Genomic DNA, 144,179 nt, shown 5'->3' with positions numbered 1-144,179 from the left:
TAGGTGGAAGGAAGAAGAACACCATAAAGCAAACACTATGGGCAGGAGCTATTTTAAATAACTGGCTAGCTAAAAAAGCCAAGGACATTAGCTACTCAGCAGTTCCATCATAAGAGCTTGTGCTATTTTAAGCAAATCTCTTTGAGTCTCCATTCTGACTTCAAGTTTGGGGATTTTTCCACTCCTCCCAGAGAAGTTTAGGGGAGTTTTATTTAATCGCATTCTCTCCTCATATATCTTGATTTTCAAACTTTGTGCATACATTTCATTCTTATTTTGCTTTACAGGTACAATAAAGTGGGAGGAGGAGAGAGTCATAAAGATTTGCACTTCATCGAAACAAGGAATTCCTCTGCAGCTCATTGACCTTGCATTCTGCTACATATTCTGTGTAATATGTACCACAGATTTTTACACAAATGCCTACTGGCCAGTGTATATAATATTACAGATCCATACAACAAGACAGTATATATAATAAGGCAGAGAAATACTCTAGTATAGACACTTAACACCATGCTCTGTGCTTGTGATTTTTAATGCAACCAAGGGAAGCACACACACAAATTCTTACACAATAGCACTCTTCCCACAGGTTCCTGCAAGCTACAGTTGGTGACCACATAGTACCAGCATGCAGACATCAATCTCTTTCCACCTATATATGGATCAGGTGGGTTATGTCACTGTACTCATCCTGCAGCTGGATAAAAGGAGTAGTCTCATTAGTATAGCAAACCAAGAGCAAAGCTGGGACCAAACCCCTCTGCACTTTTTGGGTAGGCCTTCAGAGTTTCACACTAGCAGCTCTGGGATGTAGGATTGCTTTATAGCTTGGACAACTTCACCTCCATTAGCGCACACGTAGCCTGAGCCAACAACAGGCAACCTCAGTTCTGCCTACTGATTTTCATGAGGTACCAGGCATGACCTTCAGCCTTTCTCCTCCAGATGGCTGGCTGGGGCATTCACAAGCCTGGAGTGCCCAGGAGAAAGAGGAGAAAAGCTGAGTACTTAGGTACACAGGGGAAATTCAATCCTTGGTCTTTGTGGAACACCTCTCCATAGATGCATTGCTCTTATCTACAAACTCATATGACGCATCTCCCTGTGTCCACACCAGGGCCTGTTGCTGACCACTGATGAGGAACAGGGATGCAAATTCCTCTCCCTGTCCAATCACCCAAACCCTTTTGTTGTGCATCCTGGAGCACGCTCTTTTCATCTTGACTTCTAAGCAGCCTTTTCCCCCAGGTCTCCTCCCTCATGCCCTCCCACTTAGCCTCATGCTCCTCCTCTCTCATCCCACCACACTCTTCCTTTTGCCCTTCCTCTTCATTCTCTTAGTCCTCCTTTTGCCTTCTCCATTGTCCAACTTCTAGAGCTGTTTGATTCACGATACTCTTAGTGTAGAGGCTAAGGCCCCTTTCTCTCTTACCTAGTCATTCAATGATATACCAAAAAACCTTCACTTTATTCACTCAGTTGCTTGATCTGGTACCTGCTCCCACAAAAACCAGCTTATTCCCATTACTGATCCCCTCAAAATCAGCTCTACCCCCTCTTTTTCCCGCTACCTTCCTCTACTCTGCTCCTTTTTGCACCCACTCAGCTAAGCCAGACTCTTCTCTCCCTCCCTACTATGCAGCCCTGGCCCATCCCTTCCTGCCTCTCCCAGCCCTTTCTCATGCTCCCCCTCCTCACCAGAGCCTCAGCGCCGCAGCCTTAAAGCAGGATAAATGGATATGGATATCGTACAATAAAACCTTCAGAATGGAGAGTTTTGTGCAAGTGAACAGCAGCCAAGCCTGAGAGACTGAAAATTGGATAAAGGGATTAAAACAGTAGCACATTAACAGGAGATTTAGAGTGTAATAAACTCATTTCATAATAATATGTGCGTTGGGGCTGGTAATAAATCATCGCGGGATCCCTGCCTTCCGCAGTGCCGGAACGAGGCAGTGACCCGAAAGCAGGGTAGGATTTCAGCAAGATGTGGATTAATTTCACAGGGTTCTTGGCCAGGAATAGAGCGGCTGTGCCATTGCTGTACAGCTGCTGCTGCTACTGCTGGCTTTTCACAGAAAAGCACAAAAGGCAAACAAATGAAACCAAACAAGAGGACCTGCCAACACCGTCTGCCACATGTGTTGGTGGAGAGGAGTGGTCAAAGTGGCCTTCACCACCACAACCCCAGAGGCAAGGCATCAATACTTCCCAGCCTTCTCCCCAGACAATATCCTGTCCACTTTCCACGCAGACTTGTAAAGAAGACAAAACAACAACAGGAAGGAGGCCAGCAAGGCAAAAACACTAGGCTAAGCCCCCACATTTAAAGGCCCAAATAACAGTGCCTAAGACACTAAAGGGAAGTCAATAGAATAGTAGGTGTATCCACCAGCAGGGTACCAAAATGCAGTCCAAGGACAGGTGGGGATGGGAAAGACTGGGATCTCCTAATGTCCACTGTGCAAAGCTCGTGAAAAGTTACAAAACAGATGAAGCCTCAGACCAAGAAAGGCAGGAGAGCAGCATGCTGGAATGTTCCCAGAGAAAGAGTACAGATGGATCAAAGCCATAACACAATTAGGTGAAGCAAGGACTTTGCAGCAAGAGGTAATAAAGGAACAAAGAATAGAAAAATGCAGTACAAGTGTCCTGGAATAAAAAACAAAGGGCTTGAGGAGTCCTTGGGGAGATAGGATATGATGATCATAACTCAAGAAAGTCTGAGGAGCAAATAAGCTTCACAAAAGAGAAGGCACTGAGAAGCAATATCAAGTACAGCATCGGTCCAGACAACAGCAAAGCTGGGTTCTACTTCAGCCCCAGAGCATTCTTGTCTGGGGAACTCTCCCTGTAGGAACTGCTTTGCTTTCCATAAGCCAGGAGAGTGCAGACTAGTGCCCATGAGAACAACATCTGGGAACACATAGATGACATTGAATACAAAAAGAAAAATATATATATATATATATATACACACACACACATATATCACAGAGCAGACAGGATAAGCCAGTGTCAGTGGAAATTCTCTAAGCATAAGCCAAATGCAAGCTGGCACAAAGAAAGGAAGGGTAAATTTACATCAGAGAACCAGGACATCGTGAAGACTGAGGAGGAGGAAGTGAAAGGCCAGCAAGCCAAAACTGGAGTATCAAAATGAGACTTAAAGGTTGGAGACCCATAGATTCATGCAGATTCTCTTGGCTCATAACTCATAGGGTAAGCATCACAATGCTTATTTAGTCAGAGCCAGCATCCCCGTTCTGTGGCAAAGCTCTTGCAAATATTATGTTGTGCTACCCAGATACAGTGGTAACAAAAAGCCATCAGCTCATAAATCAACCATCTGCCTGTATGAGAAGACTATGCTCAGCCCAAACTGCATGAAACTGCCCCACAAAAGGCAGGCCAAGACTTGCAAGGAGCTTGCATCTGAGACAGAAAGCTTTGTTTATAAGCAGGTTCTCTTTTAAAGAGCGGTGGCTCCTCACTGCTCAGTCACTGTGCACAAATGACTCATGGAAACCCTGCTTCTTTAACAGAAGGAGTTCTGCTGCATCATACTGGTGTGTGCAGAAAACACAGCAAACACCTGCATTTTTACAGGGTCAGACTGGGAGGTAGGATGAAGTGGCAAATCTGGAGTTCTAAAAAAGTAGTTGAAAAGACATTGCATCTGTGGGTTTTTTGGCTCCTCATCTACATTCTTTTTGACTGTAAGATTCATTGTATTTAGTGGGAGCTTTGCAAAAAACATTCACGTAAGTCCAGCTGAGAATCAACACCAATACAGTGGGTAAAAAAGAGCACTTCCTTCTTCAGTTGTTCACCTGCACAGGGGGAAAGAGCTGCTGATCTGTTTCACAGGTGCTCACATTTGAAACATCTGAAGAGTACCATCTCCAGAGGCTTCAGAGAAAGCTACATTAGAAGGATGGATTAAGGGAAAAAGCAAAACAAAGAGAAACACGGGACTGCAGTTAACAAATAGGGAAATGAGGCTCAATCAGACAGAGCTGAGTGCCCCAGAGCTGCTTGAGAGGTATGTGGAGCCAAGAGACAAAGAATGCGCCCCAGCACTTCTTTGAAAGTCATGCTCACAGATCTCCAAGATAAAATCAGAAGAAATGCATGGACTAAACATGGGGTCCCAGTAGATGTTCCAATTTCCAAACTTCTTCCAAGGAAACTACTTCATTTGCAAAACACTGTAAGGCTTGAAGAACAGAAAACTATTTGACAACTGTTGCAGCACAGCAGCCTGTACTATGTCTGAGGGCCAGTTCTCACCCCCATTCCAAGCAAGGTCATCAGCTTGGCTTGGGAACTAGGGCCCTGCACAGGGCAGTGGGTCCAGCCTCTGCATGGCATGGCTCCAGACAGTGACAGGTTATAGCAGTTCTAACAGAGGTGATCTGGGGCTCCACACTGGCTAAAGTGCCCAGTTAGGATCAAGCTCAAAAAACTCCCACTATATTCTCCTATTCTTGTACCAGACATCTTGATTTTCAAGAAACTGTGCTGTGTTTCAACAAAAAGCTTGCATAAGAAGTACTACTCCAGCCAGTCCAGCCCTGCTAGTCACCAGCTCCACACCATTTCTAGAGAGCTAAGGGGAAGTATTTACTTGTGAGCACAGCACTGAGTTCAGAGGTTCAGCCAACACTACTGGTAGCCTTATGTCCTACTGCTGAGGTCTACTGTTGCTTTTATTTACCCACGCTGAGCAGCTTTACTGTATGGCAGGAGTTATCCTCTTATGTTTTGGCATTAGAAGTGACTCAAAATGTATCGGTCAAAACAAACTGACCTTCAGCAAACCCTTTCAGATACAGCAGTAGTGTGTTTAAAAGAAATAAAGCAATGAAAAGGCAGAGCAATATCAGTAAAATGTAAAAAAAAAAAAAAAAAAAAAAAAAAAAGCAAAAAACAGATTTTTCACTTAAAATGCATTTGTTATAAACAAACACTGGAAAAAGTATCCAAAAAGCCAAGCAGGTCATCTAGGTGGTGAGACCATAGGAGTGAGAGAAAGGAGAAGTGGGGAGGACATGACATGCTCCATGTGTCTCTTCCCTCAGGAGCATGGGGTGAGGAAAGACAGGAGTCCCCACAGCTCCATGCAAGGCAGTCACACATGGCACACCAACCACCAGCAGTACCCGACTCCCAGAGGGAGGGGACAGGCTGTGAGATGAGCTCAGGCCAGGAGCCAGCCGTGGCATGGCATGAAGACTGTGCAGCCTTTGTGCTGACTTCACCAGACAGGAGGGAGGGAAGGACGGTGTCACACAGGTGAGCGGCAGCAGCACTGCTCTTCATCTAAGCTGGCTTTCACTCATTACCATAGCTCTTGCCACATCACTGAAGTGTAAATTCACTCAGTAAATCACAACAGCTTCACCGTTGCAAGATAGTACTCAAGAAGCACTAATAAAGCAGGAGAAATTGGATTTGCATTGAAGTCAACCTGCCACTTCAGCTGTCAGTCACTGCCAGTCAGGGACCTATAAGCCCGTCCAGGCAGTCTTCCCTGCAGCACTGCAGCCCTGGGAAGGCGAGGAGCAGGGCTCAGCACAGGGCCTTCACACTTCCCTTCCCCACACACACTCCACAAGGATCAGCAAAGCCCAGACCTGAGGTTAAGCCCCAAGATGTCTTTCATGCAGAGAAACTTAGTTGGTTTGTTGCAGGGATTAACTTTGCAACCATATCTGGGGTTTCTACCTCCTATCCTTTTATTAGTCTATTGCACCCACTTTGCCATTTCATGGCAGCCAGCAGGGCAGCTGCCACAAGAAGTCCTGCACTGCTGTTCACTAAGCAGAGAAGACAAAACATTAAGTACCAAGTATCCAGGGCTCATTCAGCAGCACACAAAGCTAGGAGTAAAAATTACTAGCAATCCTGTTCACTACAGCTGATTATACATCAGGGATGACAATTTTGATATATGCTTTTTTTCCCCCCCCAAAAAAAAGCTGTAAATCTTGTAGAGCTGTTCCAACCAACACAAAATATCCCAAAACAAAGCTTTGCTCCGCTTGTAAGAAGAGGAGCAACTCTACAAAAGAAAGATAAAGAACAAAAAGAGGAAAAGAAAGAGATTGTGTGTTTTGGTGTGCATCTTTTTGTCCCCCCACTTAATTAAATAAAACATCAAAAAAGGCAAAATCAAACATCTAGCAAAGAAAATAGGAGTATAAGCAATGTTTTACATTAAAGTTTAGGGCTGTTTCACAACATCCCCCCTCTTTACTAAGACGAAAAATGACTGGTGAAATGAAATAAAGCTGTCTGATTCATTCCCTTGCAATTGGGACAGAGGCACAATGACCTCCTGCAGCAGTTGCACTGCTGGAAAGGGCCACCTTTCAGGACACATTACAGCTGTGTGGCAGGTGAGCTAAAACATGACATTGATTTTTTTTTTTTTACTTTTTTTTTTGTCACAAAATGTCATTGCAGTGCAGCTGCGTGATCGCATGCTGGCCAGAAATCACCTTCAAGACAGTTTAGTGGTATGACATGGTACGTCGTCAACAGTAAATCCAGACTGGAAGGCAATAATCCATTCTGATGCTGATCATTGAAGACATCAGAATCAATTAAATGCCTGCTGTTAATCATGCTACCTGGCCTACAGACAAACCACCTTGTTTTGTAACCTTCTATCCATTCTGTTAGCTGGACAGGCTCATAGTAGTTTGATTTTTGGATAGTAGACCTGCAAAGACCACAGTGTTGATAGAAACGCCATCACTGTATTAAAGTACTGACTCTATTCTCAGAGACTGAACCCTTGGGAATTCTAGTAAGGGATGCTCATCACATGATCCCTAAGTTCAAATCTTTTTTTTTTTTTTTTCTTGCAGTCAACAGTTGCCACATACATTGTAAAGACCAGACACATTTACCGGAGTACCAGTACTAACTTCCTGCAGGGACAGTTCTTCACTATTTAATCCTGTCTAGAAGGTAGAGTTGTCTTCTATTCCCATGCAAAGGAGTTACTTAACACTTCCTTGGATGCAAATGAGCACAGACAAAATAAATAAATAAATAAATAAATAAAATAAATCTAGCTTCTGCAGAACAAGCAATGGCACGAATGTGGAATAAAGAACAACATGCCAGGTAGAAATTCTGTAGAAGAAGCTCAAGCTGAACAGGAGATATTAATGCAAGGTCATCCCAGAAAAAAATAATCACTTGGATGGTTTAATGAGGAGCACAGATAACCAGCCACGTGAGACTTCTCTCCACATAAGTATGGACTCAGCTAGAATACTGCACCTACTAAGGTGTAGACTCCAACATCCAAGGGAGTTGCAGGCAAGAGTTGTTTATGAAGAGAAATAAGGTTTGTCCAAGATCTGGAAAGTATGATCGAGAAAACGAAAGATCTGAAGGTGTTTTGTATAGAAATGAGAAGGCTAAGGAGAAACACCTTCCTACTAAGTAAAAGCTGAGCCAAAAGGAAGGTGATAGGTCCCTCTCCATATCAACTGTGGAGGAGAAAAGAAAAAGGACTTAAACTTCAGCAAGGAGGATCTAGATCAGACAAAGAGACAAAGTTCCATGTGCTATAAACTACTGCTAGAGCCTCGCGATGCACAAGAGCAGCTGTAATGTTTTCATTGCTGAAGGCTTTTAAGAATAGAAAATCAGAAAGAAAAATAGAAAGTTAGAAAATACTTATTTCAAGGTGGAATGAGCCTTTTCCCAAGACTGAGAGACTGGCTGGATTATTGTGGTGCTGTTTCCAGACTTAATTTTTCTGATAATCATACTCCAGATTAAAGAAAATATATCACAATGAAGCAGATTAATTTGTTCATATATTGGACCAGGAGCAAGAGGGTTAAGATGACAAAGAGCAGAAAAATGTACATCAAGGATATTTGCTTCAATACGAGATGCAAAAAAGAATAATCTGAAAAGCAAAGGGGTAGAAGGGTAATTTACTGTGCTTTCCATTCCTTAGTGTCCTAAAGTATTTCCAAAATGGCTGTAACGTGTGTGCCTGTATTTGCATAAAGAGAAATATTTCTCTTTACTACATTTTTTTTCTTGAGCTTTCTTATTATTTTTTATGTCAAGCATTAAAATTATACTTCTCTATGAAACAGTACTTTCCATTAAGGAATACAGGCATTTAAAAGAAAAAAAAATAAAGTAGTAAGAGAAAATACAATGCTTAGACTCGTTCAGAACTTTTTCCCCAAGAAAGCAACCAAGCATGGATGTTTTTCAGATCATTCCATCTCTACCTTTTCATTGGAAAGAAGAAAGATATTTTAAACAGATAACTCCTCTGGTTTGGCATTTGTGAATCCTCCCATTTCCAGAGCTGATCCAAGAACATCCATGTTGCTCTCTTCTAGATGGCAGCATTAAGAATCTGGGGATCCCCAGAAACATGGAGAGGCAATAAGTAAAGCTGTCTTGGGGACTTTGTGGTCAAGAAGCCATGGCAGTGCTGGAAGCGTTGCCTGGGGTTTCCCTCTGGCACTGCATGTCCCTGCACTGTTTTCTTGTGATGGCAGAAGTCCCAAAATGCAGGGGCAGAGCCACGTGCTGTAGAGGAGGCCTAAGCACCTCAGTGCCCCAGCTTGTCTTGGTGAAACCATTCACTATACCTCTTGTCTTCCTAAGTTTTAAGAAATGAGTTCCTTCTCACAGAAGAATTTGTAAGATCTGTTTTTGCTGTTCTCACGGGGTCAAAACCCTTGCTGGAAGAATTTAATGCAATCCATTGGTATTTCACTGATGCTGCCCTTGGCCCTGAATGTTGCTGTTACCTTCACCTAATTTATTGTGTGCAGATGTTACAGCCCATGCAATTCTACAAATCCCAGGGCTGTATAACCAAGTCTGAACACATGCAGTTTCTTCCTACTGGAGCCAAGCGATGGTTGCAGTGAGACGCCAGTGGGAGAAAGAGGAATTACATAAACAGTCATATCTGTTGCCTTTTTCAAAGAGTGAAATGCACGTGTTCATCTAAAAACAACCTGTGTGATTCTCTAGAAAAGGGATTTACACAGGTTAAACCATGCAGGTCAAATTGCCCTTTCTGGGTTACATCCTTACCTCATGGAAGTTGGTATCTTTGCATTATCCTCACACAGCCCTGTTGATCAGCCTCCCCCTTGCCCCAAGCTAAGGATCTGCAGCTTCTCATCAGTGGCAAAATACCATTTTTGTAATGCTGCTTTGTTGATTTCACCATCAAACAGGAGTCTGTTCACCTCACAGTTTGTGCTGCTATTCTCTCAAACCTGCAATAAAGCAGTTCCTCTCGTTTCTCTCAAAGGTCCACTATATACAGATCTTGCTGTGAAGTAAGAACACACTTTGTCTGAACTTCAAGGTTTTTATCACCTGAGTACTAGTCATTTTCAATATGTTTCCGTTGCATTAATGGAAAAATATGGGAGCCCTCCGGTGGTAAAAATAATACCTTTAATTTCCCATGGATGATAACCAGAGACTGTAACCTAGCAGATAAAGTGCCTACTTCAGCTTTCATAGGTGCAGCTGGGATCTCAGAACTGTACTTTCAATACATTTTCCTGTTCGCTTTTATTCTACTCTTGCTGTTTAACTTAATTAATATCCGTTGATTTAGCAGGACCACAATAAAAACAAGAGCAGCCACCATCACCAATGGGTCAAACTCAGACATGCAGTACAGTGTACAAACAGCATAGAAGGAAGAGCATCTGGAATAATGAAAAATTAGGGCTTGTTTTAAAGTAGGAGAATCAGTCACGGAGTAAAAACACTTATTTTCACCACGAGTAGAAAATTACTGTTTCAGCTTACTGGAATCAGATAAAACCTCAAAGAAAAAGGTTTCCTCACAGGCATAGTTTTAAAAGCTATGGATTCTCAAGACTGAACTTTTATCATTTAAAAGAATGGAAAGGTAACAAAATAGACTCATTCCAATTTGCTCCTTGATGCTACCTGCTGTCTCTCCCTTTTCATTTCCAAAGTGCGTAAAACCACATTTCCATCAAAACAAACAAACAATAAACTGGTTTGCTGGGAGGAAAAAAGGGGCAGAGGGTGGGCAGCAAGGATCAGCATCTCTGCCTCGGCAAAATGAAAGCATACAATGAAACAGAGCACTGTCTCAGTTGTATAACAAAAACACACCGTTTTACTCTAAACTTGTCCTTACGCTTTGGTGTCACATTTTCTCCCCATAGCTCTTTAAAGTTGCATTTGAACAAAGTCAGTCCCAAAACAACTGATGTAACAGGGAAAAAAAATAAAAATGAAAGCTTATTTTGCATCTCAGTGTTAGAACGAAGCATTCCAAGTTTTTCTGCAACTTCATTTTTGGTCAGTTTTTGCATGCAAAAAACATTCACCTGTGCTGATGACAGTCACAAGAAGCCAGTGATGGGGGAGGAAAATGAAAAAGGGGGGGGGCTCTCCTCTGAAGGCACAAGCACAGAAAGAAGCCAGAAAGCTCCAGGACTATTCATGTGTCCTGGCTGGGGACCTTCCCTGTTCCTCTCTGTGCTGCAGCACACAATTCTTCGAACAGTCCCTCACTCCAACAAGTTGCTCTGGCCTCCAAGCACCACATAACACACTGTAAGCTATATAGTTATGGCTTGTGGCCTTTTAGCAGTGACTTGATTTGTTGCATTGTAGTGAAATAAAAGGTAGTTTGGGAAAAAAACAGGAGCAGCGTACACTTTGGAAAATCCAATATGCAAATAAAACTGACAACACTAAGATGTTAGCCTTAAGCAAGAAGGAGTTAAAGCATTTCCTTACCCAGCAGAGCAACTCAGCTTGCAGAGTGTGCTTCCCTCAGGCCTGCATGGAGTGTGGTTGAGGGAGGAGGACCTGCCTCCTCAAACATGCCATGCTCTCTCATCAGCAAGGCAGAAGGTCTTATGTGGCAGCTGTTCTTTCTGCTAGTAAATAGGCTCAGCTCACCCTGACTATCTCCAGAGCCAGTTGCCTGATGCAAGCACTGTAATGTTTTGCATCAAGGTCTTGCTTCTGCACGGCTCACAGTGCTGGAAAAGGAGTTTCCCAGATCTCCTATCCCCAGTCTCTTCTGCCTGTGTATTGAACACAGAAGAAAACAGACTAGAAGATGCCAAGAGTTTGGGGATGCCCACCACCCTTTTTAAATTTACTTTTGAATAGTTCCTTTGTGCAGTTTTTACCCCCTTTTCAATGATGCTCTGGCTAGTAGTGTTACACAGATAAATGAGACCTCATGCTGTCTCACAGACATCTTGGATAGGAAGTTCAGGCTTTCCAGTAAAGCCCTATCCACAGCCCCTAACTTCACTTGTTTTGAGGTCAAAATTGTCCTCATTAGACTTCAAAATTAACATATTTTTGAGATGAACAGGGACAACTCACAGCTGTTCTATACCTTAGTAGCCTTAATTCTACTTTTATGCTAATCTGGATTTATAAGACTGAAAGAAGGTAGTTTAACCATCAAAAGGGAAGGCTCACCAAGCTCAGAAGACATAATTGGCTTAGAGCTCACAGCCAGCACTGCACCATCATCTCTCATAGTCAGGAGCATAGTCCAGGAAAGGAAGGAAAGCAAATCAAAGAGAAAATTTGTAAAATGCAGTGTTTCCTCCAGGAGTTTATGCCCCTCCAAGTCATTATTTATTTGAATTCAAGCAAGAAACTCAGAACAAAACAAGCATTTCTGAGTTACCTCTTGGCATTGCAAATGGGAAGACAGTAAATACAGATTTTCCTCTCTCATATATTTCTTCTTGCGACTGTCAGGTCAAAGATGCAATGACATAAGCTGATATGCCTCCATACCTCTCATTCTACAAACCATGTCTATTGCTAGTCTCCTCTCATCCACTCTCACGTGATGATCTTCACCCATCTAAAAAAGATCTCCACAACCAGCTAGCTATGTAAATTGAAGAGTACTTGCCAGTAGTAGAAGCAACATCCAGCCACCAGTTCCCATTCCAAGCCTGTCTTTAATACCTGACAGAAATAGTGGAAGACTACCAGAAAGCAGCTGTGTTTCACAAAGGCTCTGCTCTATTGTTTCCTGAAGGCCTGAAGCAGAAGTACTCTTCTGGACCTCCCAAATGCCCTAGAAGATTACCATCTGATTTTGTACTGATCCCAGTTCGGGATTTATTTTGTTCTCCCATCTCCCATTAAAAAAAAAAAAAAACAAAACAAAACAAAACACACACACACATATATATATTTATATATATATATATATATATATATATATCAGCATCACAGCATAGCAGCCACCACTGCTGCAGCAGCTCTCTTCAAGTCACATCAATTCCATTCCCAGGGGTGCAAACCAATTTCTCTTGTTTTTCCGCCCGTCTCTCTGGCTGAACCTCCAGCAGCCTTCAATCCCATTAATCCAAGCACTGCTGGCGATGACGAAGACTGATTTCACCAGCAAACGATCAATTTGTATCTCCCCCCTTTTTTCTTTTTTTCCTTTTTTTTTTTTCTCTCCACACGATGTACAAAATATCATGAAAAAGGCGTTAGTGGTGATAGTTCCACAACAGTGAAATAATAGAGTAATAAGGCAATCCACTTTTGACCTTGCAGGACAGCTAATTCATCTACCCATCTATCTTAATTATTCCCTGGGTTACAAAAGAGAAACTGTACAATTCATTCATTCCACGGTGACAATTCCATTTTCCACCCCCAGTAAAGCACCATCCTTTCTCTGCAGTGATCCTGCCATAGGCCACATCCCTTCTGAGCCTTCTCATGCCATCCTACATACAAACAGTCATTAGAGGCCTGATCCAGAGCCTGTTGAAGTTGACCAAGTCAGGCCCTCATTGACCCCAGTGAGTTTTAGACAGTGGCCTTCCATATCTTCCTTTCAATTCTAAGAAACAAGAAAATGGCCACCTCAATAAGCCATATCAAAAGCAGCAGTGGGATTGCTGGCAGAGCAGACAGGCATTCAGACAGCCTAACTCCATCTGAGGCATATGGTCTTTTGAGGTCTTCCATGCTGATGGAAGGAAATTGTTTTCCAGAAAAGCACATATAGTCTCAGCAAAATTTATGAAATCTCTGTCAGCACTGTATGGGAGCAATATAAAGCAATTCACTCTGAATTTGGACAGTATGGTGATAAGGACATAGGGAAGATGCAGGCCAGAAAGCCCATAAGATTTGAAGAGCCTCTTCTGATGGCTTTGCTTGAAGTCCTGATGCATAATATTTGCTGAAAATTAACTTGGCTGGAAACCTAATATTCAAGTACCCATATGATCTTACACTACATTCATATATACACACAGTATGACCTCACAGCTATTTCTGCTGCTCCACTTTGGAGGCTGAGCCCCCTGACCTACTCATTTGCAGGAGCAGCACCCACATGTTCAACATCTTCTCTCAGAGGGTGTTCAGGCACTGGAGTGGCTGCCCAGGGAAGTGTTCAAGAGGTGTCTGGATGAAGAGCTACGAGAGATGGTTTAGTGGCTCATGGTAGCAATGATGATGGGAGGATGGTTGGACTAGTTGGTCTTGTAGGTCCTTTCCAACCTTGCTATTCTATGACTGCTCATGACACTGACCTGTAGCAAGAAGCCACTGTGAATGAATGCCTGTTTTCCTATTCTTGGGGAGAGACAAGATTACTCTTTTCTTCCAATGAGCAAAAAGGTCTGGGTGGCATTTGCAATGCCAAAAATTCACAAAAACACCATTGCACTTGCTAGGAAGAAAGTGGAAATCTTAACCACAATAGAAGGTAAAGAGTACAGTCCTTCAAAGAGAGCAGTGGCAACTGAAAAAAAACCAAAAGACTCTTGGTTGTTACTGCTGTGAATTAAGCTGGCACAAAAGCAGCAGAAATCTCCCTAAGTGACTGCTGCCTCTGGTCAGATCTACCAGAATGAGCCCTGGTTGCTGACATATCCTTGAAAATGAGCATTTTGCTAGCATCCCAGTTACCACTCCAGTTATTTTTAACACCATCTTTGGGCCCCTTGTTTCACTTGATTCCTTTTGTTTGCAGTTCTAAATCCTTTTTGAACTTCTCAGTAAGCCAAATTATTTCTCTTTCATCAAACTCTTTCATCTTTCTCTTCATATTGCTTGAAACTGTATCTCTGCTTGTCTTTCTAACACACAGTTCCACTTATCTAAAATATATACCCCTCTCCAGCTTAAAGCCACTATTATCCAGTACTTCTTTTCCTCTTTGTCTATAATGGGTCTTCTCTATTTCCTCTCCTGCTTAATTTCTCTACCTCTGTCCCATTTGTTCACAACCTGTGCTGCCCTTCCATATCATTTCCCATCCTCTCATCTCTTGGACCTTTCTGTTTATCACACACATTCCACAAATCCAATTCACACTATAAAGTCAAACTGACACCCCACTCACTTCACTCTGCTGGTCTATCCTCTGCTCCTTTACCTCTTAATCATTCTTACCTTCATTTTCCCTTTTTCACTGTTTTATACTTATTGTTGTCCCAGCTACATTATCCCACCAACTTTTTGCTTTCTCCTCCCCATAGTCCCTTACATGAGTAGATATCCCATTTCTCTTAGTTATGCCTAATCTGACAAGATAATCTCTTGAAGGAAGGAAGAAAATCTTCTGTGAAGTTAGGATTCTGCCTTGTAAATTCACAGGGGTTCAAGTCACTATTATTAATACAGTAGTAACACGAAGATACCACCTTGGGTTCAGGTATTCCTGAGTTACTAATTGCTGTGTTGGGAGCACCAGAAGCAAAGCAGGGCAAGCTTATGGGCCAGCATAGCTGGCTGCAAGTTGTTACACTGGAAATGAAAGAGCCCCATGTTCCAGCAAAAGAATCCCAAGCAATAGAGCTGTACATACACTATAACAGTACAGAGCTGACATAACTATTTTTCCAATTAACGTACTGACTACCAGCTGAGGAAACACTTAGTTCCTGACTCTGACACAGGTTCCATGGTTGGCCTAGGTCAGGTGATATGACATGCTCAGCAGGCCACAACAAAAAGGAGGATCACGATCCTTCATCTGCATATTGACACTGTATAGACAGGTTGACTAAAGTCCTTTGGGTAAGGTCCAATCTCCAGTACCCACATGTAGCTCACATTCTTCTTCCACAAGGCAGCATCTCTGTCTCTTTGAGCTTTTGTCAGGTATTTGCTTGTCCTCGAGACCTTGGGAGTTTTCCCTAAGATACAACTCGAGCTTTGCTGTTCCCCAGGAAGTCTTCCTCGCCATGTTCCCCCTTTCTGCAGCGTATTCTGTAATTCTCTTCCTCTCCCTTTCCCTCAGAGACTGAGCTCACACTCTGCTTCATATCGCTATTCAAACAAAGCACTGAGATTCCAGTCTTCCCCTTCGTTTAAGCACATGGCTGTGGACCTCAAGGCCCTCATCGGTGGCCAACTGCTCTCTATTAGCACAGCAGCAGGATAGCAGAGGTGCTAGCCCATGCATTCTGGTGTAAAACAATCTTTTTCAACAACCTGGAATTTGTACCAAAGAATCTTCATTCTCCCACCCAAAATTAACTTTCCTGCATCCCCCACTGTGCTGGTGTTCATGGTATGCAGGAACATTTCCCACCTCAGGCATAGTTACTAGTCTCCTTCCTGGCACTGGAGTACAGCTAGGCAGATGACTATTTCTATCTTCTTGATGGCTGGTGATTGTCCAAAGCTTTTGGAGTCATGTACTTCCTTGTTCCCCTGGAGAGCAAAGTTTCTTGCTCAGCTGAAAATTAACTTCTGGGGTTGCACGTGCTTCTTCCTAAATGGCCTGCACTTCTGAAAGCAAAGTACCATGCTCCAGGGATCCTATGACCAACCCTACCCAGGTATTTCTCAAGACAAAACAAGGGGAGAAGAGCGAGTGGAAAGGGAAGTGGCAGTCCCGGACAAAGAATAAGTTTCAAAGGAGAGAAAAAAAGAAGAGGAAATGAGAACGAGAAGAGAGTGAAGGAGAGAAAAAGGAATGGAGGGGAAAAGGGAGTTGCAATAATAAGGTCATTTGTTACAGGAGCTACTCCTAGTCTGTGTGTATGTAACACAATTTGAGCTAATTGTATTGCCCTCACTTTGGGGACGCTGCTGTCTGTCTCTGAAGCTTTTTCTAATTTCCCTCCTTAATGTACGATTTCAGAATCTTTCATTCTAATGATTTTAATGCAATCAGCAAAACTATGCATGTAATTGTCTTTGGCATGGCACTCGCTGGAGTGGCACTCAGGGACAGCTCCCTGAACCCAGGACTCCGGCAGGAGAATGCAAAACAGGGCTGTTTTCAATCACCGCGGCAGAAGGCAGCCGGCAACGTCTGCGAAAGGCTGCCGAAAAAAAACATTTGTCGGAAGACAATGACAAAAAAGGGGGTCTCAGCTCGGTGCTATTCAGAGACAATTTGTAAGCACGGCTGTTGAAGTCGATCCAAAGGCTCCGGAACAGCTGGAGCTTTGCAGTGATTGATAAGTGCGCCCAGGAGAACTTCATTTCTGCCTGAATGAAGACAAAAGCCCCGCGATGCTGGGCGGATGGGTAATGTCACTATCATTAAGTAGTGAGAGTGGATATGCCAGACCTTCAGATGGGGACACAGTCAGGGCTATGAGGAGAGGTCAGGGCACCCTCCCTTCCTTCCCATCACCGCCAGCTCTTTCCCCTCCCTGACTCCCCCTCCCCACACACACACACTTTCAGCACAAACACGCCCTTTGCTAATTTAATGCCAGTATAATAAAGTTCCCCTGGCTTATGAGTACCACGGCACAGGTCTCCATCTCCTCTTTGTAACAGCTGCGTACACGTTCCTTCCAACCCCACCAGGGCAGTTCTGCAGTGGAGGCTGCAGGCCACCCAGATACACTTTGTCCAGGGACAACATGGCTCTTGCTCACAGTCCAACACTCAGAAGAGACACCAGCCTCAAGAGCCACCTTCTGTGCCCACACATGGCTGACTCTCAGCGAAAGGCTCCTTGCCTCCTCCCCCTTCCTGCTCACCAGCCCTTTCTGATACCCCACACCTGCATTTCAGAAGATAAGTGCAGCTGAAATTTTTGGGAAGTTAGTGAGAATAGTCAGAGCCTCACCACAGGAAAAGAATGCACAAAACAAACAATAGTTCATTTTCACTGTGGTTGGCTTTGTGTATGTGCTTTGCATAGAATCTCAACTGTCTTAAGGCTTGCCTGGTTTGGACAGTCTTTTCCTTGCAGAGTTACCAGATCTCATACACTATATTCTGTGTGGAGAGTATCAAAGCCTTGACATTTGGAGACAAATGAGTAGGTAAGGATCCCAGTTTTATCTCTGTGCTTAAGTCACAGTGAACAAAGATGGAAACTGCAACCAAAGGGCATCTTGGGTTGCATCATTCTGAACGGGAGTAAAAATTAAAGGACCCTTTACTCAACCCACCCTTGTCAAATTCAAAAGCTGACTACTCAGGTTCAACCTGTTCCATAATCATGACACCACACACCTTTGTAGCACAACTTGGAATTAGCAGTGCACCACAGAAGCAGTCAAAAAAAACACTCCGCAGCAAGGGTAATACCCATACAAGTAGGGTAACAAACTGCCTACAATCGCACCAAGCCTGTCTCAGATTCTCAGAGGATCTAACAGGTTTCACCTCAACCCCTCCAAGTACTGAACCTACCTCTTTTCTCCTGTTGCCAATGGCCAGCAATGCCAGGCACAATACAAAGGTCCAAGAATTCTGCTACCTGCCAGTGCCCAGCAAATTCCTGCCACCACATCAAAGGCCATGAACAAAAGTTACTCAACTGAAAGCAGAAACACTTGCTACCAAACTTTGGTATTGTGTTCCTTTCTGTGCCATGGATCAGATCCCTATGATCCTTTTAGAAGCTCCACTATTATCCCCTTGATTCACAGATGAGCTGCCCAGAGGAAGGGAGCTGAAGGACCCAAGAGATGTTCATCATTACAGAAGGTGATCCTTAGTGGCTTATAGTTCTAGCAACTAACAATTCAGACTCTGGGAGGGAAAACCTTGGATTTCTCCTGCTCATTTGACAACACCTGTGCCAGCAGCCATGTCTCACCTGCATTTGCATAAAACCTACCACATGCCCAGTCCATTTGAACGCAGCTTCAGCACGCTCACGCAGAAAGCTGCCTGACATCCCCCTGTGCTTTCTGCTGATGGTGAAAACAGGGTCAGTTGCCATTCCCCTCAATCACCCTCCATTTACAAGCTCCAGGAACCTTTTGCTGAAACAACACAATTTTTTGACTGCCTTACACCCAGACAGCCAGCATCTTGCTCTCTCTGCAGGATGAGGGAGGAGCGCAGGCCAGCCATCAGCAGGAGAGCCAGCTCCTGTTGGCTGCAGAGAAGCGCCAGCCCAGCTGCTATTTGTACACGTCACTTGGAATCTCCGCATTCAGCACTGTCCTTGCCAAAGCCACCAAAATGTGTGCACCATTCCCTAATCTTGCTGTCCCCAGAGCTGATATTGGCTGAGCGTTCTGCCTCCCTACTCTGTCAGCTCAGTAGTTATGCAGAGCACTGCAGGGGGCTTTCTCAGGTGGTTGGCCTTGCTGTGTGCTTTAGGAGACCCCACTCTTCCTGAGCTGGTACCCTTACCAACTACTGCTCCTGTAGCATCTCTGGGCAGAATGATCAGAACAGAGACTCCAAAGATCCTAGTGGTCTCTATCAAACAAGGAAGGAACAGAACAGGAGCCCAATGCCCAACAGCTTACAGCTCCTCTCCTCCACTCAGCAGTACTGTCTTCACTCTGCAGGTAGCAGGAAACTGCTGCTGAAGGCAGATGTTCTCCTGTTCCCCTATACATCTTTTTTTCAGGACCTTCCCATTGAGCAGTGTTATCAGTAGCACATCAGATCAAAGCTGTAGCAGCAAGCAGAAGCGAGACACTTGCTTTAACAAACTAATCTGAGCACACAGAGACTTCGTCCCAATTAAGTAAAGACTCCCTGAGCCTGCACTCAAGCTCAGACATCAGTGTCCAGAAAAGGGAATTAGCTGCAAGAAACAGAGCATCCAATAACAAATGTGTTACTGCAGCTACCAGGGCCCAACTTCCAGATGGAGGAGAAGAAACTGCCCAAATGTCTCACTGTTGTTAGACTTCCTGTTTCTGATTTCTGGTCACAGAGAAGGATTCAGCAAAGTTTCCAGGAGCATTTTTCCAGTATCTAATACCATTCCAGTTCAGACATACAATCTGATTTATGGGTTGTCCTGAGTGGAGTCAGGAGTTGGACTCAGTGACCCTTGTAGGTCCCTTCCAACTTGGGCTATTCTACATGATCTTATCAAAGACACAGCCTCTATTCCCATCACCAGAACACGTGGCCAAACAAAAGATAACTCCAAGACTTCAGAGCTCTCAACTGATCCATACCCCAACATCAGTGGCACTTGGTGCTGGCAGATTCTGACCCCACTGTGCACTTCCCTGCCCAAAGTCACAATGGTAGGGCTGAGCAGGACCCAAAATTTCTTCCAACATGCCCCTGTCCCTATTCTGGTCTGTGCAGTAATAAATAGCGATCAGTCTTGACAGTGAGCATCCAAATGCCTGGCATGCTGTGGAAGGTGAGGGCAAGGCAGTGTCTGCTGCAGAGATGATCCCTGGCTTGCGTCCCACAATGACCCCAGAGAATTCACACCACTCGTTCCCTTCTCTTGAAAGGTGGTAACAAAGGTGTGAGTTTCTAAGCCTGACTGGCTCATAGAGTTAAAACCCAATGAACCTGACCAGATCAGTGATAAAGCCAGAGCTCAGCTGAATTGGTCATTCTCTTGCTCTCTCGTTCTCTTGCCTGACCCCTCCTTTGCATGGTTCACAGAATCGGCAAAACTCCCTGACACAGAAACTGGAAGACACTCGATCTGTCGGTAGCAATTTCCAGTGGCTTTGACGGGAACAGGCAGAGCACGGGATGAATACGAAAGGGAAAGTAGAAAGGGAAAAAATAAATAAATAAATCCGTCTCCCATTCCCCTGACTCCCTGTCACTCATTCATTTCTCCTTGGCTTCCTCTCTTTCCTGGTGCTCCACAAGCATCTCCTGCCTGCTGCTGAGCAGATGAAGACTGCCCACAAGCTGCAGGAGGTTTCCCAACGTAAGCCAAGAAACTCTGCAGAGACCCAAGACTACCTGGGTGCCTTTAGTCACTAGACCTCTGGCCCAGTCTTTCCTGCTCTGATCACTGCAGCTTCAAGCTCAGTGCACAGCAGGCTTGGTAAGAGTTGGGGATGGGTTTATGAGCAGTCATGCATATGGACTGAGATTTCTGCAGTCCCTCCTGGACTATACACCTGCCCCACAGTCTGGCACCATCACTGTAGGATGTCAGACTCTGAAAACCAGACAGTTTCTTTCCATCCCAGGGTTCTGATCTCTCTCCCCAAACAAAAGACATCCTGGCCAAGCACCTCGGGAGATGTGAGCACACAGTATGATGCCCACTTCTCCAGGCAACTTATCTATGCCCATCCTGACCATAAACCAGATCAGCAAGAATTATGTAAAATGCAGCTCTAAAGAGGCAACACTTTTTTCTCCCTTTTCTCTTGATAGAGATGGAAATTGAAAAGGAAGGCTTTATTTCCTCCTCAGTGATAAGAACAACATGAGTGCATTTACAGCAGGAACAATCCCAGGATTGAAAAGAAGGCCAAATCTATCTTTGGAAGTCACTGGTGCTAAGACTGCCCCTGTAGTCAGGGGCTTCTCTCCCCATCCATCTCTTTGCAGTGCCACAATCAAGCTTTCATGGTGCCCATCTTCACTGACTCTGAGTTATTGTGGCATATCAATAAAGGAGACCTAGAAGGTTGTAACTGCCCTCACTGAGACAACTCATCCAGAGCCATGCCAAAGGCAGCAGCTTGTTTTCTCCTCAGCTGATAATTACAGCAGCTAGAAAACACCACTTGCTATGTTGCTTTTAATTCATACCAGCAGAACTGACAGCTCCAGCTACACACTCAGGGACTGCAGGTAGAAGTCTATGAGGAATAAAGCTGCACCAGCCCTGACTGCAGAGGGATGGGAGACCCATCTCAGCCTTCACCATTCCCTCCCTTTGCTTTGCCTTGGCTCGCTTAGTCCCCTCTGCTTTCTGCACCTGCCCCACAAGCTGAATTGGCTCCAGTTGCCTATAGTGGTACAGATGGATACATGTCACAACCTAGGGAGTCACAGCCACAGAAAAATCAAGGTGGGAAAGGATGCAAATCAGACTGTGTAACTGTACCCTCTCACCAGCTATCATGCAGTCAATGCTTTGAGACTGTCCACCACAACCACACCAGTTCTGGCTGTTTGAAGTGAGCAGTCAAGTATCTGAACACCAAGGATAAATAAGATTTCTACTAATACTGCTTTCACAGCAAGATACTAGAAAATTTAGCTGACCTTTGTTAAATAAGCTCAATGGGTCCCCTGAGAGATGGTGAATTACTGTAAGCCAAGCATACAATATCTGCCCCAGGCCACAGCCTACAGAAAAGATTTTTCTGTGCAAGAGGCTGCGATCCACTCCCTTCTCTGGAAAGCATCTCTCTTTCATGCCAAAGGGAACAGGCACCCCATCCTACAGTACCCCATCCTACACACAGGAAGCTGGTTGTGCCCATCTACAAAACCATTTTCAGGAGAATGGGAGACCGTAGCAGTGAAACTTATGACTTGCAGCACAGGAAACCACTCACTGAGAAAGCAGAGTGGTCAGAAGAGCACCTCTTGTCTGAGAAAGATACACCCCACTTCACATTCTGTGGAATCCACAATTGCCCCAGGTGTCACTACTACTTCCTCTCACAACATCAGAATGATGAGGAAAAGAAGGGATAGATATAATCGGAAACTACTTTTTTCTAATCCTCATTCTTTAAGCAACCCTTGGCTAACTGAATAGAGGTTTGCCTCTTCATGGGCAAATTGATATAAATCTGATTCATGTTGGTTTGAGCTACCTTTATTTTTCTCTCTCCCGCAGTAACACCACACCAACAACTCTCACCACTCAAAATTTCTTAACTGAAACGGATGACAGATTCCAGTGTCCATAAAAAACAGGAACACTTTTATATTAGTTTTGAAATCCATTTTAATGGCCCTGGGGGACTACCTCATTCCAGTGAGGTTGGGGCAGAATGGGGCTACCAAGAGGATCATTCATTGTGGCTGAACAGGCACAGTTTCATTTGCCAGGCTCTGAAATGAGAAACTCATCGTTGATGAGATCAAAAAAGGAAAAAGCTCCTCTGTCATTTTTCTCCTTTTCCCTGCCCGGAGTCTTTCCTTTTCCTTCCCCTGCCATCCCCCCATCCTTCCAGCAGGCTCCCTAGAGACAAAAGGGAAAGGAAGCAGAAAGGTTGGCGTCTCAAGGGGAACTCACACCTCTCTCAATATTCAGAATACTGCATATGAAATGTCAGAGGAGTTATCAATCTTACTTTGATGGAACAAGGAGTTTCATTTGTTAGGGCGCAATCTGAAAGGGGCCTTTCAGAGCCATACTCTTCAAAACACTTTTCTCCACAGGAGCTCAGACTGCTCACTCTACACAGGATCCAAGTAGAAAAGGGAGCCACATCCACTCCTGCCAGCCCACCCCAGGCAGAGAGCAAGGGACGTGCAGACAAGTACACACAATGGCACTTGTGCTGTTCACAGCAGCAGCAGCACAGGGCAAGGGTCAGTTGTCAGTCTGTAGAAAGCCATATACACTACTTCATTTGGCCTGTAACAACTGATGATGCAGCTCAAAATACGTAATGAAGTTAGCTAGACCCTCTGCTGACACCAATCACTACAGCATCTGTGAAACCAACTGAGCTTAGTCCTTCTCTTTGACTGCAGTCTCATCCCAAGCCCTTAGTTACCACCAGCATGTCAGCATTCTTCCTCACCTCCTCCCTAGCAAAAGCAGCACAAAGAAGCCTCAGCAAGGAGGGCAACCCAAAACTAAGATATACCAAATATTCCCAGCTCACTGATTACATACTACTCACAGCAGCCTGGAGAACTGGGCCCTGGATGACCATAGGGAAGAAACAAAGCTGGGATCAGGCTCCAATGAGACCAGTGGGGAATAACAACAGATATCAATATATCCTGAAAATATAAATAATAGTACTACTGTATTACAAAGTTCCCAAGTGAAAGGTGAGCCAGCTATAGAAAGAGAAAAGAAAGAGGGCAGGACTTCTCACTGGTAAAGATAGCACTATTACGGGCCATAGCCTACAACTTATTTATTCTGGTCTGCATGGTGTTCTAGATTCTTGTCAGCCCTGCAGTTCAGGAGGTTAGCATTTCTGTTACCTATTTTCTGTGCTGTGCGATCCATAGCCCTCAAATCTGTGCACTGTTCCCTTCTTGAGCAACCAGAAAGGACAGGCTTCAGTCTTCCCTTAATACATCTTTTAACTCTGTTTGATTCTCCTAAACATCAGCAGTTGTATTTGGGGCTGAACCACGTGACCCAGTTCTCTCTTCACTTGCTACTAACTACTCTAACTTGCAGACCCATCAAATATAGACAGGCTCCAGAGACCTGCAAAAGAGTCTGTTGTCCCCTGACCAACATTTTCAGACCTTAAAAATAAGGGCTTGATTCCTAACTGCACACTCCCCACTACTAAGAGTGTTCTGCTGCTCAAAAGTTAAGCATTAGTAGCATACCTGCTCAGGAGGTGGGATAAAAGCTTGGACACCCCACAACACACAGCACCCACCCTTGGATTTAAGGACCTGCTGCTGGAGGGAATTAAAACTCCCTTGGTGGTTCCCTGGGAGCTACCAGTTCTATACAGACAAGTCTGGAAACTCTGGAGTGCTGCTGCTTCCCGCAGCACCAGCATGCTGCAATGAGGTGGTTGTTTATGACAGACCACTGCACAGGAAAAATCTCCTGGTCTCAAACCTGACCTTTCCATCAGAGGTCACCAAAAAGTCATCAGTGATTTCATCAGATATCCACCAACTCAATTGCCCTGACGTGCACACATAGCAGTAACAACGTATGGGTCACACTCATTTCCTTGTGTGAGTCAGTCACTCTGAGCCCAAGGCCACCAGTTAGGAGAAAGAAAGATCGTCTGAGATCCTGAATTAGATTTCTGCTCTTGGCTCAGATCTCATTCTCAGAAATATGCCTACTGAGTGATTACAGGAATTACACACCCAGTTCAGCATTACAGGAGGCTGTCCGAAGGGGCTGTGCTGCAGCAGCATCAATCAGCACAGCTCTGCTGACACCCCAGCATCTCAGTGCTGACTGTGGATCTGCTCCAACATCTTTACACCATGAATTTGGCTACTGCCTGATGTTAGCACAGGAAATACAAAAAAGAAATGAAACAACACAAACAACATAAGGGTGAGTATTTCCTACAGAGAAAATGCTTGCCCTAGCTGTCAGTGATTGTCAGTGATCAGTCACATTGCTCACTGCTGACAGATTTTATTACTTATCACGTTCATTGCTAGAAACACTAAGGAGCCCCTAATACAGGAACTTGGGCCACACAGCACAGGGTGCTGTACAAGTACAGAGGAGAGTACAGGTACCGACCAGGGAGATAAAGGCACCTGAGTCCCACCAGCTGCTGCCACTGCAAAGATGCTGCAGATTCACAGCAGGACATAAAAGAGGCAGTAGGGGAAGATGGCAGGTGTCCAGAATGCCAGCACAAAACAAAAAGATTCTCTTCACTCCATCAAGTTTATAGAGTTAAGTTCACAAATGCTGAATGCTTGCATCATTTTTAAACACTTTCTTACTGGCCATGAGGGTATCAAAATGCAGAGGAACTGCTTGCGCAGCCAGCATCCTGAACAGGAGATTACCAATAATAATTAGAACTATTGGTATATTACTACAGATTTATACAGGCTGCCTCTTTCGAGAGAGCATTGAGAAGTAATGTTTGCTCTGCTCTTTACAGATGAATTAGAGGCTTTACAGGTTAAAAAAAAATAAACATTGGTAAGCTGCTACAAAAGCACTCTGAGGGACAGCAGAGCTCTACAGACTAGTACACCAGCACCTGCTTCATCTGTGATCGCCCTTCCAGGGGTGTAAATCAGGAGCAATGTTCCTGCAGTCAGTGTACCGGCTTGGCTCCTCCACCAACACAGAACAGCACAGCTCACTGCTTCTTCCAAAAAACCCATAGATGTGATAGAGACAAGAGGACACGGCTGGGTCCATGAGGACAGCCCAAGGCCATATACTGTGCTTAACAGCTGTTCTCAGCACTGGGGGCTCCCATCAAGGCAAAGCCCCCACTGCACTGTGTTTCACTCTGATTAGTAATGACAAAGCACTTGTTTCAACAATTTGAAGTAAGAAGACTGAAAATTCTGGGTGCGTGCTCAGGTGACAGAAGCACTGCCAAGTCCCATAGTCATATGCTGAGCCCATATTTTGCTTCAAGCAGCAGCTCCCAGTCTCTTGAGTTTTTGAGATCTTCCCAATAAAGGCTTCACTTGCTTACAGGAGCTGCACAACTCAGACCTCCAGGCTGGCTGGGCTGCCTGCTTCTGGTTTCCATCTGCATCTCGCAGGCACAGCACATTAGCTACTGGCTGGGCTGGCTCTCAATCCTATTTGAGTTAAATCAGCCTAGAAGGCTGAAAAAGCCTGAAGATCAATGCAGTGGGAACAAAGACCAGGTAACAAAAGGTCACCACAATCCCAGCCCTCCAAAATTGACACAAACTTTCCAGACAGAGTTTTCAGTGTGTCTGCAGCTGGAGTTAGAATTACCAACTTGATATGCACATTTATTTCACTTATTCATTATTCAGATCTAAAGAAATCATTTATCTCTGTCAGGAAAAAAAGTGAAATACCAACACAGTGGGAAAGTAAATAAATACACTGCTCTGAGACAGTGATGTGGGAGATCTACAGCAGAGCTGGCAACCAGCATCCCTGTTCAAACCAGGGTCAACAGGAGGATGCTCTGGGCTGTTACTGCCAGGATTTGAGTATCCCCAGTACTCCGTGACACCTCTGATAACTTTTTTCTGCATTTGACCCCCCTTCCCCATAGAAATGACATGGCTCATGGAGATATTCAGCCATCCTGACCTGATTTGTCAGCTGCTTGTCAGAAATGACATGGAGTAACTCCACAGCACCCAGTTAGTGCCTTACTGAAGTATTACAGCAATCCTCCTACAACAGTACTGGGAGCCCAGCTGGAGCTCAGGGCCCCAGACACAACATTTGCCACACCCAAGACACAGAGAAGAAACAATGCAGAGAGGTATTCTGGTTCAGTTCGGCTCCCACAGCAGGTGGGACTAAACCCAAGGTCTCCAAATCCTCTGCTTACTTCACAGCATCAGGAGAACTCTGCTAAAGCATCCACAATAAAGCAGCTTTCTTTTGTTTTGCTAACATTGGCAACAATTTATTCCAAATACAAATTCAGACTTTACTTTTTCCTGTTCACAGAACTTAACAGGAAAGACTCTCTCTAATACCATTCTTTGTCTGAGCATTCCTTGCATAAGGAAGATGCTCAGCTCTTTGCCATAGTAATTGACCTTCAGAATAACTTTGATTCCAGTGTAAGACATGTGAGGTCACTCAAGTTATTTGTTCCTTCTGCTGCTAAGTGGACTAACGAGATAAAAAACAAGTAGCCAGAGGACGGAAATTTTCAGATGGATCAAGGTCTACATGCACCTACAGGACTCTAAGAGGGCTGCATGCAGCAGTCCTGTTAAAATTACCAGGGGCAGACATACATAGTATAGTGCTTTGGCCTGTGATCACATTCATGGGCCTCCTCCATTCAGGACAGCAAAACACCTACTTTTACCATTTTTTTGCTTCTGCCAGCACTTTTCTAGTTAAAGGAAAAGCAGAAGGAAAGTTAAAGAGCGGTAGCAGCTGCTCCGGTGTCTTCTCCAGATGTTCAGCTATGTTCAGCCCGTTAAGAGTTTGAGAAATCATTCGTCAGCAAACATTTTGCTGCCTTGCAGGCTTATTTCTGAAACAACACAGTACTTACAGAAGAACTTGCTCTCACCCTGCTACACTTTGCACCTAGAGGCCCCTTATCCTTTCTTAACCCAACAGGTCTTGTATTTTTTCTTTGGGATGCAGAAACCACTCAGTGCCACAAAGGTTGAGGATAGGAAGAGGCATCAACCCAGTTAAGACTGCTTGCCTGCACTCACCATCAATCTGAATGTATCACAGTCAAGTTAACTCTGTCTTCCTGAGTCCAGTGTTCCAGCATATCTCCCTGCTGGAGAGTGCAGTCTTCTACTGATTACCATGCAATTACTGTTATGATTCTCCATTACAGAGGTCAATAAAAGGGAGAATTGCAACAACTGAGTGTTAATGCTGAGACCAGGGTAAGGTGAAGATCAGGGTGGAGCAGTGGCTCATGTCCAAAGTTATAGCAGGTCAAATTGCAGACAGCAAAGGGCGGTCGCAGGAGGCCAGAGTTAAGACCTCTTAACACCAGGTCTCCAGGACTTGGAACTACAGTGACAAGAGCTAATTGCCAGAGGGATACAGTCAGGACCAATTACAAGTGTTAACTGCCAATTAAAATGACAGGGCCAATATCAGGGCCACTGCAAAAATCAGTTATGGGATTACTGCAAAGCCCCACAAGTAGATAAGAACAAAGCCCGCTTGCAACTTCACAGATAAACCCAGGTAAGGAGCTTCCAGAAGAGGAAAATGACTTCTTTCCTTTGAGGCAAGTGGGAGACAGAGGCTCAGTCTCTCACCAATGTCATGAATGAGATTCACTGAAGTTCAGAAAACAAGGCTGATTTATTCTAGCTGGGGTTTCTGCCCAGAGGCCTTCAGTGTTGGTAGGAATGGTGTAAGGTTTGACTTACCTTCTCCACAGTGTTAACAACCTCATGGCTTTAAAGAACTACCCAGAGGAACAAGAGACAGCTGTATTTACAAAGGGCTCACTGAAAAGGAGCAAAAAGCACAGCCCTATCAGCTCTGAGGAACCAGCCAGGTGTGAAATCCAGATCTCTTATACTGCTTCTTTGCTAGTGTTAACACCAGTGAAACCAGGATCAGGGGTTTTAAGCCCAGCCTTACTCTCTCCATGCTTAATTACCTGCCCATCCACAAACACATTACACAGTGTGTGAAAGTGCTTCTCAGACCTCTGCTAGGGCCTCCAGATGCTTCAGTGCAACAGACAGAGCTCTGTGAATAACCTTAAGGTCTTCCCTCCATGTGCAGAGCCTACACTTTGTTCTTAGGGCCCAGGTTTGCTTTCTAAGCTCTTGGAGAGCTTGTTAAAAGGGAGACACCTGGGATCATACTACTCTACTGAGCTGCAAATTTCTATTCCAGGTTTTATACCCTCTGATACTGTAACAATCAGAAAGATCAACACAATGGAATGGTGATACAGGAGGTGTAACAGCAAAGGGACTAACACAATGGAAAGGTGTTAGGAAAAGTGCTCACCTGTCTATGAAGATCCTTCCAAAGCAAAAGATCCTTCCCCAGCAAAAGTCAGCCCTTAAATGAGGTCTAAGAGAGATGCAGCCAGGCTGCATACCTCCCAGTCACACAGCTGAATTGCCTTCACCTGTGCTCCCAGGGCTGACTAGGTCCTTTCCCCAGGTGCTCAATCAGTGGTTCAGGCCATGACTCAGAAGTTACCATACAGATACCAACTCATCAATACTTGCATGATCCCAACCTAGAATTGCTACATATCCATACAGACTGACTTAAATACACACAGCACTCCAGTGTCCAGTCCAGAGGAGATCATAATTCTCTGCACGCTAACCCTAGACAGGCCATATACATAGCTCTGAATACCACAGAGGCTGCTCAGTTCTCTTCAGAGCTGCAGAACCCACAACAACAATGAAATTAGCTGCAGCCTCCCAGCATATTTGCCCTTGCAGCCTAACCAAGATGACACCAAAACCCCATCCCACAAGGGCTGGCTCTCACCCAAGCACCCACCATTACATGACTCAGCTTCCAAGCAATACCCAGCAATGCCCCATATTGGGGGATGCGTCTCTCACCAGCTGGTGCAGGTTCCCTGAATCCTGTGCTGCGCTGAGGCAGCCAGTCAGCCTTACACTACCTCACCAGCTCACCTCCAAAAGGCAGCTGTAAATCCAAAGAGACATTATCTTACCTGCCACAACGTTGCCTCCTTGACTGCCAGCAACGGCAAAGGGACTGGTGAAAAATGCTGTAAATTAATTAACATCAGACCTCTTGTAGCTGTTTGTTACTGTAAACAAACATTTTAATATGCAGTAATTAATTAAATCTGCCATGCTGTCCCCCTCCTCCCATTGATCTTTCTTCAGCTTTTCTTCTGCTCTGCCTCATCTTTTTCGCTTGGTGAAACAGATCACTTGCAAACAGAGACACCGCTTTCCCAGTGGTCCAACAGCAGTGACCCAATTCAAAGAGATCACTTTCCTCTTCTTAATCAAATGCCATTTCTTTCCTTTTGCCCATACATGCTGGCTCCTCCTCCATACACTCATTTCTCCCTCCGACACATCCCTACCCATGCAACAAAACTAAAGAAAGAGCTAAATATAAAGCTAACTTTTCAGTAAATGCTTAAGCACTGCCCCAGCAGTCATCACTTAGGCCTTGTGCATTGCTTCCTTGGGTGGAACCTCCCCAGCCCTGTCTCACTACATCACAAAGGTCTTTTATACTCTCATCTCCGAGTTGCATACTAGGTTTCCTCTGAAGCTGTAGGCAGTTGCACCAGCTAAGCTTCCTTGGTAGCTCCAGCTTATACTTGATGGCCCACTTACAGCCCCAGAGCAACACCGCTCCATACTTCACCTTTCTCCCATCTCTAGATGCTAACAGAAACCGACCATAACTCTATGACTTCTGCTTAAGCTGCAGAGCCCCACAGACATCAACCAGAAAGGAAATTTCTGGGCACAGTCCCATCCTGGCTCCATTTGGCAGATTCAGCTGCTTAGTTCCACACACCCAAAATCATGGTAATATTTGTATGCATAGCTCTGCCAGATGACGATGGGAATTCCAGGGGTTCTCTGTACATGCAAGGATACACTATACACAGGTACGCTTAATAAATGCTATGGCAATACGTGCTGTCTGTAGAACAATTGCTCTCACTGAGAAGCAGGTACCATCTTCATCTCTGTGCAGCATCTCTGAAGACTCTTTATAAACCCTCAGTGAAATTTTACTACCACAGAAAAGTACCTGCTGGTTTGGGCAGAGCTAAATCAGCCCCTGTGGGAAATGGGAGGCAGTTGGGGTAGAGCTGAGCTACAGTCCCTCACCTGTGCTGGATTTTGAAGCATGAGTCACCTTCCCAGGCAAACAAAACCACGGCCCAGAAGTTCTCAGTCCCTTTCTGCTGTTTGAATCACCCAGAGTGATCCTTGGTCCCTTCAGAGGATTCCCACAGCCCAGGCAGGCTGGCCAGTAACACTTCACCCGCAGGAGAACACAAGGTCCGACCACGGCTGGGGAGCACTCCCTGACTCCCTGACAAGGCTGCCAGCACGTGCAGCTCCAAAGGCTGCCTGGTCGTTTCCAGACTGTGGGCTTCTGCAGCAAAGCCAAGCAGAGCCCGAGTACCCAGCAGCTTTCAGGAGCAGGCCCTGCATTTGCAGTTTTATTATCCATTTTTCTTTTAATGTCCTGCACACTTGAGAAACCCTGTGTGAGAGTGAGAATGAGAGAGAGGGGAAAGAGACAGCAAGGGAGAAAGAGAGCTCATCATGCCCATAAAAGGGACAGATTCTGATTAGCTGAAGTTATAAAAATGATTTATACTTGCAAACATTATTTCTACTTGTATTGTTTGCCTGCAAGCGTTAACATCACGTCACGGACACTGTAGCCAGACTCAGTCATCCCTTGAGACAGGACAGATGGCTAACGTCCCCTTCCCATCAAAGAAACCCCCCAGTGCAGAATTGGGGTGACCAGAAGAAAGACTTTGCTCTGGCTCTTGGCACTTCTGAACCTCCTGGGAACATTCATCCTAGCACAGCCAAGCCAACATCCCAGGCAGCGAGCAGAGAGATCCTGATGTCAGCTCCTTCCCCTCTCTGCCTGGCATTTCCCGACCAGGAGAAGCACGCTGCGTCCTGCCTATATTGTGTGCTTTCCCCGCCTCCTGCCAGCCCAGATCTGGGTTTATTTCCTCATCCGTGATTATTGTAAAGAGGAGCAGAATGAAATGCAGATGCAAAACATGCTCGTAAGAATTTCCTCTCTCTCTCTCCCCCATCTGCCAGAGAATAGATTTTAATCTTTAATCCATGAGCAATCAGCGAACACTAGCGAATTGCAAATTACAGATGTTTTACTGTCTTTGGCATTTTTAGCTTCCTCGCTTCCCCACTGCCACTCAGTGTCTTTCTCACATCCTCCCCTCTTCTGCATTCATCGAATGCCACGCGCCATCACCAAAACCATATGACACTGTCATCATTTGGTAATTAAACCTTTACTCACTTTAAATACGCAAAGCTGGCTGGGGTAAGCGGCACTTAACCCCTTCCTGACAGTCTCTATGTGTATTTAGAATGAAGGGAAGGGAGGATGAAGGAGAGAACAGTAGGAGGGGAAGCCCTAAGTTTGAAGCGACATCTGAGTGCTGAGGGCTCTTCTCAAGAGCATCCCTGCTCTCAGAGAGGGCAAAAGAGATGGCAAAAACCTCTGCTTGTTTCCATTTACCTTGTTGTCTGGATGTGAGTTATCAATAACAGAGAAGTACCCAGGCTTCTGTTTGACACCCCAGGGGCTGCTGGAGTTTGCCGGGTTCCAAGAAGTCTCACTTCAACCCTGCACTACACAATAAAAAACTTAGTCCTGGTGCTTCAGGCTGTTTATTAGCACAAGCTGTCTCAGGCTGAGGTCCCCTGTGTGACTCTTGGCTGCTCGGAAGGAGGCCTACACAGCAAACTGAGTGCAGGGGTAACACACATCAGATATAGGAGCACAGGTGACCCCCTCAAGAGGAGCATCCAGGGGGCTTGTAACCACCCTGCCTTCCTGCTTAACCTCCAGTAAGCTCAGTCCAGTCAGCCCCCTAGTAAAGACATCTTACTTAGTGCCTTGGAATATATTTCAGCTGCTGGGGAAGAACTTCTGTACTGCCTCAGATATAAAGAGAGAGACAAAGTACAGCACAAAATGACTCCAGCCAGAGCTGCAGAAGTGGGATGGATCTCTTGTCCTGGTGTTGATCCCAGGTGGGTGGCAGCAAGGCTCAAAGCACAGGAGAGTGCTCATCACCTCCAATCTGCGAGAGAGCCACACTCCGAGTGCCAGCAACATCACACTCCTTTATAGAAGGAATCCGAGACAAACCTAACATGGACAGAGTGAGACATGGCAAGAGAAAGAGAGATGGAGAGGGAGGGAGAAAGGGGAGAGAGAGGAAGGTGGCTGCAATTATTTTGCCGCAGATTGGCAGGGCCCGCTTTCCCTGTAAGAAGACTGCAACATTTGGGGAAACATAAATAACAGTTGACAAGAGACGGCACCACAGAGACAGGCAGTAATTGTTTCACCTCCCTCTGTGCCCTGTCCACTGCAGGCTCCCAAGGAACTACCTTTGTATCTTAGCTCGAGGCAGCAGCTCAGGGCCCCTCTGGACTAGGAACAGCGAGAGCCTTAATCATTTTCTACAAGTTTGTCAATTTAACAAGTGTTTGCCCAAGGGGCACCTGTCTTCCTGCCTGCCTTTATTCCTTTCTCTGCTTGTTTGTTTCTGAGCTGGGGCATTCTGGCTGCTATCACCAGCTTCACACAAGCCTGGCTACAAGCAGGATGTGGCCAATACTGGAAGCAGCATGGTTAACCCCACTTTCAAAGGTTACTCACTGGTATCATCTCCACTCTCTACCTTCACCCATCCTTCACACATACATGGTCTCCTGCAGTCTCAGAAATGCTGTTCATCCCCTCTGTCCTTGGCTGACTCCCTGCACTGGAGACTGAGCTTATAGTCTGCAGCTGGATTGAACCCATCGGAGGGCTGAACATGGTGCCTTTTGGCCAAATCCCCTGCCCCTGCAGGAGCACCACCAGGGAGCTCAGCTTCAACCCCTTTTTGGAGCAGCTCTCTGCTGCAGGGCATCAGCTGGAAGTCATGTGGGGCCACGAGCAGGAGCAAACACTGATCATGGTGGGAAGAAGCCCTCTCAGTGAGGTAAGCTGAAACACTGAGTTTAGACATTTCCACAGTACATTTGAGTGTTAACAAAACATCAAGTCCTGAAGTGCTCTTCTTCCCATTTTTTCATTTGAAAGTCATAATAATAACAAGTCCCCATAAGAAAGGATTGAAGCACCTGGTTTTAAATGTATTCTGCTTCAGATTTTTCAGGGCAGAACTAACTTTAACAGACACAAGGGGAGACTCGCCTGGGTCATGATCCATTTGAGAAAGGCAAGCAAAGGAACTTGGCTGTCTGGATAACAACAGGATGGTTACATCTCACAGTAATCACACAAGAAACAAAAAGCCCCAAGTTTAATGGGAGATCTTCCAGGGTAACCACTTGTTGCCGTCTCTTGATCTCTGAGACAATGAAACTACGTTTTGCAAAAGCGAGGAGTATAAGAGACTGACACCTCTGAGAAGGTGTCAGTGTGAATAACATGAACCACAGATCCCACTGCTCCATCCCATCTGCAGGAAGCCTGCAGCTGACAGCAGAATTTGTCTCTGTCAGGGGCCCTGTGCTCTCTCCACGTTTAGAACTGCACCACAGCCTCTCCAAGACTCACTGCCCCCAGGCCCTCCACATGCCACCAGTGGTATATAATCTCGGCTTCTTCACCACTGGCAGACAGGACTTTTAAGAAAAATGGGTGCAAAACCCAGGAAGTGCATGTCCTTATTAATCACTGTTAGGGCTGACAGGGGAGAGCCAAGTCTTGGGGCATATCCGGATGCAGCAATGAGGGAATGACAACTGGAAAGACCACTTCCCAAACAGCAAACAAGGCCCCAGAGCAGAGCCCAGGGTGACTCAGATGCAATCAGAGAAGTTGGAATATGTTTACAGGTTCCTTTCAATCAGACAGGAAGATGGACAGAACCAAAGCAGATATCCTGGGGCATTTTCTACCTGCTGGGTACCACAGTTGGAGCACATTTTCCTCTGCAGCACTCCTCCCTGCTTGTCACTGCTAGAAGGGACTTGGGAAGGACAGAGGAGGGAGGGATATGCACTTGTTCAGCACTGACCATAAGGGATCCACCAGTGTGGAAGCAGTGGGGAGACAGAGGAGTTTCTAGCAGATGGACCTGATTACCTCTGCTCAGTCCTGCCTGTCTCCTACAGCTGTCTGACCCACAGACACCTCTCCTCCTTCAGCTGTTCCCTGCCCTTCATCTCATCTAACATAGCCATTTCAATAGCACAGACAGCCTGTAAAACCAGGAACTGCTACAGAGGGTAGCTTGAATGGCCAGATGGACCTTCCCTGACTGCATCTCTGACTCTGCTGCCTATAGAGAGAGCCTCAAATATCCAGCACTCTATGTGAACAGATCCATAGCCCTGAGCCCAGTAAAGCCAGTTCAAAGACCTGCATACCCTCTGTTCTGGCACATGAAAAGACCACACAGTAATATATCTCTCACCAAACCAACTGGTAACACACAAAAAGTAGCATACACCATGAACTGCAAAGGGAGAGGTGATGAATGCCATGGAAACAACTCTGCCAGCCTGGCTCTGCCAAGAAGGAGTACCTACACTTGGCCAGTGACCCAGCAGGGAGACCTAAGAATAGCAACCCATCCCCAGACCACTGCTTCCCTTCCTCCAGGCTGCTTTGGCTGTCCCCTGTAGCCAAGCTTTGGCTATGTACTTCCCCTATAAAGTACTATCAGAATCTGCTTTCCATTTTTCCCAGGCCAAAGTTGCTGAGGCTACCTGGGATTGTTCCCGAATGAGCAATATTGGTTGTAAGTGTCTGATTCTTCTTTGCTCTTCGACCTCTCTCAGTTGAAAGGAGAAAGGTATGAAAAGATTTGTAAGTACTTAACACAGCAAATGGAGATGAGAGCCTACAAGGGGAAACAATACAAGCCACTTCCCTTTTTTCCTCCTCTCAACCTCTCCCCCCATCGCCTTTAGGTTGCCTGTGCTGTGTGCTTGTGCAGCACCTTGCACAAACTCATGCTGGCCTATGGAGGCATGCAGCAAGGAGATGAACACCATTTCAAGGAAGTCCACCAGGGAGACTGGGAAAAGGACACCCATATCAGTACTGAGGGGAATAAAAAGAAAAGTCCAGCAGTACTGTAATAGCCTTGAGAAAAGGGCCTGGCAAACTTCTCATAAGAAATCAGCACCAGATGGGCTTGCACAGAGCACCATCATGTGTACAGAAACCTGGCTGATGGCCCGTAAAGCAAAGGTAGGGTAGCACAGTAATGATCAGCACAGAGAAAGGAATGGCTGCATTTGGTGTCAGGCCAATTCACAGCTTTATTAATGATATGAAGCAATACATATAAAGCACAATAGTGGATGATAGCAAATTCTGTCATCTGTCAGCCCAACAGGTACAGTAGGGCCAAGATAACACTCTCCACTCATTTTTTGCCTATGGTCCAACATACAAGGTCTTCAACCACAGCTATGGCTACAGTACCCACAATTCGCTGATCATTTCCACTTCAAGTGCAAAATAAACCTCTGCCTGTTTAGCATCCTTGAGCATAAGGGACAGTCCATCCTGCAAAGTGGAAGGCAAGTTTATGTGCTAGGAGTTATATGGTTAAATCACACTACACTTAATCATGATAAAATCCCAGTATGAAAGCAGATAGGGCATGAACACCAGCTACAACATAACAACCGCCCACAGGTGCTTTCTGATAGCTTGGAAATTCACAGTAGCTTAACCCTAACTTGGCCTATTCATTTTTTTCCTGGAAGGGAGGCAGAATTTCCCTTGATGACTTTGCCCTTAGTATAGAGTGCTGCAGGACGAGGCATGCACAGAAACCACCTGAAACAGTCAATGTTCAGGGCACTCCCAAAATCATTCCACCCCGTGGTAACTTCTTGGTTGAAGCCTCAGCAGCCACAGGCAGAAATGAACTGCTTCCTGTAACTCAGGCTGGGCATTTGCACAAACAGGACCAGCCGCTCCCAGAAAGCGACTCAGACTGGTTGCCAGGATCTGTGCAATCAGTGCTTTAATTAGCTTGACCTTAAGCCTGGGACAAACACCTGCCAGTCACAGAGCAAGTAGGTACCCTCACACACCATTGGCAACAGAGAAACCAGCTGGAAGAACAAGAAGAAGGTGGCTTTTCAGCAAGCAGATGAAAAAGTCAGGTGAGAAAAGGCAGAGAGCTGGCCCTCAGCTGCAACATGCAAATCCCATGAGCAAGGTGACGCTACATTCATGAAGGAGGAAAAGAAGACAGAGGAAGGTCTCTCTAGGTGCACTGAGAGTGAAACAATCAGGAGTTGACTTGCAGGTTATGTGGAGTGCCCCAAAAGAAGGGATGGAAGACTTGGAATTATTTGTGTCATTTCAAACTTGCTTGGATACTGTTTTTGATTATATGTAATCAGGAATAAGCCTCTGCCAAATGCGTGGGGAGGGACAGCCAAAGGATCAGCCCATGTTCCCCAGATAGGAGTGGTCCCTACTCAGACACAGGTGACATGTCCCACTTATCCAGAGCACTGTGCAGTGGGTGGCAATGCAGCCAAATGCCGCAGAGCAGTACTTAGGGCTCCTTGCAGGCTCCCGAATCAGTGTTGGAAAGTTTGGCTCGTCATCAGCCCCTGATGTGAGTTCCTTCCTTTGCCCAAGCAGACTGCTGATTAACTAGGAATTAAGCTGGCATGAGACAAGAGCTCATTGATGTCTCTATAATGCTTCAGCTGATAGACAAAAATAACTTTTGTTTTGTCTATTTTGCTTCATCTTCTGCAACCAAATCTCACACTGGCAGACTGTCAGGCAAGGTCCTCCCAGTGCTGCCGCCCTGCACTGGTGCTCAGCTGGAGGAAAAAAGTACAGCTCAACTATGCTCCCTGCCCACAGTGACATACACTGCCATATGCAGACACGTATGCATCCATGTCTCCACACACTCACATCCACATCTAACACGTGTATGTGTTTACATACAGGAATCCCCAGGCTGTTTGTACGCAGACATGCACAAAATGCTGAGGGATGCACAGGCGTGTGTGCCTACACTGCAACACTTTCTCACCTCCCCCTCAAGTACAACTGTATCACTGTAGAAGTATCTGCACGTTTGGAGATGCCCTCCCTAAAACAGATACATTCCCCATTGCCCAGCCAAGGAGCCCAGTCAGGAACCCATAACAAAGTCTTGTCAGAAAGACAAACCTTGAAGCCAACCACAATGCACAGCCAACACATGGTTCTGGGGGACACCCCAGCTTTCCTAAAGCTGTGCCTGTGGCAGAGTTACACCTACCACAGAGAGAGAGCAGGCAAACACCTGGGATTAGGCAGAACCCCTGGAGAGCAACTGTGTAAGGCAACACTGGGCCTGAAATCTCCAGCAGGGTCATGAGTGCCCACAGGGCAAGAGGAGTCCTTCTCTCAGGTACCTTGCTCTGTCACTGTCCCTTGCACCTCTCAGCCACTCTCAAGATGCCTCTCACCAATGGCACAACAATACTGTTACCCCCTTCTTACTCATCTGTGAGGTTCTCAGAGAGGTGCTTTGAAGAGTAGTAATTCTTTCCTAAATCAAGATTGTTGAGTGCATTATCAACAAATATACAGAGAGGTGTGGTTAGGCTGGCATCTACAGATCCTACAACTACAAAGATTATCACATCAAAAAGGGATAATTGAAAATAAAGGAAAATACTCACCCACATCCTGGACTCATGGAAAACCTCCAAAAGGAGTTAGAAAGAAATCCTTCCTCCATCGAGGTCACACCTTATATAGGGTCTAAGAGAGGTGCAGCCAGGCCCCACCACTTCCAGTCTCATGGCTGAACTGCCTTCACCTGTGCACCCATGGCTGACTCAGTGCTTGCCTCAGGTGATCAATCAGAGATTCGGGTATTGACTCAACAGTTCCCACATAGTGAGCAAAGACCATCTTGAACTAAACCTTTGCTCTGTAAGCGGCACCAGAATATCAATTACTTAAATAGAATCATGGAATAATTGAAGTTGGACAAGACCTCTCGGATCACTTAGTCCACCCATCAATGCATCCCTACTGCTCCCACCCTGCCCTCTAACCACGTCCCTCAGTGCCACATCTCCATGTTTCCGAACACCTCCAGGGATGATGACTCCACCCCCTTCCCTGGGCAGTTCCAACACCTCTCCACTCTTGCTGTGAAGAAATCCTTTCTAATATCCAACCTGCACCTCCCCTGGTGCAACTTAAGGCCGTCACCCTTCATTGTATCAATATAATAACAGCTCTGTTAAAACAGTATGTCTCCCCTGCACTGTTTCACTTCTTTTTAGGTAAACTTGCAACTATGAGACCTGTTCACCGAAAAGAAAAAAGTGCTAACAATAATAACCAAGTAATAACAATTGTTCTAAATAGTATAGCTGAACAAGAAGAAAATCAGTTGTTTGGGGGGTTTTGTTACAGGCTGATCTGACTCTGACCCACATGAACGAATGTGATGGCCCAGCTGTACAATTGCTAGAGAGGAAAATGAAGTTTGTACTCTAAAATGACTAGAAAGCTTGTTCTGTGCTTTTAAAGAAGAAAGCTGTTTTGACTCATAAAATATATACCAAAGTGCCGCTGTAGCCCCCAAACCTGGTAACAGACACAAATCAGCATGAGATCCCAGCAGATTAACAATAAACTTGACATCTTTTCCATCTGATTGCTGAGGTTTGAGCTAAGCTTCCCTTGCAGTTATATTAGGCTAAAAATAGATGTTTTAAAATCCTTCAAGCTGGGAGCTGCATGCCATCACCCGGCTCCAGGAGCTGAGACCGAGGGGAGCTGATGTAGGGTGAGGCCCATGACAGCAGCAGCCAGCCAGGTGGGGGGCAGCCCCAGTGCCCTGTGCACAAACCCAGTAGTAGCTGTGTTCATGCTGGGCTCAGGCTGAGCCTGGGAGCAAAGTTCTTACTTGCTAACAGCGACTAAGGGAAATAACAAGATCCAATCTGTGTTCAGAGTGCGCTCCCCGGGCTAAAGGGCACTCCGTTCATTACTGCGTTACGATTCCTGTTGCTGCTGGGTGTTGATCATTTGTGCTTGGAAGTCTAATTCATTTGTAAGGGCATCTGGAGGCTGGGGAGTTTTGTGTGGGTGATTACTAGTCCTCCTTACACCTCAAGGTACATATTTTATTGTGATTCCACCTGAGCACACCTCCTGTGTGTGTACCTGTCCTCAAGCCATCTCAGCACCCAGCAGAGCAAGCAGCGAGGATTTGGGCACCTCCAGCTGAGGCCAACAGGGAGCAGGCAGAGCTCAGCAGAATGGCACTGGCAGCATCGCTCTCAGGCCGCTGCTCCGTGCGCATCCCACTCTGCACATGCAGAGATTTGAGGCCCGACCTTCCCCACTGCTGGGCAGCTGGGGGATGTCAGCAAAGAGGGGTGGGAGCAGAGGGATGTGGCCTCCCCCAGTCGGCCGGCCGGGCTGCACCAGCCCTGGTCCAGGCAGTGTGGGCCAGAGGGTGGCACTGGGGGCTGCCAAGGCTTTGTCCCCCTCCCCGAAAAGGGAAGCTGAAATAAAAGGCGGAGGGAGCCTTGTGTGTGTTTTTATTATTATTATTTCTGATTAAAGAGGAATTCATTTCATCTTCGCCTCCTGCCAGGGGCTGAGGTGCCGCCATTGAGGTTAACGGTGCGGAAGAATACAAAAAAATTTCATTGAGGAGGATTATAAAAGTTACTAGCTGGAACATTAACAGAAGAGTAACTTGTAAAAAATGCAATATTACAATATTCACAAGGACGGTAGAGCGTGGTAAAGCTATAAAATTCAACATTAAAATCTTCTACAGCCTAGATAACCTAGTTAACAAACATGGCATCGGAACTACTTTCTTTCCCGGGGCCGGGGGCGGCGGGTCCCCCCACGGGCCGAGGACGTGGCGAGAGACAAGCGGCCCCCGCTCGGGCGCTGACGAACTTTTTGTCATTAGCAAAGTGTGGGCAGCGATTTGCCTCATCCGAAAGCGGGAGCGGGGAGCGCCGGCTCGTTCCATTTGTCACCGGCACCAAGCGCCCGCGTAAATAACAGCCGATATTTATCGCCGCTCCGACCGAACTCCGCAAGGCAAAGCGCTGGGAGCGCTTTCAAAAATAAAATAAAAAATAAAACCAAATAAAAAGACGGAGGGGAACCAGACATCGTTATCACTTTTAGCACCGCTGCTAATAAGAATATTCTCCCGCAAACACGTCAGCCTCAAAGAGAAACAGACGCCGCTCTTCCAAACCGGGCGCGGATTGCGGGCCGCTGCGGAGCGCTGCGCAGCAGCAAAACTTCGTCCTCCTGCGGGAGGGCAGCGCGCCCCGCTCCCCGCTGCCGTCTCAGCGCCGCCGCATCCTTCCGGCTCCGCGCTCCGTCTCGGGGCTGTCGAGCGTCGGGAAGCGGAGTGTGTGAAAGGGCCGGGAGAGACGAGCGGGAGGGAATCGCTCTGAGCGGCTGCGGAGCGGCGCGCGGTTCCCCGGGGAGTTGGCAGACAGTTTGTGGAGATGTTACTCCGGAGTTTGAGACTATGATAAATATGATAATTTGTATAAAATTTGAATGGGTTCTTGTTTTCAGGGAGAATGCCTCCGATGATGAATGTTCGTGATTTTCAGATAGATGGCTGATAAAAAGTGTATTGAATTGTTGAAAGCGATTTTAATTTTAATTCTCTACCTGCAGATGTCTGATAATAATAATGTCTCCTAATAAAATAGGAAGGTGTCAGTTTAAGCAGCAGTATTTCGCTTCACTTCATCCTTCCCATCCCCAGACTGTGGCAACATTAACCTCTTCTTATAAAAAGGCACATAAAATTATTATAATTACAGAGTTATTAATTTTAAAAAGAGGGTTAGCAGGATTTTTTATTATTATTAATAGAGCTCGCACAGTACCCCCGCAAGTAAATCCCCGTGTGAAATGATGGATCCGATCGCTAATTCTATTATTAGATATTGCCTAGGAATTGCCTTTCGGGTTTTTAATTAGAGTAATTGAAACTAGATGGAGGCGGGGCTAATTATTTTTATTTTCCCCCTTTGTTATTATTTAAAAGTCATCGATAACGCTCCCCGCATTCACATCTCGGCTTCGGAAGGAGACCTGCAACAAAGCAACAAAGGGAGCGCGGCCGGCACTCCGCAGCCGGCGGTCTGCGGGGGCCGCCCGGGGCTGCTGAACGCCCCCATCCCGGCTCCCGCTGCCGCCGGTCCGGGCTGCTCCCCGTCAAACAAAAAAGAGAGAGAGAGGGAGAGAGAAACAACAACTCCGGTAACACGAAGTCAGTGACCTGGCAGTTACACTCTAATTAGCGCCTCCTGCAAGCAGCCCCCAGCCAGTCCCGCCGGCCGCTCCGCACACGCGGGAGCACAGGAGGGCGGGCGGAGGCGCGGAGCCCCCGAGACTCCCGTGGGAAGCGGGCCACGGTCCCACGGAGGGGCCCACGCGGGACGCGACCCGGCCCCGCACGCCGCTCCCACCCCCCTCAAGGCCGGGAGCAGGGTCGAGGGCTGAGCCGGGCCGCTGGGGTGGGGGAAGCAAGCGGCAACCCACCCGGCGGCGTAAAGTAGCGTGGAGGGTGTGAAGTGATGGGCGGCGTTCTGAGCAGCATCACCTGGAAGAGGGCTGCGGGGCCCGGGGCTGCCTGGGGCACAGCGGCAGCGTGCTCTATTTGTGCAGGAGGGTGCGGGAGCGTTCTCCTCCACGTCTCCGCACAGGTGCATTTCTAAATGTGCCCGAGCTGTCTGAAAAAGAAATGGCTACGTGCCGTGACATATATATAAATTAAACTCTCTTCGTTTTGATACAGAGATCTGCTTTTGTGTTGCACATTTTGTGTCTATATTGCCACTTACTCCTGTTCGCCGGACTCACTTCGGCGTGTGCTGCAGCCGCGGACCCACGGCCGTGCGTGGAGCGCAGAGATCCTTCGGGGTGTGGGTGTGCGGGGGCAGGGAGCGGGGCCGGCGGGTGCTGCGGGCCGCGGGCTGGTGGCAGAGAATCAACGTGCGTTGGGAGCGAGTGGAGAGCGGCACCGCTTCGGACAGGCGTTTGTTTAGGGGGAAAGGAGTTGAAATGACTGCCACAAACATTGCGCAGAAACGAGTCTCGCGGAGCAGGGAAGCAGGAGCAGCTCGGCGTGTGAGGTATCGCGGTGGAACTGCTTCTGCTTCAGACCCCGGGATTAATCAAAGAAATCGGTGCGGCTGATGAGGAGTTATTCAGCAGCTGAGCTCTGGAAAGCTGCATCCCTGCTTTCTTTATACATTTTATTATTTTCAATTGGGTTGAAAAATTAGGAGCGTTTAGAGAAAAGAAATACACATTTCTTCTTCCAGCGGGCTGGAAAACTCCGGTTTTGCCCTCCACACACGCACACACACACACACACACACATGCTCTCCTTCTCTTCCTATTTTTACTTCCTCTGAAGTTTGCCGTGGGGCCGAAGGGAAGGATGCTCTGGAGGCTGCCGGGAGCCGAGTGGCTGCTCCTCATCCCCCCGGCACCGGGCCCGGCGGTGCACACCCCCCCCCCACACACACACCCGGGGCAGCCCCGGCGCTCCGCGTCCCGCGGTGCCGAAGGGACAGCCCCAGCTCCCGGAGTCTCGGTCCCCCCGGCGGGGCTCGGCCTCTTTGTCCGGTAGCGGAGGGCAGCCGGGGCCGGGCCGCAGCGGGGGCACTGCCAGCACGGTGTGCTGCCCCACCTTGCGCTCTGCCGCCGCTCGGCACAGGGCCGCGTTCCGCCCCGACGGGCCAGGAAGGGGGTGAGGGACCGGCGGGGCGCGGTGCGGGGCTCGGGCCAATTTATCAGCTATTAAAGGGCCCTTCCCGGTCCCGCAGAGCTCAGGGGCATTTCTCATCTCCACTCCGAATAGGGAAGGGGAGGGGGAAAAAAAATGTAGTCAGCTATCTTTAATCATTGACTCGAGGGCACATTTCACATCATCTCTCAAATCTGCATTTTTTATGAAGTGGCCAAAACGTGTGCTGGGTGTCTAATTTTCTCTCCCTTATAGGCGCTAAGAGGAGTAATGAGAAATCGGCTGGAAATTAACTTGCCTCGGCCCCTGCAGCCCGCTCCCCGCACACAGCCCGTGCCCCCGCACGCCCTTCTATAGCAACGGGACCGCAGCGGTGGGGGGAAGAGGAGGGAAGCGAGGGCTGCGAACTGGGGAAGGAGCCACAAACTTCGCCTTTCTCCGCCGCCCCCAGCGCGTGGCGGGGATCCCCGTCCAGGGACAATGGCCGCGTTCCCGGGGCGAGGAGAAAGAAGGGCACACACGAGCCACAGCTCCGGGTTTTGCTCTTCCCACTGAGGAACATCTCCCAAACCGAACCCGGCCCTCGAGCTCCTCGAGTCCCGGACCGAGGGATGCGGGAGGCGGAGGCTGGGGGAGGACATTTATTTCCGAGGTTTTAACAGACGGAAACGCGTTATCGCCGTTGTCGTTATCGTTCCCCTTATTATTCTTATTATTAATTCCCGGGCTGCCGGAGTTTTCCACCGCGGTTTTCCACCGACGCGGGGGCGGCGGCCCAGGACGGAAGGTGCACCTCTGCCCGCCCGGGGCTGCCCCTTTGCCCCTCCCTCCTCACCCCCCGGGCCCTCCCGCAGTGCCCCTCGGGGGCCGGGAGCTGTTGCTGCTGCCCGCGGTGGGCACCGCACAAGGAAGGGGAGAGCAGTGGCGCCTGCGGCTCGGAGCCGGCGTTCCGCGGGGCTCTGGGAGCTCCGAAACGGGCCGCGGGGAAACCGCCTCGGCTGGCATCCGTGCTTCTGCTCCTCCGCTCTAATTCTGATGTCTGCTGACTGTTTGATGGCCCTGTAAAAACTTTTCTTTTCTCTTCTTTTCTTTTCTTTTCTTTTCTTTTCTTTTCTTTTCTTTTCTTTTCTTTTCTTTTCTTTTCTTTTCTTTCCTTTCCTTTCCTTTCCTTTCCTCTCCTTTCCTTTCCTTTCCTTTCCTTTCCTTTCCTTTCCTTTCCTTTCCTTTCCTTTCCTTTCCTTTCCTTTCCTTTCCTTTCCTTTCCTTTCCTTTCCTTTCCTTTCCTCTTCTTTTCTCTTTTCCTCTCTTCTCTTCTGGTCTCTCATTCTTTTTTCTTTTTTCTCTTCTCTTTCCTCCCCTTGCCCCTCTCCTCCTGTTCCCCCACTCCCTTCACTCTGCCCACAAAAGCTAGAGGACTTATTTTCTCATGTTCTGTTTCCCTATTCTTATATTTTCCATTTTCACATTAAAATCTCACCATCACTCTATTTATCCATCCATCCATCCTGTTTTCATCTGCAAATTAAACGTTCCCTTCTTTCATTCGGTCCTTTCCCTCTCTCTCTCTCCCTCTAATATCAGTAAAAATCAATGTGTCTCCTGTCCATCCATCCATCCTGATTCCTATCTCTCACTTAGCTCCATCCTTTTCATTTTCCCTTCTTCCACACACTATCACAGCACGTCTGCAGCCCCTCGGATTACTGGTGATGCCCCACCTTTCTTTCACCTCTAGGTGGGGACCCCCACCCTCTACCCCCCGGCCCATTTCTCCCCTGACCCACAGAGTTCCAGCTCAAAGCCCAGCCCAGGGGACAGCCGCCGGCTCTGGAAACTTGTCCTGAACTCTTGGGGGGAGAAAGAAGAGAAGGGAAAGGTCTCCCGAATTGTGCCTGGGCTTGATGGGAAGTGAGGGACGCGACGGGGCGTCCCAGCCGTGTGCGAGCGTTCGGGGCAGCGCTCCTCGATGGGGGCTTCACTGGAGCACGCTGCAGCGCGAGATCCCACTGGGTGCGACTGCAGCGGCCGCCCCGCGCAGCTCCGGCCGTGCCTCCCCGCACCGCACCGCAGTGCCCCCCCCTGGCGGCCCGCGGGCAGCCCGGGCCGGCCGGGAGGGGCGGAAGGGCGCGGGGGGCGGCGGTGCCGCTGCGTTTTCGTCGTTTGATTGTTCCGAGGGCCGGGGTTAATCATTGCGCCATGCTGCCAAACATTGCCAGGCTGCCCCCCTGGGGCCGTGCCCCTCGCTCCCTGCAAAGGGGAGGCCTCGGCCCACGCGTACGTCCCTCGTGGCCCTTCCCACGCACCGGGACCCCGCGCCCCAACAAGGCACCAGGGCCCAGCATCGTGGCGGCGGGGCCGGGAGCGCTACTGCAGCGCTGAAATCACTCTGGGACCGCGGGGGACCGGGACCAGAGGGAGCCCCAGGCCTGGTGCGGCTCCCCTCCCCAGCGGCACCCCCTCGGGTTCTCCATGTCTCCCGGCCGGGGAAAATAAACGCCACGCAGAGGGTAAGGCCCCGAGTTCCTCAGGGTTCTCCCAAAGCAAGCGCCTGCAGATGCACAACTTTCTGCTCCCTCACCGCTACCTGTTGCGGTCACCGCTGTTCCATCTACGGGGAAGGAGCCTGATACCTCCTGCCCGCATCCCCTCGGGACTTCATCCCTTACTACGCCGGTCCCTGCTATTGCCTGAAGAGGGGGACGTGGGGCCTGGGCCTGAAACGGAGGCTCGGGGGGGCTCGGGAGGGTGCCTAGGAGGCTCTGTGGGGATCCCGGGAGGGTTTTGCTGCCCGGTCGCAGGCGGGGCCGCTCCCGCTCTGCCTCCGCATTTCCCTGGGAACTTTCTATTCCAGAGTTAACTATTAACCGCAGGAAAGCAGGCAATTTTCTTCGGAATGCCAACTATTTCCTTCATCCAGCAGATAGATGGGGTGATTGATTAATATGGAAATTGATATTAAAATTCGGGTGGCGCACAGGAACGCTTTCCCCGCAGCCACAGCCGCCCGGGTACAGCCACACGCGGAGCGGCCGCCCGGGAGAGGAGCGCGGAGAGGCCACAGAAGGCTCTCCGGGGTTCTCCAAGAAGCGTTCTCTAATTGCGGCGTGCGGGAGAACGCGGCCACAGCCGCAGGGGCCGCCCCACTGGGAGTGGGCTGGGGGCACGGTGCGGGGAGCGGGCAGGGCCCGCTGGGTGAAGGCAGAGATTGACGCTCAGGGACAGAGATGCGCGGGTCCCCCTGAGCCCCCTCTCCTGGGGCTCCCCTCGGCCCCCACACACACGCAGCCTGCCCCCAGCCCCTCTTTCTCCGCTCTCCCTCTTTCTGCCTTTCCACGCCTTTTGTTTTTCTTTTTCCCCCTTCCTTCCCCGTATCCTGGAAGGGCACTTCCCGACCCCTGCGTTGCCCCCCCCCGCCCCTCAGTGCCCCCTGCCCCGGTGCCCCCCCGGCCGCCCGTCCCGCCGCCCGAGCCGCGCCGTATGAAGTTCTAACTGGTTGGTGTCAGGCAGCTCTCTCTAAGCAGCCTGGCGTGACGGATTAAACATCAACTAGTTAAATAAAAATTAATATCAACTGCCTCCTAACTTCTAATGTCATGTTGTTTATAACTAATGAACTGATTAGGGGATAAACACATCAGGAAGACATTTCTGCTTCCCTGCTCTTTCGAGAGAGATTTGCAGAATTCAAAGCAAATCTCCCAGAGTCCCTCCCGGGTTTTTCCCAGCCCGACCCGAAGCGGGAGGGGAGGGGGTCGGGGGGGGGGGGTGATCCGCGGGGCCGCTCGGGGCAGCTCGGGCCCAGCCGCCCCTATTTAAGCCCCTCGGCCGCACACAGCGCACGGCAGCGGTGCTGGGAACGGGGCCGGCCCGGGTAGCCCCGGCTGTGCTGCCGCCGCTGCTCCCTTCCCGCGGCGGGCTGGAAAAAAAATGCTCATTGCTCCTCTATTGACTTCTGGCGTCCCATTTTCATATTTAAAATGAAACTTTTCTTCCTTTGCTCGAAGCGACAATCGATGCTCGTTAAGTGTTATGGAGGAAAGCTCTCCCCGCACCACCTTTATTTCCACAGCGGTCCCGTGTCCGTGGCACGCTCCTCGCCTGGCCGCGTTGTTAACATTTTCCCAAACACTTCAGAAAAAGAAACAGAGGCGCTCGGTGCCCCCGCCCGCCTCATCCCAGGGAGGCCCCGCGCCTTTAAGTACTGTTTGCCCAGCACCGCCGGCTCTGACAAGACAATAATAACAGGGGAAGCTTTTTAAAACCAATTTAGCAAATGCAGAAATGTAATTTTAATGAAGAATCGATAGCAGAATGGTTCATTTTTCCTGGGACTCCTTGTTGGAGCTGAGAGAGACTTTCAATCAATGGGGAGATGGAAGAGGGAGGGGAAGAAAGAGAGAAAGAAAAATATTCACTCGGTGATGTCTTTAGCACGGGGAATTTTTCTTATTTTCCGTGTGGCTTTGTTTTATTTGTTATTTATTCTCGGCAAAGAAGCCGGCACCGAAACGCGGCGGTGGGAGCGCGGCAGACGGGCGGGCGGATCCGGCAGCACAAAGCACCCCCGGGCAGCCTAGGGCCGCTCCCACCGCACCCCGAGTCGAGGGCCGCCCGGCCCCAGGGGGGGCTGCCCGGTCCTGGGGGCCGCACGGTGCTTCCCCACCCTGCCCGGCCACGAGCCCAACTCCGAGGAAGTTGCTCCCCGTCCCCTCGGCTCCCCGTCCCCGCTGCCCCTCTCCAAGCACATGTGTAAGGTAATAAGACAACAAATGAATGCGCTGTGGCAACAAGGCCCCCCCGCAGGCAGCCGGCCCGCGGGAGGGGGCAGGGACCGGGGAGCAGATCCCCGCAAAGCCCCGCACGGCTCCGTGCCCCCGCCGCCACACCGGGGCAGGTGAGTCCCTCTCCACTTTTCTAAGCAGCAGTGCTGCCTTTGCTTTTATTGTTATTTATTTTCCCCTCCTTTTAGCCTGTCCCGGCTCAGTAGAGCGGCGTTTCTTTCTCTGTGGCTGGCTACTTTTTTGTGTGTGTGTGTGTGCGGTGGTGGTGCCGTGGTGTGTGTGTGTGTGTGCGTTGTTATCTAAACCGTTTAGTTTTGGGTGGTTGCGCCTAGATCTCGAAAGTCAGCGGGGGAAAGCAAGACACCCGAGCGGGGAGGAGAGAAGCGAAGAAAAGGCCGCGGCGGATCCGCGCTCCGCAGCCGTCCCGGGGAGCCGGGCCATTAGGCAGAGAGAGGAGCATGGCTCAGAGCTCGGGGAGAGCAGGTAAGGGGCGGGGGGCGCTGCATATTCAGCAGGGAGGGGTGAGGCCGGCCCCCCGACTCCCTCCTTTGGCAGGAGGCCGCCTGCCCCCGCTCTCTCTCTCTCTGCCCCCCCCCCTTAGTACTCTCCATCCCTCCGCCCGCTGCCCCCTTTCCTACAGGGCCCCCGCTCTCTCCCCAGCGCTGTTGGCTCCCTGCCCCAGCCCGGAGTTCTCTCCCGTCTGCAAAAAGTTGAGGGCGTCGCCCGAGCTCCCCGCACCCCGCAGCGCTCAGGCCCCCCCGGAGCCCCGCTTGCCGTGCTGCTGCCGGCACCGTACCGGGCTCCGCGCAGCCGGCGCCGGCGGTAGCGGGCGGAGGATCGGGGCCGAGCCGACGTGGGGGCCGCGCCGCCCCCCGAAACCGACAGACGGGTTCCCGGGTCCCCTCCCTCCCCGTCTTCAATTTTATGATATGCAGACAAAGCTCCGAACGAGCGCTGTCGGAGAGGAAGGATTTTCCTCCCGTCGCGGTAAAAACACAACGAGGCGGTGCGGTTCTTTGAAATTACGTCGGTAAACGGGGCTCGGAATTTAGGGATTCGGGAGGGGGAAAAGGACCGAAGCGCAAACGGAGGCTGCGAACGCGAAGCTGCCGGTGCCGGCCCCGGGGGCGGAGGGGTTCGGCGAACGGCCTCAGGGGCGGCAGGAGGAGAGCGCGGCGCTCACAGCCCCGTCCGTGCCGTACGGCCCCATAGAAACCGGGCTGCGCTCCTCGAGAAATGTTCCTCGCCAACGCATCGTGGGGGTGGATATGTGCATGTACACACATCCACGAGTGAGACTTTGTATTTTCCTGATCGAATCAATTAAACATAGCGCATCTGATTGGTATTATATGCGGATCTTACACGGCGTTACTAAAACGTAAAGGGAAAAAAAATAATAATAATAATAAAAAATGGAAAGGCAACGAAAAAGGCCTCCTGAAAGGACAGGCCGGAGCGGATTTCTTTCGCTGTTCTGCACCGAATGTCTTCTGAGCCGAGACCGAAAAAAAAAGCACAAAAAAACCTTCGGAAAGTTTGCTACCCCTCCGCTCCTTTTCCCTTCTGTGTTTTTAAAGGATCTGCCGAAGTCCCTTTGCATCTGAGGTTTAAATAGGGAGATCAATAGAAAACAGTTGTAATGATCTAATTAATTATGGCAAAATTAAAAGCGAGTAGAAAATCAATCTCTGATGGTGTTGAAGATGGAATTAAATTGATAGTCCATCTGTTCACCTCCTAGACCGTATAAATATGCAACCCAAGGACGGAGCTAATGGGATCAAGCTGCCGGGGAGACTCTCTCTCCATCTCTCTCCCTCCTTGTTACCCCTTTCCCTCGCGGAGCTCAGCTCCGCACACGGACGCGCCGCTCCCGCACCGGGGCCCGCCGAGCGCCGGCCCGAAACGCCGCGGGGCGGGAGGGGGAAAAGCGGAGCGGCGCGCACAGTGACAGCGCGTTCCCCGCCGTGCTGTTTTTAAATCGAACGGACAGGCTTTAATATGACGATGATGACTACGGAGCGGCGTGCGAACGCCCGCTGCCGCTCAGCGTCCCTCTCCCAGCCGCCCGTTCCCCGCTATCTGCGTTTGCGGGGCCGGGCCGGCAGGCTGCGGGGCTTCCCTCAGTCCCAGCCCCTTTTCCGCGGTGGAGATCGGGACCGGAGGGCAGCTCCCGGCCAGGCGCTGCCCGCTGCCCACCGCACCCACGGCCGCGGCGCCGCGGGGGGGGCCGGGGCAACCCGAGCCGCAGCCCCGTGGCTGGGGGGGGGGGGTCGGGCCCCGCCGGCTTCGCCTTCCGCTCGCGCTGCCGCAGCCGGGCGGAGAGCGCCCGGGGGGGCACCCGCGGCCCCGATCGGATTTATTAATTGATGTATTGAAAAGCGGGATTGATTGACATCCCCTAATGGAAATTACAGCCCCGCCATCCCGCTCAACGCTGCCCTCCCGGCCGTCCCTTCATAAAGGAACCCTTGAGGCGAAAGGTAGATTTTCATTTAAAGTGCACCGTCCTCAATTTCACAGATTAGATACATTTTAAACACAGACACACATATTGCAAATTAGAAGCTAATTTAATTATAAATCAAAACTGGGCATAAATCCGCACGCACCACAAAGGACCCATTTAGCAGAACTCAACCACCTCCCCTAACCCTGGGAAAGCACCCCGCAGAAATAACGCCGTGCCCTGCGCAGGGCAGAGAGCGGGCACGGGCCGGGGGGATCCACGGGGGTCATTTCCCCACGGCGGGGAGGGGGAGAGCCCCGCGTGGCACAAATGAGATCATCACACGGGGACCGTTTCTCTATGAGAAAGGGATTCTCCGATAAACAAAAGTTTGCATAGATGTAGAAGGTTGTAATTCGGAACTTACAGGCTGGGAGGGAGTCGGAAGCAGCAGATTTTGAAGTCCGGCAGCTCGGGATGGACAAACGCGCTCACGCACACGCACACGCACACACACGCACCCGGAGCCGGGCTGGGGCTGCTCGCTGACGCCGGGCTCGCGGCCCCGGGGGAAGGCACGAGCTGAGCGGGCACTGCGGCGCGGCGCGGCTCGGAACGGCTCGGAACGGTTCCGCCCGGAGCGGCTCGGATCCTCCCGTGCCGCCCCGCTCCGCTGCCGGGCGTGCGCCGGCGGACCCGTCCCTCTGTGCCCAGCCGGGATCCGGGGGATGCTCGCAGAGCTCCTTCCCCGCCCCCTCCGCCTCCAGCCCCTCTTTTGGAGCCGATTTCTCCCTCTCTCCTCTCCCCTCAGTCTCTCACCATGCAGACCCCCCATCCTGCAGCCCCTCGGTCTCCCCGCACTCCTCTCGCCGCTTCTCGCACTCAGACGCGCTGAGCTCCGAGGCCATTAACACCGCGGTGCGGAAGCAACGACTCTCGCTGCCACTCTGTAATTAGGCACCGAACTTGTGCCGCTGTGGCTCCCGGGAACGGGAAGGAGCGGGGATAGGCGGGCAGAAGTGCCAAGCCCGGCTCCGGCCCGGTTCCGGCTCTCTCGGGGTGGGAAAGTGGAAAAAGTTTCCCTACGAACTTCCCCGGCCCCTCTGTGGTCCCGCAGCCGGCGCCGCCGGCGGAGCGCTCCCGCAGTGCCCCGCGGCCCGCACCTGCGGCTCCCGCCCCGCGCGGAGCCCGGTGGTGCGGGGGGCATCGAGGTGGGGGGCGAGGAGACAACTGCTGGGTCGTGTGAGGCACAGATCGTGATGGGAGAGGAGAGGGGAGTGGGAAGGAGAGAAGAGAGGAGAGAGAGAAAGTGAACATAGAAAGGGAAGGAAAGATGAAAGAAGGGAAATAGGAAAGGAAATAAGGAGGGAGAGGAGGAAGGAAGAAGGAAGGAGAGAGGAAGAGGAGAGAGAGGAAGTAAGAGAAAAAACAAGAAAGGAGAAAGAGAAAGAAAGAGAAAGGGAGAGAGAAAGAGAGGGAGGGGGGAAGGGAGGGAGAGGAAGGGAGGAAGGGAGGAAGGGAGGAAGGGAGGAAGGGAGGAAGGAAGGAAGGAAGGAAGGAAGGAAGGAAGGAAGGAAGGAAGGAAGGAAGGAAGGAAGGAAGGAAGGAAGGAAGGAAGGAAGGAAGGAAGGAAGGAAGGAAGGAAGGAAGGAAGGAAGGAAGGAAGGAAGGAAGGAAGGAAGGATCTATAGAGAACTATTACTCTCCCAAAGCAATTGGAGCGGTGCTCCCACGCCCCGAACCGCCCGCACCCCGCAGCTCTTTGTGCGATCACTTTTGGAGCCGTGGATCCCGCGCAGTCAGTGCCGCTCTCCGGCCCGTCTGACTGTCAGAATGACCCTTTCCGGGGCACTGCAATGGGAGAGCAACGGGTTTTTCGCTGATCCGCAGCAGTTTTCGCTCCCTCCCTGTTTTTATGGGTGTATTATAGTTAGGGGTTATATAAATGTTTTTGCGTGTGATAACTGTAAATCCTAACATTTGCAAATGGCCCGGAGGCAAACTAACCTTGGACGGGCAGAGAGGGGGAGGGAGGGAGGGTCTCCCATTACTGCTGATTAAAAGGAGGCTTTAATAAGCGTCTAATTCACTCATCGGGAGTTTTATGGAGAAATTAGAGGCGGACACAAAAAAGACATCTCGGTGGGGGGGAGGCGATGCAGAGGGGGCTCACGCACCCAGGGCAGAGGGAAGAGGCAGCTGGGCCTCGGCACTGCACGCTCCCGGCCCGGGCTCCCGCGGGCGTCCCGGCTCGGCGGCGTACGAGGCTCGGGAACGGGGCGCGGACAAAAGGAGGGGGCGAGGCGGAGGGCGTGCGGCGAGGCCGCAACCCCGCCGCCATCCCCAGGCTGCTCGGGCCCGGCGGGGACGTGAAGGGCAGAGCCGGGGCAGCGCGGCTGCGGGAGCCCACGGCCCCATCTGCCTGTGGCCCGAGTTGGGGGGCTCTCCTGGCTCCGGCCGGCCCGTTGCACCGAGAGGAGGCTTTGTTTCAGTAGCGCCTCTTCACGTCGTCGGCTTTTTCCCCTCTTTCTTTCTTTCTTTTCCTTCTTCTTTTCTTTTTTTCTTATTTTTTTTTTCCTTTTCCTTTTTTTTTTTTTTTTTTTTTTCTTTTTCTTTTCTTTTTCCTCCCCCCTTCAATGAGGCTGTAAAAGGTCTCCAGCTTGTCTCGTTTTTGTGGCGAACGCTCTCTTGTAAAGAGGAGAGGTTAAAGTGTCGGTGACTGAATAAAGAGCAGCACACGTGGGCTATTACCATTCAGGGCAAACAAATGCAGAGAAGGGGAAAGCCAGCAGCAGGCTCGGCGGGGGGAGGCCCCCCCGGCGCACGCCCGCACTCGGCCCGCAGCCCCGGCCCCGCCGAGGCCCCGCGTCCCCCAGACATGGAACCCACCCATGGCTCACAAAGGAGCAAGAGAAAGCGAGAGGGGGAGACACGAGGGGGTCTGAGATGGGAAAAAAAGAAAGTAGCTTTAGGGGAAATGTGCTGTGGAGTGTGAAATTGCAGCCCGTGGTGCTCCATATTGTACCAGAAGCTCTCCAAAAACTCATCCTCCAACGTGACCAGAGGTGCTCGGAGGGAGAGGGGCTCGGAAACGCGGGGGGAGGGGGAGGAAGGGGCTTTCATTCTTTTTGCTCTCCCTTCCCTATTAATCGTTCATTTAAAGCCTAACTCGCCGTTTGTGTGTTAACCCGGGCCGCCCAGAGCAGCCCCGGCTCTCCCGCAGAGCCGACCCCCCCCCCCGGGCCGCGGTGCGTTCCGAACCCCAGAACCGCCCGCGGAGCTCCGAGGGCGGCCCTCTGCAGACCCCGGCGCTGACCCCCGCCCCACGGCCCCGCGCCCCCGCCATTATTTGGTCCGTCGGAGGCCGGGTTCTACCCCTGGTTTCCTCACGCGATGCGAAATCGGTTGTCACGGGTCAGAAAAATATCCGCGGACGCTCAGGGCGGGTTTATCCCGTAAATCCGCGTGTAAAGTGTTGGGGAGCGCTAGGGCAGAGCTGAACAGCCAATATTCAGGCTGACATCGCCCGGCGAGGGGACGAGGAGGGGCGATCTGCTAGCCGAGGGCCGGCAGCTCCCCAGGTCACGGCTCGGAGCGCTGCTCCCGGCTGCGGATGCCCGCACCGAGCCCCTTTGTTTCCGGCGGCCGCCTTCGGGTCGGACCGGGCGGGCCGAGCCGTGGGGAGTCAAAGTGCTGCGGGGGGAGCCAGGGCCAACAGAGAATGCTCTGGCTTCGTCAGCTGGAGAGAGCCGGGTAATGACGCCGATCGAAAGATGCCTATCACCGCAACTGCCCCCCAAAGTTTGTTTTTCTTGAAATTTCCGCAGAGAGGCAGGCGGCTCTTCTGAAGTGTAAATGTTTGTAGGGGGGGGGAAGTGCAGGGATGGGGGGGATCCTCGGAGCTTCTGAGAGAGTAACAGAAAGAAAGGGATGGAAGAGACGGGGAAGGGAAACACAAGAACCAAAAAACAGAGAGAGAGATGGATGGAAGAAAAAGAAAAAGAAAGGGAGAGGGAAGGAAAGGGAAGGGAAGGGAAGGGAAGGGAAGGGAAGGGAAGGGAAGGGAAGGGAAGGGAAGGGAAGGGAAGGGAAGGGAAGGGAAGGGAAGGGAAGGGAAAGGAAAGGAAAGGAAAGGAAAGGAAAGGAAAGGAAAGGAAAGGAAAGGAAAGGAAAAGGAAAGGAAAGGAAAGGAAAGGAAAGGAAAGGAAAGGAAAGGAAAGGAAAGGAAAGGAAAGGAAAGGAAAGGAAAGGAAAGGAAAGGAAAGGAAAGAAGAAAAGATGTTCCTGCTTCCTCTCCTCCCCCTCAGCACACATCAGGTCACCTGGGCCCCCTTCCCACCATCACCTTCCAGCACTGTTGCTTTGGTAGTCCTGTATCCCACTGGCCCCAACTGTGAGCACTGGGGCCTTGATCCCCAGGCTGCCACTTGCGTTCCTGTCACACTTTGTGTGGGCCTTATCTTTTTTTCCCTTCCCTTCCTTTCCCTTCCCTTTTCTCTTCTTTTATTTGATTTTCTTTCTCTTCTCTTTTTCTTTTCATCTCTTTTCCTTTCTTTCTTCCCTTTTTCTTTTCCTGTTTTCTCCCTCTGTTTTCCTTCTTCTCTTTTGTCTTTCTTATCCCTCTCCTCTCCTCTCCTCTCCTCTCCTCTCCTCTCCTCTCCTCTCCTCTCCTCTCCTCTCCTCTCCTCTCCTCTCCTCTCCTCTCCTCTCCTCTCCTCTCCTCTCCTCTCTCCTCTCCTCTCCTCTCCTCTCCTCTCCTCTCCCTTTTTCCTTTTCCCTGCTATTTTCTTGCCTGCTGTCTCTCTGTCTCCCACCCGCTACCTCCCACAAACCCACCCAGATGCACGGGACCCATTCTCCCTGCTCTGCCACAGGCCTCATGGCTCCAACTGCTCTCTGTTGAGACTCTTTTTCCAGCTTCCCTCTTCACTGAGATAGGGAAGCAGAGATAGAAGTGTAAAGGCCACGGCAAAACACATTATTGGGAATAAATCTCAGCTCTGCCAGCCTCCCATAACACCAGGCCGTGGCCCGAGCAACTGATCAACAGTTGGGAGCACCCGGGCTGCTCGGCAAGGAACAGAGCGGGTGCGGGTGCTGCGCGGGGGCAGGAGGTGTTGCACCCCGGAGGCAGAGGCCCCGAGACAGGGATCCAAGTGCTCACAGAGCCGCAGACCGCGTCCTTGCACCCGGAGCTGCCGGCGGGCCCTTCTCTCCCCCTCCGGCCCCGTGCCAAGGCGGACGGGAGGAAGCGGGAGCGGAGCCAGAGGAGGAGATGAGTCCGACCCCTCTCGAGGGAGCGGGTCGAGGGGCGGCTTCGGGCCGCGAACCGGTCGCGTCGAGGCCGCGGGCGCGGACGCGCGGCTGCTTCCCACCCGCACACCGCCGGCAGTCTCCGGCGCGGGACGGGACCCGCCGCCCGCCGGCAGGTGCGGTCCCGGGGCCGCCCCGAACTTTCCCCGCGCTGCCGAGCGACCGCCGGGCGCCATCTGCAGGCGGCGGCGGGGAGCGGCGGGCTCTGCCCCGCACCTGCGCCCGGCCCCGCCGCGGCCGGCCCTGCCCTCCGCCCCCCGAGCCGGGCGGCCCGTAGCGGGTCGGGGGCAGCGTCGGCGGAGGGGCGGATTGGACGGAGCGGTCGCGGGGTGCTCCGCGCGGGGCGGCCCTTCCGGCGCGGAGCTCCCGGCGGCCGCTCCCGAGCCCCGCGTCCGAACCGGCGCTCGGAGCGCCGACGGGGCCGGGAGGCGCAGCTCGCGGCACGGCCCCGGAGCGCAGACGTGCCCGAGGGCTGCAGGCGACCGCCCTGAGGCCGGCGCGGCCCTTCGCGGCGCGGAGCGGGCCAGGAGAGCGCTGCCTCACTTTGCATCGAGCCCCCACGGTGCCCAAAAAGGGCTGCCGGGTTTTGTTGGAGGCGGTTTGTTGTTGATGTTTTGTTTTTTTTTTCCTAATCATCCTTTTTTGCACACAAGGGAAAGAGAGACGGGAGTGGAGAGACAGAGAAAACATCAGCTGAAGTGCCAACATGATTTATGAGACGGTGGAAAATATTTCATGAAGATCTCTCCGAGATTCTTTACTTAAAGCAGGCAGAAAACAAAGGGACCGTTCCGCGGCAGATAGCGGAGGGGTGGGGAAGGACGAAAAGAGACGGAGAAGTGTATTTCAACGGGCGAGCAGCCCGCAGTCTGCAAAACGAATTCAGCTCCCAGCAGTTTCTGCCTCGTCTTCCCACCTCTGGTCCTCAGCCTCACAGACGCTCCTTCCCCTCTCTCTGTTCCTTGCTCGGTCGCAGCCACGTCTATTTTAGTTGCATATCGGCTCGTGAAATGAGATTTAAATCCCACCTTAGCTCAACATTAACAACAACAACAAAGTCAAAAAAAAAAAAAAAAAAAAAAAAAAAAAAAGATAAATAAAAAAAGGTGCTGAAACTGGGAAGTGCGAGTCCTTGGGGGGGTTTCTTTCTTTCTTTCTTTCTTTTCTTCTTCTTCTTTTTTTTTTTTTTTTTTCCCTTCAAACGTGGAAACTTTACAATAACTGAAATGGGCTCGACCTACTGGTGCAAAGAGATAGCAGGTCTTGCTTCCCTTCCTTCACTGTTTTTCTTCCTTCTTTAATTTATTTCAGTTTCCTTCCTTCCTTCCTTCCTTCCTTCCTTCCTTCCTTCCTTCCTTCCTTCCTTCCTTCCTTCCTTCCTTCCTTCCTTCCTTCCTTCCTTCCTTCCTTCCTTCCTTCCTTCCTTCCTTCCTTCCTTCCTTCCTTCCTTCCCCTCTTTCCTTTTTTCCTTCCCTCTCTTTCCTTTTTTCCTTCCTTCTCTCTCTTTCCCTTTTTCCTTTCTCCTTTTCTAGTCCTCTCCTTCTCTCCTTCTCTCTTTCTCCTTTCCTCTTTCCTTCTCTATTCCTTTATTTCTCCTTTTCTCTTCCTCTCTGTTATCCTTTCCCTCCGTTCCCGCTGGCCCCGACGCTTACGGACCCTCCCTTCCCGCTCCAGCCCGAGCGAAGTCTCTCCAGCAGCAGCGAGGAGCCCGAAGCACGGAGCGGGGCCGTGCGAGCAGCAGAAGCCCCGGCGCGGATCGCGGCGAGCCCGGCGCAGGCCGAGCTCTGTGAAGCGGCGGGGCCGGGCCGGGCCGGGCCGCCCTCCTTGCGCCCTCCGGGGCCCCGCGGCGACCGGGCCGCCCCCGCACCGCGTCCCGGCGGCGGCTGCGGCCCCCCCGCGCCGAGCGGCGGCCCGGCCCTCCTCGCCGCGCTCGGCTCGGCGCGCTGGCGAATCAGAGAGTGTCGGAATCTATTGCCTTTGTCTGACAAGTCATCCATCTCCGGGGAGGCGGGCGGGGGGCTGAGGGCGCTGCGGCTTTTAGAGAGACACACACCGGGAGAGGAGGCTCCAGTCTCCGGCCCCGGCTCCTCGCAAGCACTTCCCACTCGGGCGCAAGTCCGCCGGGCGCCGGAGCTTCCGCCCGGCCGAGAGGAGGGGCGCGCCCGGCCGCCGCTCGCCGCTTTCCCGGGGATTGCTACTCCAGCGCCAACTTACGAACTGCCCCGGAGCCGAGCAGCAGCTGCAGGAGCGCCGCGGCCGCGCCGCCCGCCCCCTCCCCGCCGCCGGGCCCCGGGCCCCAGCCATGCCCGCCGCCTGCCCCCCGGCGCCTCCAGCCCCGAGCCCCCGCCGCCCCCGCTGAGCGCCCGCCCGGGAAGCGCCGGCCCCGCGTCCCGGCCCGGCCGGCGCCGCTCCCGCGCTCCTCTCCCTCTGTCTGCTTTTCGCTTTGGTTTTATTTTTGTTTGTTTTCGTTTGCTTTGCTTTGATTTGTTATTTTGGGGTTTTGGTTTTTTTTTTTGGTTTGTTTGTTTGTTTCGCTTATTTTTTTCTCCCCTAAGTCTTGAAGTTGAGTTTTAGAGGCGACACGGCGGCTTCAGCCGATTTCTTCCCCTTCCTTTGCCTCCCCATGGATATGCACTGCAAGGCAGACCCCTTCTCAGCAATGCACCGTGAGTACTGGAGCCCGGCTCCTTCCGCTGCGCTGTCTCCCGTCCCTCCGTCCCTCCCCACCAGCCCCTGCCCCTGCCCAGGTCCCCCTGCCCGCGTCCGGGGAGCACCGTCCGCCCCGCCCCGCGCTCCCGGGACCCGGCGCCCCGAGAAGCCCCGCGCCGCTCCCGGCCGCCCTCGGAGGATGCGGCGTTATCCTTCGGTCCTTTTGTTTTTGTCCCTTTCCATCGCCGTGCCTGGAGCAGGGGCAGCCCGCGACCTTTCGTGGATGCGAAATCACATCATTTTTTTCCTCGGGATTTGGTGGGGTTTGGCTTCGATTTCAGCTGTCAGTGGCAGATAGGCAATAGATGTCAGTTCCACGCTCACAGCAGTTCGGTCGTGGCGGCTCCGGGCCCCGGTTCGTGGGGTTCGTTTAAAGGCTGAGATGAGGGAAAACGGGGCGAGGTGGTGCTGGAAACCGGGCGGCCTCGGGGCTGCACAGAGCCCCGCTCCTACCCGCTCACCTACCGCGTCTGCGATGGGCGATTAGAACGCATTGCTAAAACCCGGGAAAGGGATGCGCGGTGTGTTTTCACTTTAGAGAGGCATTCTTTCTCTAAACGGAGGCGAAGGGAAGCGAAGAGACCCTCTGCCAGGGCGCATAGAGAGGGATGTTTCGGGGTTTATATTTCACCGCACGGAGAGAAAATAATTCCGAGCTTTAAATTAAGGAACAAATAGGAACACGAAGCCGAGATTGAGAGCATCCCGAGCCAAGAGATGAATAATTGAGAGCGATCTGTAACTTCTGACACCGAAACTTTTGAGGACACGCCCTGCCCGCTGCACAAAAACAAACCGAAAAGACACAAATTAGAAATGCTCCGAGTTTACCAAATCCGATTTTGCCGTGAGAAGGCGCAGAGACACACTCACGGCCCGCTCCTAAAACGTTTGGCAGGACAGCTGTAGGCAGCCGCCCTCCCGCTTTCCAATTAATGATTTCCAGCGCACACCGCCTCGAATGCGGCATTTAATGCCGAGGAGCGCACCGAGCGGCCCGCGGTTGCACGCCGCTTCAGCCCGCACGGCACTGCTTCGCTCCGCGGCGGCCGCAGGAATTCCGCCTTCGGTGCGCTGCGCTCGGAGCGGACGGGCAGCCGGGAGCCGGCAGCCACGGCACAGCCGTTCGTTGCTGGAAACTCAGCGGCATTCGGCAACGATTTGGGCTTCCGATTAAATTCATAATAACCATAATAACAATAATAAACCTTCATCCGATTCGTTCCCTGCGCTGTATTTCCAGACGTATAGGAGGACGGATCGGTAAGCGGCCGAACCCTCCGGGCTGAGGCAGTGAGCAGCGCGGCCCGGCCCGGCCCGAGCCATGGCAGCGCGGCCGCGCTCTGTGCGCGATGTCCGCCCCGCGGGGAGCGCTCGGGGCCGCCCCACATCCCGCCCCGAGCCCCGCACAGCGAGCTGCGAGCGAACACCGCTCCTGCGAGACACGGCCGCGGTGCAAGAATTTGAATTATTAATTTTTAATTTTATTTTTTTTTTTTTTCATCCGTTGCCCTTTAATACTTTGTAATGTGAGTTCTAAAAGGCCCTTTGAATTATTTATCGCGGAGTTGCCGAAGAAATTGCTGTCCTGTAACTTTAGAGGCAACATGTGCGGAAGGGCTCAGAACAAACGAAGGAACGCGGCACACGGCCGCGGCTATCGGCGGGGGCACGCAAATCCTCCCCCTCCCCCCCCCCCCCCCCGGCACCCCGCATTTAATTTACGAAGAGCCACACGAGAACGCAGCGAACGGCTGAGCCGTGGGGCAGGGGCGGCGGAGGGAGGGGGGGTGGGGGTGGGCGAGGTGCTCCTGAAGGGGGGGAGACGGAAAAAACTCTATTTGTGCGAGAGGGCTCGGATCGATCGCAGGGCAATGAGAGTTTCCACTAAGTGCAGAGCCAATAAGTCAGTGTCAGAAGCGGGGGAGAGGAAAAAAAAAAAAAAAAAGAAAAAAGAAAAGAAAAGAAAAGAAAAAGAAAAAAAAAAAAAAACCTCAGCGAAAATACAAACAGATCATTTTTCAGCAAAGTGCAGAACGAACAAAGATCTCGTGGCCGGGGATGTGCACAAGGTTAGGGCCGGGAGGGAGGACGCCGCAGCACAGCTCTATCAGCGGGGTGCGGGTGCAGCCGGGCGGCTGTTGCAGGTGCACGCTCGGAAAGTCGCCCGTTATTGCTCCATGAGGGGGAAGACGAGCCGAGAAATCGGCGATGTGGTCCCGGATGAGGGAGAGCGGGGTTTTGTCCAGAAAGGGAGGAACAGGGAAACACGGAGCGTTTTGAATTGTCCCCGAATCAATTTCCACTGATGTAGATTCGTGCGGTGAAAAGAAAAACAAAAAACAAACCCATATATTAAAACGGAAAGAAAGGGGGGGGGGGGGGGGGGGGGAGGGAAAAAGATGCAAAAGCAAAACAACAACAACACCAACAACAAAAGGATTCACGAGAGTCTGACAGATATATATATATTTTTCCTGGATGATTTTTCTTTTAAAGATCGAAAACCGTGGGGAGAGGGGTCCGTATGCAGGCGAGCCCCGGCCGCGGGACACACGGCCATCCCCTCGCCCTCCCTGTCTATCCGTCCCTTCCTCCTTCTTCTTTTCTCCCCGAATCCCTTTAACGCGCATCCGAAAATAACCGGAGACAGCGCACTGTGCGGGGACACGCTGCGGGCTGGGGGAGGGCGGGGTCGCCGGTAACTGTAATTGACAATGCGATAGAAAATCGTGGAAAGCAAATTAAATAGGAGAGGGAAAGCGCCGGAGTAGAAAGTGGGGGGAATGCAGCAGGGGCTGCCCGGGGCCGCCGAGAGGCTCCGGAGTTTGGGAGCGGAGCCGTTCCCGGCACCCGAGGCCGGCACTCACTCCGTCCTCGCCCGGGGACAACGGCCCCGGGGAACCGCTCTGCGTTCCGGGCTGGGGAGGAGACGCGGCGTTCGGGGCTGTGTGGGAGGCTCGGGAAATGCACGGGGCCCCGAGCAATGTGCCACCCCACGACTCGCGTCCAGCTCTGCTCCTTTCTTCCTCTTTCTTTATTTCTTTATTTCTTTTCTCTGTTTCTTTCTCCGTCTTTCTCTTTCTTCTCTTCCTCTTTCTGCATTTCGCTGTCTTTCTATCTCTCTTTCTGTCCCTCTGTTTTTCCACCTTTCTCAATTTTTTTATTTCCTTCTTCCTCTGTCCTCCTTTCTTCTCTTCCCTCCTCCCTTCATTTCTTCCCATCTCCTCTCTTTCTCCCTTTTTCCCCCTCTTCCCCACCCCATCTCCCCCAGACCCTCACGCACCCGCAGCGAGCGGAAATTTTTGCATCGCGCGTGGCAAAGAGCCCCCGACTAACGGTGTCTTTCTGGGGTCCGTGGGTTGTTGTGTTTTTTTATTTCTCTTTCCCCAGCAGGGCACGGGGGTGTGAACCAGCTCGGGGGGGTGTTTGTGAACGGCAGGCCCCTACCTGACGTGGTGAGACAAAGGATAGTGGAGCTGGCTCACCAGGGGGTGCGACCCTGTGACATTTCCAGGCAGCTGCGGGTCAGCCACGGCTGTGTCAGCAAGATCCTGGGCAGGTAAGGACCGCGCCAGATCCCTCTCCCGCCCCCGCGCCGCGGCTGCCCGCCGCCTCCCGCCGCTCCCCGCAGCCCCGGCACGCGGAGCCCCGCCGCAGAGGGAAGACGCGCCGGGCCGGTGGCTGCGGGAAGGAACGGCTGCGGAGGGGGCGGCGGGAGGGAGAAGGGAAGGGGGAAAGGGGGGGCGAAGGGGGGAAGAGAGAAAGAAAATAAAAAGGGGGAAAAAGGAAAAAAACGATAGAAGAGAGACAAAGAAAAAAAACAAAACCAAACCAACAAACAAACCCAAACCCATCAACAAAAAGCCCAACTCACACCGATCCGTAGGCGGCCTTAGCAAATGCACGGGTAAATAAATAAACATCAGGGCAAGGAAATAAATCTCTGCCACCAAATGCGGTGCGCGGCATCCCGGGCCCGAACCGCGGGGCCACGAGCGCGGAATGCGGAGAGAGGCGCTGCCGGGGTGCGCTGCGGGGCCGTACGGGGCTGCAGGCAGGGGGTCGGGGGGGGGGGGGTACGGACCGCTCTGCCGCGCTGCTCTGCCCGCGACACGGCACGGCCCCGCGCTCGGGAGGATGGCTCCGGTTTGCTTGCCGGTGCCCGGCCTGAAAGGCGTGTGTAAGAGCACGGCGGGAAGGCAGCAAATGAGGCAGCGCTGCTCGCGCCTCAAAAACACACTCATAAAAAAAAAAAAAAAAAAAAAAAAAAAAAGGGAATTACAAAAAAAAAAAGGAAAAAAAAAAAAGAAAAAAGAAAAAAAGAAGGAAAATAGTGACCAGGGACGAGCTCTGGCGACGGGCGGCGGCCCCGCAACGAGGGGTCCGCATCCTGGGGCACAGAGCCCGGTGGACGCGGGGCGCTGCGGTGTGCTGACCTCCGTGCTCTGCGCGCAGGTATTACGAGACGGGGAGCATCAAGCCCGGCGTGATCGGCGGCTCCAAGCCCAAAGTAGCGACCCCCAAAGTAGTGGATAAAATCGCCGAGTACAAGAGACAAAACCCCACCATGTTCGCTTGGGAGATTCGGGACAGGCTACTGGCCGAGGGCATCTGCGACAACGACACGGTCCCCAGCGTCTCCTCCATAAACAGGTAAGGGCGAGCTCGCGGCACGCTCGTCTCCCCCCGGCCCCACAGCCCCGCGCAGCGCGGCCCTCTCCGTCCTTCCCCCTGCAGCCCCCCGGGCGTTTCGGGACTCGCCGAGCGCGGAGCCGGGCCCGCTCGGCCAGGGCTGCGAGAGGCACTCCCGGGAGAGAGGCCCGGCGGCAGCGAGGCTCGGAACGGAGCTGCCAGCCTCGGGCGCCCAGCGCTCCCTAGCCCCGCTCCCGGCCGGTCGCAGCACCGCACGGCTCCGGGGTGACCCGCGGCAGCGCGTGTGTCCCGCCCGCTCCCTGCTGCAGGGTGCCGCTGACGTCGGTGGGGCTCGGGGTGAGAAAAGTAACGGTGTGACAGGCAGAAAATGATAGATACGGGAGGAAACGGTCCGCAGTGCTCAGGGTCACGTATTAATCCACTGCGAGGTGTTCGGATGTTTGCCCACTGCGCGTACAAACGCTGCACGCTTCGGGAACACTGTTGCGGGCACAGCAGTCATCCCCGATGTAGTGCAGTGCATCTGCATGGACTTTGAGTGTGCCTGCAGAAACACAAGGGCACGGGGGTGCTGGCAAAGGGCGTGTATATGGGCACCAAAGCCCACCGGGTATAAGGATGTGAAATTCTGAACGCAACCCCAAATATACGGAGCTCCCATTGCAATAAAAGCGCACAGGGTGTACGTAGATGTGCACGCGGACTTTCCTCGTGCCTACATAGATAAAACTGCACACGTCAGTATATTTGTCCTTTTGATATACAGCGAGTTTAGTCAGATTTTTTAAAATCTGGTGTATTTATAGCATGGGAAGAAAAAAATAAATAGCGGGGAAAACACAGCGGTATTTTTTGTGTCGCGCTTTACGTGGCAGATCTATCAAAATATGTCTAATAACTCAGGCTGTGCATTTCTAAATCTGGCATCCTATATAAATGGGTTTTAATATTTTGCAAATGATATGGAATTATCCCAAATCATCTTGAAAACAGCAGGTAGAATTAGCTGCTGGAATGTACCTTGGCTAAGGAAGATTCCCTCAGACACACTGTCTCTGTAATATACTGCTAGGCTACCCTAGGAAATTATCCCTGTGTGTGCCATCTGTATTAAAATGGTTATTAAGTTATGAACAGGGTAACATAATACTGATCGGCTAATTATACACCCTCCTAAAAAACCTCCAGGTCTCTGCTCCTCTCTCAGTCAGGTACTGAAATAATAACAGTTTGACATTCAGACACCTCGTACGGGCGGTGCGGAAGGACGCGCGCTGTCCCTGGGAGGGACTGAGGTAAAGAGGAGCTTAGGAACAGCTGGGGCTGGGGGCAGCGGGCTTGGCATGCCCCTCTGCTGGCTTGGGTGTGCTGCTAACTGGGGACCCCGTGCCCCAAACCTCCTGCCTGCTGCACTCAGTGCCGCGCGGGGCTGCAGAGTCCCAGCGAGGAGGCTGAGGACTAAGTGCTGCTCTCAGCTGCGCAGCCAGTGTAGGGCAGGGCTCGAGCGAGCGCCTCAGTTTCCTCAGCCTAGGGATGCAGATTGGAGGAGGGACAGGTATTGGCTGGATAGTGTTTGTAAAATGCTTCAAAAAGGATGAGGGCTTTGTAACTGCCAAGTGTTGCTCTATTGGAGAGGCTCAGCTGCAACCCACCATATTTGATTTGTACTCTGATGGCATCTGAGTGTGGAGCCACCAAGGCACAAGTGCAGGTCACAGAACTTGAGGGTCCATGCAAGACAGGGATGGTACCATGAGCTGGAAAGCACCACAGTAGGAAAGGATATGGCAGCAAGGGAGGGCCCAGTGCTGTGGCTGCGGGCAGCGCAAACTCCATCTCTGCATTGGCTTCTACGGCTCCATGCATAACACAGGAGCAAGGCAAACACACATCTTTTCTATCTTCTATGGTCAAAGTCAACCTAGAGAACAGGTTAAATGCTCTATAATGGTACATTGTGCTTCTCTTACCCACTGTACGGTCATGAACCTCCTCTAACACTCCAACCCCTGAGCCACCACGGATAACCAACTTGCTAGCAATGTATTATTGTATTTTCTCAAAATACGGAGCTTACAAAGTGAAAATGTCATGGGTGCAATGTCCAGAACTGGTAGAGCTGTCTGTGAGCTGCCTGGCACCCGAGACTACTGGCGGGGTATGTACAGGAAAAGTTATCTCCATCCGTAGAAAGGCTGCAAATACTGCACTTCAGAATGGGGATCTCCTTGTATGCAGACAACAGTACCTTGGGTTATTAGAGGCTTTTCCAAAAATGCTTTGATTCCATTTTATTTTCTGTCATCCTCAGCACTAGTCTAGCATGAACGAAGTCTTTCAGGAGAAAGACTACAAACAGTGCTATTTCAATTCCACTTTTAAAGTCTCCCCCAAACATTCTTTTTTAACTTACTTCCCATTAATTATGTTTTGTGGTACATGCATTGTACGTGCCTGCATTGCGCCGATCCGTCGGCATTGCACCGGCACTATCAGGACGCATTTGGGATGCCTGTAGCTCAGTATTGAGCTTTGCCTGAAACGTGTTCACTCCAAACGAATGCAGGTAAATGCTAGGTACAAACCAGAGCAAAAGCTGTGTGTTAATGACCTCCTCAAGATTCAGGAAAAAACCCTTCCTCTGCTGCGCAGTAGTCTTGTTGTGGTAAAATAGGTGGTACAACAAAAAATAATCATCTGTACAGTCAGTGCACAAACCACACCAGAGCTGGCAGGAAGGAGACAGAACTGTCTACATCGGGAGCTTCCCTGCTCCCATTTAGTGCACTGCATGATAATCTTATTGTGTATGCAAGCACACGCATACATACACGTATCTGTGTAAACTTGCACACAAACAGTGCATGTAACTGAGAAGTGACAGAAGTTCTTAATTCTTTGGTCAGCAATTAATGCTCACATCAAATCCCTCAAGCACCCGACTTCCCAACTTTTCCATCTATCCTATGACTATAACCATGTTATCTTCAGTCACCCTGGTTAGAATATTTCAGCCTGGCTCACACACAACCAGTAAGTAGTGCCTCCTATCTTGGCTGCAGACACCAATGGGAATTTTTGCTCTGTTTTGCAGCATGCACAGTTAACCTAAGGACATAGTTTCATGGAAAAATAGTCATCCTTGAAAAATGTTTTCAGTTAGACAACGTATCTTAGTGGGAACAGGACTGAGCACATCATGGTTGTGCAAAAAGCAGTGCAATGGATGCCGTAGTGGTAAGCCCTGTTTTCTGCTTCTCTTAGAGACAAAAGCAGAGCGGAACAAACCACACATAACTTGTCCCTCTATTTCTGCTTGGCTTAGGCTGGGCTTAGTACTGAGGACTCTCTGTTGGTCTTCTTTCGAAGAATACCAAAGCCAGAGCATTACAGAGTTCAGCCAGCCTCCTGGGTGTGCTTCGGATCCAGGTTCCTGGGAGCAGATCTAGCTAATGCTCCATGGCAGAGAGTTTAGTGGATATATTATCCTGGTCGAGCTCTTAGATTTTTTTTCAATTTTCTCTTAAGTACTGAGTGTGCGTTGATTCCTAGTGTTACGTGCAGTTTGGGAAGATGTGTTCTGTTGCATTATCTAACAACCGGCTAATGATTCCTAGTTAAAGCCTCCAATAGTGATTGCTTTTTAAAAATACATATGGAGAGACAGACACATTGATTCAGGTTATAACAAGCAGTGAAATGCACTTGTGTGGTGAAATGCTGAATGCGTGGCCAATCGCTGTGGCCATTGGCAGGCCCGTAGTTTGGAGCAAAGGAACAAATTCTGCGTGTCAGGTTTCTCTCTCTGGTTCTGCCATTAACTTTCTGGCTGATCTCAGCCAGGTCACACAGACTCCTTAGGAGGACGTGTTGCCATCTATGAAATGAAAATTAAGGTGGTTTAGCTACCTTTGTAAAACACAGTGCTATCTTTTCTTAAAAAATCCCATGCAGCTCAACATGTAAGAAGGTTCAAAACCAGAGCAAAGTCCTCTTACATTCGCCGAGGTTTTCGCCCACATGAGGGCAGGAGAATTGGGCAGGCTTTTGGCAAGGTAAATGTAATGTCTGAAGACAAGCATCGTGTCTGGAATAAGGGAGGCATGTTAGGGCATGGTCTATCATATGCGGAAGAAATGAGTGCTATGTAAACAGTGCGTTCCGAGTCACTCTCGGAAGCTAAGCCAGCCTAGCTTAGAATTCCCCCAAAGGACATCAGAGCCAAAGTTCCTGAGAATCTCTCCCCATCTTTACCAATGAACTCATCCGGCATTCTTTAGGACAGGTCATGGTGCTAGGGAGAAATCTGAAGAACGCACAGTACCTCTAATGGCAGCTTGTTCAGACTGACCCTGACCAGCGACAGCGGCATGGTCTACAGCGAAAGCTGGGAAAATGGCACAGTTCATGACCAGCAAGTGCGTGTGTCACACAGACCTATGGCCACTGCCAGCACTTAGCAGCAGCGTGTCAGTTTGCTCAATGGGGAGGCCAAGGATCAGCCTGGCCACATAGGCTGGGTTAGCCTCTGACTGACATCAGCTTGGTGCAAAGCGAGGGTGAAGAGGGCTCGTCTGGCAGCACCAACACAGTTCAGCAGCTCTTGTAGGCTGTCCCTCCTTGGTTCACACAGAGAACCTTGGGATTCCAGCAAACTCAATTTCCTGAGGCAGGGCATGCACTCGAGGTAGAAGGCTTCTACTGGCACTTGCATTCAGCTGAGCAATGAAGGCAATTGGGTCACACAGGGCTTCATTACAAGGAATGCAGTCCTTTAAATTCAGGCTCTTTTCCATCAGACACAACCTGGTATTATCTTCTTTTCATCATTGCAAATAAAGGACAGGCTCATAAAGCAGAGGTTACAGACAATGTTACTGCAGCTGAAGGAGTAAATGAATGCCCGCAGCATTTCTCTTTGTCTTATTCCTCATATCTGGCCACTGGAAGGTTGTATGGTGGTAACTACAATAAGCTGGTCGTATTTTTTTCTAATTTTCATATTACACAGATAGCTCAACAGAGGCACGTTGTGAGAAGTGACCGTAATGGGAACTTTTTCAGCTCTCTGTTCTGTGAACCTCGAAGCGCAGAACCACACCAGTCCCTTTGTCATCAACCATCCCAGCCCTTCCTTTTTGTCGAGATGCACAAAAAGGTTGATTTTTGTTGGAGTTAAACATTTCCAAGCTTTTGCATCCAGTGAATGATTGCTGCTTTCTGTCATAGAGGTAGCTGCACTTCAGCGCTGGGTGAACGAGCCTTATAGAGCTAAACCTCATTTACCAGAATCACTATTATGTGAAAAAACTCATTTGGCTTTGGGAGAAAAGAGGAGAAAATATAAGTGGCCTGGCCAAGCAATGACGGAATAGTGAGAACAATATAGTCATCTGAAGGGCACAGTCCATCCAACAGGAAACAAATTATTCACGTTTAAACAAAGCAGCATAGCCAGGAACGAAGGGAGGGAAATAAGAAAGGAAACATTCAAATGGTAGCAGAAGGCATCTCCTGATAGGGAGGTCCATTAAGTTGTGGAATTGCATCCCATAGGAATTCCTATTTTCTTGGAATATATATAACTGCATGGCATTAATAACACAAGCAAACATACAATAAGAAATAATCTTGCATTGGCTAAAGAGATAGATAATATTCCAGCGGGCCAGCTGGACCTTTTATGATATGATGACGTGATGCATACAAAACAAAGTCATGCTTCCAGTCATACATCAAGTATCTAAAAAAATCTGTCTCTGATCCTAACGCCCGTTCAAACAAAAGATTTCCAAATTGCTTGAATAAAAAAGATGTAGCTTCAAAACATTTCAACAAGGCTGAGCCTTGCTTAGATTAACTTAACATGGTCTTTAATTAAGGCATGTTGAAATTCAAACGGTGTTTAGGCTCGCTACTTAGAATCAGGAAAATATTTAGGGATCCTGTTTTTGGCAAAGATCTCTGTAAATGGGAAGGTAGAGACATTCAAAAGCATTTGTCACTAGCCTGACGACAGGGCAGCTAACTAGGACTTCAGGAAATCCCATCTGTGTGTAGATGGCTCTGATAATGATTACTACTCCTGAAAGTGCCAGAAAGGTTTGAGTTTTGCTCCCAAACAATCATTCTTTAAACTGAGAGCTAATGGGAATGAGGATTTCTCCACTGTAATAGCAATTAATCTGTTGGAGTCTATACATGTATGGACATATTTACCAGTCCCGGCTGATTAAAAATGTTAAGTCAGAGCCCCAAACTGTGCAACTGGCATACAATTCAGGAGTACCGGTCATACAGTACGGGTTTGTTTTTAATTGTTTTCTCTTTTTTACCCATTTTTTTTTAAAGGGATTTGGATATCTGACTGCTATTAAACAACTTTTAAAACATCTCAACAATGCAGCCCCTTGAGTTCTTAGGGACACTCCATGAGCCATAGAAACATCCTCTATGAGATGAGAACTAAGATTCTCATGCTATCGCTTGGCTAGAGAAGCGGGAAAATCAACAAACACCATCAGGTCTGTGATGAAATACTGGGCAGTATGATATTCAGCGTTAGCCTCCAATTTTCTCTAGTGCCAGTAATGGAGAGCTGATGTGGTAGCACTTGCGTGGCTATCTACCCAGCTGAAAATCACAAATCTAACCACTTGGTTTCCAAACTCCTCAGAGTGCACTTACAAATATTCATTTCCAATCAATTTGCACCTGCTAATATTTTGGAATGCTCACACGTGACGACAGAGCCAGAAGCAATGCTGGTGCTTCCTATTTCTATTGCAATAGCATAAAGAGGCTCTGTGCATAGATCACAGCCCATTGTCCAAAACAGGCACAGCGTAAATAGGAATTTCTTTTGAGAGGATCTTTTAGAAAATCACCATACGCATGTTTCTTTCTTTACTCTCTCACCTTAGCATATATTAGGCTCATAATTCAGACAGCCCTGAAGTTTTCAAGGATTAAACAAACATGTATGTTCTTTAAAAGCAGTGAGACATCTGGCCAGGGCTCACCCACCAAAGCCAAGTGTAGGGAATGGTAGAGCAAAAGTGAAAGCCCTCTTCTTTGGGTCCCATCTGACAGGCAAATGCTAGCCAGACAGCAACAGCCTCCAGCTCTTCCTCGATAAGCAGGCATATAAATAAATAAATAAACGGCATCCTAACTGCACTGAGAACTCAATAAAACAATCACATCAAATATGAGGAGGTATAAATCTCTTGTCTGCACAGGTAACCCACTCAATTGCTTTTATTATGGCTCAGCCTGACTCCATTTATTACCATCCGTGGCCTGGGTGAAGGATGTTTGCATGCAGGGTGGTCTCCTGGTGAAATCCTATCCCTAGAGCAGTGACAATCAGCCCATACAGAGGTGGGTTTTGGTGGGGAGACCAAAGGCAGATTCATCTGTCTGTGTGAAGACCAATCAATAACCCTGTAACGAGACCCCTTGTCGCTGGGAAATGGACAACACCATAGTTAATCCTGGAGCCACAGGAGAGAAATAGCTGTGGTTGGGTGTGAAAAACAGCAGGATGAATGCACAGTGTTTGAGACATATGGACAGAATAGGTCTCTCCATCTAGGTCTGGAGGAGGAGTGATGGGATAGGAGACAGAAGGGCACATTTATGTGTATCATGGGCAAATGTGAGAGGCCAGGGTGTTCGGGGGGGTATGGAGAAGGAAAAAGGGTAGAGCTATATTGCATTTTTTTATAGGACATGTGTATGGGGACTGTGTGTAGAACACAGATCTGTACCTTTGGAGAAACGTGCCCACTGGTTGGATATTACATATGAGAATATCAGTATATGGCAGGGAACATGCGACTCTTGGTAGGCATGCAGGTAGTGACGCAAAGTGCTGGTGGGCTACAGGAAGCACAGGCAATGCAGTTGGGGAAGGATATCCCTTTGTCCTCTGCCTTGCTTGGGATTTATGCATGTACCTGTTTTGACAGAGAGTAGAGTGATGTGCCAGGAGCCTGAGCTAGTGACTGTGAGTTCCCAGACACTTTTCCCAGAACACGCTACATACAAAACATTTATTCCAACCTCACTGCTAAAGTAGGAGAGGAGATTCTGGTGCCTTGTCCCTGCCTGTATGAACGCCAGCAGCATCCACTCCTCACTGCTGCCATCCTCCAGATCTGCCATTCCATCCGCACTTCTGAAACTTGCACCTGGGCTTTTAGCAGCTCCCCCAGCATGTACAGAGAGAAACTGGATCATGCCTCTACTGATGGTTTTCTCCTGGGGGACAATTCAGTTGTAATTTTCTTGGTTCATTTCAAACATCTCCCCTCCCTCGCTAGGCAAGATCTCTGCTCTCCGCAGGGCAGGGCATGGACTGAGCACCCAGCCTTGGTCAGAGGTATGTGGCACTGAGAAAGGCCCTCTGCTCAGCCACAGTGCCCACTGCTGTGCCTCTGTTACCTTTCAGCATGCTCATGCTTCTCCAGAATTTTTTCAACATTTTTTGGTCATCTGCCTTTAAAAACTGCAGCACAATGTAGCTATGTAACCGTCCTGCTGGTAGTATTTGCTTAGATTCAAGCCCAGAAAAACCTCTCCTTTTTGCTTAAATTCTGGCTTTCAGACTTGAAAAATTATATATTTGCACAGAAATTATGCATATGAAAAAATACATAAACCTCTGTATATAAAATCAATAGGGAAGGGAGGAGATCTAGAGGAGAACGGGAGAGGAAAGAATAATATTTTTTGAGATGAATCCACTTTTGCACACTGTGAGGGAGATGCCTGGCTGGGATGTGCCATGTGCAAGTGGTCAGGGCTGAGCAACCAGGGTGAAGTGGACAACGAGTAATGCCACAAACCCACTGCCCCTGCTGAGTGAACAGCAAATTTAGGGTGTTAAAGAGACAACATTTGTGGTGCTGCCTCTGACAGACAGACAGCTACAACATGAAGAGTGCGTGAGCACTGCTGGGTGGCACCAGTGGGAGGAAAGGGCAGCAGATGATGACGAAGTGAAAGGCTAAAGCAGATGTGAGTTGGATGTTGCCAAATGAGACCCCCTGCAGTTTAGATCAGGAGGTCCTGGCCACTGTGCCAAAGGGAATGCAATCACCCAGTGCTGCCAGCCAGATCCCTTCCGTGGCTCCAGTGATTTCAGGAAATGTGTTCCTGAGTTGGGGTCTGTGCCTAAGGCAGCAGTGAGGATGGGCACAGGGTGAGCACGTCCAGCTCTAAATTTCTGGGAGGAGCAAGTGCTGGCCAGGGGATTGCACATGTGAGAAACCAAAGGGAGCACGGCTCCCCCAGGGTGGGTGTGTGAACAGGGCAGAGCTCTGGCACATCAAAGGCAGGGCATGAAGAGATCCCAGGGAGTAGAGTCTTTAGGAGAGTAAATGTGGCTCAGAGCAGCACTTCGCCAAACTGAAAACACTTTTCACAACGTCTGAATGCTCTACTGGCTCATTCTGTGCACAGGGACGTAATTTGAGCATGGAAAACTGCATGCATTTCTGCAGCTAGACCGCTGAGTGCCCATTGTTCCTTCAGACAATCTTCTCTGTAATGGATATTTGGGTTGGATGCTCCCCCTTACCCCATGACATGTGTATGAGGAGGAGCATGGGCGTATCACTAGGGCAACATGCCTGGTTGAGAGTATAGGCTTATACTGAATGTGTAGAGCTAGGCTGCGGGAGAATCTGAACAGCCTTATCCATGGAAACAATGCCACAACCCCACAGTTGTGTGCCTGGAAGCACAGGAGAGCAAAGCTGTGGTGCTGTGCACCTCCTGAAGAGGGCACCCAGCACATCTAAGGGAATACAGGTGCACGTGGCATGATGCATTTGGAAGAACACGGATATGTACTAGTTCTCCCTATACATGATCTGGGGCTGTGGACCTAGGGGTACTGGGGCTGGCATCTCACCAAAGGAGTTATTTCTAATGAGAGCCATAGCTTAACACATAGGACTCTGCCTTTCTCTCTCCTCTCCTCCCCTCCCCTCTCACTACTCTCCTTATTACCCAGGCTATCTTGTTTGGGTTAAGAGGCCAATTTCAACAGACTATAATTGAAGAGTGAAGAGAATCTGATAAGATAAGGAAGGGACATCATTCCTCAAGGGATCAATAGAGGTTTCATGTTCCTCCTTCCCCTGCTGTGTCCCTAACACGCTAATGCTGTGTGTCCATGGGCTTCGTTTATTTGCTCTGCTTGTCTACGAGTCTGAGAAGGAAGAGTGGGAGCAGGGGGTGGCTGCTGACACCATCTGTCACACAGCCAGGAAGGAAGGGACAGCAGTGGTGATGTGGGAAGAAAGGGAACAGGGCAATGGGGGAGCTGGGAGCAGTGGGACACCTTTCTGGCAGGGTACATGGACTCACCTCCAACCCTTTGTCTTCATGTCTTGTTCCACTGAGAAGAACACTGACTATTTCTCTAGATGCAGACTTGCTTTTCCAAGTGTCCCTAACCCCAACATGGCGCAGGATGTGAGCCAGCCCCACACAACAAAGCTGGGCCAGCTTCTGGCGAGCTTGAGAGTCATGGGGGTCTGGGGCTGAAATATCTTCTTCCAGCTGATTTCTTTTTTCTTTTTAACACCCTGAGAAACAGACGCTGAGCGCCAGTCAGTCATGCAGCGAGCATGTGGCAGAGTTGGGAATACAACCCAGATCCCCTGACTCCCAACCTCAGGCTTTAACCACTAGACCATGCTTCCCTCTAAGCCACCTTGAACTTTCCTCGGTGAGGATGGGGGCTGCTAAGCCTCTGTGGGCTGCAGTTTACCAAGCTGTCAGGAGTGTGTTCACTGGACCGCCTCACCAGAGACAGCCTTCCTCACGCACGCTAAAAAAGTTGAAAAGAAATTCATTTCATGGCCGGTGGTTGCTTAAAAAAGGCGATTCCAGCATATGTATGTGATAAATGTTAACTGTGCATTAATCGCATTAAAGAGGACCCTATAAACTTTTCATTTCTAATTAAATTCTGGCCGGTGATTCTGGCGAAGCCAGCACACTCCGCGCCTTTGTTTATGTGGAAAATTAAAATGCAAATACAATGGAATTTATTTCCATTACTAGAGTGATATGCTGGGCTCCTCTGTTTAACAGCCTCCAATTACTTCCAAGCAGGGCTCTCTCCCTCACTCCCTCCCTCTCCCTCCCATCACCCTGGGATGCTGCGGGGCAGGCTCTGGTGGAGCCCTGGACGGCTTTGCGGGGTCGGGGCAGGAGCGTGGGGGGAAAGAGTGGCGGAGCACACACACAAGGAGGCAGCGGAAGGAGCAAGGCTCAGGCTGATGTGAGGGGTGGCAGAGAGTTATCTGTTTGTAGCCTATCCCAATGACAGGCGCTGAACCCACTGCCTCACCCAATCCCAGCTGTACAGATGTGGTGGGTAGAGGCTGTGGGTCCCTCCCTGCTGGGGCACTCCAGGGACAGGACAGTGCTGAGGGCTTTCTCTCCAAGTTCTGCGGACCTCGCACAACCCTTCTCCCAGGCTTTGTCTGGCTGAGCACTGCCGGCCAAACCCTGGTGGCGAGGAGGTGTAGAGCAGCACAAAGCCAGACACACTGCCTGCACAACACAAATAAATCCATGCAGCGCTGACACGCAATCATCAGCAGAGAAATAACCCTGCTTCTGCCCACTTCCAAGGGACCAAATATGGCTGCACTTGGGACAGCAGTGCACAGTGCACACATCAGCAGCCACTACACAAGCCCAGAGACTCATCGTACCTTTAAAGCACTCAGTGCATATTTCAGCTGGCATAGAAACACAGCCATATGTACATATACAAAAGACCTCCACCAAGTCAGATGTGAGCACCTTCAAGTGCTCACTCACATTGCAGTGCCCTGTGTGTTGGAACAGATGGGCAAACAAGGAGATCCTCACAAAGGAAGGGACGCACTGCATCCAGGCCTGGGGACCCCAGTACAGGAAGGATGTGGAACACTTAAAGCGGGTCCAGAGGAGGGCCACTAAGATGATCAGAGGGCTGGAGCACCTCTCCTATGAGGAAAGGTTGAGGAAATCGGGATTGTTTAGCTTGGAGAAGAGAAAGCTCTGGGAAGACCTCACTGTGGCTTTCCAGCACTTCAAGGGAGCATACAAACAGGAGGGGGAATAGCTGTTTACAAGGGTGGAAAGTGATAGGACAGGGGGAATGGTTTTAAACTGAGACAGGGGTGGTTTAGGTTAGATATTAGGAGGAAGTTTTTCACTCAGAGGGTGGTGATGCACTGGAACAGGCTGCCCAAGGAGGTTGTGGATGCCCCATCCCTGGAGGTATTCAAGGCCAGGCTGGATGTGGCTCTGGGCAGCCTGGTCTGGTGGTTGGTGACCCTGCACATAGCAGGGGGATAGAAACCTGACGATCATTGTGGACCGTTCCAACCCAGGCCATTCTATGATTCTATGATGCTATGATTTGTAGACCCTTGCACAGATTCAAATGTATGCAAAACCACACAGTACAGTCTTGCATACATTTTTACAGCAGCTTAGTACATATGAAGTTTTATCCAAAGTCCATAGGTGATGAGTTTTAGCCAACTCCTGAGTGCCCCAGCAGATGCACACACATTTAAACACTGACATGGCCTTAGAAGCGCATGGACACACATATGGATATTCCTGTGCAGCCATGGCACAGGGCGTCTGGGACCAAGGGGAGCTCCAGCTGTGTATGAGCATCCCAGGGAATCACCCAATGTGAGTCATCCCGCCCCAGCGAGGCAGGGAAACAGGAGAAGGACACATTCACTTACTAGGCTGAAAAAAGGCCATTACCCAGGCAAACAACCCAGTCCCTGACATCATTATTCAATACACAGGAGCCCTGAATTGCGCACTAACTCAATCACAGAGACACACGATTACAAAATAATACTGATGGAATCAATGAAACAGACATGCGGTCATACAAAGCGCACACACCCTGGTGTTAATACACAATAATAGCTGCCCAACAAGTGAATACAAAACAGCCATTCAAAAACACAATGGCAAAACATGTGGCCTGCACTCAAAGGGATGCGGAAACTCAGCAACAAAACCTACTGTTGGCAATGGGAACTGACAGCAAAACTTGGGGGGTGCACAGAATCTGGCTCCTGGCAGCCTGGTGAGCAAACAGCAAGGGCCCAAAGGATGCGCACTGCATGTGGGCATGTGGGCACATGGGACATGGCTCCAAGATGGGTTGCTGCAGGGCAGCTATGCCTGTGTGGGGCCCAAATGCACAGGGTGGTCGCTGCTACACTCAGGCTCACTTCAGCACAACACAACGCAGCCTTACTACAGGCAGAAGGGCTGCCACCCTCGAGAGCCATTCCCTGGCAGGGCACAGCTCTCTTAGGCTGTACCTGGCACTGGAAGGGACAGCAAGGATAGAAGTCTGCTGTCAGCTGCATGGTGTGTGAGCAGGAATTCCCCTTCCTCTCCCAAGTGCGGCTGTTTGTAGCCATTAAAAAGCCCAGGTCCTCATGCTGGGTGTTCAGTGAGTATTGATTCAGTCTGCAAGCAATTTTAATATTTCTTCAGGGACTTTCCAGCAACAGCACAAGTCATTAATTCACCCTCCCAAATTGCTTATTCAATAGCAGGAACATGGCTCCTGAATAAAGTCCCAGAATTTATGTGACTCGCATGAGTCAGGAGGTCAAACAACTGTTATGGAGCGAAGTTAAAAATCCAAATAAAATATTGACACTTTTTTGGGGAGTGGGAGGAGGAGGAGTGGGGGAAGGGGAAGAAAAGGTATTTAAAATAGGGTTTTGTTGCAATGCCCTCAGGATAAGGAATGGAAAGAGATTGAAGACAAGTTGGAGTTTGTAAAATCAATGGGATTTATTGCATATCCGCTTGGCATTTAATAACTCCTTCCTTCCCAGCTCCCCCTGCTCTGTTCAGGCACAGGCAGATGAAGCTGTCCACCAAACCCCAGCAGCCACCCGTCACAAATAGTGCCCATATGGCACAGGGATTGGTGGCCCTGCAGGACAGTGTGCCCCAGGACCAGGTCCCAACAGAAAGAGCACTGCATTGTCCCCTGCAGTTTGTGACAGCTCACATCCACAGTTTTTGTGGGGAAGAAAAAAAGACAGGAGGGGAAAATGGGGCCATGGAGCAAATTAGAAGAGCTGCTCAGTCAGGGAACCTATTGACAGCAGGGCTGGGCTGGGACCCAGCTCTCCCAGGGCTCTAGGCAGTGGGCTTGCTGCTGTAGGACACTAGCTTTTAGGGGAACTAAAGTCACAAGGCACAGAGGTGAGGCAGCACCCATCTCATCTCAAGGACCCCCAGAGCACACTGGGCAGCTCCAGAGAGCAGAGGCACACCATGTGATCACATCCACATGCAGCCAGATGCTCACAGACATAAACACATACATGCTCTTACTGAGCTCATTGCTATTCAGGGAGCACGGCCACCAGATTACACACACAAGTAGGAACATACCTGCAGACTGACACACATGCAAATGAATGCGCGGACAGCAACACAGGCGTGCGCTCACACTGGTACAGCAGTGTAGCTTTGTGCATCCTCTGCACATACAGTGTGTGTATTCACATCAAAAAACATCCTGCAAACTGCTGTGCTGCTACAAATCTAGATTTTACTTACAGTGGTCTCTTTTTAGCTAGTTGCAGGGAAATCGATACCCAGATGCACTCAAATACATTCTGCACAGGCTTATTAATACATAGGACTGTCTCCTTGTGTTAGCCTGCAAACTGTTTCAATGAAACTGCTAATTTTATACCAAAGATCAGAGACTGTAGTATCCATCAATCAAAACTTACTCATTAGCACTAATTCCATAATGAAACAAGCACACAAGAACAGAGCTAACTGTGTAATTAAGAAGTACTTGATGGCTTGGGCTATTTCAGTGAGTTTGTTGCTTGTCTGGTTGGTCTCTTAGCAAAGATTTAGGTTAGGTGCTTTATTTCAGTTGAGACACACCAAAACACGGTTTTTCAAGGGGTCTTTTTGCACTGTGATAAAAACAACATTTGACTACAATTTCCTCCTACGCTGTGTTTTGACCGAGTATAAAGAGTGGCTTTAGAGTTCAATGAGGTGATGAGAAGTTGGAAATTTCCAGATTAAATGTAGTATAGTTTTCTAAATACCATCGAATGTGTTTCTCTGTACATCTCTGCTTACAAGTGTTGACTTCATCCAACCTTGTCCCTTTGCTAAGTCAGATGAAACAATAGAAGAAATGCTAAGTTAAACCTGGAAGCATTCAGATTCAAATTGTTCCGCTTAAGGCGATCATACTTTGAAATACTGGCACTGGAGAAAAATCACCAAGAGCTCTCTAGAATCTCATGACTTTCAGAAGGAGTACCTTGCAGTTTGCGTGAGCTAGAAGCAACACATCGCTCCCTTGCAAAAGATGTAAAATGTGAATAATTAAGCATTTACAGCTCACAACTTCAGGCCATGCTGAACAACTGGTGGCCCTCTCCTAGGCTGACAGCAGTTGGCTCAGTGTGCCGGGCACTGCACAGATCAGTGGCAGAGCCCAGTCCATCCCCACTGCTCAGGCACGGGAGGAAAGCTGCCATCAGGGAGTCACGGCAATAAAGCAGCAGTGGGGTCAGAGAGGCTCATGTAAGCACTGTGGCTCCTGGGAGCCTGTTGTCAACCTGGAACTGCTGGAGACGTCTCAGCTGAGATGGTTTCATTGACAAACATGGGCAACAGGCTTGCTTACATAGGGACAAACGAGAAAATTAATCTGAATTAACTTTGAAAGTATATCGGTTAAAACCATTAAAATACTGTTTGGATGAGTGTCCTAAATTGAATTTAGTTTACTGCATTTTCCAAAGTGAATTATGCTAAACTAAATTAAAGCTGTCTTAATTCTAAACAAAGGTGTCAGAAGCATAATACGGTTTAACCAGACTGCTTCAATTTCACACTTCCAGTTATTTCACATCAGTTACTTTGCATAGCTGTACATGGGTAAACCCTTATGGACAGAGATGGGGGCAGGAAAATGGGACCTGGAAATCCAGTGAGCTCCCTACAGCTATTGTGATTGTATGGGAATGGCATGTAAGCGAGAGCTTGCTCAGGGCCCATTTGCACAGCTCTGCACTTGGTCAGATGGGTGCCAGGTGCACAGTGTGGGACTAGAACAGATCTGTGCTCCCAAAGTTGCACTAATTATACATATAATTATAATGTATAAAGTTATACTAGCTAAGCAAATGCATATACAGTTAAGGGCCTTACAGCAAGGAGCCACATGACTTATATATCCATGCTGATACATATTAGTTATTATATAATGGATATTATAGCCTTGTTATGGATGATTCTAGGTGTTTATGGCTGACTGTAATAATGGTGCTTGGTGCTGTACAACGAGATCAATATTGCGAGCTGGTGATGGCTATAGCCACAGAGCTGAGCAGCCTATCTGCCATTAACTCTGTTAAAAACTGTAATGGTTGAATAAATGTTTATTAATTCTTCATGGGGTCTGAATACAATATGTGACCCAAATGTTTAACTACATACAGCCACAGTTCTGTGTGTAGACCTGCAGGAAAAGATGAGTATGTATAGCACCAAATGATCAATCACAGACCACTAAAAGACAAATGCTGGTGGTCCTATGCCACAAACAGATCCAACATGGAAACAAACCTATAGCCCATGCTGGCTAAATTTCAGACCTGTTAGTCACTCACACAAGCCAAGCAGACGAGCAAAGGATTTGTCCTTTCATTACAAAAAATAGGGAAAATAAGAATGCTGTTTTTGGAGGTGGGCACCAGCTCTACATTGGGCCCTTGTGTATCGACTGAGCACTCCTGTCCTGTATTGGGTTCATAAGTTTGCCTTTGCTGGCAGCTCTAGGCAGCTTTCAGAAAGAGGGATAAGGAATAACAGTGGGGGTAAGGAAAGATTCAGGTTCTCTGTGGAAATTTCCAGTCTTTCAAGCAAGACAAGTTGCAAAACTCTGAAACTTGTATGTTTTAACAACAGGGTTAGTAGCCCACACTGCCAAGCCCTGGTGTTAAAAAATGCCAAGTTAGTAGCCTCCATAATGGAGAGATCACCATAAAATACACAAGATTATAAACAAGAGTGCAGTTGCTTTTTTTCTTTGCCTCTGATCTGGCCTTTGCGAGACAGCCATGTCCCACTTAGGATCATTGAATCATAGAATTACTCAGGTTGGAAAAGGCTTTAAAGATCATCAAGTCCAACTGCAGTCTATCCATAGTACCCTAACTAACAACTCTCTGCTAAATCATCACCGCATTCAAATGGCTCTTAAACACATCCAGGGATGGTGACCCAACCATCTCCCTGGGAAGCCTATCCTTCGCAGTTGTGGAAGCCAGAAATACCTTGGTTTGAAATGAATGCTGAAATTTATCTTAAAGATCTAAGGTTTTACTTATGGCAAAAGGTACAGCAGAGCTTGCAAGAGAGCTGAGAGTTATCTACATTTATCTGTTTCCTCCCAGTTCAAGCTGCTTCTTCTAGTACATGTCTTCTGTTAATCAAAATGAATGTCCATGAGGAATTAGGCACAGACTCCTGAATTTTAATAACTGGAAATGGGCTCAAAGCAAAGCTTTCAATTAAAAGTTCCCATGCTCCAGATTAAGATATTTAACCTTGGCAAGCCCATGTGTTTCTGTAGGTCTCCCTAACTCACCTGCTGGCACAGCTGCTGTTGCGGCAGCTCCAGCGTGTGTTGCACGGTGGCCACCGAGTGCTGGCAGCTCATAGGCTGGACCTTCCGCCAGCTCCGTGCCACCACAGCTGCGCTGCTGGCAGGACCCAAGCTGGCTGCTCTGCATGGGACAGTCATCAAATGGACTTGCAGTCATTACAGTGCAAGGGTGCTCTAAGGCAGACCCTTAAAAAAATGATCCACGTCTAGGGGATCAGACATTCATGGGCATTTTCTCTCTTGCTAGTGAAGTGGATGTAGCCCCTGGCAGTGTTTTCTTCCTGCTTCCTTCCTGCAGCTTGTTGTAGTTCTTGAAGCTTTTGATCTGTTGTTGCAGAGACTGTGAGTGTGTTGTGGGGGACTGTATGTCTGCAGCTCCTAGGATGGATACTCCCCTGGATGCTCTAAGTTGAACATTTGCTTTGTGGTTGCCTATGCTATCAGAATTCAGGTTGAATCATTCATCCCATGCCTGTTTTCCTAAGTCCAAGAGCAGCAAAACCCTGTTAGTCCTTTAAGATTTCCTTAATTCACCTTAAATCTGGGCTGTCAAACATCTACACCCAATTTGCTTCCAATATTTGGTACTCTGAATGACACCTTCTAGATGTTTGGATTATAAAGCATTCCTGGGTTTCCTGACTGCAAAGAAAACCTTCCAAACGTGAACAGAGTGTAATAAAAGTAGAAACACCTGCCTGAGGACATTTCTATGCTGCAGTCACTGCTTGACTGCAGCTCATGTAGATACTCACTCTTCAGCCAGCTCTAAGCCCTGGATGGCTGCGTAGCTCTGTGGAGCTCAGCCACACTCCCTGCTCACCTTCAGGTTTGCACCCCAGTGCAATGGTATCACACAGATCCCCTTGGATAAATAGGAAGATGTTTCTCATAGCCTGATGCAGCAATGTATTCCACAAGGTCAGGCTAGGCGACCTACACTCATGGGGTTGAATGCTGTCAGCCCGTAGCCGTGGGATGCAGCTGGGTGTTGCTGCTCCCCAGACAAGCTGACAGAGCAAAGCCCTGCTTGGCACATCTCCCCGCACCCAGAGACACCTTTTGCTTCACCTTTCCTTCCTCCCACCGCTCTTCCTTACGTCTCGACTTGTTCCATGTAGTGCAGCAGAACTGCAATGGGCAGAGATCTGCTAGAAGCTGAACATTAATGCTCTGCTCAAATTAAATGAAATAAAACCGTATGGTGTCATCACAGGTCACTGATTTAAAACAACAAAAAAACCCTAGCTTCTCTCTAAGCTCTTCAGACAGTAAAACTGCTGCTGTCTCTCCTCAGTGTGCAGCCAAGAAATGGTCTTTGCAGTGTGAGAAAAGGGTAGGATTGGTTTTTTTTCTGGTGTTTTGGTGTTAGCAGGTTCATCTGGAACAAGCTGGCACTTCTTCCTGCTCACTTCAGGCACGATGCTAGTGTAGCTCCAGTTAAGATGATAAAGCCACACAGATTAACAGCAGATATGAAACCAAATCCTCTCAGGGAGGGCAGAGATTATGTTTCAAGATATACAAGGCATCTCCATTTCTTCCTCTCATCTATTTGGAAGGTTCAAGAAAATAGGTAAACAATTCAGCCACCTCTTGGCACTGTCTATCTAATCAATGGAAGTGTTCCATCATACCTGTGCCTATATACTGATACTGTATGTGATCACCCTTCTTCCTCCCCTTCCAAAAGCTAGGGAGAAGAAAATGCAATTTTCACGACAGAAGAGAGTTTGAATGCATAAATATCGCTTGTGGCCCTTGAATATGGCAGGGTTTGGAAGCATTCTGCTCTCTTGGCAGACAGTGCCAGAGCCTCAGGCCTGATAGCAAGGAAGCTGAATCTACCACTCCTGCCAATGTCAGCTGTTGTTCTGAGGGCTGCAAGCACTGCAGTAGATTTTGCAAAGGTACGGCCACACAAACTGATGAAAATCATGCTATGGCTTGTGGGGGGCAGGTCTGAGCCTCCTGACTGCACCTGCTGCGCGAACTCTAACATGACCACTGCAGTCAGCACAGCTGAAACACAGCTCCCATCTCTCTGCCCACCTCCCTTCCCTTCTCAGGCAGTCACTGTCAGCAGGGTATGTGTCACTTCTGCTTCAGGAGGGGGAATGGAGCCAACACTGTGCTACAGCTCGCTGAAGCACTTCCTTGGCCCCTGCTCTGCCTGAACCTGAGCCCTTCTCCCTTCCTTCCAGCTGTCCTCGTGGTGCCCCAGGTGGCAAAGCAGCGCTCCTATCTTCACAGTTCAGGCAGGAAGCAGAGCACAGAGAGAAGCACCATTTGTCCAGAGTCCTGATGAGAGTCCATGACAATGCGAGGAACCAAAGCTCTTCCCTTAAGTCGGATTAGGCTCCAACTGTCAGACTTCATTTCCCTTCACCCTCCAAATCCCTTGGTTGCTTTTCCTTACCAAGCTACGAACCTTGCTTTCCATTCTGAACTCAGTCAAACAATACTTTCTTTCTCTTTTTTTGCTGAACTGTGAATTCAGCTGTGCCCATACACTGAAACCTGTGTGAATGCAAGCCATGCTCAGAGCTCTTTGTATCTGCACAGCACCCACCTGCAGGTGGGATGTTGTCAACATGGAGGAGCCCAAGGCTCCCTCTCCTCATCTCTCTCCCTGAGGCATGCTCTGATGCCAGCATCACTGGGGGTCCGCATCCCATTGCAGGCAGGGATGTGAGGCACAAAGGGAGTGGTTGTGTCCCTCTGCCTACACTGTGTCCTGCAGGCACAGCCATGCTAATGGAGTGGTGAGGCACTGCAGTGTGGGCTCCTTGGCCTCTGCAGCTGTCCTTAGACACACTGCAGAGAGCCAGGCTGAAGCTTAGCAGGGTTAGCCTTCCAAGAGCGGCTTTAATTGCCCAGTAATGCACACCCTGGGGTCTTGTAATGTGCTTCTAATATAGAGCATTTAAAGTATGAACACTCCAGAACAATTACAAGGAGTTTGGTGCTCCACAGAGTGTACCCTTCCACTCTGAAAAGTAATCTGTGACAAAGGAAGGTGATCACAGAGAAGACACCAGTGCTATCTGAAATCTGTCAGGTTTCCTTGAGGCAGCAGGACACACCATGCCTCCTTAATGCAACTTCATCTGGCTCTTCCAGAACTAAAGGAGTTCCTATGCTGGGACCTCTGGAGGACTCAGCCAGCCCTCATCTCCCTCCTATCAACCCCATCAGGCTTTCATCTGGGCTTTGAGGTACTATCTGAAATCTCTCTCAGTAACAGTGAGAGTGGAGAAACCACAGACTATGGCAGTCTACAAGACAGCCTGGACAGAAACGTCAGAGAGACAAGGGATGTTTCTTATCTCTGTCATTCTTATAGCAAATAACTCCTGAACAGGTCTAAAGGAGATTTTTCATTCGCTTCTTTACAAGGCGAGAATATTCTGGCTCTCAGAAAGGATTGTCTGTATTGGTTGTTAATATACAGATGGTAGCAAATATGGTAACAAACATACAGAAGTAATAAGCAAAGGGAAACTCACCAGTGGTGGTGCCTCAGCTGAAGAAGCTGAGGCAGTCCTCACTGGAGGGTGATCACAAGAGACACTGCCTCAGTGGGAGTCAGCCCTTAAATGAGGTCTCAGAGGAGGTGGAGTCGAGCTCCACCCCTTCCGGGAGCACAGCTACATCACTCTCACCTGTGCTCCCACAGCTGACCCCACACTTGCCTCAGCTGATTAATCAGAGGTTCAGGCTGTGATTACCAATCTCCCATACAATGTCTTAGCTAATTTTATCTGTAATATTTTTTCTACATCCTCGACCAGATTTGATTAGAGCTTGTTACAACTGTCAGATTACTGGAGATGACTTTTTGCGTTAATCTGCATTTAGAATCAGCAAAACAGATCGTGTTAAAGCTGCCAAAAATAACCAAGTAGAAATCAAACACTGGAAATCCCTGATCTAATGCTGAACATTTAAGAAACTCAAAAGCATTGGAAGCAGGCCGTTGGTTTCAGCCAGAGCTATCTGAAGTATTCACTCCAGATAGGAATTACTACAAGGCAACTGCAGTAACTTGCAAATTGCAGGAATGGATTTATAATTCACAGTACGATACTATGTACTGTAATGATACTATATGCTGTTACTTATGATAGTATCACATATTAAATTCAGATTGTGAAATGAAGTTTGGTTGCTTTACTGCCATCAAAGACCTATAAATGTCCTGTTGCCGAAACTTCAGTCGGTTACGCATTAAAACTGTATGTTCTCTGAAACTCAGGGTAGGCAAGTTGTGCAAAAATCTCCCACTGGAAAATGAAAAATGGGAATTTACAATAAGTGCCAGTTTATGCCCCTAATTAAACACAAAGGCTGTTATTGGAGTCACTGACTGTGATGGAATTAGAGCAGAGATGAAATTAGTCCAAAGTGACAATTTCTATTGGAGAAAAGAAAGGCCTTTGAAAACACTGGCATTTACTTCAAGAAATCAGTGCTGCTGAGTGGTGTGCCAAGATCTGTGTCCCTTCCTCTTTTGGGAAGAGCTGCAGAAGTGTTCTGCAAGAGGCATGTGTTTCTCTGGCATCTAGGGGCAAGAACGAGCCACAGAAAACAGCACAAGGTGACCAAGGGTTTGCTCCCTCTCACAGAGCACAAATGTGGCATTCCTGAGTTTGGGGCAGCTTTGCATACTTCAGTCTCTGGGAATGGTTAGAACCTTTCAGCAGTCCTGAAGTTTAAAGACCGCATTATTACGCTGCATCTGTTGCTACAGGATGAGGTCAGCTTTCCTTATCTTCCAACTGCTGTTTCATTAGGTGGTCTCACATACACGACTCACTTGAAGCCTGCTGCAGTGACAGCGGCAGTTCCCGGGGACAGTCACTGCCCCTAAATGAAGCGACCCTGGGTTAAACATGGACAGACTCTGTGTTCCAAGTTTGGGTCTGAGACTTCTCTCCTTCCAGTGCCAGAGTGAGGCTATGCCTATGTGGCAGAGAAGCACTTGGCATGCCTCTTACTTTAGCCATAGGAGACATCTACTAACTCATAAGGTTCAGCCATTTAATGCCAGAAACGAGCTGAACCAAGCTACCTGAAGCTGCAAAACCAACAGTGCTCTCACCTGCTCACTGTTCCTGGATGCTCTTGACAGAAAGCCAGCTTCCTTTCCAATGAGACATTTCACCTTGAGGTCACCAGCTGGAGCCCGCCCTGGTTGGTAGCGACCAAAAAACATTAAGAGATGATGGCTACTTGGTGAAATGAGCTGGTGAGTTTGCTCCAGCTCCTGGTGGACACATCTCTGTGTACATTGCCACAGTGGGTACAAACCAGCACTCTGAGCTGAGAGCCCAAGAACAGAAGAGAGAAGGAAACAGAATCTTCTTCTTCATCCTTACTTGGGGTTTCCAAGCATTATGGACAGTACTGCTATACCCAAATCATTGCACAGGCTGGTTTCACTCTAGATGGCCTTGGAAGCGTTGCAGTTTCCACGCAGCATAGCTCACCTGGGGCTCCTACAGTGGGAACAGAATGGCTGTTGCTACCTGCCTGTGTGAATGGCCACTGTGATGTCAGACTGCAGTGTGAATGGGACTGTCTGATGTCATCTCAGCACTAACAGGACATAGTACAACATGTCAGCTAAGGCTGCAGGGGAAAGCGTCTAATCCATTCACTGTGCTGCACTACAATGGAACATAACATAGTATAATGTGTAGGTTAACTTAGACACCCTCAGGCGGATTTTTGGAGATGGATGGATGGACGGATGGATGGATGGCTAGATAGATACATTTATACAAAGTATACATACGTTATATCACTCTATTGATTTTTAAAAAGTTCCTGGTCTGCCTGACTATAATGAGATTTTTGAACTTTGTGTTGCAATCAATGAGGGGAATATTATTGGCCTGGAGAATTGATATACCCGCTCTCTGTGGCTTGTTCTGCTCCTGGACTGCCCCTGCCCCCAAGGTGTACGATTCCATCAGACACTTAACCTCTTTTACAGTGTCATCAGGCTAAAAGGAATCTAATAGTGACACGGGACTTGTGCTCAGCACTCTGGCACTATTGCTTTCCTGTCACAAATAATTTATAGCTTTCTATTTCCATCCCTTTGCCTGCACCCCATCCCCTCTTTCTGTTTCCCTGGGCTGGGGGAAATCAATAAACCCACACAACCAGAGTGGCACTTCAGGGGGCTTTAGGGGGAATGTGAGAGGAAAGAAAAGGAAAAAAAAAAAAACAACAAAACAACAAAAAACAAATGGAAAAGAAGAAGAAAGTTGCACTATTTGCCCTAACACTGACTCCTCAGATCAGCTCCCAGCTCATGCACACCAGCATGACCTCAAAATCCAGCCTCTTGGCCTGAGGCTCTCCGGCACCTCCCGTCTGTGTCCCAACAGCTGTAAACCAGGCACCCTTGCACTATGTAGGTTAAGGAGAGGGAAGGTTCTCCATCCCCAGCCAGAGCCCTGATATCACCTATCTATCTGCAGCTAAGTCCCAGTTGTCCTCTGCCCCTCCAGGAACTGCCCAGGTTTCACCACCTATCTGTGATTTCCAGTAACCTGAGGTGATATGCTCTGAAATGCCTTTCTCTTCCTATGAAGGCTTCACTTTGTGAAGCAACAATTTTTCAATAATGTCCTCCCAAAGTCTTTGCCTACCTCTGCCTATGCCATGCATTCTCTCCTTGAAGTTTTGCCAACTCCTTCTTTAGCATGAATTTCTAAGAGAAGCCCTTGGGTGGGCAGGGAGAACACATTATTTGCTTTCACTTTCTGTGGAGAGAGTTTTGAGGAGAGGTTAGAGCTAATACAATGCAAGGCTGACAGTTCCAGAAACTAAGCCGAAAGAGCAACTGCAGCCTTCATCCTAATTGGAGAGGCTTGTTTTAAGCTCAGAAAGGAATTTGGACTCCATGGCCTTCACAGGTCATGGCTTATTTGCTGAGCCCCTTGGTAAGACACGGTTGTTCCCGAGTCACAGCTACCCAGCATCAGGCAGCAGGCAGGCCCCCCAGCCAAGTGTTACAGGATAGTGATTTTCTTTCACACTGACCTCAGCTGGATTTAAATCAGTGACTTAGAGGTGAAAGACTGCATGTAACAAGAAAATGAACACTGACAATTGCAGTTCAGTTTATTTTCATTCTGAGCTGCACTGTGAACTTTGTGGCATTCACTGACATCTTTTTGGGTTTCCATACTGTGTTCATGCATGACCTGATAAACAAAAGCAGTATCCCTTTGCTGTAGATTCTTTTTCCTGGTGACCTATATCCCCTCATCATGCCATGCAGGTGCCTTCTGCTCCCACTGTCTCACTCACAAAGAGTAGGGAGGGCTTTGGGAAAGCCCTCCAGCAGTTCAAATCACCCAGCTCTATGCCAGAAAGGAATTTCTGAAGTATGCAACAAGATTAAATCTACACCATTTGTAAATCTAGAAGTGGTTGTCAGCTGCAAAGGCTGCCTCATGAGCACACTAGCAGATCTGATCACAAACAATAACGCAGTTGCTAACACATAGAAGAGGCTGAATCCCAGACTGCTTGCTGAGCATCATAATCATGCAGTGACTGCATGGTTGGGGAGGATGACAAATACAGCAAGAACAATTCTGTGGGAGCAGGACCATTAAAGCACCAGAATCAGGTCTACAAGAAGCGCTAAGATGGTGCTCTGCTGCAGCCAGATGTCAGCTCAGGCCCTCAGCCTGAGGTTCTGACTACTGGAATTGTGGTGTTCAAAGGCATAGAGGATTTGAGTTCTAAACGTGTTTTTCTCTTTTTCCAGGATTATCAGAACCAAAGTACAGCAACCTTTTCACCCAACACCAGACGGGAGCGGGACAGGTGTGGCTGCACCAGGACATACTATTGGTAAGGAGACTGGCATGGGGGGGTTGGTGGTGGGACAGCTGGAAATGGGAATGAAGCTCAGCAGGGGCAAACAACTCTGACAAGCAGGTTCTAGGGAGAAGGCAGATGAGGGGAAAAAATCCTCACCAGAAAGCAGAGGTTTCTGTTCTCTGCTGCACTAGCTGCATTGCAGAGAGTTTACCCAAAGGAGTCTGCCCAAAATTATCCTGCCTCAACCCCTCTTTCACTTGCTCTCTTTCACCTTAACCTCCCTAGTGAGACGTACTTGCCACTATCCTACCCAAGCACTAGCCTTCCCCTTTCTTCTCCTTCTTACTTGGCCTTACTTTGCTTCTCTCTCCCCGTTTCTCATCTCTCCCTTTGCTGGAGTCAGCCTGTATCTGAGACTGCAATGCACAGATCAGGATATGCCATTCCAATACCTCACCACAGAGTCCTTCAATGTTCTAGCTCTGCAGTCAGCTATCCCATGGGTGTATTTCACTGAGAAAATGCATTTTCTGCTAGGGGAAATGGGCTTATTGAGGTGAGAAGAAGATGGAGGCTGTAATAAAGCTACCAAATGTCTACTAGTCTGTTGTGTTTAAAGGTGCCGTGCTAGATGTGTGATGGGGTGTTGTTCACTGATGTGGGCTGCACAGCGCAAATGTCTGCTGCTGCAAGCACTGGGTTATCTAACAGCAATTCAGAGCAGGAGAAAACATATAGTATTATAGGATATTGTGGCTTATCTGTGGCCTAAGACACTGTCTTAGATGCTGTTGGTTACTGAGAATCAGCTGCTAAACAAGGATTTACTGGAAAGTGCTGGCCTACGTGGAACAGAGCTGGCAGATACACTTCTGTACATGAACTGTGTTCAAGAGCACAAAGGAATTAATGACCCAGTATGGAAGAGCATTTCTGGATGCCCTTTAAATCTGGACTTCAATGGCCTGGGAAGCACTGACCACATCAGATGGAGTTGGCAGATATTCTCCCTTATTTGAGAAGCAATGCTATGTCTAGGGAATGAGTTGGCGGAGCTGGGAGGGTGGCTGTGAGTACTGCTGCTGGAGCCTCTCATTGCTTTGGAGAAGTGTGGATCTACACTGGGCAGTGCTGGCAGGTTCTGCTCTGTTCTGGAAAGCCTTTGCTGGAGGTACTGAATGCTTCAACTCGATGCTTTATGAGCTGAATGATGGCTAGTGGCTTGTAAGGGAACCAGGATATCCTCCTAATGACTAGGGCATGCTGGGACATAATGGGCTTGCCTACTGGATGTACAACTCTACGTGCTCTAAACCCTAAAGCCCTAATTATTGGAAAGTAATTGTTTCTAATCTGAGTGACCTGTCCTTTCTGATGTATTGGAAACTCCAGAGCAGTCCTGGAGAGTCCTGAGTGGCTGAAGGAGTCTGCCAGTTTACAATGATCTGTGCAAAAGAAAGACACAGGAATTTTATTAATCTCGGCTGGAGTACATATCGTGAGCATATGGTTGGTTCTAGTAGGGAATTGAATTTATTGGCCCAACTCTGAAGAGCTTCTCACCTGCGCTAAGAGAAGCTGATTTTTCATGGAGAGTTTTGGGTGGGCACATTAGAGGCTGGTCTGGCTAAGACAGGGTATATGTACTCCATGTGGAAAAATGTTGAGAGGAAATGATCTGGCAAAATATGGATTGTCTGAGAGCCCCTGGGGATCGTGGCCTGTGCAGCATTATACTGAGTAACCTTGGGTGCCCTGGGAGGCCTGCTCTGAACAGGGAAAGAACAATGTTTAGCTTCTTGGTGGAGCACACTGGCTCATTCCTATTGGCCCTGTACTGGAAGTCTATGGAGATATGGTATATGAACAGGATGGCACAGCTAGGATTCAGCAGCATTAGCAGAGCAGGATTAACACAAGTCCTTCTATGTGTGGGACAGGGAGCCATGCTTAGTGCCCAGGTTCTCCTGTGAGAGCAGTGGTATGCGTAGCTTTCAGTGTGGGGATCCCTGAGTGGTGGCTGCTCTCCTCATGGCCCTTTCTCCCTTTTCCTTTTGTCCAGTGCCCAGTACAGCATCCCCTCCCGTCTCCAGTGCCTCCAATGATCCAGTGGGCTCTTACTCCATTAACGGGATCCTGGGGATTCCTCGGTCGAATGGCGAGAAGAGGAAACGTGATGAAGGTAGGGGGAGGGGAGAAGCTCATCCTCCCTTTTATATTCTTTGTCCCCATGTACAGGCTCCGATTTCAGGCCAAGGTTTGCAGCTGCTCCAGGGGCTAGATCAGTTTTAGCAACAGAGACCAGTTCCCCGCCACTGCCCTGCTGGCTTGGAGTGCTCTTCTTCCGAAGCCTTTTCATGACAGGCTGCGTCTCCAGACATCTGCTCAGCAGGCAGAGAACCGTCTCCATTGCTGGAGCTGATCCCAAGTTCATTCATTGCTGGAAATGGCTGGAACTGAGCTCCCTAGGTGCCAGCAGGTGCCCAGACTTGGAACTGTGGGTAAACAAGGTTTTCCCAACTCACTTGTTTTCAAACCAAGTGCCATCTTGGAGAAGCATCAGCAACGTGGGGTAGCTTTTCCTTCCCTTGCAAGCAAGCTCCTTGGTGTGCCATGAGGTGTGTTAGCTGTGGTGGCTATAAGGGCCCGGATTCCATGGGTAGTGTCTATACACTAGAACTGCCAAGTGGAAAGCAGAACAGGAGCTCTTCTGTGGCCTCAAGGTTGTTATCCAAGCTTTCCACTAGGGATCTAAGAAACTAGGACTAAGCTGTTTCCTTCTCTTTCCTACTTGTTGAGAAGGACTCAGGGCAAAGTGAATCTTGAAATGAACAAAAAGCTGGAACCTCAGGTCCAGAAAGACACAGTAGGAATGGATGGGAGATGTCTTGGTGTGTTTATAGTGGTTTTGTATAATTTTGTCTTGCTTTTCTAATCTGATTTGATTCATAAACTGAGGGCCAGGAGGTGAACTTTTCCAAGAGTAGCGTCTGACCAGTCTATGCAGTTCAACATTGCCTTCAGGGTGTTGGTTTTGCCTGTTGCATGGGGGCTCTCTTGGCAGTATCGGTGGCTCCTTGTGCTGTGTGTGCAGTAATCCCAGGCTGTGTGGTGTATGGTAATACCAGGGCTCCTTGTGATGCACGGTGAGAAGGTTCTTCCTAGACAGATGCTGCCTTTTGAGGTTTCTCCAGTCATTTTCCCAGCACTGATGCCAGTGAGGTTCACATTTCTAAATTCTACATCTGAATAAACGATAATCCCAAGAAAAAGGCTGACCCATTTCTTATTAATACAGAGTAAAACTAGAGGCTGGAAGCAAAGACCCAGTTCATCTCCTATCAAAGCAAATGGGAAGACTGCTGATGCCATTGGAAATTGGATCAAGACCCAGAGGAAGATCCATTTCCCAGCTAGATGGCAGTAGGGCCTAGCTAAGAGAAAAGTGTAGTAATGGAAGGGCTGAGTCAATGCCTCAAAGTCAAAAAAAATGTCAGGAGTAAGAGACTGAAAACACTGTAAGCCTCTCCGGCATTTCTTATCATCGCTTACAGAGGAAATAGTGACATTTCAAACCAAGCAACATGTTTCTCTAATGGTTGTGTATATCTTTTGGCAGTAGTTGAGGTTTCTGTGAACCCCTGTTCTCATTCAGTACAGCTTGGTGATCGCAAGCTGTCAGTGAGGTGCCTCTGTATCTCATTTTGAAAAGAAGCAGTTCAATTTGGCTTTAGCATCTATTCTTTCTAAATACCTGCAGTGGTCACCCCACTTAGATTCAACCTCGCAATCATCACCAGCCCTGGAATTTGAGATTTTTGGAGCAGTAAAATTAAATGCAGAAACAATCAAGCAGACATCTAAGACTGTGTCACTTCACAAGGATTCCCTGACAGTAAGAACAGCTCTCTGTGTCTGTCTTTAATACATCTTGGATTTGATATTTGAAGGGTAAGAAGCATTGTGCAACTCCCTGTTATTGGCCAAGAGCCCACATATCTCCTTAGAAATCAAAAAGGTACCAGACAGTCCTGGAGGTGTGGGATCTCAGTAACATGACACAGCTGCAAACTCCTTAGAGAAGAGCCTTCATTCTGCCATCCTGGGTATCTGCCTCAGGGAGATGTCACAATGCCGCCTCAGAGCAACCTCACAAGGGACTCCAGGCAGCTGTTGAACACCCCTGCCCAGGAGCTGACTTCCTGCACTCACAGTGGCTTTAAGGAACATTGACAGACACCACCACAGCAGAGCTGTGCCCTAAAGTTAGAAGGTCCAAGGCGAGGTTTCGCATAGCCTGTAACCTGCACTCCCCCTGGGCAACCTGCCCTCCAGTGCTGAAGGCTCTGGGCACTCCTAGCTGAGATGAGGATTAAGAAAGCAAGGCAAGAAGTCCAATGCAGGTATTCCTTTCATGCTCAAGCTGGATATATAGAACCTCTCAGTACTTCCCAAAGCTTCTGAGCTTTTGAGTCTTGTTGCAATTTCTTAACTGCAGGGTTTAATCCCATATAGAAAGCACATCTACTTTCCCAGCATTTTGGGAATGGCTCTTCCCTAAAGAAGGCACAGACAGCAGCACTTTTCTTCTTTCTGCTCCATTGGGCCAGCTTTGCTGCAAAGATGATGCTTTGTGAGGAATGCAGCTCTGCAGAGACAGGTGAAGGACCAAAGTGCTCCTGAATCCTGGGAACCTGAAAACCTTCTTATCAATCCCTGAGCTGGCTGGGTACAGAGAGCAGGGTGGGAGAGATAGAGAAGCCCCTGTCTGAGCACACTCCCTCCCCCAGGTCCTGTTTTCTGCAGCTGGCACTGCATTAGACAGCAGCACAGATGATTAAGAAGAGGAGAGATAATTATGTGTCAAGATGATGTAGCAGAACTCCCAAGTTGGACAGAAGGAGCCAGAGGTGGGCTCAGCGATGGCCGATGACAGCCAGGTGTGTTCCTCATGGAGAAGCAGGGGACCAACGTACCAAATGTGCTGGCTGGCCTGGGAAGAATGTGGCACTGAGAGAGAGTTAGATCTGAGCATGTGAATGGCAGCACAGCCTTCTGGTGTGTCAGCCATTTCTCCCAGCTTTGTATTGTCAGAAAACATGCTGAGGGTGGACTCTATTGATCTAGATTGTTGTTCTGTAGCTCCTTAATACCCTATTGATAGCTAAAAGGGTGAGAACTGGGGTGAGCCAGAGGAACTACTTCAAAGATAGCAGTGCTCTGATACTGTAGTCTTAAGCAGTATATAGGAAGAAAAGGGAGAGAGAGGACAGATAGTTGGATAAATGAATAGACAATATGAAAATAATCTTTCAGATGGCTCCCTGTATCTTCAGCTGTGTCAGACTCTGGGGACCTTTACAAAACTACTCTTATTAAAGATAGTTCTTTCTCTCTATAGCAGGCCACAAATGGACTTCTCTGTAGATCCAAATTTTCATTTGGGATTTGTGTTCCAGAGAGGCTAGTGTTGTAACAATCCCAGCATTATTAATCTTGGCCTCTGACAATATCTGTAGTATTTGACAGCATTACTGGCAATAATATCTGCAGTGCTGACAATGGCAGAGATAATATCCCCCAGTATTATTGGCATTAGCAGGGATCGTATCTCCAGCCTGTTATTGGCGGGAGCAGACGTAATGTGTCCAGTATTATTAGTATCAGTAGTAATAAAACCCACAGGCTTGTTAGTATGATCAGTGCTAATATCAGCAGTAGGTTTGTGGGAGAGGAGGGGATGGAGTGATTGCTACTGTAAATGGCAGTAATACTCAGGCTGTTTGCAGTAAAGGAATCCCTGGTGGGGATGGGGGAGCTAACCTCAGAAGGCAGAAGTTCCTCCTTCCCTCTCTTCACCTGTCACTTGAACAATCACAGTGATTTACACTGAAATAAGTGAGGCAGGGCTGTGTCAGCGCAGGGGAACAGTGAAGGGTCATTGCTATTTGGGCAAGTCAGTTACAGGTGTATCGATGCAGGTGATTCACCGAACAGTTCCAAATGGGGCTGCATGCTGCAGGCTGTGGCACTGAGCTGCTCAAAATGAGGCAGTGCATGCAGCTGTAGATGCATTCACACTGCTGGCCGTGTAGCTGAGGATAGGCAGCGTCACTGCGGTGCTATGTGTTGCTTTGGTACTGCATGCATAATTTTCTGACTCTTACTATCACAGCATCCTCTGCTGAGGAGCATTATGTTGTTACAGGTGGCTTTGTCTTCTCTCACTCCCAACGGGACTCTGACTGCAGAGCAACATTTGATAGCAATCAGCTTAAGGGATTTCCAGCTTGTCCATGATGCCTGTATTCCTACTGGGAAGGCAGAAATGCCTCCATTAGTGGAGTGCAGAGCAAGGAGTGCTGCTACAGTCCCAGACCAGAAAATGGTCTTTTAGATGCTGCCCCAGAACACACTGTCTTGAAGAAAATGTTGAACTCCATAATTTCAGTGAAAGGTAGTGCGCAGTGATGTACAGGTGTTTGCAGAGGTCTCAGGCTTTGAGCAGCTACACAGCAGCTGAGTGTGCCACTGCAAGTATTATCCCATTTGTGCTGCTCATGGCAGCAATGATTGGATCACTTGGAAGATGAGGTTGTGACATTTCAGGTGACTTCATGTCATTGTCAGTGCCATGGATACGTCTTTGCAGGCAGTGTGACTCTGGTTATCATGTTGTGGGTTTCTGACATTAATGATAAGTGCATTGCGGCTTGTATGCTGCCCTGCTGCACTCCAGGCCATCATGCTCTGCAAGGAGGCAGTGGTGAGGCAGGACACCTGTATCTCTGTGCAAGCAGTGCTGTTTCCTTGAGGTGACTCGGTGCCTCATGGCTGGCTGTGCTGTACTGTCACTGCCATCAGGCAGTTGCTACTGCAGTTGATATCATTTGTTGAGTGGTGACAGACTGTCATCTGATCTTGACTGAAGTCAACAGGGGTACGTCAGCACGGTGCTGTCTTGAGCACCGTATGTTTTCATGGAATATGATCGTGTTGCTCCACAACATACTGGGGTTGTTTCAGGACAGACAGCATGCTTACATTGTCATCCACAGTGCAATGGTCCTCTACCAGCAGTGCAGTGGTATGAGGGACCTTAACTACTCTGGAGGGAAGTGCATTTGTTGTCCTGTGCTGCCTTTGCATGTTTGCAAGGCACTGAACCTGATTGTATCGTGACATCTGATGTATGTTCATCTCAGGGCAATAGGTGGATTTCTGTTCTCCCACCACCACTGCATTGTTGAAGACAACAGAATGTGCTTGGACCCTTGCAGGTGACACAACAGCATTGCTGTGGTGTGGCTGCATTGGTTCGTGCTGTGATTTCTTGTCGCCACAACTGATGTGTTTGCGTTATTCCATATGGTTGCTTTATTGCAGGTCCACAGTAGTCTTAATGACACCAGAGACACATGCAGTCACATTACCTCTGGCGCCAACTCCCCATTCTGATCACCAAACACAGCTGCAGGGTGTGCACCCAGCAGTTCATGGCTGTACACACAGAGTGAGAAATCTCTGGGCTGTGTCAGTCCGATAGCACCTTCCCCCTGCTCTGCCCAGGACAATGCAGTATCACACCATGTGGCCAAGTTCCCAATGGCTATCCGATTGCACTGATGGTGTATCGCAGCAGACAGCGGTGGTTACAGGGGACTTCCAGGCTCACTGCTCCTACACAGCCCACAGTAGGTAGCACTCCTCTCACTCCAAATGAAGATGTAAATCGAGGGGCCGTTTATTCTCAGCAGCCCCTCACCTCTTCCTCTTAAGGATCTTTGCTGGTGAGCCTCTAGGAGAACACAAGGCAGGTACCTCCCAGATGAGCTGCAGGACAGACAGCAAAGGGAGAGGGTGTGTGGAGAAAGCGAGCTGGGGAGACTGGATAAAGGAGATGACAGTGCATAAGCAGCACAGCATAGTCAGAAAGGTGGGCTGCTGCATCACAAAGCTGGAGTCTGCCTGTAACAGAGAGGGACAGATGTCTGTCTGTGTGCTCACAGCCTGGCAGTTCTGAGGGTGCGTGGCTCAAGTAGGGGGGAGTTAACAGCTTGCATCACAGGCAGCCGTTTGGACAGGTTGCTCTGCTACTGAAGCTGACACTGCTGCTTAGTTTGGCACGGTTTGGCACTATCTGAAGACAAGCTGGTTTGGCTTCAGCTGTGTTTGTGTGTGTCTCTGCTTGTGTATTTGTGTACCTCAGAATGCACGCCTGTTTGTTTTCTATATCTCTGTGTTAGGGTGACTGCTCTCCACTTATCAGTGTTGATTGTACCACGATGAGCGGCAGAGTAGACCTGTAATTTTTTGCATGCACCCAGAGACCTGGAAAACATGTACGTTAAGCTGTATATAATATTGTCTAGTGGGGTTTGCATAGTGTGGATCATCTGGATGTCTGGGCATGTATGGCTCAGCATTAGTGCTATGTATTTCTAGGAATGACAGGTATTTGTATTCACATGTTAAGCATATATGTGAATGTTGTATATTTGTATGTATATTCTCTGTGTATCTGTTGATATATAGTTGGAGTATGACTGTATCTTTGTGGCTGCCAGACACACATAAGTAGCCTGTTAGTGCTGTACCCCTCTGTACATAGTCTGTACAGAGGGTACATTCGCAATGGGGTTATATATTTGTGTGCATGTTTTATATGCATATATTGGCTGTTCTTGCCTGTGAGAAGATTGTCTATTTCTGTAAATAGTTTGTATTTGTTTACATGATTTAATTTTGCATATGTGAATTTAAGGAAATTCCACTGAGTTCCAGGTTTCCATCTAGTTAGTGTATGTAAGTTGTTGTAAGTTGTTTGTTTATTGAGAAATTACATTTAATTGACACGTACTGCATTAGTGCTTCCTTGTGTCCCAGACTGCATTCTTGCATTTTCAAACATTCCTGGCTGTGTTTTGTGAGTCTTACTTATGCACAGAGCTTTTCTTAAAGTTTACTTGTGTGAGTGCCCTGAATGCATGCTTATCTGACTGCTTATTTATGTGTGTTTAGTTTGTGGCTAGATCTTCTCCTGTGTTTTTGACTCATTGCTGGGAGGGGCTTTTGCAGCTGATGTCAGTAGAAATCAGGCAGCAACAGCTCTTCCCGGTGTCTCTGAGCACCCCATGTGCCCACCTGTGCAGAAGCTGCTCCTTGGCTGTGCTGGTGCTTGTCTCTCTTACAGTCTGTACCCTGGATCTGCCTGCATTCAGGGGGCGGATGCTGCACTGGCTCATGGTCATAAAGACTACAGGAGGATGCTGCCTGGATCTGTGAGGATCTCAGGGCACAGTGAGTGACAGAATAAACCCCAAAAGGGATAGAAATAGGTAGAAATGTGGAAGCAAATGGTGCTTCTAGGTGATTGTTGGTGATGTGGCAAGGGAACACAATGCTAGTATAGCAGTGGATCGGTGTGCCATGCCAGTGGGAGCTGGCGATGGTGCTTATTACTGAGGCAAGTGACATGGCGATGAGACTCAAGGGCAATACTGCTACAGAACCAAGGTGATGTAGCACTGAGGTGCAGTGGGGATCGAAGTGCCGTGATGATGGCCTAGGCTGACCTGTCAGAACAGTGAGGGCTGGGAAACTCCTTTCAAGAATCAGATAAAAAGGCAAAAACGAACAGGAGGAGCAGAGTAGAAAAGATCTGAGGTAACGCCAAGGACATGCTGGGTGGCTGCAGAAGGCAGGTAGCCAGCAGTGTGGGACGCGCTCCATCTCCATGAGATGGGCTGCATCCTGGTATCAAAGGATAGAGCAGCCTGGTCACAGCGGCTGTTTGCATCATAGTGATGGAGAGCAGGAATAACTCAGTGATGACATCAGGTGACGGACATATCCCGTGATGGTAGCCATGGAGTGTGTGGGCAGGGGCACTATTCCCAGCTGCTGGAAAAACAAAGAACCTAACGGGCAGTAAAACAAAAACAAAGGAGACTTGGAAGCACCTGACAGCCCTAATTCATCACGGCTCAAGATTTTTTTCCCCCCTCATGTTCCCATTATATTTGTTTGTAAAAGTGGAAATCAATTTTGAAGGTAATTTTCTGGAAAGAATGGAAGGGAGGTGGGAGGGCCGAATAAGGCAGAGATGGCAAGAGGAAAAAAAAATTTAGGCCAGGCACAGCCCAGGGGCAGCTCTTGGCAAGGTGAAAGAAAATTGCATATTCAATCTCCATCCATGAATCTCCCTTGCTGCTGCCCGCCTCCTGCTCGAAAACAATGAAGGCTTTCTCCCCTACGCTGCACAACGCCTGAGTATCAGCACTCACTTTAACTTCAGGGTCATTAATTCACCTGATTATTGCAGGAGAGGAGAGGGTTGCAGAGGCATCCGTTCTAAAGAGCCCTCCCTTAGCTCATCCTTTGATTAGTTTGGGGTGGGGGGAGTTGAGATAATGTGTTGTCTTGGACTCAGTTTAGAATGGGAGGGTTTGAAGAGGGGGTGGAAGGAGGTAGCGGAAGAACGGGAAAGATATGGCCCGGGTTGTTGTGGAAGGGAGGGTCGGAAACAGTCACCCTCGCATCCCTCTGCTGTGGTGTTATTGCAAATTAAAAGTAGCATGTTCCACTCCGCAGCTATCTTTCAGGGAGGGGAGGGGCATGGGTATATGTCGGCACGGGGATGAGGGGGATCTTATCATTGCTTCTTCAGCAGCCCAGCATAGTGTCACCCTGTGAGGTGACATTTGAATTTACAATTCCGCTGAGAAAAGCCATTAATTCACAAATTAACATTTCTCCCTCTCTCTCTAGCTCTCTCTCTCTCTCCTTCTCTCTCTCTCTCTATCTCACATGGATGTGCAAGCAATTGAAAAGACAAAGGAAATAGCCTTAAGGAAGAGACTTTACTGCTACTCTGTGCAGAGATTGCTACTACTGCTTCTAGATAGATAAACCAATTACCTGAGCTGCTCTGCTCATGGCAGCCTGCTATTACCTCTCTTTGTAGAGCTGACTCCATTGCTGGATTACACCATGTGTATCTCATTAATGTAAACCAGCACGATACTGGGTACTGTCCCTGACTCTTATTGCCAAAGCCCGTTGCTCTGTACCAGGAGAGGGAACTGGGAGAGGAGCGGGGATGGAGCTGAAGGCAGCGCAGCATATGTCTAAGGACAGGGACAGGCCGCACAGAGCCTGCCTGGAACTGAGCTCAGAGGAGGTGGGAGCTTCCCATCCTGAGAGCAGTGAGGATGGGTTAGCCCTGATCTATCTCTTCTGAGACTGTTGCACAAGAGGCCTTCTATCGGCACCAGGCACAGGCAGCTCCACTCTCAGCACTGCCCTGACTTCCCTCCAGGGGTACTCGTGCAGGACATTGTTTGGTGCAGCTGTGGAGTGTGAGCACAGACGCTGCATGTATGGAGATGCAGATGTTGCTGACTGCACACAGGGGCTGACTAGCTCACAGAGACATGCAAAACCAGCATTTGGGGTTCTGAACAGAGAAGGCCAGATTTCTCTGTAGTGAAATTCACTCCGTGCTGATTGTGGAGACACTCTTGTCAGAGACAGCTGCTGGGAACTAGTCCCATATCACCTCCAGTCCTATTCCAGTTTCATCCAGTGCTCTTTCTTATGTGCTTGTTTCAGCACTCAGCCACAAGCTGATGCTGCCTGGTCCATGTCTGTGTTGCCTGCACCTGTGGGGCAGGTCCTCACCTGGTTCTCCCCACCTGCTCCACTGAAGCTCCCACTGTTCCCTGTCTGGCTCCGGGCTATGGCACTGTGAGTCTCTGGGTGTTCCTGTAGGGACACAGCAGCTGCCTGCCCTGCTCTGCCTGGTGACGCAGTGGGATGTGTCCTAGCAGTACAGCTTACATGGAGACTTGGACATCAGTCTTTGCTAACTAAGCAGTCTACCTATTTTAAACCGAATAGAAATCTTCTCCAACAGGCTTTTTACCCCATAAGGGCCTGACAGTCCCTATTCAATCCACTCTTCTAACTTTTATGAAAGGCAGAAACTTGCAGGAGGAGTGAAGGATAAATGGAACAACTGCTTCTGGAAGCCCGGTCCCCATGTGCCTCGTGGAGCATGTGCCTCTCCTTGGCACTGCTGTGGCTCCTTAAATCTTCCTAAAACCTTATCCTCTTAACAAGAGCATCTGCCTCGCTGCCATTCTCTGTGCCCCACACGGTGCGCAGCACATGGCCGGGGAGCAGCATCCCGCAGCAGGCGCTGGAAGACAGATCGCAATCAGCAGAGGCATCGGCAGGCAGTGCCAGTAATTCAAACCATCCTGACCGTTCAGTGAACCCGAACCTGCTGACCTTGACAGCACGAGACAACAGCGGCCTCAGGAATCCCAACCTTTGCAGAGGCGTTGGCGGAGGATGGCTCTCGTGCTCTCTTCCGTTCTCTCCCTCTCTCCCCATTCGCATCACAGCAGCCAAAGGGCACAACAGGAAATCTTCTGCGCGCCAATTAGCTCCTAATTTGGCTATCTTTGCACTCCCAAGTCTGCATCAATGCAATATTAAGCATCACTTGCTGTTCATAGGTGGAAATCATTCCCAAAGAGGAGTGTCTTCTCACAGTAAAGGAAAACACTAAGCACCTTGTTCTCAGCCAGGGCCAGAGAGGACCCCTCCTCCTCTCCAAAGGAGACTGCTGCTGTTTGAAAGGGAAGCTGGAGCTCTTTGCTTCCCTCAGTGATAGCATCAGATCCTCCAGACTTGTTTCCCTGGATCCCAGGGGGAAGCAACAAGATCTCACCTACTGATTAGCTTGTGAGAATTCTGGCTGGGCAGAGGAGGGCAAGGAGGTGACAAGAACAGGGCAGAGAGGCAGAAAAACGATGTGATTCATTTTGCCACAAGAAAAATGCAGTTTGTGAACATGTTAAGAGCCTTTCAGGGAATACTGGATTTCCTCCAGCTACCTCTGTGGCTGCCAAACATGCCTGCCACAAACAGCATTTTGTGTTGGCCTGCAGAGGCTAGGGTAAGCCCTAAGACCTTGCACAGGGAGCACAGCTCCAATAGCAATAGATGATCTGGTAGGAACAGTTAGACTTACCCAGCCAGTCAGACATGGCTACCTTCCATAATTCTTGAGGGTGGTCTTCCCACACATCAATAGGTGTTAAATGCATTTCATGCCAATTTAATGCCTTTTTAAATGTCAATTTTGTCAAGGGGCCTAAAAATAATGCCTTGGGGCACATTTCTCTTTTGCTTTTGCTTCATCCACTGAGACATCTTGCAAGTTAGATCCCATCAGGTTCAAGACACAAAGTCCTCTTCTCACACAGCAGCACAGTGCCTGACCAGGAGCTAGGTCTTGCATATCACATCTGCATTTCCATTTGGATGTGTAGTATGTCAGCACTTCTTTCTCTCACTGGTTCTGCCTTTGTTGAGAACTCAGCGGTGCTATTCTGCTTTTAAGTTAGGGGCCTGCACTAGGACTGGCTCAGGAGGCATCTGATCAAACCTTAATGAGGTGGTTACTGTGTATGAAATGTCCATAAATTCTTGAGGTCCTTCCAGCCCTCTCTTAGATGCATTAGAAAAGGCAGTTAGAAAGGACAGGCACATTTCCATGTCTGGTTTCCCAAAGGAGCTGTTGTTTTTTTCACTCTGGCTTTTGGCATCTAATGCATGATAAGGTTGATGTTGAGCACAGGAGCTGACCTTGCATGCAGATCAGACCTATTCTAGGTTTTGGGTGAACTTTACTCAGTCCCAATGAACTGGAAAACAAACCAGCCACTGTCTTAAAGACACCTATGGCTCTCCTCTGTACAGCCTCAGCCTGTGAAACTGATTGCTACCAATGACTGGTTCCCCTCTTACAGTTTGGAACACATCTCCAATATAAACCTTACATAGATCAAATCACCATAGGATCTTTCATATATCATTCAAAATATTAATGATTTATAGGTATTACAGGAATGTGCACATTCAGAAAAAGAATGTGCAGGGTGCCAATCCATGCTGATTGCAGCATATTGCAGGTCTGTAGCTCTTTCATTGTGTGGCATTTCGTAATTACCCATCCTATATAATACATTGTTTATTAACCTTCTCATTCTGAAGATCTCATTTACTACTGAAATGTGGCTGACTCGGATGGACTGTGGCAGATGTTGAACAATACAGAGCATCAACACTGAAATTTTGCTGTGCCATGTCCAAATGAAACCACAGGAGAATTAAGATATGCTGTGGGTAATCACTCAGGCTGGATTTTGTTCAGGACAGCCAGGTTAATGTCTGTACTCGTACAAAAAATGCCAAGGGAATTTTAATGACTCTGAGTGATTGAAGCCTTTGTTTTATGGCACATCAAAAATGGCAGCTCTAAAAACACTCCGCTTGAGCACTGGTTTAGTGCTGAGTCAGAAGAGCTTCCACTAACATGATTCATTGGCATCTGGCTCAGGGTTAGGCACGGCCTTCTTTGACTTGGGAGGTTAAGGTAAAAGCATGTGTGAGGGGAAAATAAGAATGTAGAATGAAAGGAAAGGAGAGTCTGGAGCAAGAGAGACAGAATGAGATGAGGGAGGGATTCAAAAGTATGTTGGTGGGGGATCAGCCCAATGGAACCAAGCAGGCTAAGAAGGAGTTTGTATTTTCTAGACTGTGCTTTTAGACATGCATGGACTTATCCAGGTCTGCTGAGTTCTAGAACTGGTGGCTTCTCTCTCAGGTGCCAGCGGGCCCTACTAGGCTCTCAGGGGCCTCCAGGCCATGGGCAGTGGGGTTGGCAGGAACAGCTCAGCCCGTGTTCCCTCCCTTGTCTCTAGCGGTTCTGATGGCAGTGTTGATTTGCATGTCAGGCAAAGCACTGCTTGTGAAAAAAAACCTTCCAGTGTGGCAGTGTCAGCGCTCGCTGTTGTTCGACAGTGTAAAATTAAATTAATAAAGCCCCCAACACAGGAAAACATAACAGGAAATTAATGGCCTTTACTGTCGCTCTGATGCAGTCATTTGCAACCCTGCTTTCCGCACCAAAGACTTCATAAATGCAAGCAGTTTCTCTAAACAAGCATAGTTAGGGCTGCATGCGATGTAATTTTTTGCGTCGCTTCTGTCCTTTGGAGCTAACAAAAGGCACCTGGTTTTATGTGCTTACCAAGGGGGGGATCCTGATGAGAGGGAGCTCCCCAACAAATGGCTTAGGAAGATGAGAGGAGGTAGCTAAGGCAGCCAGCGTACACCAGCAGAGCTAAGCACATCTCAGCCCTGGCAGAGGGAATCGCAGGGCTCCCAGTGCCTGCCTCCCTGCCACAGCTCTCCCTGAGCCTCTGCACTAACGGCAGCGTGCTGGGCACCGCAGCAGTATAAATCAGAATAACCCTTCTGATAACTTTCAGGATGTGTAAATCAGTATAACCACTGAGTGCAGGAGACTTAAAGATTTACACTAACTTGGGGATCTGGCTGGCTGTGTGATAGTGTTGCTTGCTCCTCCGCCAACATAAACAAAGCAGATGTACTGGCTCCTGGAGGCAGCTGCATTTCTATCTGGCTAGCAGTTAAGCCTAGTAGTGCTAGCGAGAGATATTGGACCCACACTCTGTCCTTCATTACAATGGTATAAATCCCCAGTGACTCCTCTGAGGTAAGGGAATTGTTGTAGATTTACAGCAGCCTGAGAGCAGAATATGTGCCTTCACCTCCAGAATACCCTAAGGTCACAAAGCTGTGGTGGCGGGTTGCACAGAAAGCACCAGCTTTGGCTCCCTGGGCTAGCACACCTCATCTGCACACCCGTACATGCTGTCATGCATGCTGTACATGCGTCCGAAGCAGCTGTTTGCAGACTAACACCTGGAAAGGCCTTTACTGAAGCACTCAGTAAAGCTGGATGTGCTGATTATGCTATTATGTAAAGCTAAGTCTGCACAGACTTAGTTTCCCAGGGCCACATTTGCAATCACGCATTCAGATGCTGTAGTAAATACATATGATTTTCATATGCACACACACACTCACTTCCTTAAATGCACATTTGCATGCTCCCTTGATAATCCTAGACAGATCTGAGTACACACTTCATTACACATTTGCACACACAATTCATTTCATTTACATTCTCATTGAGCATTGCTGTTTTGCTCATGTGAGCCCTGCATTAATGCTGCACTGCCCACCTCTGTTCCTCCCAATGCCTCCGTCCCATGCAGCCCCGTGCTGCCCAGCCCTGGCACACACCTCACTCCCTCACAGGCATGCAATCTGCCCTGTGCCAGCAGCCTTCCTTGCTCACAATTCCTCACTTGACCTACACTCTAATTTCAAAACATAAAATTCCTTTGTTTCTGAGCCTTTCTCCCCTAAGCCTGTGTATGTAACAAATGCAATTTCATCCATTCGCATACTAAGATTTGGGCTTGTGGATTCCCTTGAGCCAAATGGACACACCAGCCTAAACAAATGCAGAGCTCGTGAAGTCTGATCCACTCCCTGAGGTGACAGTTCTCCAGCACATCTTCCAGTGTCCCTGTTTCTGCATGGTACTGTCTGTAACCTGAAATCTTCCCATGTCTTTCACTGCCACAGTATGGATCTCTGATAATATTCCTTCCCCCTCAAGCTCCTGGATCTAGCCAGTCCCTTCCATGCTCTGCTGTCTACTCACTTGGGATCTCTTCCACCTGATTTTGAGGTATACCTCTCCCCAGTAGATCATTTACGGCAATCAAGCACAATTCTTGCAGCACTAAGTCCTGAAACATGGAAATGACCTGTCTAGAAAAGGTGCCTTCTTGCACCCCACAAAGAACTGCAGAAATTATTCTGGAAGGAAACTGAGGCCAAATTTGGCAGGCTTCCTTTTTCCAAACCCTCCCGAGAGTTACCCAAGTGACTGATGGGATCAGAGTACTGGATTAATAATCACTGTGGATGTAGATGGAGCATCTAGAAACAGCACAACAGCCAGACTAGCCCAAAGCAGGACACATCGGCCACGTGTAAATGTGTGATGTGCTCCCTCAGATGAAGCTCCTGTCCCTGCTGTTCCCCTTCAGCCCCACTCAGGCAGGGTGCCCTGCTCCCTGGCAGCTGCCACCAGGCCAAGTCAGCGGGAGGGGCTGCATGGGGCTGGCTGCCGTGAATGACAAGCACCGGCTATTGATCGCGTTCTGAACTCGGCCCAGCCGATAGAAGGTAATTAATGACTCCATTTGCCTCAGTACCGAGGAGAACAATTGAGTTTGAAACTGCAACAACTGGCAGCGCTGTGAAGGGCCCCCGGGGGATGGATGGGAGAGATGCCTGACAGGCCAGGCTGCGCTGGGACACGGGGCACATCAGAGGGGGAAAAAAGAGAAGGGAGATTGGATAAAGGGATGGAGCAGCCTTAACACAAAGCACAAAGGCATAGGAAGGAGCAGCTCTCATAGCAACGAAGTGGCTACCAGAGAGTGGATGGGGGCTACCAGGCCACGTGCCATAGAGGGAGCAGAGATGCTGTCGTCTACAGGAGAGGGCAGGGTCTGACTGTGGCAGGGAGTGCTGTTCTGACAGCCGGCTCTCGGCATTGCTGTGTCAGACAGATGCATTTCCCTCAGAGGCTTTGACGGTGAAATGGGTTCTGCTGTGTCCCCTGGCTGGCAGCAATCATGCCCACCATATCACTTTTGTTGTGGCTGGTGTTTTATTGGGAGTGCTGCAGGACCCCAGCACTAGCCAGAGCTCCACAGGGCACCTACAGACATGTTGCCAGGGCAGCAATCACCCTGCCCCGAGAACTGAACGCAATTTCCCTGCCTGCATGCCAGCTGTTCAGGTTGCCATAACCTGGAGTGCTTCTGCTCCATAGAGGTGTTCCCATGCCAGCACTACTAGGAGCTCTTCTACATTTCTGGCAGGGATGATCCTGTCCAACCCTGAGCAACGGTGCTTTCTGCATCCCCCAAGGCTAGAGGAATGCTATTTGTATGTGATGGTGACTTTGGGGCTTCCAGACCTGGGAGCATCTCTTTGTTTGGAGCTTTCTAATGGGCTCAGTCCCTGTGTCAGAGGTAGTTACAGGTTGCTCCTGTGTCCTCTGGCAGAGGATTTCCATGTTACCTGTCAGGATACTTCTGTGACACCTGTGGAGCATTTCTGTGCCGTGTCAAAGGTTTGTGCTGAGCGTTGGCTCTGCACCTTCCCTCCGTAGCCCCCTGGGAGGAGAGATGTTTCCTGTCAGGCATGCAAGGCCAGTCCTGATCATGCTGACAGCAGCTGTGTGCTCTTGTGAGGAGCGCAGTGACCGAGGCCATGGTTCGCCTCTCAAGCTGTTTGTTACAAGTCTCCCGATTTAACAGAGAGGTGCCTGTGTCACAGTATCACAGAGGTTCCTGTGCCAGTAAAAGGGGACTAGGAAAAGTGATGCCACTCCCCAGTGGCAAAGCTGGTGCAGTTCCCTACTTTCAGGCTCATCCAGCAGCAGAAAACTTGCTTCACCACAGCACTCCTCCCAGAAGCTTCTTTGGCAGACCTCACCTCTTCCCCAAAGTCCTCTCTGTTCATTACTGCCACTTTTGCTCACACCCCTACAATTGCCAGCTCCCATAATTGGTGTATTGTGGGATCTGAGGCTTCTCCTGAAAATCCAGCTCACAGAGCCAAGTGCTTAGGTAAGAATAGAAGCTTCGGTCTAAAAACAAAGATAGGTTTCCGTCCCTTGCAGTTTCAGATGAAAAAAATGAAAACACAACCTCTACAGATTTTGACACCATAGAACAAATACAGGGGATTTACAGTCCTTTGGTTTTGAAGAAAATATAATGATCCGTGACTGTGAAAGTCTCAGCATTAGCAACACAAGGCCTATAAATCTGTCCTGTGGGATCATCTCTGTATAACTTCTTCTGCTTCATAACTAGAATCCTATATGCACAACTCATATTACTGCTCTGCGACACTTGGGATTTGTGTGCCCCATCACCATGAAGCCCAATACTACTGCAAGCTGTTTAGACAAGGTTCACCTCTAGGTAGCCCACAATCCTCTGTCAAAAGTTTCTTCCTTCCCTTCTGTGAATTTTAAGGCTGACCTGCCTAAGCTACAACATGGTGCTCCCCATCTCCAAAGCTTCTCTCTAAACTTAAGCATTGCCATTCTCCTTACAACTTTTTTACTCCCCTTATCTATTCTCTTGCGCTGATCATTCTGCTTCCTTATCTAACCCCCTTCTCCCCCCTTCTTCCTTTCCCATCATTCCCCACTGATTGTACAGGCCCCTTCTTATCAGCAGGTCCTCAATGAGCCAAATGCACAGATGTGCCGCTCACACACACACACACAAACATATAAATAAATAAATAAAAAGGTCAGTGAGCAGAGCAGCAATAACCCCTAAAACAGTACTATCAGAGGGACATGATTGATCAATTGAATTCCATAGCAGCTGAAAAATGTGGGATTAAGTAGTGTATTATACGCACAATGAGTTGAGGCATGATGTTCATTTCAAGTTCATTTCGCCAGCCCTCTGCCACCAGATCAGGCAATCAATAGGGGCAGCAGATATCATATATCACCTCTCTCCGTGCTAGGGAGAGAGCACCATAATCTCTCGCAAATTTAGAGTGACAGATTTGTCAAGATCTGAAGGGCCTCTGAATAAATGAAGGAAAAGAGACTCCTACAGCGACTTGGGAAAGCTGTAGTTTCAGCTCCTCCACACAAAGGCATGGTCCAAGCACAGAAAGGGACATGAGCGCACAGGGCTCAGCAGGCAGACAAGGCTTGTAAATGCAATTGCATGTATGCACAAACCTGACCAAACATGCAGGGTAACCCACTCAGGGTAAAATGTGGTTTACTGACAGACAGCGCAAGCTCACTTACACCAAATGCCATGCATATTGTAGGGCTGCCATCCTTGGAAACCAAATATGACCTAAACCAGCCACCTCACACAAACAGTTGCTCAAGCATGTATGGTGGTGCAGAACCTAGAGCATCTTAGAATCACAGCTCACTGCAAAAACACCAATGTGTATTAATGGCGTGCACAATCATGCACACTAACTGACAAGTGGAAAAATCCTCAAAGCAAACAGCTTCACCAGCTGTGGACAGGTTAAGACAAGCCTTGACAGAGAAACATCCATTCTTTTCTGAGACTGGACATGGCAGTTCTGTGCCAGCTTTCTGCAGGCAGGACTGGAGAGCAGTGCCTACTGGAGTTAGGAGTGTGACTCTGTAGGTACCCTCATCTTCCCAACAGCTGTCCTTGCAGGAACAGCCCGGTCTGTGTAACAGCCCATGCAGGCTGCGCTAACAGTGCAATCCAACCAGCCAAGCCCTTGCTTTGTTTTCTCTTAGACAAATGTGTCGTTAACTCCAGATTTCAGAAATTTCCCTTGTGCAAATAAGACTGTAGAGAGGAGAAAATGTCAGGGATCAGAGCCAGTAAGCTTTGCTCTGGTTAGGGATGGAAAAGAAAGAGAGAAGGGGATGCTCGAGGGAAGGCTGCTGGCTGGGACAAATCAATATGTAATATTTTCTATGGTCTTGAGAGTGGTACTGTACTACGTTACTGTATATAATGTACTATTGATTATATCATATCATATAATCACCTATAAACGGATATATCTCATAGCCAGAAGGCAGCAGGCTCAGTTATTACTCTGGGCAACCAGATGGGCATTACCCATGCCAGGAAAATACCCATCTTAGCACCATCCGTGAGATAAAAGTGGAGCAGCAGAGTGGCATGGTTCTGGCCATTGCACAGCGAATGCCACTCCAGGCTCCTGGGAACACTGTCTGGCCATGAGCAAATTTGCAGTCACATGGAGGAGGGAAAAGGTCTACACAGATCCCTCAATCATTTCCTTGCAAAGCAGAAGGTTTCAGGGATTCACAGAGTAGAAGATGCTGAAATAGGCTAAAGTATGAGGAGCGATGGTGAAAAAGCAAAAAGGTAATTGTAATGTAAGTGGGAGAGCCTGATCTTTGTTTAGGCAGCATTATCAGACAGTCAGGCTTGTGTCTGATGAAACAGCAGGCAGAGATTCTGCATGGAGGATGTGGAGATATATCAGCATGGGTGAGACAGAGGATTATAACCAGTCACACCAAAGTTAGACCGAGGGGTGATAGCACAAAGATACTCAGCACAGTTGGAGAAGATTATAATGAGCAGACTTGCCTCAGATGAGATGAAGGATTATGACAAAGGAAGATTCACTTCAGCTGGGACAGGAGGTTATAACAGACAGACTCACCTTGGATGTGACAGATGCTAATAGCACGAGACTCACTCACTTCAGATAAAAAGGGGTTATAACAGAGATAAATGCACTTCATTTGAATTGGGGGATAACGGGAAAAAACAGGTGGGTGATATGATGGTTTATCACAGGGAAAGCTTCACTTTGGATGTGATTCACTTTGGGGCAGGACATTTATAATGGAGTCATCTCAGAGGGGATGAAGGGGATCAAACAGATACAGGATGGCACAGCAGAAACTGAGACACCTGGAAGGTGACAGAGGCACTGCAGGGAGATTAGGTTATTCTAGAGGGCTGTCACAGAGACGCTTCTACCAAAAAGGGGCTTTTTTTCCCTAGGAATTAAAAAGGGTTATAAGGAAGGGCGATTCCCAGTACGGAACACAATAAGCAATACAGTAATTTATTTTGGATAGAAAGGGGAGCTCTCACAGACAAAGATTCACGTGTTTTAGGAGGGAGTTTTATAACTGAGATATGGGTTGTGATAAATTATGGTCTAATATGTAGAAGAATGGGACAGAGATCATAACAGAAAGTAATATATGTTGGGTGGGACAGAGCGCTCCATAGCTTTTCTGCTGAAATGTGGAGTCGGGTACAGGATTATTCGTGTTATCCAAGGGGTTGAAAACCCCATATGGGATATGATAGGCCATAATCAGAGGAGAAGGAGGCTGTAACAGAGGTACAGCTTATACTGGAACTGGGAAGTTACAACGTGACTGCTCCCTTCCAGACTGCAGTAGAGGACTTTCTCCATTTTAGGTTTTCTCAGCCCTCTGCAGTGCTAGCCCAACCTCAGCACTCTAGATTTTCTGTGAACTGTCTCTCTGGTAGCCTCCTAGCGATGCTAATCGCTGTGCTTTGCTCCCATTTTATGCTCAGCAATGGAGATTTGGCAATTTTTAACACTGAAAATCAGTGGAACCGCAACTCATCTCTGAGCTGAGCACCATTCTCCACAGCCTCGCTCACACCGGGCAGGAGCATCCCACGGAGCAGGCCTGCAGCCAGAGCAGACAGAAGGGGCTTCCCAGCCCGCAGCCAGCCCCCCTGGAGCAACATGCTCCGCGTGCAGTGCAGGGCCCCTCTCCTGCTGCTCTGCTCTTGCCCGCATCTGCTGCCGCCCCGTGCCAGGGCGCTGCTAACTCCCTGTTTTCTCTGTCTGTGCCCTGCAGATGTATCCGAGGGCTCCGTTCCCAACGGAGACTCCCAGAGCAGCGTGGACAGTTTGCGGAAGCACCTTCGTGGCGACACTTTCACCCAGCAGCAGCTGGAAGCTTTAGATCGAGTTTTTGAGCGTCCTTCTTACCCTGACGTCTTTCAAACATCAGAGCACATCAAATCTGAGCAGGTGAGGGCCCGGCCTGGCAATGTGGAGCCGTAGGCACCCGTAGGGTGATGGCAGGGAGATTCCCTCACTGAAGCCCCTTTCTCTTTCCTCACCCCTTTCTCTCACACTGCCCTGTCGCTGCACATACATCACATTTACATTTTAATGCACTTTCTAGTTACAAACGTATCATTGTAAGGATGTACATGTGGACACAAACTGTCTTCCAGCCTGAACTTGCCATCCACATGCACAGTGCTCTCCTTAAACCTCAGGTCCTTTCCCTGGCACAGTCACACAACACACACACACTCTATGATCGCACAGCCACAAATGCCACCACGGCACAGCACGGCACAGGAGCTCCCACACTCTTGCATCACACAGCCAGCAGTGAGTTGCAAGCTTTATCAAGCTTGGAGCGTTTTCTCTCTCGGCCCAAGTCTGAGACTTGACTCCCATCTCCAGCCCAGTTTTCTGCACTTCTGCGGCACTGCCCCCCTCTCCCTGCCTCCCCCGCTCCCCCGGCCTTTTATCCCAAAAGCTGTTTGTCTTAATAAAATGAAAATCAAAAGTCTTTTTAAACCGCCCCAAGCCATAAACCAACAAAGGAAGAGAAGGAGAGGTTGGCTGTGGACTCCCTTCATCCCAGAGTCCCTGGGTTTATTACAATGAATAACCTTTATTTACTTTCATTAGACTATTAAGCACCAGCACAGTCATTTTTCCCCCTGAAACTCTGAGCAGGGCCCATAAAGCAAATCCGAAGCCTAATTGAGTTCATTTTAATTTCTCTCCGATCACAGCGAATTACTCTGGTGATAAATCAGGGGGCAGGCTCACCCCCAGTAGAAGGCCTAATTTGCAGCTAATTACAAAACTGATTTCTACAGGAAGATCAATACGAGAAGGAATTGGAAATGACGAGGCAGTCCTAGGCAGGCAGGGATGGGGCGGGGAGGGGGCAGCATGCAGGGAGCCCACTGCAGGAAGGGGAGACGTGGGGAGGGGGCTGGGGAAGCGCCTGGAAAAAAACACAGCAGAAAGAGCAGAAAATCAGTTTTAATTTAACGTAATATTAATCAGAGCAACTTTTCCTGCTGTTCTGTAGCCTTCCCGGTTTCTCCAGCTCCCGCGTCTGGTCCGGAGGCTGCCACAATAAAAAGGCAATTACCAGAGCCTTTCGGACAGGACACCCTTTCAGATTCAATGGCTCTCCCCCTCCCACCCTTCTGTTAGCCATGTGGCTCCCCCCTCCCCAATTTCATACCCCAGTGCACAGAGTGACAGAGGCAGAGGATGAGGCTTCTTTGTTTGTTTTTAAAGAGCCAGGAGAGGGGCAGCAGCACAAGGGACAGGGCTGCCTGCAAGGGGTCAGCACCGGCTGCTTCCTGCAGCCCCACATCCCAGTCATGCCACGGCCATCTTCTGCCCCAAGTGTCCTTGTCACCAGGGCAAACATCTCCCTTTTGTCCCCCCTGAGCTTGTATAGGTGGGTGTCCCCTCTGCCCACAGCACTGAACGAAGGCTTGGCCATGTCAGAGATGGAGGCAGATCCCGTGCCCAGCCTGACCCCTCACCGCCTCCACAGCGACATGCAGGAGGGTGGAATAGCTCATCAGAGGTCCCCCGCCTGCAACCCTCTTGTCACTTCATCTTCTCCATTTCCTCCTCCTCCTCCTCTTCCATCTGTGCAGGGGTTTGCATCTTTCCTCTTCCTCCCTCCCATCTGTACACTGCTCCCTTTCTCTCAGCGCATCAATAGCAAGCTGTCTTTCTCCTCTCTTCCCCAGGGTAATGAGTACTCCCTCCCAGCTCTGACCCCTGGTCTCGATGAAGTCAAATCAAGTCTATCCACCTCTGCTAACCCAGACCTGGGGACAAATGTGTCAGGACCCCAGACGTACCCTGTGGTGACCGGTAAGCTGCCTGACCAAACAGCAGAACCAAGCTTTTAATTTATTTCCCTCATCACCATTAGCTTCTGCTTTTTCTGCTAATACAAGATACCCCTCTCTGGCAAATCTGGACAGAGACAGAAAGACTGTGGAGGAAGTTAGGGGCCAAGGGAAGCTTGCAATTCAGCACTGGCAGTATGGGGTACACCTGGATGTGCCCAGGTGTGACTCATGGACAGGCATCCCCAAGTGTGAAGCAGGCACTTGTATGCTCCGTGGCTTAGGGATGGCTGCTGGAGAAGCACAGCTATGTGTACATGTGCACTGTGACTTTTTCCTTTGTGTCTGTGAATGAGAGGTTCATAGTTCACCTATGCATTTGGTTTTCTTGGGGAGAAATACTAATCTAAGTTTTCTTCAGCCCCAGCATTTGGAAGGGGCATTGCAAACTAAGTATTGAGGTCTGCTGAACTATGACTGTGACTTCTGTAAGGCCAGGAGTCTCTACCAGCAGCTGGCAAAAGAAGGTTGTTCACAGCCTCCCTCCTTCCCTTACTTGTGGGCACATGAAACCCAGTTGTGGCTGGGAGGGAAGAAATGATAGCAAGAGCAAGGCAGCAGAGGAACTGGGATGGCAGAAGTAGGAGGCAATTTGGGCAGCTGCTGCTCCACAGACACTTCCTCTGCTGGTGGTGTCAGGCAGCCCGGTGACACGGCGCTCCCTGTTAGATGGCCTAGCTCATGCATGTCTGAGCCATAAGGAGATGCCCTGCTACCAAAGCCCCTTCTTCTAAAGCTTCAGTTGCTGCTGCTCTCTCTGATATGCTGCCCTTCTCCTAAGTTGCTTAAGCAGCCAGTGAGGCCCAAGGGATTTGCCCCTCTTTGATATTTCCCTCTTGCCTTACAATCACTGTGGCCCCTCCAGAAATCTCACAGTATAGTTCACAAGTAAGTTATGGCAGAGATATAAATCTTGTCAGCAAGGGAAAGAGCTGTTGCCTCGTGGCCCAAAAGAAGGCCTCTGGTGGCCCAGAACAAACAGCAGTGGAATTTCTAGCTCAGTTTTTTTCCTGTAGAAGCTGCAGCTAATAGCCTTGTGGCTGAGGTATGTCAATTGTTCAGCAAATGCTGAGCAAAGGGATGATGTTGCATGCAATATTTGGCTACCAGGAACTCTGAGACCAGGCAGGATCAGTAGCAGCTACCCTAGACAGAATCACAGAATCATTACAGTTGGACAAGACCTCTAAGATCATCTAGTCCAACCGTCCACCTGCCACCAATGTTGCCCACTAAACCATGTTCCTTAGTACCACATCTACCCATTCCTTGAACACCTCCTGGGATGGTGACTCTACCACCTCCCTAGGCAGCCCATTCCAGTGTCCGATTGCTCTTTCAGAGAGGTTTTTCCTAATATCCAACCTGAACTTCCCCTGGTACAACTTGAGGCCAACCCCTCTTGTCCTATCGCTATTACCCGCGAGAAGAGGCCAACCCCCACTTTGCAACAACCTCCTTTCAGGGAGTTGTAGAGGGCAATAAGGTCTCTCCTGAGCCTCCTCTTCTCCAGACTGAGCAATCCCTCAGACATTCCTCATAAAACCTATGCTCCAGTCCCCACACAGCTTTGTTGCCTTCTCCAAACACGCTCCAGGGCCTCTGTCTTTCATGTAGTAAGGGGTCCAAAACTGAACACAATACTCAAGACTGCCTCACATGGCAAAGACACAGAGGATCTAGTGTGAGGTCTGCAATATAGCACAGAGCACCATGTGGAGGTAAACTGCATATTAAGGAACTGCCTAGAAAGCTTGACACCACTGACTTCTCAAGGCCTTTTCTGCTATCAGGCCTGACCCAGGATCCTTGTAGCCAAACAGTTTCTTAGCTAACCAGAGAATGGCTTAGCTATGGCAAAATTGTTCCATCTTTCTTTGTATTCGCATGTGCAAGAGAACACTCAGCTGGTGTCTGCCTACCATTTAGCAGATCTACAACTCTTACAGGAAACACTTCCCTCTGCAAGGGGGGCAAAGCCAGCAGGAGAGCAGCACTGCCCTTCCTTCATGGAATGCAGATTCCCTTAGCTGGATTGAAAGGTGAGGTACTTATAATCACAATTTGATATTCAATAGGGCCATTAAAGTAATCCTTTTCAGTCCTCTTTTCTAAGAGATGGAGCACTTCAGGCTATTGACATGGAAGCTGAATTTCTGAAGGCTGGGGACACTGCACAAGCTTTGTACATGACTCTCCAAAGCGAGACAGATTTGGCCCCATAGAAGAGGCTGTGGGCTGAGGCAGAAAGTCTCCTCTTTGTCCCCCACATTCTGCACCATCCCCACCCTGCTTCCTGCAAAACTCCCAGCTTGGCTCAAGAATATCCCCATCTGATCCATCTGGATCCAAGAGTGAGAAAAGTTCATTTCAAACCCAGCTTGACATTCCCAGGTGGCAACTTAGTGCTAACATCTCAATCTGTATGCAACATTTCAATCAGTGCAGAGTAACAAAAGCAGGACTATTAGCGCTGGGAGATGTTCAGTGGTGGTAATGATGGGGAAACTCAGAAAGTGGAAATGAAAAGGGAAAAAAAGACTCTCAACACCCTGAAAAGCAGTGGGGAAAGAAGGGCAGAGGATTTTTCCTCTACACTTAGGCCAGGATCCAATGTTTGGATTAATGGTGCCATTACCCAAGAAAGGACTTCAGATAATGTTCATTCTTAAAATGTTTTTGTTGGCAATTAAATGGTTGCAATTATTGATCTTCATTGATCCAGTATCCCTGATTTGCATAATCTATTAAAGATGAATGATTCATGATATGTTGCTGTGGGGATGGGCAGTGCTTTAAGGAAGGACCAGAGAGGTGAGGAACTCAGGGCTGCCTCCTGATCTACCTCTGGGCAGGAGCCAAGGAAGAGGCTGGGAATTCACAGCTCCATCTCTCAAGAAGGGATATTGGCATCATAGTGAGTACTAAATTGCTGGCTGCCTGGTTTGCTACTATAGTGTCAGCTCTGAATATCTCTCTGCTCTTGTCCCAGGTGGTATCTGAAACAAATCCACCCATACAGCATACAAAGTCTGTGTGCAGTTATTTCAGGATGTAAGAATACTTCCCCACTTCAGTCTTCCCACGCAGAAAAGGTATCACTAGCTCTTTCCAAAACGGAGCTGTCTGACACTGGATTCTTGCCCTTTTAGAAGGCTTTAGAGAAAGTCCTCCTTTCTCTGCCTCATGACTAGTTTGCCTCAGCACGTTCTCTCAGCTCTCACATGTCAAAGAACATGCCCCTCCAAACATCATACGTTGTAACTGAAATATTAAGCACAGATGATGCTAAAATCCCTTTAGCTGTCTGTGCGCTTCATAGTATTGAGAGCAAGAAATGCTGGCAGCCACCTCCCCAACATGCAGGAAAGCCCTCCCCAAAGTCCTCGTCATCAAGTCCTGGTCATACAAACTCACTAGGATGGGAAACACATTTCCACAGAACTGACTATGCAGGCATTTGCAACTTTCACGTGCAGTACCAGAGGGAAAGCTCTTAAAAGATGCCTGAGAACATCGCCTCATCTCTTCCTGCACAGACAGGTCAATGAGCCAGTTCCACCTTGGAACGCTCATGTTGCATGTCCACGACAGCCAAACTGGCAGAATCTCTGACAGTTTCTTGGGCAGTATCTTTGGATACCAGTCAGGTTTCTTAGAAGCAAAGACCCAAAGTTAAACACACAAATAAGGGCATGTACCTGCAGTTGAACCCTAAGACAAGACATCTGTTTATCAGAGATTTTCTACTTCAGTTATTTTTGTTGAAGGCGAATGGATCAGGCAGTATAAATCTGTACAGGGCTACGCAAACACAGAAAACTTCAGTAGCTTTCTTACGTCCAGCAGCTTACACAGGTCTTTGATTTTTGGGAAGTACCCAGCAGCTAACACCCCAGAGGTGAGCAGAGGAAAATCTCAGTTTTTAGTCACTAGCAACAAGAGTACTTTAAAAGCAGAAACCGCTTACAGAGCTTAAAATCCTTTCAGATAAAAGGTTAAGGTCCCTCTTTAAATACCACTGGGAATTGTGTCTTTTGGAATATGTGTGCCTGAAGTGAGGTATCTTCAAACCAGACTTAGTTCTGGAGACTTAGGTTAATAGCTGTGAACAGAGTCCTTTCCCACTCCACTAGCTAGCCCAGAGGATATCCAGCAGAAAGGCAGCACTGTGGGAAATCAAATACAATGGACTTAATTAAATCCTGGCAGTTTTAACTAAATAGATTTTGTTTACCATCCCACTGCAACAGTGGGATCTACAAGGAGGAGCGAGGCAGAAGTGATGCCCAAGAAAAGAAAGCTAAAAAAAAAAGCACATCATCAACTTCTAACATTGACTGCAACAGGAATGTGTGTGCACTGCTCTTCCTCTTAGGAAGTTTATGAGCTCTTCTGTGCCATGGTTAGTCTCTATGAACAGGAACAGGTATAATTTAAAACCTTCATCACTCACCAAACTAGCTACCAGGTTCTGTATAGAAAATGTTTCCTTTTCACTGGGAAATACGTTTTTTTTTTTTCCCCAAGAGAAACAAATATCATCCAGGGTGAGAAATACTGACAACCACCACTCACGATGTGTCAGACAAAGGCACCAAACAGGCACAGATTCCATAGGTCTCACTTTCTGCCAGACCTTCATCTCTGGCACAGGATCAGATTTTTTTTTGCATTGCGTCAATGTTTAAAATTCAGTTACTATTTTCAACAGGAATGTATGCAAAAATAATTCTAGCTACTGAATCTAAGGCTACTTGATACGTCTAAAAGCCACGCAAAAACAGTAATTAAATGGCACCTGATTTCTATGAAAGTTTTAAGAAAGTTGGGATGCTAAGCACGGAGAAATGGCTGCCTAGACACCCGGGTCCAAAGTTTTCTGAAATGATAAACAGTCTTTTGAGGACCTTACCCTCCTGCAAGGTGAAAAGATAATCTTTTCTTCATCTCGGTTTAGTGAGTGAACTGAAGAGAATGTTGTTCTGTTCAATAACCAGGTCATTCAAAACTAAGAAACAGGAACATTTGTTTTCCTCTGTCAGTGAGTGAGTTAAACTTGGTGTGAAAGGATGAGATCTATTAGTTCTAAAATCAGGTTCTAAAATCAGTTCAATTTCCTCCATATATATATATATATATATATATATCTTTTCCTTCATTTAACAAGTCATTTTTAATGCTAAATCTGCTTAGAAAGGCTTGCCTTTTTTGGTTCCAATATATTTAGGAAGTCAGGGAGCTTGTGGTCATTTTATATAATTAGCATGAATAAATTGCAAATACTGCTTTTAATTGAATTCTAATTTCCATTCAAATATAGCTTGACACAAATCACACAGCAAAAAAGTTAATAATCTAATATAATAATAATACAGACTCATCATTCATTATTTTTCCTATATAATAATATGCAAAGACAAATTATGTTAAACAACATAATTGCTTAAATAAATGTGCACAGATACAGTTCACCTACTTAGCAAAACATGAAATAACCATGCTTACTGTGAATTTTGTATGTCTATATACTTACTGCTATCCTAAAATTCAACCTTTTAGAAAAGAGCCATGTAGCTCAAGTGTAAAACTGGTTAATCCAGCTTGCTTCTTTCAATAGTGAATGCAACTGACCATTAAATTCAGACGTACTTTTATTGTTACACTAAGGGGGGAGCGTTTCCTTCCCTTTTTCCTTGTTCATACTGGAGAAAATTTGCACTTGTTCTGATTTCCTTCAGCTTCTAACAGCAGTGAGCAGCTCTGCTGAAGGCTTGAATGAGCTGACTCAAGACTTCTCTAGCGAACTGCCAAGGGCCACGCACTGGCTTTGGTGATGGTGAACCCTCCAAATGCAGACCAGCAGCCTGCAGCTCACCATCACGGCTGCAGCAGCCAAGCAGCCTGTCAGGCACATCTCTGGCTGCCCCAGTGCCCCAAAAATGGAATATGATAATCACTCACATGGCTGCTGTGTGATTGTTATGATCCTGCCTCATCAAAATGAAGGAGACATTTTCTGTGAGGATGGAAATGTGCCAAATTAAGCACATGGAATTGCTGCAGATGAAGGACAGGGACGATGAGGAACGACACCGAGTTCCATATTCTACACGTTAAGTGCTTGCTTCTGCAAAGAGGCTGCAAGCCTCTGTTTAAGTTGAGGAAGTGGCAAAAGTAGGTGTCCACAGAGCCTCCAAATCTCATCAACTGTTTCCCATATCTAAAAAGAGATAATATCTTCTCATCGTGTTAAGGAATTTGGAATGGCAAAAGGCGTTACTACCATTCCCTGAGACCAAATGGCTGAGGGTGATGGAAAATCAGATGAATGATCCCTGGAACTGACAGAAATAGCAAGGGAAAACAGGAACCACATGAACTATTACTGCACTTCCAATGGAAGCTTCACTAACAATAACTTTATGATGCTGAAGAAGGCAGCTCGTGGACCTGAAAGCACAGTGAACTGAGGAACCCAGAAATGGATGGAACTGAAGGAAATAGTGCCTTCCTTAATTAGCATAAGCATTACAACAAGAGCAGTGAATTGGCAATCCCTGTTCAATTTCCTTAGCAAGGGGTGGCATTTAGGCTGCCACACGCTGTGACAAAAAGGGACTTCCTTTAGAGAAGAGTTACAGTCTTCCCAACAATTCAGTTTCTGTCTTTTCTTTTGAGGCTAAATGAAGGAACAAATAAGTTTGGCTATGACGAAAATTTCTGCGACGCAGATATTTGCTCACTGACAGCAAAGACTGTGCTTTATATCTGAGTTAAGCAACAGCTGTCAGCAGATGTTAATAACTTAATAACTTCTGATCTCCATCAACTCTATTGGATTTAACCAGCCCAGCTGCTTGTACAATTAAAATTGCCCACTGTAGTCTTTAAGAGAAATGGAGAGCTTAGGGCACCCTTTGGCCCTTCTTTGTAGGGGTAGGATTACTCTGGTCTCCCCAGGAAGATCTATCCTATCTTCTGATCAGCAGACTATCCTTGTGATGAAAACTGGGGAGACACCTATTTGTTGTATCAACTGTGTGGAAAAATAATGTGCTCTGTTGTAATTACATTTCCCAGTATATATTTCAAAAGCACTTTGTTTAAGATGTAACATTCAAGTCCCTACCCACCAGGGAACTTGAGCACATACTTCACTTAAGGTGGGCTGTAATCTATAAATGCAGCAGGCTGTGTTAGTCCAGTCTGGTCTCCTGCATGACTTTTCTGGGGCAAGATTCTCACATGAGATGAAGCAATGAAATCTGCAGCCTTTAGCATAAGTGCACAGCTTATGAACACTGAGGGCCCCATCCCATTCTGCTTGCCACAATGAAATCTTTCTAAGGGATGAATTTATTAGAACAGGGGAAACGTAAATATGGAAAACTTTAGTGGTGGGTACAAGCAAAGGGTTCAAAACAAGCTGAGGTAAGGTTCAGCTTTGATACAGGCTTCCTGCGTGACCCTGTGTATACCTTCTCTGTGCTGAGTTCCTCACAGGCTGAACTGATCCCTGAGGGATGCTGTAAGGCTGTGTGCTCCAAAGAGTATGAGGCACTGAGATTAAAAAAATATTCTAGAAAGACAGCAGGAAAAGGTGAAGGACTCTAAGCACTAACAAGACTGTGTGTGGTGTTTGAAGTGGGTGTGCACTAGCCATCTCTTCTGCAGGGATGTGCTGTCCTGATATTCTTCCTTTACTGCAAAGAAAAGGAGCTCTAAAGGCAGCTAGCTTATCTTCCAGGAAACCAGCAGTGAAAAGCAAGCCGCTTATCTAGTCCTGTGAACCCCCCTGCTTCTTTCCCTTCAGCAGCAGAGAGCGCGATAAAAGCTGAGATGAGTCTCGGTAGGAACCCAAAGCTGTGAATCTTCCTCTCACCCTGTCTGGCCAAAATCCCTTCATTCGCAGGGGGAATTTAGGCCAGAGATCACTGGTTCTAGCTCTCCGCCAGAATAACAGAGGAGAGGGTTAGAAAGGAAGAAAAACAGCCGTAACTCAGCAAGTATAGTCAGAAAGAAAGGAGCTGGAGATGCAGAAAATATGTAGTCCTCTGCTGTGTTCCCAGCTATATCCCCACCATGCTGACCCTTTCAAATTTACCCCGCCATGATATTGGGTGACATTTTTTTTGTTACTTATAAAGAAGGCTATTGTGTACCATTTAGAAGAAAGAGGAAGAGCTTCCTTCTCCCTTGGAGAGGGGCTGCACCTCATCCCATCCCCCACTCATGTGCAGGTCCATTTCCATACGAATAAGACACTATTAGATATCCTGGGTTCCCCAGTACCATCTCACCGAGGGATCCCTATGAGACTCAGAAGTACCAGGAGAGCTGGCTTGCAGGCCCTAGCAGGACTTGGGACAGGGAAGGCCAAGCACAGAGCTTCTTTCCCTGTTCTCCATCCTATATACTAAATAAATAAATAAATAGAGACTGGAGAAAATCAGAAGTGAAAACAGAATCGGTGCAGCTGAAGTTTGAGGTGGTTAAAATGAAAAATGGGACTGTGTCACTCACAGGTGGACAGATAGATCAATCAATTGATCTCGTCTGTACTGACACAGTTTGAAGCTATAATTCACTGCTGGGGCAATTATTCCAGCACAGCAGGGGTGGGAGTTATATCAGACAGAATCCAGGTGCTTTCAGTCAGTGAAGAATTGGGCAACAGAAGGGTAAAATTCATAACTGCCACCCACCAGTAACGACGCATGGGATATAAACTATGTCCACACAGCTGCAGAGTGGAAACTGAACGACCGACATACAAATAGACATGTAGAACTCTGAGGTGTGGTTGCACATTTGCTGTCTCAGCTCGCCCTCCTCTACTCTCTGCTTTTCTTAGAGAGTGCTCAGCAGCACTGCGTCCCAGTTCTCTTTGCCATCTTGCTCTTGACTTCTTTATCCCTCTGCACTAAGTGGTGCTGCGTCTGCAAGGTGTGAGGAATTTTTCTTCATAAGCCTTGATGTGTTCAAGAGAAGGCTGGGCTCATCTCTGCAGTGAGCCTGACAGGGGCTTTAACAGCCTCAGAGCACCGGGACAAATAGCTTCTGGTCCCTTAACCCTGCACAGCTTTGCAAGGCAAGGCCTGGCACTGTTGTTCCCATCGTGAGGGCTTTAGGAAGTCTTTCAGGCTGAAATCCTCTCTGTGGTGGCTGGGCAGAGCGGAAATCCAGGGGCTGGATCAGATTGGCCTAATGCTACAGCAGCTTAAGCAGTCTGTTTTACCAGAGATTATGGTTTCACTTACACAGAGCGCCTGAAAAATGCCACGGTTTAGGAAGGATTATAGCTGAAAATTCCATGCTTTAAAAGAGAAATAAAGCAGGGGAGGCACTAGGAAACCCAATGTGCCCAGGGGCTGTGCAAACAGGATTAACCTCTGCCCACAACACCTTTTGCTTCTGCCCACCCACATTTCCCGCTCCCATCTTCTCCCCAACAGCTCCCTACACCTGCTGTCTCCCGCACGGTGCAGAGAGCAGCAAGGAGCCTGGAAAATGCCCAGAAGCAAGGTCTCCCCAGTTTATTTTGGTAGATCTGTACACAGTCTTGCCATCTGCTGACAGTAGAGCCAGAAGAGAAATAGCTTTGGGGGTTATCCTTCTACTGACTGGGCACTGGCTTACAAGGACTCACTCGCGGGACTCTAGGACAGTATCCAATAGTAAAAAGCAGCGCCCGGAAGCTGATATGCTGCTCACTCTGATGACACTAATTAACTGCATAATAATCACCATAGACTCTAGCTTCTGTTCATCACATCCCTAAGAAAAGTTCCTTGTCCAACAGAACTTCCAATGGCAAAGAGGGAGAAGAAACAACAGTCCCCACTGAGCATACCAGAAGCTTCCCATACATAATCTAAACAAATGGGAATTGCACATCTTATGGCCAGAATTGATCCTTCCCAGTCAACTGACCCATGACCATATGTCTTTTCTGCAAAGGAGTCCCACAGCTCACGGATCTTTGCTGGCCGTCCAGGTTAGAGGCACTTGGAGGAGAACACAGATGGAAAATGATCAGTTTTGCTAGGTAACAAACCTTTGGAAACAAATGCCTCAGGATAAACAGCATTCACAGACAGAAACTGCCCAGCCCTTAATTGTTTAGGTGAGCACTGCAGCCTCCCAGTAACGTGCCTAGAGTCAGTTAAAGCCAGTTCTACTTTAATGAGGCTAGATTTATGATCTAATTATATGTCTCATTTGTATGTCTGTATAGATCAAATCCACCACAACTAACTTATATACCATTGGCAACAATTACCTTCATGGCAGAGAGATGGCTTTTATTAATTGGCTTTGTTTACCTGAGGGTGGTTGGTCTGTGAGATGATTTGGACGACATGTCAGCATGTCATCCATGCTTCTCTCTCAGGTGTTTAAATACAGGACTCCATTGCTGCTGACCCAACAGTGCAGTATCATGCTTTAGGTCACAGAGTTCTACAATTCCCAGACCTGTTACCTGGGAGCTCAGTTAGAAACAACTTCAAAGCTGTATCTATCGTGCTTGTGCAAGTCTGCACAAAAGAAAAGGAGGTCCAATGCAAACAGCAGTGAAAATGAGATCTTGAATAAGTTTCCCACATTTTCTCTCCTCCGATCTATCTGTTCATCAGCCTATCTGTCTGGCAACACTGTGCTTTGGGAACTACCAGAGACAGTACTGAGTGCATGCCACTGTAAAAAAGATCAATTGATTATTTATCTATTTATCCACCTATTTAATGACACAGTTCAGTTTTTCATTTTAACCACTGCAAACTTCAGCTGCACCTCTTTTGTCAAAGCTTTTAAGGAGCCCGACTTGACAAGCTTTGGCCATTATACCTAGCATACTCTTTAACAGATGCTCATAACCATGCTGCTCTCCTGGGGAAGATTACCTTGGGTTTGAAGAGACAAAGGGGTATAATTCCCTGGGCCAAACTGTGTGAGCATAGCATCGTCATGTGAGCACGAGAAAGCAGCAGGAAAGGGAGCACAGAAGCTTCAGAGCATTCTTCTCCTTCCCAACCCAATGCTTCTTCCTGTCCTCCCTCTCCTGCATGTTCCCTCCCACACTTCCCTGCATCCCATTCCTCCCATCCGCCACCGCACTCCATTTTCTCGTACCCTGCTGCCCTGCAGAGGCATCACTGCAGTCAGAGCCTAGCCCCCGGGTGCATTTACTGCTGTTGTCTCAGCACTGGCTCCTCTGATCTACTCCTAACCTTTTTTATTTTTATTTTTGTTTTTAAATTAATTTCCCTGTAGATTTTAACCACTTCATTTTCATTTACCCATTTTGTTCTTCCTCTCCTCCCTTCCCACCCTCCTCTTCCTCCCCCTGTTCCCTTTGTCTGTCTGTGTCCATCCCTTACCCTACCACAGAAAACCTCTCCTCTCCCCTCAGTATAAAGCAAGAGCCTCATGGAGCCTCTCTCACCCCTTTCACCCCCACCACGCCGGTCGGCTCTGGGCAGGCTGAGCTTCAGCCCTTCCACATGACCCTTTCAGACGATGCGTCCACGCCTTGCTACAGTGCCTTCCTTCACCATGGTGCCCACTTTGGGCAGTCCAGCAGCCAGCCTCTGATAGCAGGTAACCGGCCTTGGCCACAAACTCAGTGGGGATGCTGCAGGCAAGGGGGTCAGTTTCACCTGACGGGGAGACCAGTAAATGCTGCAAGCTCTTTGAGTGCAAGTGGGAAGCAGAGCAATGGTGTTCTGGTTCTGTGTATGCAGCATGTGTTCTCAGCTCCATGGAGAGTCACAGGGAGATTTCATGCCTGTCCTTCATTTTTGCAGAATAAAATGGGAAAAAGAAGCTGTAACAGCATAAAAGTGACTGGGTGTCCCACCTGGATGGGTTTGGGGCTTAGTAGGGAAATGTTTGTACAGCAAAATCCTGCATTGTCTCCATAACTGTAATGCCCCTGTGTACAGTGGGCCCAGCAAGGCTTCTGTGCGCTAGCCTAAGGTAGATGATTGAAGCTTGACGAAGTTAGCCAGCCCTGAGACTGCTAGCATGGTTGTTCAGCATGGTTTGTGAAAGCTACCAACTGAGAGCAGCATGCAGTCTGTAGGTGAGCAGTGGCCCTGCTGCACCGTGAGCTGCACTGAGGCAGCTGCTTCACTGGCACCTTCACGTGACAGATCAGGCAGTCATAAGGCATGGTCTGAATGTCATGACCAGAAAGGGATGGTTAGAGACTCTGAAGTCTTACAGCCAAGCTCATACAGACTTGTGGTGGTAGCCTTCGAGGGAAGGACAGAAGCAGGTGTCATAAATGGAGCACTTAGGAGCAGCAGGCTTGAGGGCAGGAAGGAGAGCAGAGTTTAAGGTAGGTACAAGGGGAGTTCCTGTGTGAGGTGACTGAAGTGTCATTGCTGCAGAAGCTCAGAGGTGGCTTGGATGAAATAGTGACAATCTTTTCAGGTGACAACTGAGAGTGTTGTCACTCCACTGACAAAGAACATAATTTGGGCAAGTTCTTCAGAATGCAGACCACAGTTCCACAGTGCTCAAGAAACATATCTTACCTCTGCCTCTTTCATGTTCCTATCATTTTTTTCTCTTTTGACCTAATATCCTGCCTTTGTCATCTTAGATGATACCTGCGTTTCCAGACCTCCCTGTAGGACAGTAGCAAGCAACTACAGAAAAGAATTTTATGTTCATAACACTGTCCAAATATTACTGCAGCCAATAAAAGCCCCTAAGCTCCAGGTATTCCTTTAAACCAGGGCTTATACTGACAGATTCACTCCAACAATGCGCTTCAATGGGGATGCTGTCATATATGACCACCCTCTGAGCTAGAAGGCACTGTGTTTCAGGAGAGAAACTTGCCATAGGACCTTTATGGAGAATTAGACTTGGAAGAAAGTGTTCAAAAGCTCAAAGAAAAGCAGGGTGATGAAGATGCAGTTCTCACTCAGAAAGCTCTAGGAGAAAGGTGACTAGAACTGGAAGCATGCTATGAAGCAGGACAAATGCTAGTTTTGCCATAACCCTCCAGTAGAAGAATTTAATGATCTTGTTTACCTGGTAGTAATGGGAGGAGGCAATGGAAGGGGATTGTTTCTATATCACAGTGCTTAAGAGTCCCTCTGCAGGACTCTTACTCGCATTAGTGATACTGTACTTGTTTGTTATCTTCAAGACTGGGATTTTGACAGATGATCACTTCCCAGCAAATCTTCCACAGTGTATTTTGAATACCAGCCTCTGTAAGCTCACATCTGAATAAAAACACAGGGGCGTATGTGCACAGATCGGGTAGCAGAGTGAGTGTGTGTGGATTCCCACCTGAATGGAAGTGTCAAAATGAATTAATTATGCCTGTTACTACATAATGTTCTCTCTGACTTTTCAGTCACACTGTTTTCTCACTCATCACCTGCCATTACATCTCAGACTAGTGAATACAGAAAACCCAAAATACACGAATTTGAAGCACATTTTCTTCCCTTAAAAGAATGTGAGAAAAAAAGAACTGCACTTAGTAGGTTTACGTCGTACTGCTTAAGGTGCAACTACAAATCACTAAAGCATCAGAGGTGATAAAAGAGTAGAAGAGTGTAGAATATAAATCCTCAAAGCATTATATATTTATTTTTATCAATACTGGGGAGTGGCTGGAAAACAGCTCGATCTCTGTCAAGCAGTTCTGTGGCCATTATCTCAGACAAAGTAAGCTAGGAATGTCAGCTGTGGCTCAGGAATCTCTTCAGGGAGAAAGAACTTACTTTTCTTTTTCTGTGAGCAAATCAGCTCAGCAATCTTTAGTCAAGATCTACAAAAGCAATGACACTGCTTTAGCCCACCTAATTCTGGAGAAATTTCCTCCCCCAGGGGTAATTCTCCACGTTGATTTTGTTTTCACTCTTCCATGTAACCGTTACTTATTTCTGACATCCCTGACAACATCCATGCAGAAACTTCTTGGTGAGCTAGAGCTCACCCAGGGAACATAGGGAACATGAAGGGCTTTGGATGGCTGGAACAGGTTGAGATCTCAGTAGACAGCACTGGAGGTTGAGCTGTAAATCTCCCAGCAGCTGCAGGGGAAAGATTATCTTAATTTATTTAGCCTTTTTTAATTTTTTTTTTTAATTATTATTATTATTATTTTCTTTTTGGTTTTGGCTTGAAACTCCCAGCAGCTTCTGAGATGATTTCAATTCATTTAAATGCAATAAGCACTAACAGCAAAATGCCCTTCTGGCTGGCCCATTTTCAGGCTAACCAGTCCAAATGAGGAAATGCCTCTGGCATCAACCAAGAAGCCTCCAGCTGCACTTCCTAAGAGATGAAAAATAAACTACAATAATCCACTTGGCCCCTTTCTACATCATCGGTGGAGAGAAGATACCAAGATGGAGAACAATTCACAAAATCTTGTATCTGTGATAAAAATGAAGTGAGACTCAAATTAATTTGCACAATTCCATTATTATATATTACACCAGCACCTGGAAGGTGTCCAACAAGTACTGATCTCTCAAAAAGCACTGTGCAAATGTACTGGGAACCTGCCCTTGCACCAAAGAGTTTGCAGCATAAAAAGAAGCACAGACAGGTGAAGCGACTTGCCTAAAAGCACCAGCAGGTGAACGGCAAGAGGTGGGAACAGAGACAAGCACAGAAAACACTTGGATCCCTTTCTAGTGCCTTACACATCGATCATGCCCTTAGGCAACATCACCACGTTTTTGGAACTGCATCGACGGCTTATAGAAGGGACCTCAGCTACTCTGGCAATTAATGTGCTGCCATTCTCTATTAAGCTTAGGGCCATTTTGATTTAGCAAAAACAGATCCAACATTTCCAGTGGGCTAAAAAAAATTGACAGTGGAAACAAATTCTTTTGAGCCTCACAGTGCTAAGTTTTAATATTCATCCTTATAGCCTAAGATCAAAAGTGCCACAATCTTTCCCCAGAATTTTCAGTGGAAGGTCAGCACATACATGCCTCAGGCTACACAGCACTTGCCCAACAAACTGCTAGTCAAATGATGGTGGGACAAAACATGACATCAAATCAATATCGAATGATCCTATCCCTTCTGATCCCCTGTTCCAATTCTTTCCTTTTTCAGGTCGTGATATGGCAAGCACTACCTTGCCTGGCTACCCACCCCATGTTCCCCCAACTGGACAAGGCAGCTACCCAACCTCAACCCTGGCAGGAATGGTTCCTGGTAAGTCCAGAATTCAATAATAGTTCATGAGTGTTTGAACAGTATACCAGCAGTGTAACAGCTTTCACAGTTGGCTTTGTTATTGCTTTGCCACCATTGAAGTCTATTCTTTTCACAAAGAATATGCCAGGTGCCTATAACCAAAGTAGCTCACCACCCACTCTGCAGTGTCTGTCTTTCCCCTGGTAACTGATTCACTGCTGCTATGGGCAACTAGCTATCTATAACCTGTGCCAATTAATTGGTAATTAATTAACCTTAGTATTCATTAACTAATGTAATTATTTTTCAATGATCCGTGCAGATTATTATGTACCGCTCGTGGCTTGGGATATTCAGCTGTTCACTAACTTAGGGTAACAACTTACGTCTGTCTAAAGGCAGGGTTTCAAACTGCAGACTGTCAATGGTAATTTAAGACCTGCAGTTTTTGAAGACCTACTGTCCACAGCCTGAACTAGCTAAGAGCTCAGCAATGATTAACAGCATTTCAGGAGAAACTAACTATTCACTTTCAACAGCCAGCAACTTACCCACTTCCCATTTATATGACAGTGCCTCCAGCTCAAGAAACTATCTACTTAATCCTATACTGCAAGGCAAACTGTTCCTTTGCCACCCAAATCCTTGCAAGAAATACTCTCTTTTGGCAAATGTCTTGAGTAATACTGCCCAGGGTATGGGGAGATCAAGGGATCATTTACCCTTGAAAAATTGAGAAGGTTTTCCCACAGTCTCTACTCCCCAGTTCTCAGATGACAGCTAGCCCAAGTAGATAGATGAAGAGGCAGGATTTTCATTTCTCAGCCACAGTAGCTCAGGACTCAAGACTTCATCTGCCACTGATTTCTGCTTATGGGAGCTGCAATAGCTAATGAGCAGGTAGAGTCTGTTCTGCAACCTCTGCTAGCAGAGGAATGACTCAGACAGCAACTGTGAGGTGTAGCAACAGAAAGCTGATAATAGAAAGCTTTTAGATCACTGCAAAATGATTTCCAGGGTTTGTGAGTCTAATTTAACCCTCATCCAAACCTTGAAATAGCCAGCTAAACAAGCACATGCTGCAGAGCACAGTTAATCAGTGAAAATATCACCAATAGGGAATGTTATAGGTCAGCCTTAACACCTTTAAATGACAAATCACTGCTCATATATCACAAAGTACTGGTTAATACCTATGGTCACGTTCCACAGCTAGCAAGATGACTACTGTATATGATCCTAAGGCATATAAAAATCTCTTGGACTATGCAGTGACCTCCAGATCAGGCAAAGACAGTGAATGGGTACCCTTCGAAACCCCCCCTTCAGTCCCTCAGTATAGATGACTGATGAACTTTTGGGCTGTTGCAGTGTTTGCAAATCTCAGGGCATCCTCTTCTACACTGAGTTTTTCCAGAGAGATGGTTTAAAATCCACTTGGCTCCAGAATCAGAAGAGCGTTATGATGATACAAATCAATTTTAAAAAGCAGTCACTAACAGTAATCAGATTCAGTTTACAATATACCTGTCAGATATAGTTCATAGGTCACAGCATACAGAAGTTATTGGTAGCACTAAAAACAGATGACTCTTTGAATACTTATTTCTGAACCACAGGCTCTTCTCAACTTTTAACACACAAGATCTCATGTTCAGTGTCTGCTATGTAATTTTAACACCCTCAGTACAAGAGTGATTCTGATGCCTAAACTGGGACAAAGATTTTGAGACTGCTAATCACAGGGACCATTTATCCAAGAACAGGAGATTTGTTGCAGAGGCTAATTAGTGTAAGACAAGAGTGTCTCTAGAAACACACAGATACTGAAACAAACAAAAAAAAAACCAACAAAAACACCCAAACCCAAAAACTAGGAATAGAATGATGAAGAAGAAAGTTGAGTTATACTCCAAAGAGATTATTATTCAAGTCTAACAGACATCTTTACATTAGAAATTATGCCCAGATTCAGTCATGGAAAGTCTTCCTGTGGCCTGCTCAGGCATCCTGCATTAGTTACTGCATCTTCCTACATAGCACTGAGTCCTGGCTGTGCTGGTCAGGCCCCACTGGTCAGCCCCAGCCTGGCAGCCCTTCTGTTCCTGTCTTCTTATGAGACGGGAGCCAACAAGCTGGAGATAAAGAGGCTTCCTGGGGAGGAACATCAGATAAACTTTAATGGGTCACACCGCAGGTCTTTTCAGCCAGTGCTTTCTGTCAGAGACCAAAAGTGAATCCTGGGAAGAGTGTAAGAGTAAAGCAAGCCAATATCAGCTCTTTCTCAAAAGATTTCTCTGCCTCCAATGAGTTGCAGCTCAGAGACTTTCTAAGCCAGTTAGTATCTTCCTGTTTAATACTAAACACTCTGGACAGAATTTATCTCCACAATCTTAAGCAGTGCCTCTTGAACCAATATAAGCCTTTAATGTCTGTAGCAGCCTATGGCAAAAAGTTCTGTAGCTTAACTGAGTGTTGTGTGAAAACTACCTCCCTCATTTGTTCTGAACACGCCACCTGCTAGGCTCACTTCATGCCTCATAGTTTCTGTATTAGAAGACTGAACGTACCAAGATTTAAATACAGATACCAAGAAATACTGCTAGTAAAGGTTCCCAGAGTGAAGACTACACAGAATATGGGCCTCATGAGATCGATGCTCTGTGCTTGCTGCTAAGCGTCCATGCTGAAAAGGGAAAACAAAGCAGCACATCACCAGTGGTTTGCTATGTGTCTATGGGCCAAAAAGACCAAGAGCCAGTGCTTTAGGCATATCAGAAATATGAAGCAAGGGATTATCTTTAAGGAAAATACTGACAGGAAAACAAACATCATTGTCCAGCTATAAGTGAACGTGAGAAAGAAGCTCTATTTTCCCTAAATAAAGGCTCTAAGCTAAAAGCAGAACCTGGCCAGAAAGCAGAATTTCCAACTCATGCAAAATTCTGATTTTTTGACATTTGTTTTCATCTTGCATTGGAATGAGGGCTCTGAATCTTGAAATTGTTCAATTTGCAAACATCAGGATGAAACATTTCAATAATGACAACATGTTCTAGATGTCAGGACATATTAAAATAATAGAAGAGTTGAAAGGAAATTAAATGAGATGAGAAAGGCAAAATGAAACAAAACAAGGAAGTCGAAACATAATGCTTTGTTTCAATTTGCAATCATTTCAGAACTTTTCCTTCCAAAACTCCACTGAGTTGACAAGCTCATGCAAAACATTTCCATTTCGATGAGACAGCATTTTCCAGCAGAAAGCAGTCACTGAAAAGATTGACCAGTGCCAACCATAGCTTTTTTGTTCAACCCATGACAGCCCTTCAGTAGAGTTCTCCTCATGTAGCCTAGAGAAGAGCTTGTCTCCATCAGCTGTACATCCATGCAACATGGTCAGTCATGCATGCCAGTATCTCAGAGGTCTACACACATGACGTGGCAAGATACATGTCCTGCATTTGCAGTTGCCCATGGTTTCAGGTTACTGGATGGATGTGGATGGAAATGAGCAGCCCCTGCATGCGCACCTGCAGAAGCGGGGGTTAGTCACTCACAGAAGGATGAAATCTGTGCATCTGAGAAGTGCTTCCTGCAAAGGCAACAGAGCACTTTAATCCCTGCCTCACTTCTTCCACTTTCCCAGAAAAGCCATCAAGTTTCTGCAAACAGTTTTGGTGAAGTGAGCATTCTCTGAAAGGAACTGCAGTTTACATAGTGCAGCGCAGAGCCTGCAGAGGGCTGGTGATGGCAACGGCAGGGAGTCGTTAAACAGAATCCAATGTTGATGAGGAAATTACACTTGTTTCATTAGTGATCGGGGAAGGCGATAGCTCAGTTCCTCTTGGTCACAGTTGAGCTCAAAAGCTCATTATCCTGCTGCATGCATGCTTTCACTCCTCGTCAATAAACACTGTTTCCAGTGGCTGCCCTCTCTCCTCCCTGGCTCTCCATAGCTGGGGCTCTTTCTCCTCTACTTAACCCACGCTTTAGGAATGCTATAAACAGTTTAGGGTGACAACTAGGAAGAAGGTGAGGCAGAAACCTTGAAACATCAGAACTTCTTGATGTGGAGAAGTTAACTCTATGTGAGGCATTTCAAAGCAGTAATTCTCATCCGCGTTGGCTTTTTTTTTCCCTTCCTGGGAGGTCAAATTCATCCAACCATACCCCACAAATGACTAGTGGTAGAGGTAAGCCTGGACTGCGCATTGCTTTTTGCCTTTGTATCCTAATCCAGGGCATCTTAGTCACCACAATAGGCTTCACCTATTCCTTCCCAGCTACCTGTTCAGATTTTCAGTGCAGAACGTTTCTAGATACGGAAACATGCTGAGTTATTGTCACTAAAACAATGTTTGTTAAGGCCTGTCATATAAAATACATTTTTATGTTGAAACTAAAAACTATTGTAAAGGAGCTTTGGATGGTAATTGGTTTTGAGACACACACATGCTACTTTGGTTATTGTTCTAAGCACCTTTAAAGGACCCAGCGGGACAGATCCTCCTTGAGTTTAAATCACTGCAGATGCACCAGCTTCGACAGTCTTCACTTCTACCATCCCCAACACTTCTTTGTTCTCCACACACCCTTTGGAGCAGAGATTTTGTTATTTAGAAAGCAATAGCACAACCTACTCAGTTCCCAAACACAATTCCCATAGCCCTACAGAGACATCTATAAAACAAAGAGAACCAGCTCCTTATGCACGATAAAATGTTTAAGAAGACTACAACGTTCAAATCTTGGTTCAGAGTCTTATTAGATCACAAAGTTCACAGCTAGTGTGGGTTGGGCCTTATTTGCCAAATGTGAAGAGGGATCCATAGCCCAGCTTGTCTTCCAGATTCAAGATAGCACCTAACGTGGCAACCATCAGAAATTTCTTTTCTGGAACCGTAATACAGAAAGTTTTTCTCTGTAACTCACTGATTAGTCATAAATGCGGGTCCCTGAATCACTTTTATGACTAACATAATCAAAGAACAAGAAAGAAAGAGTGATTCATGTGTTTTCTATTTTGTTTTATATTTAATCCTACCCTGCCCTCAGAACAGCTCCAGTAACAAGCTCAGCCAGTATGCTTCTTTACCCTCAGTACCCCAAAGACAAAACTTGGCCATACGCACTGACAGCAACAGCCCTGCTAATTCTGAGGAGTTTATTGACAGACTTGCGTACCTTAAAGCTCCCATTCCATTTCTTGACACAGGTTCTATTTAAAAGAAAGCTGATAGATATAGAAAAAGCTTGTATATGTAATCATTCTACAACCTGAGAATCAGAAATCAGAAGGCCAAGAAAAATAAACCAGTTCATATATTATTTGTATTTTTGAAATATATTGTTTTAAACTAATTTATTCCTTCTGAGGTCAATCTCTTGATTTTTAATTGTCCAGATAAGCAACACTGCACACAGAGTGCACAAAACCTACAGTGACTTGAAGGGCACAGCCCCAGCTGGGCAAGGAAGCTACATACACTAGTTTTTCTGATGGTATATGGATTCAACATGAGCACAGGCTTGATGAAACAGCAGACATAAATCTTCATTCTTAACTGTATTTCACAACTTCCTTGATTTCTTGCAGGGAGCGAGTTCTCAGGGAATCCCTACAGCCACCCTCAGTACACAACCTACAATGAGGCCTGGCGGTTCAGCAACCCTGCATTACTAAGTGAGTACCTCTTTGCCACCGCACCCCCCAGCTTCGTGCTCCTTCTGTTTGTCTCTTTGTTTTCTTTTCTTTGTTTGTTTGTTTCTGAAAAGGGCTTTCAAGTACTTGGCCAGAAGAAGGGCCTTTTCCCCCACTCTCTAGTCCAGTGTCTAGATGGGTATATAGATCTCATGCATCAGTTCTGAAGCCAGTTCTTTCATGAGATCATTCAGAATTCCTGCTCAGGTCTGTCTTCTTGGGCTACATCCACAGTTTAACCCAGATCAGATCAGAAACTAAATTCAAGTTCCGCTACTCTCTCTAGCTGCAATTAACATCCACTCAAGGTCCAATCAAAAACCCAGATGAGCTTTTACTCCTCTCCCAAGCTAACCCCAGAGGCCTTTGCTGGAGACCTGGATATTCAGTGGGAGTTCTTGTAAGACCAGATGGAACACTGTCTAGAATGGAAGACACCCTTCAGCACTGCATCTCTAATTGCCAGTAGGTTTTCCTTGCAGGAATATATCCATCTTTAGTGACTTTAATATGACCAGAAAAAGTCAGATCTTTTTGCAGAGGGGAAAAAAATTCTCATCATATCTTCTAACACAACAACTCTTTGCAAGAAAACAGGAAGATATTTATTATATGTAAAATAAATCAGCTGTGATTATTAACTACACATTTACAGAGGTTTAACAACTGGATAATAGATGCACACTTTATTCCAGTGCTGTTAAACCTCCGTAAATGCAATCTTAATAATCAATCACTATTTAACATACATTCAATAACTGTCTAGAGAGCTTTCATCCCACATGTGATGAAAATCCCAAGTATTAAGCAAAGTAATTTTGTTTCACTTCCTCTCCTGCCTTTAAAACTGGCCCACCATACCTTACCAGACACACTCAGCATATGCTGAGCAACCCCTTGGTGCACTCAACCAAGCATGGGGTATTTCTGTTCAGTGCTTGATGCTTCCCTCTCTGCTCCTCACTGATGGTCAGATGGACCAGAATGCACCTTCCCACAGAGGGTCTTCACACCCAGGGGCCTTGGTAACCTCTTTTCTCTGAAGCATAACCTTGGCCAGCCTCTGCTGACTGCCTCTCACTGACCCCTGCCACAGCCAAGTCCCCAAGGTTCTTTCTTTTGCTCCCTTTCCTTTTCCTCGTTTCCTTTTATTTTGTTTTTAGTTCTCCTTCGTTTCTTTTCTTTGTTTTATTTTTTATTTTTTTATTTTTTTTTTACTGTTTGTCCTTTCAACCAGTCCATTCTTCTCCTGTGTTAACTTTCAGGTTCCCCTTATTATTATAGTGCCACATCCCGGGGCTCCGCACCTCCCACTGCTGCCGCTGCCTATGACCGCCACTAGCTACCATGGAAACCACATGAAACTGCAGGGTGACAGCTTAGGCCTCCATATTGTACCTGTCTGACCCATCCCTCCGCCCCTGGGAAGGTGAAGAGAGCCTCGCCGTGCCTCCCCGCAGCACACCTCCCTCACCACCGCTCCGAGCGCTCACCATGCCAGACTGAGAACCCCATTCTCCCTGCATCCCCCTGCACCCTGAGGCACCTCAGGAGCCCTCCACAGCACCTCGGCACAGCTCGACCTCCTGCACTCCCAAGACTTGAGGGGAACTGGCAGCCATTGCCTTTTGGGACCCCATTCTCCTGGGAGCGGTATGGGCAGGGGGAAGCAGGGAGACAGCTGCTTACAAAACACTGATCCCCAAAGATACGCTCCTCTGTGGTGAACTCTTCAGAATGCGTAACCTGTGACCATCACCCTGTTTCCCAGGATGGAAGGAACAGCCTGACTAGAGCAGAGATGGTGGTACTAAGCCCTGCCCATCTGGCAAACAAGAGAAGGACCAAGTGACTTTCTGTTACTCCCCACGCACCTCATCCCACCCCCCGGCATGGCTCCTGGCGCTGGCTGCGCCCTGCGCGGTGCCCTCGAGGCCAGAGCTGGGCTGAACCTCACTCACACCCACGACTTCTGTGACACACAATCAGCTCAGACAGGAGGATGGAGCAACAATTACAAACCAACCGATGAAATGAAGAAATATATAAATAGATATATAAATATAACTGTGTTTTTATGCTTTGTCATGAAGGTCTGTAAAAAGGAAAAAAAAAGAAAAAAAAAAAGAAAAAAAAAAAAGAACAAATCCCCAATTTTCTAAAAAAAACCCAAGCAAACAAAAACAACAACAACAACCCCCCCACACAAAATAATAATTAAAAAAAAAAAACCCTACAAAAATAAAACTCCACGTCTCACCCCTCCCCGCCACCCGAATGGCAGACCAGTTCCTCTGATGCTTGACGCTTCTCTTTCACTCTCGGGTTTTGTTTCCTTTCTGTTTTGCACTACAATGGGATGGTGGTATTGGAGAGGATTGGATACCAGCTCCACCCCTGTCGCCTCCTCCTCCTTCCCCCTTCCCCAAATCCTGTCTCTGGGGAGCAGTGTGGACAAGTCACATCTGACAAAGTTACCAAACACATCAGTCGACAAAAAGCTCTCTGAGTCAACAAATGTTTTCCATGTCACTGGTTGGCAAACAAAGAAAACAAGCCCAGCTGCACTCTAACTGCGCTTTGTGGTGGAAAGGAAAGCGCGGGGCTTCACGTGGGCCCGTCTGATTGCCCTCCGGACAGCTGAGACTGAGATGGACAAATTCAGGATTGGCTGGGATTATTGCTTGGTTCCCTAGCCCTTAGGCTCCTCTCCTTTAACCCTAACCCCTGTAACCCATGCCTACGTCCATTCACCCACAGCCCAATTTCACAGTTTTACATATGTCCAGCACCCATTCTCCAGATCCCTATAGCCTGGTGACAACAGCCTCATTATCTGCATCTAACACCTAATTTCCCAGCCACTGTGGTCTTGCAATACAGGCCCCTCTGCAATTTCTAGTCCATCTGCTCATACGCCTGATAATTTATGGGCCTACATTCAAATCCATATGTCCACAACCTTCCAGCCAGTCCCAACATACAACCTCATCTTTTCATATTCAGCCCTATATTGTGCACCCTAATATTTACCCTTTATCCCAAATGCTCACCTGATGATTCTCTAGGGATTTTCTGCTCTTTTTGGCTCCCAAGTGACTAGCAAACACTGTTCTGCAAAAGGCTGTCAATAGAAATGCTTATTACTCCTGTATTGTCAGCAAACTCATAAAATGTTCCTTGCACTGACACTTCTTAAAAAATACTCAAAGAAAACATGAAGGCAGCTATAGCCTGTCCCCAGGGCATCAAGTCTGCCAAAGCAGATCCTTGTTGTTTTAGAGAGATTTCTGATAAAACAATAGGCTACTATCCATGGACAAGGACAGGATTGAGAATCGAAACCTCAAAGGGCATAAAAGCAAATGGTGTAGTCCGTATAGCCAACATTATGTATGAAATCCAAAGTTCCCAGCCACTGAGATGTGGCTGTGGACTCAGCCTTCTGTTTTCAAGTTTAACTTGTATGTATGAAAGCCACCATCACTAAACGGCTGTGTTGATCCCGAAGGCCCCTTTCACCTCACACTTGTAGCCCTTGCATGGCTCTAGCTGATTATAGGTCTGTGTCTTCTTTAACGGAATGCCCAAATGAAAAGGGTATGGGGGGGAGGGGGGTGTTTACATAGAAGATAAAGAGCTACAATCTGTTCCTGTACAGAATAAAGTCAAAGAGGTTACTTTCTGATCTACTATTTAAATTGTTATTCTGCACACCTAACCTCTGAGTAACCTGCTGCAAATAGAAGAGTTGTTTCACTGTCACTGAGACCACAATTTGGCCCATCATCTTATTTTATTCTACATGAGAAGCAAAAATCTGAGTAATGTCTAAAAATGTACCACTCATTGTTTTCCTCCATAGACACCAGACAGATGCTGGACCCTGTTCCATAGTTCCCCTTTTAGTCCCTCAGTACAGCCCTTGCCCTACCTGTGCTCAGGGCCACGGGCAGTACACATCCCAGTACTGGCCACTAGAACTTCCCTGAGGAGGCTCAAGAAAAGGAAACGGTTACACCTCACGTTTAGCAACCTGCAGCCCAGAGGCCACTTAAATGAAGCTAGCAGCTCAGAAATGCTTTTTCATAAAGGTGTTTCACCGAACATAAGACATGAGATAGGTCACGAAAACTGGATTTGGTTGGCTCACCCATGACTGGTTTGATCTGACCCTCAGAGGGACAAATTCACCATTGGTGCAACTCTGCCGATAAAAGAGGACTTCCACCAGGCGTTGGGTTGGTTTGGAAAGTACCTAAGTGCAAGTAGTTTGATCGGGAAAATCAAAAGGAAAGCAGAATTATGCAAAGGACTGGGCAGTCTAATCCTCTTCCACCACCATCTGTAGACCCCCATGCGAATGTACTGAATTACATTTGCCAAAGAGTTTCTTGTGTTGATTGTTTTGATTTACAGTCGGTGGATGCATTGTAAAGCAGTATTATAGCTAAAGTCTAGTAGCTGACACAGGGATTTATGTGGTGATATTATGCGGAAGAAAACCATCAATATTCATATAGATTCCATTAGACTGGACTATGCAGGAAACGCAAAAATTTACCAATTATTTAATATTATGTTATTTGCAAAAACAATTGCTGCTTTGTAGGAAGATAATGTGTGTAATGTGAAGGCAATTCCTCTTGTATATAAGTTCATCTCCATCTTCATCATGGTAGTTATTAAAACAGCCTCGTCTCATCCTGTAGATAAGGAACACTCTGTCTGTACTGTGCAAGTCTTGTTGTGCTCACTGAAAACAAAACACTGTGTTCAATAAAGCACAGCACAAATCCAGAACCTGAAGGAACAGCCAAACCTTGGAAGGACCCCTTCCCCAACTGGCCAACAGTTGCTTTATTATAAACGGATTCTTTCTCATTGTTATTTTAAAAGCTTTAGAGGAAAAAAAGAAAAAAGAAAAAAAAAAATGGAGGAAAGTAATTGCTATGCAAAGCCAGTGAAGTCTATGACTCACATCTCTCTCCTCCATTCTGCTGTCTCCTCCCTTTCTCTCATTTCTTTCTCATACTCTAACTCACTTCTGTCTCTCTCTTTTACTGTTTCTCATTCCCAGGGCGCTTTTCTATCCAGATCAGTATCACTGGTATGGGAATAGGCATCTGGGAGTTCAGACTCCCCAGTTCTCCACCTGGCCCAGAGAACCTTTGTCAACTCCAGTTTCTCCCCTATGCCTCAACTCCAGTCTTCTGTAAAACGGGGATAACAGTAGTTCCCAGTCCACAGAGGTACGGTGCGGCTGAATTAATTAGCACCGGCTCAGCACTTTAAGATCCTGGAATGAAAATTCTATCAAAGTGCTAAGTATTATTCTGAATAATAATGAACATTTCCATTACATTTCTCTCTCTTTATTTTTCTCACAAATAAGCCCTTCATTTCTTTGTTCTTCTTCTTTAGCTCTCCCTTCATTTCTTTCACATCATTCTTGGCTCTTCTGCTATGGTTGCTTTATCAAATGGACCAAGCAGAAATGCTGTGCAACTGCACCTTCTCCTGTAACAGTTTTGTTTGGGTCTTTTGTTTTGGTTTCATTTTATTTGAGGGGGAGGAATCTCATAAGTTCTCAAATGCCTTATGTCACAGGGAGGAACAGGGACCACGCTATTAAAAACTGGACAGCACTTTTGAGTCCTGTTCTCTGAAGCTCTCAAGTCCTTTTGGCCTAGTAGGATGTGGGGCAAGAAGCTGGAAGGGTTGCACAGGGCAGATCTGTGAAAACCTGGGGTGGGAGGTAAAGCAGCAACGAGCCTGCTGTGTAGAAATGGGGCCACATCTGCATGCTCTGTGACCCACCAGCATGATGGGTCACATTCAGAACACAACTTCAGAACTGAACACATGAACACAAGGCTGACAAACAAACCTCAAAAGGAAAACAAAACAAAAACAAAACCTGCACCTGTTTCTCTTCTTGAGTATGGATTAATATATGTACATTGACATTTTCCTAAAGACATTTCTTGGTTTACTGAACTGCTGGAAAAAAAATACCCTTTCTTCCCTAAGGAAAAGCAGGCCTCTCAGAAGAGAATTATAGCTGCCCTTGGGGTCTGAAAGAATGGGGACTCCTAGAGGACTCCACACATACCATGTTGTGCTCCTTGGCTGGGTCCAAGACAGTAGCAAACTTGCAAAGCAGGAAGGAGGAAACAAACAACAGCAATTAGAGAACTGAAAGCAGATCCAACCTTATGCAGCTCTGCTGATGCTCTCCAGGCTGAACAAGGCATGAGCCCATGGAGAGGATCAGTGTCAGGTGCAGGGTTATTTCCATTCTAGGCTGTTTCAGCCTCTCTTGGCTTTTCCTCAACGCTTCAGTTCTGCTCAACTCTTTTCTCTTTTTGTGCACATAAAAAATAAAAACTTTTTTTTTTTTTTATATGTCATTTTGGTGGCTTCCAGCTTGTTTCTCCTTCCCCTCTCTCTCATTCCCTCAGCACTCCTCTCTCTCCAGCAGTTTCCCTTGAGGTCTCTAGGATGTTATGTTTGCCACCAATAGCACCCTTCAGGCACCATGTCAACAACAACGCGATTGCTGGTCAGCACCACACCTTGTGACAGAAGGCACTGTGCATGAATGCAAACCCTCCCAACACAAGCCAGCTTCTGAGCCCTCACCCACATCCCTCTCCAGTTCATTGCCAGCGGGACTCCATCTGATATTGATTTCACTCAACTGATCCCCAGTGATCCATAACACATCTGCTGTCCCCAGGTAGCTCAGAAATCAGAGTGCTGCAGGGTAGCCACCCCATTATGACATGGGACAACCCAATGCCCTCTGCCTCTCTGTACCTGTTTCCCCACATCCCACTTTGAGATGAGCAATACCTGCGCTGCCTGCCTCTGACATCTCAGATGAGTGATCAGCACCACTCGGGTCTCACTCCCCTTCCTCCGTTGCCCCATTTTTAGCTCCATTAGAAGAATCCCTCCAGCCCAACACTTTGTTAGAGCTTGCTCTTGCTGAACTTCTACCTTGGTCAATGCAAGGCAAAGCCAAATGCAAAGTCATTAATAACTCATTCTCCAAACTGCACGTCATTCACCTAACAGAGAGCTAGACGTTATATTAAGGAATGCTGTAAACACACCCAGTAATGAGGTATTCGCTCAATTTTTCCTCAGTCAAGCATTAATTCTCCAGGAAGTTGAGCGCAGTTTAAGGTCATAGAGGCGGAGTAAAAATGTAGCAAGGAGTCAGGCTAGGCTAAATCAATTCTCCTTCTCCAATTCCCAGTCCTTTACAAATATTTTCACAACAGCTCACAAAAGTGAGAGGGGCAGATTTTCTGCTGCTGTGTGTGTACCGCGAGGAAACCTGTGCAGGAATGCGGTCAGGAAATCAAATGCTTGCACAAAGCTTTCGCTCAGCAGACAGTTAAAACATTTCCTACTCTTTTGGTTTATACTTTCCCTTTCAATATTAATAGAATGGGCTGAAAATCTTCCAGCAGGGCATTTTCCATAAGTGAAAGTCAATTTGTGGAAATCCAAACAGTCTGTAAAAGCAATTCAATTTTCACAACACTGCAGTAAAACTGCCTGGCAGCTCTCTAGAAGCAGGGAGCCTGCCTTGCAGGGCTCACCCTCTAAGCAGGCGGGCCCAGAGCAGGCTCTAAATCTGAAACCTCCCACATGCCAGGACTGCGCCTTTCTCTACCAAAGCTGAGGTGACTTGAGTCCAACAGTGGACTAACATACGACATCCTGGGTGTTAAACTGAGTGGAATTTACTGATGTGTGCTCACTGTCAGAGACAAATGGTAAAGAAGCACACACGTGCACCAGAAGAAAGCAAAAAGGCTTTTCAAAAGTCATCATGGTAAAACAGCATTAGAAGAAGGATTGAGAAGTAAACATTTGAAATCCCAATGAATACAACCCAGAAAACTGCACCCTGAGGTTTCTGTATAAGGCTCCATAGTAGGTAGCTGTACTATTGCAAAACTTTCCCAACTTCCAAGAATTTATATATCTTCCTAAGACAATACTTGCGCAAAATAACTACTTCTGCAACTCCAACTTGTCTTATGCTCCTTTAATAATTGACTCAAACTGGCCCATAAATCATGGACGTTCTCCCATAATCAACAGGCAGTCTCAGTGTGAAAGCATGGTGTGATAAAACTACAAAGATCGCCATTCTGTCTACGATGAAGGAAAATGACATTCTAAGAGACTGGGCAATACCAAGAAAAAATACACACTTTGTAACTAAGAGAAAAGTTTGAACATTCTGAGATTTTAACAATTCTCTTCAAAAAATAAATTCTTTAGTGAGGTGTAGACAAAGAAAGCATTTGGAACATGTAAGCATTCACAGTACCAGCAGCCTACCTAGATGATACACACCTAAGGATACTAAGTGGGCTGGTGGATGAATTTACTGGATCACACACAGCCTGTCCCAAAAAGCTTGAAACACCTGGGGAAACGGCAGAGGGGAGAATAGCAAACTTCTGTTTCAAAGGGGAAAAAAGGATCCTGAAAATTACCATCCAGCGAATCAACACACTGATGCTTGTATCCATATTTAGGGAAGATGAGATCACTGAGCAAGTAGCCATTAATAAGGATATACATAGGAAACAGGCTGTACATCAACTCTTGACTGCTTTAGAAGAAGAAAAAGCTCAGAGTATCCTCAAGACAGTTAATTTCTGTGGTTCAGGAGGTATCTGCAGTGAAGCAAACAAAGTTCGTCGCAGTCTGTGTTGCCAGCTCCTAGTACTCGAAAACTGCAAACCAAGTCCATGCAAAATCACAAGGCTGATTGGAAATGACGTGATTTGCACATAACACAACAATGTTTTATATAAGTGAATGTACACGTATATAAAATAAAAACTAAACAAGTTTTGACTTCCAATTTTATCAGTCTCAAGACCACTATGGCTACAGCAGTTACTACACCCATTTCACTCAAGAGCCAGAAACGCACTTCTTTCAGTAAGAAATGAGCATCTCACCTCCTCACAGGGACCCTATGGAGATTTTTCCTAAAGCACCAAACAAGTGTTACAAGACAAGGAAACAGCCTCCTAAATGCTGACCAGGTTGACAAGTTCTGGCTTGATACTGGAGCTTGTCAGCAAAGATTTGTGTTTATTTTTTCCCTACTTTCTGCAGTGTTTTAGTGGAAGCTGCCCGTCCAAAGCAGGTTTGATCCATGTGAGTTCAAAAGTCTACCTAAAAGGTGCAAATTCATGCTATACCAGCTGCTGCGAGAGGACCTTTTCCTGCTATCCCTCAGCAGGAGAAACCCCACTGTCAGCCCTGGCCACTTGCTGCTGTTCCTGCTTCCTTTTCACTTCTTCTGTCCTTTATTTCAACACCATTCTCACTGCCTTTCTCAGCCTCCTGCTGCAGACATGACTCCTCTGCATAGCCCTTCAAAAACACGGATTCTCTATAAGCAGGCCTTGCTGCAGAGGCAGCAACCCCTACACCATTGGCAGCCTGACTTGCTGTGGCCACAGTGTATATGATGCTGAGCAGCCTGAACTGAAAGCACCTGTGACTTCAGCATGGGTGAGAGAAGCATTAACAGACTGCCTTGGCTCGGGGCAATGCATGGCCATGGTTTCACCCAGAACTACACACCAGTCTTTGCAGAAGGACAGGCCTGCCTTCAGCTTGGAGAAATGTAACAAAAATGGCTTCACTTTGAAACTGTCTTTTTCCCAAACATACTGCTTACATCAGAAACACGCTGGTTTTGCCTCTGCCTGTTCAGAAGGAAATGAAACATTCCTCTTTAAGAGGCACACTGACAATGAAATATCACAAACATCGTGACTTCCAACCCGAGACCAATTTCAAACACACCCTGTTGAACACTTATGAAAAGAAGACACTCAAAACTTACACAGAAAACCCGAAGGGTATAAGACTGAGCAGTGTGAAATTTCACACAGCTCTGTGCTGCCGTTTGCAGAAGGCAGCAGCATTTTTCCACAGTGGAAGCCCTGCCAGCACACAGCCCATCTGCAGACTTCACCTGGCACCTGCTTGAGCTGCAATGCCCACCCGTAAGGTGCCAGCCACGCCAGCACTTCTCAGGCTTACGTGGGACAGCTGAATTACCTTTAAGCAGCAAGTCGACCCAAAGCCCCTTACTTTCAAGCCTCTTTCTCTAATATCAAGATCAGTATTTCTAAATTGTTTTTTAAAAACTTCAGGTTGCTTTTACGGAAACCACTTTTAATGTAGATGGGAGCAGTGAGCTT

The 144,179-nt window shown here is 48.0% G+C and overlaps 1 protein-coding gene across 6 annotated transcripts; it reads left to right on the top strand.

The window, feature by feature from the left end:
* The first annotated feature begins 58,110 nt into the window (after positions 1–58,110).
* PAX2 (paired box 2) lies at positions 58,111–135,987 on the top strand. Of its 6 annotated transcripts, XM_072340618.1 has the most exons (12): positions 58,111–58,240; positions 61,680–61,845; positions 62,742–62,939; positions 88,460–88,545; positions 90,578–90,697; positions 110,912–111,087; positions 112,860–112,986; positions 114,974–115,066; positions 124,419–124,628; positions 128,133–128,234; positions 133,816–133,902; positions 135,205–135,987. In XM_072340618.1, the coding sequence occupies exons 1-12, from the start codon at positions 58,198–58,200 to the stop codon at positions 135,324–135,326; spliced, it is 1,530 nt and encodes a 509-aa protein (XP_072196719.1). In that variant the 5' UTR covers positions 58,111–58,197; the 3' UTR covers positions 135,327–135,987. The 6 variants fall into 6 exon arrangements, with proteins under 6 accessions (XP_072196719.1, XP_072196721.1, XP_072196723.1 ...); XM_072340622.1 differs by lacking the exon at positions 114,974–115,066 and having other exon boundaries at positions 58,182–58,240; positions 61,677–61,845; XM_072340623.1 differs by lacking the exon at positions 114,974–115,066 and having other exon boundaries at positions 58,198–58,240; positions 61,677–61,845; positions 135,186–135,358.
* Positions 135,988–144,179: the final 8,192 nt, after the last annotated feature.

Source organism: Excalfactoria chinensis, chromosome 6 (assembly GCF_039878825.1).
Source record: "Excalfactoria chinensis isolate bCotChi1 chromosome 6, bCotChi1.hap2, whole genome shotgun sequence".
In the NCBI taxonomy this organism is placed as follows: domain Eukaryota; kingdom Metazoa; phylum Chordata; class Aves; order Galliformes; family Phasianidae; genus Excalfactoria; species Excalfactoria chinensis.
Note: the sequence above shows the minus strand (reverse complement) of the source record. Positions and strands in the feature narration are given on the sequence as shown.

Excerpts from the sequence above, each read along its gene's own strand:
- PAX2 (XM_072340618.1), top strand. The coding sequence starts at position 58,198 with ATGGATATGCACTGCAAGGCAGACCCCTTCTCAGCAATGCACC. Across the intron at positions 111,088-112,859 it reads AGCACATCAAATCTGAGCAG|GGTAATGAGTACTCCCTCCC; the intron begins GTGAGGGCCCGG and ends TCTCTTCCCCAG. Across the intron at positions 128,235-133,815 it reads CCTGGCAGGAATGGTTCCTG|GGAGCGAGTTCTCAGGGAAT; the intron begins GTAAGTCCAGAA and ends GATTTCTTGCAG.